This window comes from Eulemur rufifrons, chromosome 4 (genome assembly GCF_041146395.1).
Source record: "Eulemur rufifrons isolate Redbay chromosome 4, OSU_ERuf_1, whole genome shotgun sequence".
Classification (NCBI taxonomy): Eukaryota; Metazoa; Chordata; class Mammalia; order Primates; family Lemuridae; genus Eulemur; species Eulemur rufifrons.
Window position 1 is genome coordinate 73,434,441 of NC_090986.1, and position 142,011 is coordinate 73,576,451.

Sequence of the window (142,011 nt, forward strand, 5' to 3'; positions counted from 1 at the left end):
AGAATGGTTAAATAAGTTGTGATACATTCATATGGTAGAATACTCTACAACTATTAAAAATCATGCTTTTGAAGATTAATGACAAAGGAAAGTTGCACAATAAAAATTAATAGATACATTATGTACGATATCATCCGACTCTGTAAAATAAAATACAAAGGAAATGCTAATAATGGCTATTTCTGGATTATGAGATTATAGATAATTTTTAATCTTTCTTTACATATAGTTTCTGTGTTTTTAAATTTTTTACAATGAACATATATTACTCTTGTAATGAGAAAAAATTCCATACGTAAAATAAACTATTGATCCTCTAGTGTCCAATTTTAATAAGTCCAATTTAAAAAGAATATAACCAAAAGCTTATCTTTCATGAAAAAAATCATACCACCTCTAAAGATGGTATGTTATACAGTACAGCATTTTATGATACACTATGACCCTGTGTCAACAATGTTACTCATGCCTGTTATGACATTGGTTTATCTTGCTTGATATAATATTGACTTATCGATAAAACAACTCCAGTGTAATAGACTTCCCTGTCTGAAAACCAGCAAGACTTATTTAAGGGGCATTAAAGGATAAGACCTAATTAGCCCTTTCTAAAAATCAGTAGCATGTTTCAATATAAAAGTTCAAAGCAACTTCCACAGAAGTAGCAGCAGAAACATAAAATGGACCTCAGAGATCACAAAAACAAATCTTCCAGTGCTATTCAGACCTGATTGCTTTTGAATCTGTTAATAGTTTTTAAAACTACCAATTCAAAGAAATTACAGCACATCTGAAGAAAGAATGAAAGTGCTGTCATTCTTCATTGAAGGAGTTATTATTTCATCCTTATTCTCTCAGGGAAGGTCATTTCATTCATTCCAAGATCTGCTCAAAAATAAAAGGGTGTATAATCAAATTAATCATAACATTGCTCATAATAAGCAATTTTTCCTCTTTTCCGACACCTACAGCCACTTCAGTAGACTGCATTTCACAATTGCTTTATGCTTCCTAAAGAGTCCAGCATCTTAGGATTCATGTTTATTTTTCTGCAAACATTCAACAAAAGTCTCCTATGCAAGGCCCTCAACAGGGTGCCAGTGAGACAAAGCCCTCAAGAACCTAGGGTTTACAGAGAGCCTCAAAAGTCATATAAAGTATAAATTTCCATAATTTGCTCTCTAAGTATATCATTCACCAGCTATGTAAATTAACATTAGCAGTATTGGATAGAAACACTGCTTTTAAAAGGAACATTCCAGCCCAGGGCCCTCTGTCATCTCCCCTATATTCTGCCATCTTCTTTTTCATGGGAAACTTGATTCAACAGAGGTGTGGCCATTAGGCAGTGTTATGGGAGTTGAAAGATGGTTATTTGCGACTTAACTTTTTAGTCTAACACTTGTAATTACTACTTCTAGAAAAACATTAAATTTAGGTGCCCATGAAACTATTCCTAATCTTGTCATTCAAATTTCAGGGCAAATATGGCATTGGTATAGTTACCACTTTTCATTCTTTCATCACAGCATGTATTACAGAAATTATGGTACCTGTCAGATTTTTAATACCCAAAAAGAGAACAAATTCAGGCACTATTCACATTATTCAATATTTTATGATCACCTATGCCCATTTCAAAACCTCTGTTATTCTAGGCACAGAGGCTCATGCCTGTAATTCCAGCATTTGGGAGGCCGAGGCAGAAGGATCCCTTGAGGCCAGGAGTTTGAGATCAGCCTGGGCAACACAGTGAGGCCTCCTCTATACAAAGAATTAAAAAATTGGCGTGGCAGCTTGCATTTATAGTCCCAGCTACTCAGGGGCTGAGGCAGGAGGATCACTTGAGCCCAGGAGTTCAGGACTGCAGAGCCGTGATCACGCCACTGCACTCCAGCCTGGTGACGGAGAGAGACCTTGCCTCTAACAACAACAACAAAAAAAACCCTCTGTCATAAGCCACAAAAAAAAACTATTCTAGAATTCAGATGTCTGAAATTTATAGTTTTACAACACTGAAAGGTGCAAATGGTTAACAGCTGATGGGTGCGCATAATTATTTCAAAACGAACAGGAAAATGTTCAGACCTATTTGTAACTTCTTCTGCCTTTCTTTGAGTAGTAAAAAATAAGAGAAAGAGAAATAATAAAAGCAAAAAATAGAAAAGCTATGAAAGCCAGTAAAGACTTCCGGGTGTGAAAAAAGCTGCACTCAGTACACACAGTGAATTCTTCTGGACAAAATCTTCCCAGAGTCTCGAGGCCCGGGAAACCATTGTTGTCAATAATTTTCCTGTAATGTTTCATGGACGGTTTGGGCTCAAACTGATTTGCAGCGTAACGATAGAGGCCAAACTTCGGAGCTGTGCGATCATTAAACGAATAAGCAAAGTATCCACAAACATTGATGCCATCCAGTATGGAGGCTGGAAAAACAAAAGGGCGGGAGAGTAGTTATTAAAATAGTTGGCACACAACACATCACTGTTACATAACTTTTGTGCATCTGGGAAATTTTCAATACCATTTAATAAAACTTCAGGCTCAATTAGATCTACTCAGAAAAGGCTTCTTTTTTCAGAGACAGATAGGCAAATACCAAGACAAACGCGGAGCTCCATTTAACAGCTGGTTTTACATAATTAAACCTACTATGATGTACTTGGGTTAAATCTTCATGTATGTGAAGCAGAGATGGAAGACGAGAGAGTCACGCTTTTACAGATCCAGAGTAGGTGCCAGAGAGCTCCAGTCTTCCACTTTTAGCTAAACTGCTTGTCACCAGGAAAAATACTCGCTATCTCTCAGACTGTTTCAGTGCGGCACGGAATGGGTAGCACTTGGTTCCGAGGGTGACAGTGTGCGTTTATGTGGAAGAGTTTAATCGGAGTTTAATCAGGTATCGCGCCCTCTGGTGACATAACCTTCAACAGATTGCTGCTTCGGGGACTCCTTACCTTTAAGAGCTTCGTTTACATAATTCTGTATGTAATACATCCTCAGCTTGTCTTGCTCGACATGGAGACTGTCATCAATCCCGTTGGATATGATGTACATGGGGAGGTCTCCGTACTTTAACTTGAGCCAGTTCAGCACGCTGCGTAACCCCCAGGGCACTACCGCCACCTGACCGGGAGAGTTGAGCCAGGTGATGTCGGTCATTTCTTGCACTTCTAGGTAATCATTATATTTCACCGGATCTTCTTTCTCCCAGTCTACGAGGATGGTGGTGTAGTGGCTGAAAGCCAAAAAGTCAAAAGTGCCCCGGATTAGCTTTTTTTCGTCTTCGGTGAAATAAGGCAGAAGGAAATTGTTTCTCTGGTTCAGCCAGTCCCTCATCACACGCGGGTAGTCTCCGGAGCCGAAAATGGGCTCGGCCAGCCAGCCAATGTCAAATTCCAACACCCTCTCCGCCACTTCTCTGTCCTTTTGGGAGAAAGGGCAGGCCGGTTCTATCCAATCGGCCTGCAAGGCTATGGAGATTTCACCTTTCTGAACGTGCCTGAACTTCTCATCGTACAGGCGCCAGGCCAGGGCGTGGGCCTTCAGGAGGTTGTGCCCGGCGCTGTAAGTCATGTTCCGTGTGTACGGCTCGTTCATCGTGATCCAGAGCCGGACGTGGTGGCCGAGCTCCTGAAAGCACAGCCTGGCATAGTCTGCAAACGCCAGGGCGGTGTGCGGGTTCTCCCAGGCACCCTGCCTGGCCAGGGGGCGCGGCAGTCCCTGGTGCGGGGCTGCGGGTTGCCACAGTGCCACCACCGGGGTGATGTTGGCGCGGACGAGTTCGCTGACCATGCAGCGGTAGTAGCGCAGGACCGTGCGGTTCACCTGCGACAGGTTGCCCAGAGGGAGGACGAGGGCCCAGTCCAGCGAGAAGTGAAAGTGCGTAACGTGCACGTCCTGCAGTAAGGCGATCTGGGGCCGGATGGCCGCGAAGTCAACACAGTAGGATTTCCGCTTCTTGGTCACCACCCCGTCCACTTTAATAAGCCTCTTACTGTGGTGTACGTCCCACAGGTAAACATTCGTGTCGGTAAACTGAGACAGAGTGGTGTCCACCTGCAAAGGATCGTGCAAACATTAGCTTCACCTGGACAGTTCTGAAGAAGTAACTCAATGTAATTATTTCAGCAAAACCAGCAACAAGATGAGCAAAAATAGCAACCTTCCTAGCTGAGAATTTAAACTATTTTTCATGAATTGTAAATTCCTTAGGTAGAAAACATTCTACTTTTGTTGTATGCACATTTGTTTTACCCAAGCTTCTCTCTAAATCTTCAACTGTTACTTTAACGTAAAAAAGAAAAATCTGGATTTGTTTGGTCACTTCAGGTGCTCAGCACTAATGATTCCTCGTGCACCTGTAGTCTGGATTATGCAAACACAAGATTCTTGGATGTTTTTCTTTCAATATAAGAAATCACTAATGGTATGAGACTTTCAAATTAAAAAAAAAAACTAGACAAAAACGGAAAAATCTTAAAATCTGAATTAGAGTCAGAAAATAAAACAATGTTTATAATTAAATTGTACTTAACATCACATTCTAAACTGAGGTTTGCTCTAGGTAGAGGAGGTGTCAAATAAACCAACCTCTTGCATTGTTTTGGCTTTAGGGTCAATGACAGAACTTAACAATTTATTTCTGACTGACAGTAGAAAGTCCGAGAAAGAATGTTGAAATAAAAACAAACATTGTCATCCACGCCTAATGGGATTTTTTTTTACATACTTTTTATATTTCCTCAATTATTTTTCTGTAACTATGATGATCACAATAGTTCTCTATCATATGATATAAAAGCCTTCAAAATGAAAATAGGTATATAGGAAAAGTGGGCAAATTATAAAATCAGAATGACAAAATTCTCCCTCCACGTGTAAGCCCTGGGGGTCAGAAGCTGTCGAGGGGTTTTGTTGCATTTTATGGGACTGTTGCAAATGCACTGGTATTTCTCTGGAAGGGTAAATGCTGTGTTTATAAAGGAAAGTAATAAAAAAAGCCAGCGTGTCAGAGGGAAATTGCTTTTTCTGGAGAGTTGTCCCTTGTAGAACACCCACACATGCATTCCCCCTAATGCTATGGGAATGTTGTCAGAAGTATTTTTCCACTGTGATGCACCCACAAATCATGTTTCCTCAGCTTCACAAGAGAAAATATTTGCATGCTTGTTTGAAGTAAAAGTGTTTAGAGCTTGAAGAAATTGTTTGGATTATTTTTATATACATCTGAGCTGACGAAATTCGTAATTTTTTTTTTTACCATAATTGTTCCAAAACAACAGCTTTTATTCAACCTATCTGAAAACAAATGTGAGAGATTAGGTATAATTTCTGGGGGTGTGGGGGAAATCTGTTTCTTAAAAATGCAGGACATTTAGAAGTGAGTGTTTAGGCAGAATTAAAACCTAACCTCCATTAATTTGTCAACTTAGTTTTTCCTAAAAAATGAAATAATAAAGGTGGACATTTCAGAAGGAATGGGCATAAAGCATGTATTTAGTATGTTATGGAAGAAACTTTCTCCTAACAGGGACATTAAAGAAGCTCTATATCTTCACTATGTAACATATTCTGTATTTATATTAACTACCAGCATTAGGGGTTATGGGAAAAACAAACCTGTCAGCTGGGAAATTGGGTCCAAGTAAAGTGACAATCTATGTGACAGTCCTAAGGCCAGACTTCAGACAGGATGTGTGCTTAATGGGATATTATTTTTAAAGGTGTTCAGGTGAAAGCCATGCCTCAAATATTGAGTTTGAAATACCAGCCAGGAGGGAAAAGATGAATTTTGGTGACTTAAAAATAACTTCTCAGGACTTTAATATAACGTCTTAAAAGTGTAGAGTGCTGCTTGTGAAGGAAGACACACACACACCCCTCGGAACTGACATAACCAAGAACTTACTTTTACTACACCAATCAGGAAGTTAGCCTGGGAAGGGCATTGCCAGTATCATACAAAACCCAACGTGAAAACCAGAAGTAGAAAATAGCAATTGCAGCCTTTCCCCCACCAGAGAGCTTCCGGAGAAGTTCACGTCTGCTGCTGCGGGTTAAAGGGACTTAATTTTGTGTTTGTTGGGCTCTGCCCAGGAGGGGACTGAGGTGGCTCTGCCCAATGGAGGGGTGGGGACTCTGAGCTGATGAGATAAAAGACAGGGTGACCTAAGAGAGGTGGTCTTGGGCTGCTGAGTGGCCGGCCTTAGATCAGATTCCAAAGCAATTGCTTCTAGGGCGCAGGAAAAGGAATTCTCTCCCCATCTTCCTCCCTATTCACTGCCATACTTGCTGCTTTTCCCTCCAGGAAATAGTATGCACGCTTAGCACTGCCTCACCACCAGCTCACAAAGCCAGCACACAGCCCTCCCATGGGGAGCGGAGCAGGAGGAAAAGGGCTCCCCTAGGAATCCCACTCTTGGCTGCGTTCCTTCCCGCTGTCTGCACGGAGACGCTGGCTGTGAGCTTCTCCACACGCAAGGGCTGGACCTGCCAGACTCGGGCTGCTGTCATAACTCAGGGCAGAGCATGAGCCCCTCACTGGCAAGGCACAGTGTCCAGTAGGGAGCGGCAGAAGGTCAAGAGATAGAACAGGGACCAAGGCCCATCCCATCCGCCCCAGCCCAGTTACAGGGAGGAGGAAGGAAAGCCTGCAGGAGGTGTTCTTCCTTCCTGCTTGCCTCTCTCCCTCACCTTCCGCCACCTCAGATCCTGCCTGAACCCCATCGTGGCTCCCACTTTGAGGAGAGAAGTCAGGGTAAGGAGATTCCAAACCGCAGAGGTCTGGGGAGAAGGAGCGAGCTGGAGCAGGGGGGAAGCCCGCGCTGAGCGGGATGGAGCCAAGAAGCCTTTCTCCTGCGCTCGGACACCCTTGCTAACACAGCGGTCCTCGGTCTCTCACGTGTAAGGAGGGGATTTAAGTCCGAGGCTGCCTCTAAAATGAACTGCATGGCCTGAAAAAGACATAAGAATAATCTAAACCAGCAAGGAAAGTATTAAGGGTAGAGTTGATTAATTTCTTTATAAATAAAAGATCTTAATTTTATATAAGAAAACAACCCGTTTCAAATAGAAGGCCTTTCCTCAGATCCAAGCGTTCTTCCAAATACTTCTTTTAATGTTGCAATTTGTAGAAACAATGAATTGGCTTCAAGAACCCAATATGCTAAAGCTGCTCGTCTATGGATACCGGTATTTTCACATTCAGACTATTCTCAATGAGGCATCCCCTCCCCACCTCGGGTACTTACCGCCATGCCCCATCGCTCTGTGTGGCCATCATTTGCTCTCAATAGACTCCCTTTCTGCTACGAAAGGGAGTCACCCTACCCTCTCAGTGTGCCCTTGCCTGCTGCCCCCTTACCCGAGCTACCCCAGCCACTAACACAGGGCTCTGTACACACTAGACATCCAACAAGTGCTTGCTAAAGTATGCAATCAAACTCCGGAAAACAAGCCCCTTTAAAACTAGGGAAATGAAAGAGAATATGGGGGGGGGGGGGTCTCACTACACAGTAGATGCTCAATAAATATCAGTTGATCATTTTGAATAATTTCTGTACTGTTTCCTTGACTGTTGTTAAAAAGGACATTCCAACCAGGGAATCTTTGGAGCAAGGGTTTTCTTTCTTGAGGAATTTCTGTAAGTTTTTGTGGGGACCACAGTTATGCCTCAGGAGGGCTCAGCCTAATGTTCCTGCCTCTATCTTAGCAGCTCCACTGATAGCGCAGATAGTTCGGAGTTCTGAGTTATATCTTATTTATGAAAAAACTCAGCTGCTTTTAAAAGGATAAGAAAATCACAGTACTAAAACAGATTCATCTTTTTTACTGACTTATCTCTTATCAGATCTTAATTATTCATATTTTTAATATATTTCCCTTTGGCTCTAACTTAAAGTGTGAGACGGAGATCGGAAGATTTTGGGACAGGAGGGTGCGCATTGTGCACTTTGTGAGCTCTTTAAGGACCAACGACGTGCCCTGACCGCCAGCCTAATTAGAAAGTGCTACTTGCTAGTGACAGGGCTCGGAGAGACTGCTGATTGATTTTGTCAGCTGACTTACTTGAATGTAGTTGTCAACAATTCCCCAAGCAAAGTCACAGGGAAATGTCCCTTCTAGGGGTTGGTTTTCAGGTAAAGGAGGGAAGCCATTTTTCTCTATCAGCTTTTGGTAGAACAAGGCTGAAGACTTCGGCAGCAACTTCTTATCCTGGCTTAGAAAGTCGACATAGAAGAGTCCACGCCTGATGCTGTAACCTCTGTGCCACTCGAAACCATCCATGAGGGACCAGGCCGTGTACCCGATGACATCGACCCCATCCAGCCTGATGGCTGCAAAGGCGAGAGAGGACAAGAGCAACGTGACCCTCCGCTGGGCACTCATCTTGCGGTGCAAGAGCACCTGAGGGTTTCACTACTTAAAGAAACAAATTACGTATAATGCTTCTTGTTTGGTAAACCAGTGATTTTTCTTTTTGACAAAAGGCTGTAATCAAATCTAGATAACTCTCCAAATAAATATCCTCGCAGATAAATAGGCTTATCTTCAATAGGTTATTTTGGATTTCCGAGCACCTTGAGAGGACAGTTCCTACTGCTAACCTGTGCTTCGCAGGGCTGGGCAGATGTCTCCTTTCCAACCTAGGCACCTAGCAATGCACACAGCACAATAAATAAAGGCTTTAAAAGCATGAACAATTTACTATTTTCTCTAGAAAATGTGAATATCCTTTTTTTCTTTAAGGGGTGTTTTATTCGGCTGAAACAATAAGAATTCGAAAACACTTATAGAAAGCTAGATATACTGGGATTTATTTTATGCTCAATTTAATCTAAAAATCTAGATTAGTAGCTCTGAAGGTTAAATAATTGCAAACATTATAACCCCGTTTGTCATTTACAAATGAGTTTTAAAAATTAATTTAAGTTCCCCAAGGCCCCTAAATGAGAAAGGTGTTACATGAATGCCTTCCTGCTATTGCCAAAACAGATTTCCACATTATGATTAAAAAGTATAAATTCACACAGTTTTTGATAGGTAATCTTAAAGATTGTTTTCCAGTGGATTTCACCTGCAAATGAGAATTTCACCTGCAATCATACCTTTTAAGGTTTCCATTATGAACTTTTTGAGATAATACATATACTTGGCATCATCTCTCTTGGTGGTCCCTGAGACAAACCAGCCATTTTCCACAATAAATATTGGAGGATGGTTATATTCAAAGTCAATCCAGGACAGCAGTTGCCTTAGGCTGGGAGATTCTAGTTGGCGGAACTTCATGTGAGGGTCCAATAGCTGAAAACTCAAAGTGGGTCCAAAGGACAGAGCAAAAAAGTCTGCCGTTCCCTTGATGAATTTTTTCTCAGATTCAGTAAAAGCAGGCAGAACAGAGGAAAGGTTATTCTTCATGCTCTCAGGATAGTCACCATCAATAAATATGGGTTTGGCAAACCAGCCAAGTACAAAGTCGAGAGATTTCTGACATTCTTTGATGTTGTGGTCCGTCATTCTTCGAGGGTGGATCCAGTGGGAGCTTAGGGCCATGGACACCTGGCCTCCTTGAGTGGGACGGAAGGAAGTATTGTAGAGATGCCAGATTTTGGCATGAGCCTACGAAGAGAAAAACCATGGTAAATTTATCTCTGATCGGGAGGAGAAATGCAATACACATTTGAATCCCCAGCTCTAGTTATATCTGTTTCTCATCAAGCCTAACATAATGACTAACCCCACAATGTAAAAATCAGCTGGAACTAATAAACTATTTCAAAGGTGGGTCACCCCACAGTGAGCTGCTACCATGACTAGAGTTATTGCCATTGATTTTTAGCAGTCAGTGGAAAAAATGTCAGTTTCTTGGGTTGAGTGTGTGGTTATCCATAATTTGAAAAGTTAATGAAATAAGAATTTATCATAATACCTTACTATTTAATTGACTTTGGATTATGTACTTTTTAATTTATGGATTCTGTGAAAAGAACCAATCCCCCATCTGTGATCACACCAGGAATTTCTAAGTAGGATTATGTTTTTTATCCTAAGAGACTGGGAGTTTTCAAATTGACTCAAGTTGTTGGAGTCAATTTAATATTTCATAGTCATCTCTCATGGCTAAAATCCTAACCCATGTCCTCACAATCTTCATTCTTCCATAAGAAGAACCAGCGCAATAAATTAAAAAACCAACTGCACTATCTGGCCTTGGCCTACGCTCCAGAACTCAGGGACAGTGCTGGCTTTCCCACCGAGCTGGGCTGCAAGGTATAAGCCAAGAGCAAACAGCAGCTAGTACAGCTGTGAGGAGCTCACATGCTGCAGTCAGCACTCAGCCAGAGTTTCCCACAGCAATGAAAAGGACTTGGCATCCACGAAACCAACTTTATACTCCCATAAATTCTTACTGACTTCTGATATCTTATTTTCATTTGTTATATTTTTATTTACAAAGAATAGTGAAGATGATAGGGGTTTTTTTTTTCCTCCCCTACTTGAATTGAGTTTCTCTTTAACTTTGAATTCCTTGACTTACTCTCCCTATTTTTCTACAAATACAAGTGCTGTTTGTTAGCCTTTTATTCTCCTAATATGTCTTTTTTGGAAGCTCCATTCTAATTCTCTATTTGAGTCTGTCTATTCTCCAAGATGATCACGCCAATTTTCATCCCACTCCTGGGGCCTGAAGAAACCCCTTTGTTGAGCGAGCCAAAGAGCCTCTTGGTATATCCTCAGCATTCCTCCCGCGGTGCATTTCAGAACAGGCATCCAAGAACAGCCTCATCAACATTCTTACGAGTTCAGCCAAACATTTCAACAGAATAAGATAGTTTATGGCTAACGTTTCTTTTTAGTTTCTTAGTGTATATCTACTGTGTTTCATTTTACTGAATGTGCTTTTTCATGACCCAAAACAGCTATCTGTATGCTTAGAGGAAAATGGAAAAAAAAAATGTTGATCAAAGGAATAGTGGCATTTGCCCATGTGATCCAAGAAACCAGGGACTTACTCGTGCCTGCCGCTGCCAGCTTTGTGCTATCTCCCACGCTCCTCTACCTTCCTCACCACCGCCCCCTCTCCCCTTCCCCGTTGACAGGCAATCTCATAATGTTGTTTAACAGTTAAACAGAAAAGCAAGGCAGCAGTCCAGGCTGGTACTCAAGGTATTCCTTGGGATCTAGGACTGAGGACTGTCCTAATTTGGCCCAATTTGAAGCCTATGGACAGTCATGTCCTAAATCTAACTGGCATCCCTCTGTAAAACAAGTGCTGGATAAGGACAGCAATGGGTCAGGACAGAGTGGGAGCCATGCAGGTAGCTCAAGTCATGCAATAGAATTTTTATAATCGTGGACCACGTTTCCAACCCTGAGGACTCTGGCGTGGCTCTGGGGAGTTTCAGCAAGGAAAAGGCAAATGACCTGGGCTGTAGGGAAGGGCACACGTGGCCTCTGATGTCAGATAATGTTCCTGCTCCATCACCTTTTAGTTGAGTGCCTTTGGCCACATTACTTAACCAGGGCAGGCAAGCCTGACTTTCCTGTGCCTCTCATTGGGCTGTTCTGAAGATTAAATGAGATAATTTATGTAAAATTCAGAACACAGAGTTTGCATTGGTAGGGTCTCCATAAATGTTCCTTTCTTCTCTCCCTAAAGGATAAGCAGACTAACAGGGAAGAACACTGCAGGGAAAGGAAACACCGCCTGCTAAGAAATTCAGCACACAGCAGTGATGAGATGTAATGATAAAACCTAGGATGTGGTTGGAGTAGAAGAGACTTCGGTTTGGATTCCCGATGTGAGCCTCAGTTACTTCTTCGTACAAATGGGAATAACAGCTATTCTACCATAGGGATATTGTGAGAATTAAATGACATAATGCAAGTGAAAGAGTCTATTAAGTTAGTAGTTAATTATTTTAGAGAAGGACCAATTTGCAGTATTGGAAAGCATCTTAGATATCATTTGGCTGAACTATTCACCCCACTCCAAACCCCCCTTGGATCTGTTATTCACTCCCTGCGGTGACCTAATGTGGTGGTCATTCCATGTATGGCATCTTCTCCAAGCAATCCCAACAATCCCACCCGACCTGCCACACTGAGCTGTAGGTCCTTCCTCTGGGCACCGAGAACCTTAGACATAATTCTCCCACACCATTTGCTACACATAATGAGGCACATCCCTCCCCAGACTGAGCTCCCTGAAGGGTTCTTTCATCCGCTCCCTGGCACAAAGAGCCCCGACTGTCTGTTAAAACTGAATTCAACTCTGCTTCATCACCTCCTCATGATGCAATTCATTCCATTTGCAGATGGTAGTTTGAGAAATCAAATGCTATGAGGCAGAGTGTGGGAAAGGTCACCATTTAGGATGTCACAACAACCAACGATGATTAATGACTAGGAAGATGATTATGTAATGTCTTGCCTTGATTTTTAATTATTCCAGGTATGTATATTTTGTAAGCTTGTTGTCTTAAAATTGAGATTTAATAAAGCTGTTGACAAGGACTCGGGGAAATAATTAACTGTATGGGCAAGAATGTTCATCTAAATACTATTTCTAATAGCCAAACATTGAAAACAACTGAAATGTCCAATATTCAAATACACTTACAACCATGTATGAATGTTGTAATACATGATGGTATAATTAAAGAAATGCTACTATTCAGACATGAAAAATAATGCAAAAGAATATCTATTAACATGCAAAAATATTTTTAAAATGCTATCTGAACAAAAAAAAGTCCAGGTTATAAAACAGCAAGCAAAGTTTAATAAAATTTTGAACCGGAAGCATTTGTAACTTGTTAAAAGAAGTTTTATTTATTTTTTTTATTTTATTTATTTTTTTTTTTTTGAGACAGAGTCTCACTCTGTTGCCCAGGCTAGAGTGAGTGCCGTGGCGTCAGCCTAGCTCACAGCAACCTCAAACTCCTGAGCTCAAGCGATCCTCCTGTCTCAGCCTCCCAAGTAGCTGGGACTACAGGCATGCACCACCATGCCCGGCTAATTTTTTCTATATATATTTTTAGCTGTCCATATAAGTTCTTTCTATTTTTAGTAGAGATGGGGTCTCGCTCTTGCTCAGGCTGGTCTCGAACTCCTGAGCTCAAACGATCCGCCCACCTCGGCCTCCCAGAGTGCTAGGATTACAGGCGTGAGCCACCGCGCCCGGCCTAAAAGAAGTTTTATAGCAGGATTGTGGGTGGTATAATTCTCTTCATTTTACCTGTCTATATATTTTTTCACTTCTTACCATAAACATGTATTGCTCTAGAGATTAAAAAATTAAAATTCACAAAAGGAAAATGGTTCAAAGCAGCTGGATGGCATGCCCTGTTTGCTGGTTATTAGAAATCCCTGCTCTAGCTGACTCCTGCCTTCTCAAACTTGATCTATAGTCTCTGCCTCAAATTCAAGTTGCTGGCACATTGCATCCTGCTTAAACTTTTGAGTTTCTCTGGGCTTCCACATTTTTATAGAGGTAGCTCTCTAAGGTATTTAATATATTTTACCTATTTCCAATCCCCCACCCTCACACCCACTTCAAAACTCAGTTTAGACAGTACCACCTCCAAGAAGTTTCCCAGACATCCTCCCTCTCCCCAGCCTTAGTTAAGTATGCCTTCTGTGTTTACACAGGTGACCTCTATCAAAGACCATAACCATATTTTATTGCATTTATTTAAGTGTCTAGATTGTAGGTACTTTGAAGGCATTGACTGGGCCCTTTGTCTTTCTATCCTCAGGTTCTAGCAGGGTGTCTGGGCAAGAGTAAGTATTCAACAAACCGATATGGAGGAATGAAGGCTGGCAGTTAAGTACTGCCTCATAGTATTTGATTTCTCGAATCTACCACTGAACAGTAGTGATGAGAGTAGGGGGTGGGAGGCAAACTCTGATCAGAGAGTCTGAGACAGAAGCAAACATTTTCCTGGGTCAAAGCAGGAAAACTCATAAGATACCCTGGTCCTGTTTTACTTCTAAGACCACGAAAAACACAGATCTTTCAGGTATATACCATGAAAATAAATTGGAAGGAATTTGACATATTAGCCCTCTGAGAATAGTACTGTATCATCTCACAATGTGCTAATGATCCAATTTGGGGCTTAAGCCACCCTGCTATGTGATGCCTTCCTTGCTTCCTTCCTTGCCTTGACTTCGATTTTGAAATATGAGGTCTGAAAACTCTAGGGAAAAAAAACAATCTGGAATTCCTTCGTACTAATCAGCTAGTAACCCCCAAATTTTGGAAATCAAGGAAAATACTCAGAATTTCACAGAACATATGGTGAATCTCATGTCCACTTCAGGTCCCACCTTGAGTCATGTTCCAGGCACGGGTGAGGAAAATGAAGCCCATGCAATACACAGCAGTATTGCTGAACTAAAAATGCAGAAGTCAAAGAAAGGTGAGGACTGCTAAAGTAAGTCAACATCCTGAGGAGCAGCTGCACAGAGGAAGGGCTGATAGGTCTGCCTGGAGATTTCCTGAAGGTTCTTGGTTGTACATGCACAGGACAAGATTCTGTTAGCAAGTAGAAGCTGCCATAGATTTGAGAGCTGAATACCAAAAATTGTTTAGGCTGGGAAACATTGCAATCCAGTGTAGCCAGGGTAGAGAAATAAGGCTGAGCACTTCAGGCATTCAACTGAAACTCAGAAAGGTTATTACTTAAAGAGTAAGGACAAAACTGGAATAGACCAGCTCTAACAAAGACTAAATCCAAGCCTGCCAAGATCGAGCAAATCTTCTGGTAATTTAACTTCCTGGCAGAACTAAATACAATAACCTTTAAAAGAAGACACCATTGGCCAAACTCCCTATAATGTATCATTCATAGTGCACAGAGTATAATAAAAAACTACTAGATGTGTGAAAAGTCAGGAAAATGAAACTTTTACTTATGAAAAAAAAAGTATTCAAAATCAACAGAAGCCAAGTTGTCCCAGATTTTGGAATTAGCAGAGGACTTTAAAATAGCTACCATAAATATATTCAAGGATTTCAAAGAAAAGATAGATATAATGAACAAATGGGAAATAACAACAGAGAAACAGAAACTGAAAAAAAAATTCTAGAACTGAAAAGTAAAACAAATGAAATTTAGAAAATTTTGAATGAGATTAACAATATGAATTCTAAGTAGGCCATATGATAAGGAAAATAATGTAATCCCTAAAAACCCACAAAAATATTAAAAGGTTTACCTAAAAATCCAATAGAATAAGAAAAAGGAATTACTAAAAATTTTTATCCAAAAGGATTTAGAAAGAAAGAAAAAACAAATGGTACAAATAGCAAGATGGTAAACATAAACCCAATCATATCAGTAAATACTCAAACAAGTATAGACTAAATGCTCTAAAGACAAGACAGATACTGCCAAGCTACATTTTGAAAAATTAAGTTCCAACTACATTCTGTATGCAAGAAGTATACTATAAAGTCTCAGGAAATTTGAAAGAAAAAGGATGGAAAGAGATATATCATGCAAATGGTAAGCATAAAAAATTTGGCATGGCTAAATTAACAACAAAATAGACTTCAAGAAAACAAGTGTTACCAAAGATAAAGATAGATATTTTGTAATAATAAGATGGGTTGATTCATCAGGAAGATATAATTCTAAATGTAATAATATCAGGACTTTACATACAGCAAAAATTCACAGAATTTAAAAAAAGAAATAGACAAATTGACAATTACTGTTGGAGGTTTTAACTCCCCTCTCAGTAATTGAAGAAGTAGCAAAAAATAAACCAGTAAGTGTATAGATTTTCTACACAATATTATTAATCAACCTGACAATATTAGGTCAACACTAAACTAAACAATATTTGCAAGTGTACATGAGATATTCATGAATATAAACCATATGCTAGACCATAACATGAATTTCAAGAAATATCAATACAATGAAATCTTACAGAGAATGTAATTTGACCAGAATGGAATTAAGTTAGAAATCAGTAAAATATATAGAAAATTCACCAAATAGATGGAAATTAAGCACATGTTTAAATAATCTATACATCAAAGAAGATATCAAAAGGAGTATTAGAAAATATTTCAAACCTAATTATAATAAAAACACATCAAATCAAAATTTGTAAGATGCAGCTGAAAGAGAACCTAAAGGGAAATTCATAGCTTTAATTATTACTACTAGAAAAGGAGAGAGATCTAAGAATCAATGACCTAAATTTCCACCTTTAGAAGTTAGAAAATAAAAGAGCAAATTAAAACTAAAACAGGTAAAAGCAGGGAAATAATAAAGATAAAAAATAAAACCAATGAAATAGAAAATAAAAAATACAGAAAATTAACAAAAGCAGAAGTTGTTTCTTTGAGAATATTAATAAACTTGATATACTCCTCTTCATATTTTTTATGAAGAAGAATCTAGAAAATACAAGTTAAAATATAAGAACTAAAACACAGATTATTGCTGCAAATATTCAGATATTAACAGGACAAAAAGAAAATATTGTGAAAACTTAATGTCAAAAATTTAACAACATAGATAAAATGCACACATTTCTTGAAAAATACAACTTATCAAATCTGACACAAGATAATATAGAAACTTTTAATTGATCTACATAAAGAAACTGAATTCATAATCCTTTTCCAACAAAGAAAACTCTAAACCTAGATCATTTCACTGGTGAATTCTATCAAACATTTAAGGAAGAAAGAATACAAGTTCCACAAAAACTCTTCTAGAAAATACTGGAGAGAACATTCCCAACTCAAGTTTTGATTTTAGTATAACCCTGATACAAAAACCTGACAAAAATAATACAAGAAAAGAAAATTAGAAACCAATATTTCTGGAATACAGATGTACAAATCTTAAAGTATTAGAAAACCAAACTCAGCAATATAAAAAGATAATACATCATAAGTGAGATGGAGTGACTATGCTAATATCAGAAAAAATACAATTTAAGTTAAAAATTGTTACAAGTGACAAAGAAGAACACTACAGTTTGGTAAAAGGGTCAATGCATTAAGACATAGCAATTAGAAACATATATGCATCCAATAAGAGAACCCCAAAATATATGAAGCAAAAATTGACGAAATTGAAGGGCTAAATACACAATTCAATAACAATTGTTGGAAACATCAATATTCTACTTTCAATAATGGATAGAAAATCTAGACAGATGATCAGCAAGGAAATGAAGGCCTTGAACATCACTATAAATTTATTATAGCTAAGAGACATATATAGAACCGTGCACCCAACAAGAACAGAATATACATTTTTCTCAAGTGCTCTTGAGACATTCTCCAAGAGGATAGATCATATGTTAGGCTACAAAATAAGTCTTAATAAATTTTAACAGGTTGAGATCATACAAAGTTTTTTTCTGACCACAGTGTAATGAAACTAGAAATCAATAACAAAGGGAAAACTAGAAAACTCACAAATATGTGGAAATTAAAAATACACCTTTAAACAACCAGTAGGTCAAAGAACAAATCACAAGGGAGATAAGAAAAAACTGAGATGTATAAAAAACAAAAACTAAAACAAATAAACAAGCAAAATACACAATATACCAAAACTTATATGTTGCAGCAAAAGCAACACTCAGAGGAAATTTTATAGCTGTAAACACCTACATTAAAAAACAAGAAATAGCTCAACTCCATTAGCTTTGATCAACTTAACTCAACTTTGCTTTCCACCTTAAAAAAATTAAAAAGAACAAATTAAACCCACAGCTAGCAGAATAAAGAAATTAATAAAGATTAGTTATAAACAAAATAGAGAATAGAAAAATTATGGAGTCAACAAAATCAAAAATTGTTTCTTTGAAAAAATCAGCAAAACCTTTAGTTAGACTGACTAAGAAAAAAAGAGGGAAGACTCAAATTAATAAAATCAGAAATTAAAGTGGGAACATTACTACTGACCTTTTCTGTAAATCTATTTCAGTAATAAAAAGGATTGTAAGGGAACACTATGAACAGTTGGATGCCAACAAATTAGATAACACAGATGAACTGGACAAATTCCTGGAAGCACACAAATTCCCAAAAGTGGCTAAAAAAGAAATAGAAAATCTGAACAGATGTGTAACAAGAGATTGAATGAGTAATCAAAAACCTTCCGACTAAGAAAAGGCCAGAACCAGTGGCTTTAATGGCAAATTGTACCAAACATTTAAAGAGGAATTAACACCAATCCTCCTCCGGCTCTTCAAAAATTAGGAGAGAAAGTAATACTCCCTAACTTACTCTATGAGACCAGTATTATCCTGATACCAAAGCTAGATAAATCTATTGCAAGAAAAAAAATAGCTACCGACCAATATCCCTGATGAACATAGCCGCAAAAAACAAACAAAAACAAAACAAAATACTAACAAAAAAATCCAGCAGCATATTAAAAGGATTATATAGAATGATCAAGAAGTATTTAATCCAGGAATGCAAGGGTGAGTCAACATATAAAAATCAACGTAATACATCACATAAATAGATTAAAGGGGAAAAAACCCATAAGATCATCTCAGTCAACACAGAAAAAGCATTCAACAAAATCCAAAAGTTTTGCATGATAAAAACACTCATAAAACTAGGAATAGAAGGGAACTCCCGTAACATGATAAAAAGCATTTATAAAAAAGCCCACAGCTAACATCACACTAAGTGGTGAATGCTTCCCCCTAAGATCAGGACCAAGAGGGAGCTGGCTTTCACTGTTGCTCTTCTGCATTGTATTGGAAGATAAGAAAAAAAAAGTATATGTAAGTTGGAAAAGAAGTAAAACTATCTCTATTCGTAGATGACGTGATTCTACATATGGAAAATCCTAAAGAATCCACAAAAATCTATTACAGATAATAAATGACTCCAGCAAAATTCCAGGGTACAAGATCAACACACGAAAATCAGTTGCATTTCTATACAATAGCAATGAACAGCCGAAAAAGCAAATCAAGAACACAATTTCACTTATAATAATTTAAAAAGAAGAAAATACATAAGAATAAATTTAACCATTCTCATAACTTCTATTTACATTGTGCTGGAGGTCCTAACCACTGTAGTAAGGGCAAGTTAAAAAAGTAAAAGGCATATCGATTAGAAAGTAAAACAAACAAAAAACCTCTGTTGTTCATATAAAACATGATTGTCTATGTAGAAATCCTAAGAGATCAAAAAAAATCTTAGAACTAATAAGCGAATTTAGCAAGTTGGCAGAATACAATGTTACTACAATAATCAATTGAATGTATATATGAGCAGCAAACAATTGGAATATAAATTTAAATATGACAACACTTACAATGGCACCAAAACCATAAGGTACTTAGGAATAATTTAACAAAAATTGTGCATGACTGCTATAATTATGTCTACAAAACATTGCTAACAGAAATTAAAGAAGAACTAAACAGAGAGAGAGATACCACTTTTATGGATTGGAAGACTCAATATTGTTATCAGTTCTCCCCAAATGATCTATTGATTCAACACCATCCTATCCAAAATCCCAACAAACATTTTGTAGAAACTGACAAGTTGATTCTAAAATATATATGATAAATCAAAGGGCATGGAACAGTTAAAATAACTGGAAAAAGGAAGCACAAAGTTGATGCATTCACAGTACCTGATTTCAACTCTTACCATAAAACTGTAATTATTAACGTAGTATGATATTGGCATAAGGATAGATAAATAGATCAAAGGAACAGAACAGAAAAATCCCAAAGTAAACCCATGGCCAATTGATTTTCAACTAATGCACCAAGGCAATTCTATGGCAAAAGGAAAGGCTTTTCAGCAGATGATCCTGTGACAACTGGAAAAATGTACAAAAAAAATAGACCCCCAACCTTATGCCTCGCATAAAAATTTGAGACAGCTGTATGCATAATATATACATATATATAAAATATTTCCCCCTAGTGTATATATGTATTATACAGTATAAATATATACATACACACACATTATATATATTGAACATTTCCCCTCAGTATGTGTTTGCCTTTTTATTTTATTAACTTTTGACGAGCAGGTTTTAATTTTGATGAAGTCCAATTTATCAATTTTTTCTTTTATGATTAGTATATATATGACAAAATAATTACATCTAAAATAAATGCATAATCCTACCAATCAATAGTAAAAAAGAAATACCCTCCTTCCTATCATGAACAAAAGATTTGAACAGACTTTTCACAAGAAAACCTTCACCAATGCCCACGAAGCACAGAGAGAGGTGTTCAACATCAACATTATTAGGGACATGCAAATTAAAACCACAATAAGCAATCACACCTACTAAGATGCCTACAATTAATAAGACTGACAACAGATCCTGGCACAGATATAAAGCAACTAAGTACTTTCACACATTGCTGGTGGGAATATAAATAGTCCCACCACTTTGGAAAACTATTTGGCAGTTTCCTATAGATTAAACATAGATCTCCTCTATAAGATAGCAATTCCATACTTGGGTATTTATCAAAGAGAAATGATAAAATAATCCCACAGAAAGACTTGTACAATTTCAAGATAAAACTTACAAAAAAGATTTGTTCAAAGATGCTTATAGTGATCTTATTCACAATAGCAAAAAGCTGAAAACAACACAAAGGTCATCAACAGGAGAAATGTATAAACAGTTCGGTCTGTTTATACAACGGAATACTCCTCAGCAATACAAAGAATGAACTGTTCTACACCATGATATGGATTAATCTCAAAAATATTATGCAGAGCAAAAGAACCAAGACACAAACAGTAGAGTCACATCGTTGGATGATTCCATCTACATAAAGCCCCCAAATCATTCTTTGATGTTAGGAATCACAACAGTGGTTGCCAACTGGAGGTTGAGAATTGATGAGAAGGAGGAGTCAAAAGGAAACTTTCCAGGGTAATGGGAACATTCTATATTTTTATTGGGATATTTGTTGCACAGATGTATGTAGTTGTCAAAACTCATCAAATTACACATAAAATATGTGCATCAATTTTAAAGGTCTATAGATTAATAAATAAATAGTGAGTCTTAGTCACAGGCAAAGCTATATAATTATCTATAATTTATGTGGCAAGAAAATACTGATTGTCTCTGAAACAACAATAGTATCTGTTACTTTAAAAAAATTCACAGTTATTTAGCTTTGAATTACAGGGATTGATATTCATTCATCCAGTCACTCGTTCATTCATTCAACAAATATTGCATTAGGTACTTTTCTAAGAGATTCAAATTGCGATCCTGTTATCATGGAGCTTACATTCTAGGGAGGAAGAGAGATAATGAATGAAAATAAAGCAGAGAAAAGGTAGAAGGCAACAGGCATTAGGACGGGAGAGTCCAGTTTAGATAGGAAAGGCTTCTTGGAGGAGCCCTTGTTTGAGGAGAAACCCGACCTGCAACAGAGAAAGTGAAGGATACTAAATAAGACCAGGCAGGGGGTGCACGAAAAGCCTTCTGGGCAGAGTTGGGCAGGTGGTTAGGGGCATAGACTCAGTCAGACTGTTCTAATTCTGCACTCTTATTAGCTGTGGGACCTTGCATAAATTATCTAACCTCTGTGCTTCTGTTTCTTCATCTGTAAAACGGGGATAACAATAGCACCTTATAACCATAATCTGATGAGGATTAAATAAATCAATATGTGGAAAGCATGTAGAATTGTGACTGGCATATAGTAAGTGCCATGTTAGTGTTTGTTATTCAAGTCTGGTATTAATAGTAATGTAATTTGATTTATGATTTTCAAAAGATCAGCGGCTACTATGTGGCGAACAGGCTCTAAGAGGGCAAGGGTGGATCAAGGAGAGCAGCTAGGCAGCTCTTGCAATGGTTCAGGCAAAAGATGGTAGTGGTGTGGACCAGAGGAGACAGTGAGAAGTGGGCAGATTGAGGATGAATTGGATGCTGCATGTGGCCTGTGAAGAAGGAATCAAAGACAACAAAGAAAGCAAAAAAGGAGTTGGGGAAGGGAAGGGTTGGGGATCGAGTTCTGTTTAGGTTATAGGTCTGCTACCTCAATGCCTGGTAGGCAGCTAAGTGTGTGAATCTAGGTGGAGTAGAGATGGATGGTGTTAACAATCACTCCAATCTATTAATATTTCAGGGGTAATACTGAATGGGTCACTTTTTCTTATCTATCATTCCTTAGATTTTTAAAAAATTGAAATGGAATAGTTCTTAAAGGATTAATGTAATCCTACAAATAACCTTAATTAAATGGACTGAGACCAAGGGTGGAAGAGCTGAAATGCTGCCCATGAGCAGAAAATAATTCAAACAGCTCATTTGTATCTACTCTCTACCCAGCAAGAGCCCTCCAGATGTTACTTTTGTTCTGAATTAAATAAGCATGCTTTGGAAAGGTCAAAAGATTGAAAAAAATTCAGAGAGAACCAGAGATTTGCTTTTTGGTTTATTTATTTTTTTCTTTTTGGCATCCCTTTACCTCAACTACAAGAACAATATCATGATTACATGTTTGAGGATTTTCTTAAAAGTCACTGCTACCCTGTGCTGAGACACAAGCACTCCAACTAGCCTGATGCTTGCATTTGTGGACAAAAATTATTCCTCCTATTTTTATTAGCACAGTTTCATGGATTATAAACAGCAGTTCCTTAAGATAGAATTTCAGATAGCCTCCCACAAAACAACCATTTAACAGAACACATAAATAATTTCCCAAAAATACCCATCTACAACTTTCTTCCACAAAAACAGTCCGTAGTCTCTGTGTGCAGTTCCTTAAAAGGTGCTCAGGATCTAACCTGTGCTCAGAGCCTCAGATCTGCTTCCCTGACACCCACTTAGATGAATATACGGGACTAGGCACTGGCTGGGCTCCCTTACCTTTGCTTTGGACTTCTTAGCAAATCAAGGAAGGGGAATTAATAGCTCCAAGCACCAAGCCTTACAGCCTCCCACAAAGTGACAGAAAGAGCCAATACATCACCATCAAATTGGTTTCACTGATCATCACCTAAGAGCACATTTAGTAATAACATTAATCGGGTGTCGGGCAAATGTGGGGGGCAGGAGGGGATGGGTGTATACCTACATAATGAGTGCGATGCACACCGTCTAGGGGATGGATACTCTTGAAGCTCTGATTTGGGGGGTGGGGGCAAGGGCAATACACGTAACCTAAACTTTTGTACCCCCATAATATGCTGAAATAAAAAATAAAAATAAAGAAAGAGCCAGAACAGTTTCGTATAAATGTATAGCACATCACTTCCCAGCCCAGCTTTCTTGCTACAGCCAGGTCAATTTCTCGTCACCTCCCCACCCAGGGCTGCACCTACCTAGAGTGACAACCTACCAACGCTGAAGTAAGATTCTACTTTTCCTTAATTATCTGTATCCCCTTGTGCCTTCTGTTTTGGACTTGCCCCTTCTAAGAAGTCATCCCTACTTAACCCCACTTACTCTTAGTACTATTTTCCCCAGTTATTCACTGAAAAATTCTCACTCCTTCCAAATTCAGCTCAATTCCCATCTCCCCTATGAAGTCTTGTTTGGATCCCCAGATGCATTTAGGAATTCCTTTCCCTACCCACATGCAGTTGGAGAGGACACCACACTTCTTCATGGCTCTTCATCAGTTGGTGGCTCTTCACTGAGATTGTGTTAAACCCTCCACCAACAACAGGGTTGAATGGAAACAACCTGAACACCCAACAACATGGGATTATTCATGCATCTATTGTTTCAGTCAAATATTTATTGAGTAGCCACCATGTGCCTGCCAGTCATAATTCTTAGATTAGTTGAAACAACCTAAAGGGCCAACAATAGGGATTAGTTTTAAAAGCCCAGGAATAAGAGATTAAATGGAACAAATTAATTATTAGCAACAAATTATTATCATTGACTTTAATAAATTATAGTTATCTACAGAGAAATCATATACAGTATTACCTAATTCATGAAATCATATGTACATATATAAAATAAATACACATAAGACAGGATTTTAAAGGATTTGTACCAAGGGGGTAATAGTTATTATCTCTATTGAGTGGGTCTCTGGGCACTTTTTATGTTCCTCTGCTTCTCTAATTTTCTGACTTTTATATAATGAACACACATTGCTTTTCTAATAAGAAAACTTAAAATAAACAAATATAAAATCCCTGACTTAAGCATTATACACAGTATCCATGTAACAAAAACATTTGTACTCCCTTAATATTTTGAAATTAAAAAAAAAGAAAAAACTGGAATTTTCAAGTTTGGAGAATTTTCTGCTTCAAATTATTGGCTACAAAAGAAACAGTCCAGAGAATAAACAGACCACCTACAGAATGGGAAAAAATTTTTGCATACTACACATCAGATAAAGGACTAACAAGAATCTATTTAGAACTCAGGAAAATCAGCAAGAAAAAATCAAGCAACCCTATCAAAAAGTGGGCAAAGGACATGAATAGAAATTTTTCAAAAGAAGATATAAAAATGGCTAACAAACATATGAAAAAGTGTTCAACATCTCTAATCATCAGGGAAATGCAAATCAAAACCACAATGAGATATCACTTAACCCCAGTGAGAATGGCCTTTATCAAAAAAACCCAAAACAACACATGTTGGCGTGGGTGTGGAGAGACAGGAACACTAATACACTGCTGGTGGGACTGCAAACTAGTGCAACCTCTGTGGAAAGCATTATGGAGGTATCTTAAACAGATTCAAGTAGACCTGCCATTTGACCCAGCAATCCCATTACTGGGCATATACCCAAAGGAAAAAAGGTCATTCTGTAACAAAGACACATGTACCCGAATGTTTATAGCAGCACAATTCACAATAGCAAAGATGTGGAAACAACCCAAATGCCCATCAATACATGATTGGATTAGTAAGCTGTGGTATATGTATACTATGGAATATTATTCAGCTATAAGGAATGATGAAGATACGACATCTCTATGGTTCTCCTGGAGAGAGTTGGAACCCATTCTATTAAGTGAAGTATCCCAAGAATGGAAAAACAAGCATCACATGTACTCACCAGAAAATTGGTTTCCCTGAACATCACCTAAATACAAATCTGGGAACGACACCAATTGGACATCAGACTGAGGTGGGGGGTGGGGGAGGGGATGGGAGTATGCCTACACAATGAGTGCATTGCGCACCGTTTAGGGAGTGGTAACACTTGAAGGTGCTGACTCGGGAAAGGGGGGGGTGGGGGAAAAAATATGAAACTGTTGTTTTTAACTTGCATTGTTCACTTAATAATTTATCATGAATATTTCCCATATTATTTCATATCATTGTACAAGAAATAATAAAAAAAAAGAAAAAAAGAAATAAATAAAAAAATAAAAAAAATTATTGGCTACATTGTTTTTCTAAGCTGATGATGCCTGCTCCACTTGTTTAGCTGTGTTTTTGTTCTCTTCTCAGGATGGATGGCATAGATTGCTCCAACTAATTCAATCACTCATCACTCAGTGATTATTTCTGGTTTACAAATCTCCTGTTGTTAAACCTTTCAGTTGTTCTGAAATCTTACAAACATGGAAGAACAACTATTTCTTACATTTTAACCTTATAATTTCTGAAAAAAAAATGTTAAAAATGCCTAAAAGATTCCTAGAACACCAAAATTATTAATACTGGAAAGTTTAGTAACTGGGCTTTGTTTTTAACCAAATGGTCAGTTGACTAAATTATTCTCCACCAAAATGTGTTTGACCAAGTTGCATTTCATCAAATCATCTGGAACACTCTTAACAAACTGTAAGATCCAAACAATTGAGCCAAACAATTAGGCTCTCTTTTCTAGCCTGTGCCACCTCTGGGGCAGATAGGTTGGGGGAAAATAGCCTTTAAAATATTCCCAATAGTGGAATTTGGCTGGTGCTTAGGGAGAGCAATGGAGTATCTAAGCATGGAAATTGTGATTAAGAGCATAGATATAAGAATTTACCCAATTTGTTGTGAAAATAATGATACCAGCTGAATTAGAGTAAAGGATTAATAGCTTGTAGCTTTCAGAAAGCAAGTTTACAATAGAGATTATGAGACCAAAATATGAAAAAAATTGAACGTAAAGTTGCTTAAATTTGATAGAAGAGGTCTCAAAAGATGAGCATAAATTTCTGAGACAGTTGTAATCAACATCATTTGCTCAAAATCATCCATTGCAGAATGGATTAAAATGTGAACAGCTGGACGCTGAAAGCTGGAATGATGCTGCCAAAATGTAGATACAATTAAGGTCCTGGACAAAGGTGATGACTATTGGAAAGTTAAAATATAAAACAGGAAAATCTGAGAGATGTTTGGAAGTGCAGAATAGAAAGAGCACGGTATATTAGTTACACATCACTCACACACTCATGAACAAGTATTATTCATGAGATGGACTGGGCTCCACTGGGCATTTCTTCTGCTCTGGTCTCATCTGGCTGATCTGGGATGGTATTGGCTGGGACAAATGGGAGAGCTTGGCTCTGCTCCACGTCTCATCCTCCAGGGACTAGCCCGGGCATTTTCTCATTGCAGTTGTGGAGAAGCAAGAGACTAAGCTGAAACTCACAAGCACTTCTGGCCAGCATTGATTGCTAGCACTCCACTGGCTAAAGCAAGCCACATGGCTAAGCCCAGAGTCAAAGGTGGGGCTGGATGCACAGCCAGAGGACACAGCAGAGTTACCTGCTGTTTTCACCTTATGGCTTGCAGGAGTTACTCCTTCATGTTAACTTTGGCCAGTCTGATAACTATGTGTCATGGTGATTGTGTCTTTGTGATGAATCTCCCAGGTGTCCTTTGAGCTTTTTGTACCTAGATATCTAAATTTCTAGCAAGACCATGGAAGTTTTCCTCTATTATTCCCTCAAATAGTTTTTCCAACCTTTGTGTGATTTCTTCTTCACCCTCAGGGATCCCTATAATTCTTATGTTCAGCCTCTTTATATTTGAAATATGGCCTCCCATATTTCTTGTAGGCTTTGTTCCTTCCTCTTAAATCTCTGTTCTTTATCTTTGACTATCTTGTTTAATTCAAAGGTGTTGTCTTTGAGCTCTGACATTCTTTTTCTTCTGCCTGGTCTAGTCTATTCTTAAGATTTTCCAATGTGTTTTGCATTTTCTTGAATGAATTTTTCATTTCCAGAAGTTCTATTTGATTTAAAAAAAATAATAATTCAATTTGTTTGTGAATTTTTCATTCATTTTCTGATTTTTTTTGTGTGTGTGTGGTTTCTTTGTGTTGGTTTTCCATTTTCTCTTGTATTTTGTTGAGCTTACTTATAAGCCATATTTGGAATTCTTTATCTGTCATTTCAATATTCTGATTTTGGTTGGTATCCAGTGCTGGAGAGCTGGTGTTCCCTTCTGGGGGAGACCTTTCACTCTGATTCTTCTTATTTCTGGAGTTCTTTCACTGATTCCTTCTCATCTAGAGCAGCTGTTACTTCTTATTTTTGGATTTTCTTTTCTTTAGATAATGCCACACCCAGTTTAATCTCTGAGACAGTAGGTGGTGCTTGTGGGTGAGACTCAACCATACCCTGTATAATTGAGTCAGAAAATGTTGTCAAGGGCATGCAAATTAACCTCCCTGTCAGTAGGTGGTGCTTGCTGGAAGGAACAAGCTGCAATGTTGTTTTTGTGTCATGTGACCAGCTCTAGTTCCTCAGGAGAAACACTTGAGTGCCCCAGGTGGTGGGTGGAGTCCTGGAACTTCAGGTAAGTCCTAATTCTCGGCCACAGCAAAGGCAAGTGTGAGAGTTTGGCTGGGCAGGGCTAGGTTGGGCTCCACAAGACCTGGCAAGGTATCTGTTTCAGCAGGAGTCAAAGATCTGCTTCCAGCTTCTGGGTAAAGCCATCAGGGAGGGGCTGAAGTGGCCCCACCCAACCAGAAAGTCTTGCTTGTGGAGAAGGTGCCATCTGAGATTCACAATCTGGTGATCTGGGCTTCACTCCTCTCCACCTTCCACTACTCTGAGGTTCCCCCGGCCAGCATCTGCCAATAGGCAGGGGCTCAAGCCAGCGAGTTCCCCCATGACTGTGATGCAGGCCAGGAAGTTCCCTGCCCAGAATCCTGGCCTGAGCTGAGAGTGCAGCTCTCCTGTGGGGAGAGGGATGCCCTGTGAGCACCCTGCAGCTAGGACTCATACTGCACTCTCCCCCTGCTCTGCCCATGGGGGCTCCCTTGCCTCCCAAGACCTTATTCACAAATCTCACCTCCCTGCCCTCGAGCCATGCAATTGAGATCTGGCCTGTGAGTCCATCCCCAGGTCCCCAAAGATCAATCCCTGACCATGCCAGGGAGAAGCACACTGGTCCTGAGTTGCCTGTGGGGTGCCCAAGCAGGTTTGATTTCCCTCTGCCTCAGGGCATGCCCCACTCAGATGGAGTCCCTGGACAAGCAGCACCACAGAGAGCCAGCAGGCAGGGAGCTCACAGTCCAAGCACCCCTAAGTGTGCTGCAGGACCCCAAGAAGAAAGGTCTGAGACCCACTCTTTCTGGAAGCCTCAGTGTGGTGGCTCAATTGTCTCTCTTGGCAGCTGTGGGTGGGGGAGGGAAAGGGGAGAAAGAGAGTCTTGATGGAGTAGAACTAGCACTCTGGTCATCTCTAACCCTCCTCCTGGGAGGCCACCCACCCAGAATGTCCAGGCTCTGGAGTCATGCAGGTTACCTGGGACCCACTGGACCCCTGTGGCTCCTGCAGTCTGAGCCAGAGTTGGAAAATGTCTGTGTGGGAACAAGCGAGATGAAACCTGAGAGGTTGAAGCCCACTGGGGAGGACAAAGGTGCACGGTGGGTAGAGAAGCAATAGGGTGCCTGCCATCCTGGCTCGGGTCTGTGGGGTGGGTAGCACCCGCGGGGGCTGGGAGCCTGGTGGTCCATCCACAAGAAGCTCCCAGCTCACTGGTGGCAACAGCCTCTGGCTCGTGTGGGGTGAAGGTCTCTCCAGCAGCTCAGGAACCCACCGGCCGTCAGAGATGCAAGGGAGGGAGAAACTAACTGCTCCACTTGCTCTTCTTACTGGACTCCAAGCCTCTCTGGGATTGATCTTTGCTGATACCTTTCTCCTTCCTGTTCTGCTCCTCAACTTCTTCCCGTGGAGTCTCTGGTAGGTTCTGGCACATTTCCCTCAGAATTATACCCAACCTATGTTTGTTTCTTTGTTTCTTCTTCTTCATCTAAAACTTTTTCTTCTTTCTGAGATAATCTGGCAGCTGGTATCTCTGGTCCACCATCTTGACTCCACCAGAAAGTGTTTGCTTATATGACATTTAGTCATTTATTCAACAAATATCAACACCTACTATATGCCAGACATATAAGTGCTGAGAATACCTAAATGAACAAAATTCTGGGCTTCACTGTATGCCATTAGTTACTGCATACTAATATAGATAGAAAAACTGACCCTCCAATGTCCCCAAAGACATACCAAAAAAGAAAATATATAATCCCTACCTTAAGACCTTTCCACCCAGCCCCTAAAAATTAGTATGTTCTATATCATAACATTTTTATTTCAAACCTTTGTTAAGATGTTCAGGGTGAAAGTTACTGCTGCATATGATTGCTAACACCCTTTATAATTATGTCATAAGAACTAAATTTTAGATTAGATCTCCTCTAGAAATTGCAAAAAATTATCACATATGCTACTTTTGAGAAATGGACAATAAAATTGATAATAGTTTTATTTTATTTTGTTTTACTATGGTAAAATATGTATAACATAAAATTTAACCATGTTTAAGGGTACAATTCAATAATTGGTTCACTAAGGATTTACTATGAACTATCATACTAGGCTCTAAAGACACTGAATATGATACAATACCTGTTCTCCAGAGCTTTTAGTGTAATCCATTGTTTTTACAGGAAAGCTGGGAAAGTAAAAGAACACTGGTTTCTCTTTTTCCACTTCAAGTTGAATGACCCAAGCCAGGCCAATGAGATATCTTCCCTGAGATTTATTTATTTATTTATTTATTGCTGGAATAGAGGCAAGTAGCTCTCCTACATCTGGAGAGCAAGTGAATCTGGAATTGCTGATTTGGGAAAAGACCCTGTACAGTGGGACATAAGGACCAAGCCAACACAAGCACAGGCATGCACGTGTGTGATATGTATGTATATGTGTGATGTGTGTATATGTAGGGGGTGTGGTTGTGTGCATGTGTGTGGTGTGTGTATGTGTAGTGAGGAGAAAGAGAGCCCTCCTTCATGGTAATGATTACTTGCAAGCCAAGTATGATTCCTAAAACCTTATGTCCCTGGAGCTAGCCCTCAATTCTGTGTCTTTCTCATAATGTCCCTTTTCTTCCTTAAGTTAGTTTAAGTTGGGGTAGGTCAAACACAATTACAGGGTTTTTAAACACACATATAACCAAATTTGAGATTCTGTAAGATCTCACTTAAAGGCATAGTCTAACAACTAGGCAAGATAAAGGTCAAGGTAGATTTTTTTAAATCATGTTGTAATTTGGGAGTTTTGTTACTTGAGATCATTTTCTGTAGATTTTTTCAAAGTAGGTTACAATAAAAGGCTTATTCATTTGTATTTAAATAAAAACCTCCTTCCAATGAGATAAAAATGATTTCATAACTCACATTGGATAAATGCATCAATAAATCAGAGATTGAGATTCCTGCCTCATTAATTTATCTGTTCAGAATTAATCAACATCAGCTAAATCATTCTATTTAATACTAAATCACACTGCTATGAAAATCCTTCCAAATCACTGGTGCTAGGTTGTTAACAAAATATCCAGCTTGTGACCCGAATCCGTCTAACCCATTAATCACAGCATTATTTTTGGAGACGCAGAGGACTTCCAATTTCTGGTTTTTATATCTTTGTTTTTCTAATAGCAGCAAAATGAGAACCATGAGGGAGCAGGTAGGGAGGCATCAGGCTAGATGAGAAAAAGAGACAAGAAGATAAAGAATGTAGATAAGTGATGTATTCACAGGGTCAGCAAAAGTATCCTGTGGTTCATCAGTCAAACAGGATCTTTTCAGTAAACATCTATTACTATAATCACCAAAGTCATGCTATAACACCCTCATGGAATAGCTGCTCTCCAAATTCAACAAAACTGAGACAAGTGTTTTTCTTCCTTAATAGTCACCTTTACTTTCTAAATGTTCTTCCTCTGCCTCCTGACCTAATTTTGCTGCCTTGAATTATCAACAGGAGATGCCAACAGACTTTCCTTGAATCTTTAACAAGCTCATTTATAGCTCTTTGCTTTGAAATAACTCAATTCCCCTTGCAGAAGAGAACACTTTTCACCAAAAGAAAAAGTGACAAGTAAGTGTGCGAGGATTTCTACATCATCAGACAGGATAAGATTACAGGGAAATGAAATACGATTTATGGAATAGCGGATAACAGAAAGTAACGTGCCTACCCTTTCCTCCTCTTTCTCTTTTGCCTTTTTGTGGTAGCAAGTTCTACACAGTCTTAAGTCAAATGTTTTGATACTACAGGGTCTGTTTGTGAAATCAATCCATGGGTACCCTCAGTAATTTTTAAAATCACAATAGAAGAGATCAGGAAACATCGGAGTGCACCACATATAATAAGGGTAGGTTTTGTTCCGTGAAAATTTGTGTCAGTTGTGTGTGTGTGTCAACATGTAAAATGCTTTTGTTATTGTGGGTCAAGGTCAAAAATATTTGAAAGTCACTGATTTAAGTGAAATATCTTCATTCCAGAAGTATTTATTGAGCACCTACAATGTGCCTGGCGCAATTCTAGCACTTTGGGATACAACGGTGAACAAATCAAAAACCTCTACCCTCATGGAGCTTCCATTTTAGGAGGAAGACTCAACAACAAACATAATAAATGTAAATTCTAAAGAACGATAGAAGACAATGAGCACTATGGAAAATAGAAAGAGATAAGGGAGAGGGGGTGGCGGGGAGGGGTGTGCCAAGGAGAGGAGATGCTTTTTTTTTTTTTTTTTTTTCTTTTTGTGACACTCACAAGAGTCTTTATTTCCCTTTCATCAAATATGTTGTGGGTTTAATCTTTTTATTGATATCTCTGCAGAACAAAATCCATGTGTTCCTATTAGGCAAGAATCATTCCCATCGCTATCAGTTTTCTACCAGTTAACAACTACCCTTACAGAATTTAAAACACCCTAATCCATGGTAAATAGCAAATCGAACAAAGGCGCACTCCCCGATTCACCCCAGAGAATCAGAATCAGAGAATGGGATTAACCGGGCAGGCCTGCCCTGAGGCCTCAGCTCGGAAGGACACCAGTAATCCTGCCTCATTCCCAAGTCTAGGAAAATTTTTTCTTACAGTCTCCCTTTGTGATCATAAATAATCTTCAAAGATTATTTTTTATCACCAAAAAAAGCCTGGTCTCCTTGGGCTTTGGTCAGATTCATTTACAAATGTTTGTCAAGGGGTGTTAATTAACACTCTGTAAGCCTCTTAGCCCTACAGTGTGGAGCAACTATTAAATCCAAAGAAATAGCTTCTGTCTGGGGATTTCGTAAGGAATCTCAGATTGCATTTTCAGTAGCCACTCTTATGCCAGAGGGTTTTTACTGTCTTCTTTTAAAAATTGATCTTATTGGTTCTTCTATTCAGAAGCTAAACACCATGCCTGAGAAATTCATCATCACAGGGTTTCATGTGAAGTACCTGTAAATTTGGTGACTTCCCGTCTCCTAGAGTCCCCACTCCCACCCCCGGAAGTAGTCTCCTCCGCTGCTTGTAAGGCTGGGAGAAACAGGTTTAAATGGAGTGGTCAGAGTATGCCTCCTTTGAGAAAATGTTTTCTGAACGTAGACTCAAAGGAAGTGGGTTCTGTGGCTATGGGGGTAAGGCAAGGTGGGGAGAACCTTCCAGGCAGAGAAGAGTCAGAAAAATAGGCCCCAAGGCACAGGGCAAGACCTTCAGTGTGGCTGATGGTGATGAGGGTGAGTTGGGGGGAGGGGCCAGAGTTGAGGCCAAATTTCTTAAACACCTGTGAGGGTGTTTCCAGAACAGTGAACTGCAGCAGGAACAGCTGCCTGATCCTCTATGACGAAAGGGAAATTTTGAAACTGCAGGGCTTAAACATAAAAGGAAAAGAAAAAAAGCTTTTTAATCAAATTGTAAACGACACGGTTTTTCGCTCCCCCATCTCCTTCCTTTCTCACAGAGCAGCAGTAAACACAGGGGACAGCCACACACAGTTCACACTGTGACTCCTCATGAGAGATCCTTTGGTTTCTTTCATTTTTCCAGAAATGAGAATCAGGAAGGAAAAGAAAAAGAGCTGAATAGAAACACATTTTTTCAGGACTGCTGCTTTAGTTATCATGTAATGATTGTTTCATGAAGCAAATATTTACTCAATAGGCAAGTTATTAGGCAGTCGTCGTGAGGGGTCAAAGCATAGGCACCAAAATAATAATGACACAAGATTGAAAGTGGCAAAAGTACCAGAAGATGGATTTGTTTTTTTTAATGCAATGGTGATTCAGAAAAGAAAAGATTCCTTCTTGCTGAGAGAAATCAGGGAAGTCTTCCTGTAGGAGGTAGTTTCTCAACCATATATTGAGAGATGTGTAGGTCCTGGGAAGATGGAAAAAGGCATTCCAGGCAGATCACTGTGAGCTGGGAAACCAGAGGTGCTGTGGCAAAGTGTATTTTCGAAAGATAGCAGATGGATATCTCCAATTCCCCACGACCCTGTGCAATATGACTTGCCATTCCTCCCACTGTACCCTTCCCCTTGAATCTGGGGGCCTTGTGACTGCTTTGGCCGAAGTGAACCCCCATGATATCAAGGCTAAGTCAAAAACGTCCATAACACTTTCTCCTAGTTCTCTCAGGAAGCTTGCTGTGAGGGAAACTGGCTGACCTGAGACCACGATGTCAGCGAGGCCAACAGAGGTGCCAATCACAGGTAGGCGCCATGTTGGACACCCAGCCCCATGGAAGCTTCAGCTGACTGCAGACCACAGGCAAATAGCGGGTGAGCCCTTCCCTAATCCTCACCCACAAGTTTGTAAACTAAATAAAATGGTTATTTAAAGCCACTAAGTCTGGGGGTATTACATAGCAATAGTAATTGGAACAAAGGTATGTGGGTCAGTGGTTTTTTAAAAATTATTAATGGTGAACCTCTCAGATATTAATGAAGATTAAAGATGTTGCTGGCCAGTGAGGGCTCACATTCTCCATTTCGGATGCTGATGTGGACAAGGAGAGCCTAGACGTTCACCAGCACGCCGCCATACGAAACCTGTGCGTGCGGAGGCAGCACTGGGTAATGGGATGTGCACGGGGAATACGGGTTCAGAAAATCTGCATTCTGATCCCCGTTCTGGCCCTGAGTGGCCATAGGAAAGTCAGCTAAACTCTGACCCTCTCAGCAAATTTACCTGCTTCAAAAATACACAACATATTTCCGAAACCACAAAGCATTATCTAATGGCATGGGGTTTTAAAAATTACTTTAAATAAATTCATTCATATAGTTGAAAATCAAATAGTACCAAAGGCTCATCATGAAAACAGTAAGCATCTTCCCCTTTTCTCAAACCCCCTCCTGGTCCCCACAGACAACCACGTTTAACTTTTAGCTCTTCTAGTAATTATCATCACATTTCTAAATAGTATGTTTATTCTGAAACTTAATAATTCATCAGGATAACGAGGATTTAGCTCTTTTATGTTCCCCAATTTTCCTCCCTTGTTCTCCCAAATGTCTGTTCTTATTTAAATCATTATTAATATTTACATCAAGATTCCCACATAAACATTATTCATTGCAGAGCCAAATAGGACACTATACCATTTCTTTTTTCTGGATGGCTTTTCATTGAATAAATAATCACCTCATTATTAAACTTGTGTAATATTCCGTGTGTGCTTTTGTCAATGCTTTTGTGATTCTCCACCACGCTGTCCGCCATACTGTCCCGTTGAGTCTACTTTTTCACTCAGAGCTCTCCCTTCCCCTTTAGGATCATCCCTCCTCCTAGTCCAGCCTGGACTAGATGCTGTCTATAGCTGCTCTCATCCTAGGATTTTTCCTTATTTCTTATGGATTGAAACCATACTTTTTCTATATCCCATTTCTTCCCATTTCTTTATTTACTGTAATTTTGCTACTGCGTGTCTTTCATTAGTTTCTTAGGAAACATTACATCGAAGGTATGCTTTCAAAATCCCTAAATGTCTGTGCATTTGTTGTGCTAGGAACTCAGTAGGCTCTTTAAAGCTAAAAGCTCATGTTTTTCAGCTCTGGGGTATTTTATTATATTATTTTCTTTCTTAATAATTTCCTGACCTCCATTTCCTTATTCTTTCTTTCTGGAATTCCAATTAGTCTGACATCAGATCTTTGTAAAACGCCTTTAAATCTTTTCCCCTTTCTTTAATACTTTCTATTTCTTTGTCATTTTGGACCATTTTTAGGGCATTGCTTCAACTTTACTTTTCAACCTTTTGACTAAATATCTTATTTCAACAATTATGTTATTGATTCAAGAATTTTTTTCATATTCTCTGTTTCTTTTTCAGTTTGTGTGTGTGTGTGTTGAATTTCCTGCATAATCTCTTTTCCCTGGTTTGCTTTTCTGTTTATTTATTTTACTCTGTCTGTTTCATGTTGAGAGTTTTCCTCAAATGTCTTTTGATGTTTGGATATCCATTCACATTTAAGAGAAAAGTACTGAAAAACTGGTCAAAAATTACGGGCATAGGAGTACCTTATGGAGAACAAGTTCTATACTGTGTTGATTTGTCAGGAAACCAATCATTCCATTGGGGACCCAAATCTGATGTTGGTGGGTGGGATCCTTACTTTGGAGCCATTCAGGGTCTTCAGAGAGGAAAAAAATCATCCCTTTTCCTACCAGGGAGATAGAAGCTATCTGCTGACAGAGTGAAGAGGCTGCTGGGAGGTGACAGGATTCCTGTAGGCACATGTCCACTGCACCCCTGTGCCCAGGCCTGTGCCTCACCCCTGCCCTTTCCTCTGCCCAGTACCCCACAGTTCCAATTCCCTCTCTTCAATTCCTCCAGAAAACAAGCCTCCAGTTGATGGCCTGGGAGTGGCAACAGAGGGTGAGCACACTCTGTTTAAGTAGATTGTCTAATAACTCAACAAGTTCTGTTTATCTGATCAATAAAATAAATTTAAATTACTATCCATCATGTATTTGATATTGCAGGGTCTGATAACCGGCACTATCCAATGCAGACACTGAGGAGCTATTATGCTCAGAATCTACATTCTCCAACATATGTAACCATTAAATTTGGGGAAATTAAGTTGTCTGTGAGCACCACTCCAATGGGAGGTGAAACCTAGGCAGGACCCTCCATGCCACAGCCCCGGTCTAGAACCTCAGGCAGATGATGATGGACAAGACGTACTGGAGGGTTTGCAGTCACGCTTCTGCCAGGGCTTCCAGATGAGCCAAAGGTTGCAGGTCAGAGGTTATAAACTCTAAGTCCATACAGAAGATTTGTTTGGCCTTTGTCATACATAAAAAAAATTATTTTTGAGTTAACCTTTAAAAATCAGGAAATTTCACACAAAATCCTTAATTTCTAGCATCTTTTAAAAACTCAGAGAATCTGGCAGGATCACACCTCATCCCTCTTGACAACGATCTGCTGAAGGGATTTATCTGGGACCCATGCTGGCCAAGGCCGCAGCCATTTCTATCCCTGCCTCCCTTCACTCAACAAAATGAGCTGTTCGCTCCTGTTAAGCATCAGCTTTGCAGCAGCTCTCCCAGCAGGTTATTAATGCTTCAAATGTCAACCCACATGTTACTCCAAGCTTCCTCAGCAGACCTGCATCTATATGAAGCAAAGTACAGGATTATAAACTGTACCCAATATGTTAGTTGTAAAATAGAGGCCAGGTGCAGTGGCTCACACCTGTAATCCCAGCACTCTGGGAGGCTGAGGTGGGAGGATCACTTGAGGCCAGAAATTCAAGACCAGCCTGGGCAACATAACAACACCCATAGGCACAGGCACTCATTAATATTTGACTGATTGATTGTTTTTATATAAAAGACAAATATTTCCAAAATCAGTTTATTACCCCAACATAATAAAGCTGATTTAAAAGTCAACATTGTACCCAGAGATTATAGATTCTGATCCTTCCAATTCTCTGATTTTCTTAATTCCCTACATTTGTTGAGTCTCTTGGGGAACATCAGCTCTGCCCCTGTCTTTGAGGTCTTTCTTGGATTGTCTTCATGTATCATGAGGCATCATTTTAGCTGTTGTCACCAGAGCAGTTTTCATTCTGTTACACTTTGCCCTTCTATTGTATCTAATCCCTCTTAAATTTGGGTTCCTAATTATTTCAGAAGACAAGTACATCAGGAGTCTGTGTGCCATTCCAAATTTATCACCACCAAGAGTGGCACAGTAAAATAATTTGCATTCATGATCATGGAAAAGCCATCAGTTACTTGGAGGAATCATAAAAATAATGTGCTTGAAGAAAGCAAATTTTCTTAATTTTAAAAGGTAAGCAAATGTGGATTTCAGAAACAATAGTCCCATAAGCAAAATTATGTAATGGTTAATAAAAAAACAATGGTTCTAAGGAAGAGAGGATACCTAGGAGGCAACATGGACTCATAGAATAAGTTTGCCAAACTAGCCTCAAATAATTTTTATAATATTATTATACATAGTGCTACGGTTTGAGTGTTTTCCCCCTCCAAAACTCACATCGAAATTTCATTGCCACTGGAGTAGTAATAAGAGGTGGGGCCAAGCACAGCAGCTTACACCTGTAATCCCAGCTGAGGTGTGAGGATCCCTTGAGCCCAGGAGTTCAAGACCAGCCTGGGCAACATAGCAAGACCCTAGTCTCTACAAAAAAAAATTTTTTTTTAAATTTTTTAAAAAGAAGTGAGACCTTTGAGAAAAGCAGGCATGCTGGAACCAACAGGACTGTATTTCCCAGGAGTCCCAAGCAGAGAGACACACCATTCACCAAACCATCATTCACCAAATAGGCTAAATCGGGGTGCACCAGCGTCACTAAGAACTTCAGTGGTGGCGCTCCTCTCTAAGCCAGGGCAGACGGTAGAGGAGGTGGTCACAGAGCCGAAATTGTTGCCATCCATGGGGCTGTTGAGACCCTGAAGTGATAAAGGCCAGGTAGCAAGTGGCACTTAACTGCCAGAGCTGGGGAGCTGTAAGGACGGCTCACAGTCCACAGCGAAATAAAAAGTGATGAGCCTTGCTTGGTCCCCACACTTAGCCAGTTTCCAACCTCTCACCCACTGACTGAAGAGGTGGCTGGCTCCGGGAGGCAGGACGCTGGGATCCCACAGCAGGTACGCTCTGTAACCATTCCCCCAGCACTTCCCACTCAGTATGGAAATTGATGCCCTCCAGTTCTAGGAAACTTTCTGGACTTACTTCATTATTTCCTTTCTCTCATTATTTCAGGTACCTATTGCTGTGCCATAGACCACCGCCAATTTAGGGGATTGAACTATTTAAGAATTTATGTTTTTCTCTTGATTCCGTGGGTTAACTGGACAAACCCAATCCTGGGCACACATGCCAGGGAAGGGGTCCCTGGGGAAAGGGACAGAGGCTGGAGCCAGCCCAGCCCAAGAGCTGTGCAGCACTCGGAACTGTGCCCATTATTCATACAGCAGAGATACACAAAAGTATGACATATCTGGCTTATTCTTCTTCACAGTATGCTATGGGCAACTTCTTAATAATACACATCGACACTCCCGTAGCCAGTTAGTATTCCACTGTGTGAGTGTACCACTATTCCTGTCACTGGTCACCTTAATACATTTAGGTTATGTCCAGTTTTTAAGAATAACCCACTACCTGTAATAAAGTTCCTCTTATCTTTGCACATTGAAGATAAAACTTAAGAAGATTAAAAGTTCAAAAATGAGCTACAAAAGGAGACGACAAGGGACATCTGGCTTAACAGCAATTCACACAGGGGGAGGGAAAAAAAAAAAGCCTGAGAGGTTTTAGCTGACTACAAACTAATTTGAGTCTGCAGTGAGGTGACAGCCAAAATTGTTAATGCAGTCTTGGACGGCAGGAACATCATCCAGGGTCCAGAACAAGAAATGTAATCACTCAAGTCTACGCTGAACATCTGGAGCACTGCTTGGTTCTATACAGCAAATGTTAAGAAAGGTCTTGCAAATTCCCAGGCTTTCTCTTCCGGCTTCTTGTCCTCTCCCACCGGAAGCGTCAGTCCTTCCAAGGGACCCTATGCTGAAGGCGGAACGGCCACACTGTCTCCCCTGCTCTGACTTTGCAGGGGCTGCTTCACAAAAGGACACGGTGCTCTTCCTACTTTGTGTGCCTGGCACGCCCAGCCCAGCAGTAGCACCCGACACCTATTTTTGTAAATAAAATGTTATTGGAACAGAGCTGTGCCCCTTCACTGCCACATTGCCTGGGGCCACTTTCCCGCCGCCACGCCAGAACCGAGCACGAGTTGCAACAGACACTGTGAGATCCGCAAAACCTAAAACTAAGCCCCCGCCACCCTAAACCCCAGCCCCACTCCCAACCCCAGCCCCTCCTGGAGTGAGGGGCAAACCTGCAGAATCAGAGAGAACAGCGCAGACAGACTTGGAAACACGACCCCGCCAGGAAGGCGTAAAGAGGCCTCTGCATCAGGCCCCCCTACCAGCTCAAGCCAGGTAAACGGCAGGAAACTGAGTCTCGCATGCAGCCCAAACCGTGTGCTTTTGGTAAGAAATACCCCGTCTTTGAGTTGTGTTTGACTTCAGACAATTTCAACGAGAACATACCCGAGCCCAGAGTAGAAGATTTCTACCACCGTCCCCTCACCTCTGCAGAGCTGGCAGGAAGGCCTGGCGTGGGGTAAAGCGATACGGGGCACTGGGGAAGAACTTGGGACACTGACTAGGGGACGGGCTGAAGGAGAAGACCACGGCATGAGGAATCCAAAGAGCAGAGGGTCAGGCGGAAGGAGGAGGCACATCCTAAAGGCTCTGCCAGGGCCTAGAGGCCACGGGCCTGCCCTCCCCCACCCTCCCTGTGCCGTGGCTTTGCAGGCTTCCCCTGGACCCTCCCAAAGACAGCCCTGTAAATACAGCTCAGGAGCCAAGGGGGAGGCCTCCAGCCCCTTGTCCTCGGTCACCTACACCCATCACAGATAGTCCCAGCCCCTCACTGCTGGGGAGAAAGAAAGGTCAACTTTTTGTCCCCTCCCCTCCACCTTCCCCTCAAGTGTCAGAAGACAAAGATCCCTATTCAATGGGGGACATTTCTATTCTCAGAATTCAACACCGCACCTGCCTATCGTGCAGGAGGCTCTGGAAATGTCCCTGACTACTGTCCAGTCCCTCCGAGTCTTCTTGGAACACAGATTAGCGGGAAGGAGAAAATACTTAGGACAAACATAGTGGCCTTTTCAAATGTGTGAAAGCCGTCCCACCAAAGAGTGACTCGTTTTGCTCTCTGAGATTTAGGAAGGCAGAGAGACAATCAGGATGAGTCCTACAGGTTTCAGTTCAGCGTAAAAGATAAAATCAGGTGGGGAACTTGAGAGGAACCGAGTGCCTCTTGCTGCAGAGAGTCAAGCAGAAGCTAGACAACCCCAGGACGGCCACTGCCAGGAGTTTGTCCTGGGGAGAAACCTGACCTGGGATTTCCCAGGTCCCTTCTAAGCCTATAATAACATTCTAATTCTCTAATAAAAGTGCACTTATAGGCATGGAAACATTTGCTTAACCATTACATTTAAACTGGATACACATTACTGCTTTCACTTTGAGTATTTTATCAAACTACAATGATACTGGTTCAGGGATGATGTTCTGACATCCACACTTCAAACAATTAAAAAAAATCTGTTCAGAGTGGGGCCACAAAAGTTCACTAAATATTTATCTTTAGTCAATATGTGAAAGTATATCAGTCATAAACCTTAGGATATGTCTTTTAAACAGCAACCTGTGTCCAGAAAGGAACTTGGTAATGTGTTTTATATAAAATATGTTATCTCAAAAATAATTTTATAGTCTTTGATCAAATGCTATTGAAATAATTTCAAAGAAGACACAAACTAAGAAGTTAAGTGAGGCTACAATTGCTAATGCATTTGTCTAATTCCTTCCTTTCTTTTAAACAGCTCAAGAGGGCCATTTTCCAAGCACTTTTGCTAATATTACTATTATATTATAAAATATAAAAATATAATTTTTTTTCAGAACATGTTGACAAGTATAATTTGGTTTCAATTCCCACAATATGCCTGGGAGTTAGGCAACGTGGTGGCGACTGCTGGTTGTCCTGAGTGATCTGATGTCAACATAATAGAATCATTCGCTGAGCACAGGGCTCCTCAGGGGACAATAGTTCCAGACCCCTTTGCTCCGTGACTAAGTTCTGCCCACGGGACAGTGATGGGTACAGCTTCCAGGTCAGGCTCTTAAGAGGCCATCTTCTCCCTCTTCCTGTCTTTCCTTGTCTACCAGATGAAATTGGATATTATCTGTTCTGAAAATCAAAGGCTCAAGGGTCATGTACATACCTGGCTGGGAAATTTTTCACTATTCTTATTCACATTTTAAACTCCTTCTCTCTGTGAGAAAGCAGACTGCTTTCTCTCAAGTCCAGTATTCAATTTACAAGAAAGAAAATGGACATAATGAAATCAGAAGAGATTATTTTACATCTGCATTTGTGCATTTATTAAACGTATCAAATACTTCCTCTGTGTCATGTACTGAGATAAACATTAAAAATTAAAAAAAGTGATATGTAATCTGTGCTCTCAGAGAGCCACAATTGAGTCAATGATCCACTCTGCTGGTGGTTATTGAAAAATGAGAGTATTTGAGTCAAGTCTTTGAAAGGTAAATAAGAGTTTATCCCAAGATAGAGGGGAGAAAATGTATAGGAATCCTTTAGATTAATTTCTGCCCAGCAGATAACAAAATAGAGCATAAAAGAGGTACATTATGCTTATCTGTTTAAATATAAATTACAAGGATAATTTTGGCATTTCTTGAGAAAATGTGGATCTTGGACAATTCAGTAGTGGTATGTGTTTTTACTCACCCACTCTTTATTTTTTGTCCTCCCAATAGGCATATATTCTGTTCTCCTCCTACACCTAAAATTTCCTTTATTCTTTAATAAGATAACATTCATTGAAAGAAAGGCACCTTGGACACAAATTAATTATAACAAAATTCTATGTTATAGCAATATATTTTGAAAAAACAAAATAACTCAGAAGGCTTCTGTGTGCAAAAACCAAGACTGACGAAATACTCAGGTAACACAGTTGTGTGTTCATTCATTATGCACCTAAGAAATGTACATTGACATTATTTGAATGCTTAGTAGCTTAGATTTTCTTCCTTTTTTCAAATCAAAATAATAGACATTGTTAAAACATTGCTATGATTTGGAAATTGCCTCTTTTCCTATTTTAAATTTTTCTTTGGATTTGACTGTAACATTAAAAAAAATACTGTATTCAATCAGATATTCAAAGAGGAGTGAGTCAAGCTCTTTGGGAGGCATTTTAACTATTCCTGATTAAACATACTGTTGAATTCAGTCATATTCTATAAAATACATTAGTTTTCAACCCAGCTGATTATTCTAGCCATGTACTAAATACACTTATTACATGGGCATGAAAATTTAACCAGATAACAAAGCTCCTTCCCATATATAATCCTAAAGCTAACCAGGAGACTTTACTGCCCGCCCCTATTCCGAAAACCTCTTTATAATACTGCATGTGAGTATAGATAGGTTTTACTTGCAGATTTTTAGAACAGAGTCATAAATTTGATGATGAACCTTAAATTTTCACTGAAGATGTCAGCTTCTGCACTATTATGCCTACCAATTTTCTTAACTGATTAGGATTTGCTATTCCCCACTCCATCACAAAGTGGCAAGAAAGATTGACCAGGAGAGAAAACTCTAGAAGCATGAGCTCCTACCAAGGGCAAGATGCCATTTTAGTAGATACAAGTGCAGTGAACGAGGTTTCCTCACCTAAGGAATTGGCTCAGCTAGTGGAGGGGCAAAAAGGAGAAAACTGGCTAAATGAAAGGAAGAACGTGGTAGGAGGCAGAGAGTGAAGGAAAGTATGGTGTGGGCTCCCACAGAAGGAAGAGACAGCATTCAGGCGTGAGCTGGTTCTTGAAGAACAGGTGGGACTTTAACAAGCAGAGACTGTCTTGTGCACACATAATGATGCCCTGGAGAACATCCATCATGGCACACGGCAGAGGGCAAGGGCAGAAGCAAGAACACCAGCTGCGAGGCTCTCCCAGTTATCCAGGCAGCAAGTGGATGGTGGCTTGGACCTCGGTTATAGCTGTAGATAAGGGGAGGAGAGGATTGATTCTGGATACATTCTGAAAGTAATGGAGCTGTAGGGTTTGTTGGGGTATTAGAAACAAGATGTGAAAGGAAGGAAGGAGTGAAGATTTGGGACCCAACCAACTGGAGGGGCAAAGCTGCCATAAGTGGGGTGGGCAGGAGTTTGGTTTTGGGTGTGTTCAATGTGACATGCCTACTAGAGATCCAAGTGGAGAAGGCAGTTGTCTATCCAAGTCTGGAGCTCAGGGAAGGCCTGGCTGGAGACTCAAAATTTGGAGTCAGGGTGCAGACGGTATTCACAGGGATCACCTGAAGTGAATCTAGACGAGAGGCCCCAGGAGGAACCCTGGGCCCTCCGCTATTTCCAGCAAGCTAGGAGGAAGAAGCAAGGGAGACAGAAGGAATCACCAGGGAGCTGAAAGGAGAAGCAGGAGAGAGTGGGGGTCTGGAAGCCAAGCTGAGGAAGTGCTTCAAGAAAAAGAGAGTGATGGCTTCGATAAATCCTGCAGACAGATCACCTAAGACGTGAGCACCGATGCTAATGCTCAAGACCAGACGGTAATGCCCAGACTCACATCTCCTAGCCCTGCCTCCTTACTTGAAAGAAGTTGTCTTTTTCACAGGTTCCTTGCACAAGTATTTGCAAGGATCTCAGTCGGTGGGGGCAGGGGAGGGCGTGCAAAGGGAAGGAAGGGGGACACATGTGTCTTCAACTTGGTTCTGGTCCTCTTAGAAACCCATGGACAGAACAAAAGCTCAGAGGCACTGCTGGGGCTGGACTCTCCACCTACAGGTCTTAGTGCTGGTTTGTGAGGGGAGGGGACATAAAGAACCTTCTTTCAAGAGCTATGACAGCTGAGCAGTTAATCTCCAAGCCAGAGAGAGAAGATATGTCCACCTTCTGGGTTATACTCAGATGAGCAAAGCAGCTCCTTCTTTCAGTTCTCTTTCTCTCTCTCTCACCCCCCGAGACCTCCATTCTGAGCAGGGCCCCCTACCTCCATTATTTGGCCTGCAGTTTGTGTGGCCTGCCTCCTGTCCTCTAGGCCATGGGACAATGATTCTGGACTCTCTAGGGGATTCAAGTTTCTGTCTCTCCAGGGTGTCTCCTTAGCCCATTCCTAAATTAGTGGGGTGGGGGTGGGGTGCTGGCCTGCCTCATTCTTCACCAGTATCAGATCCCTAAAAGCAAATGACTCTGCTAAAGGCTCAGTAGCCCCTGTCTGTGCAATAGCAATATCTAAGGCCCAGCTGAAATATCCTATTAGCAAAATCCACAGAGTATGTTTTATCTTTTTTTAAGTAAGGTCAAAATTTCTCTATCTCACCTCTCCCCCGTATATACACCAGGAGAGAACATTGAAAATAGAATGAAAGTATCTCATCCAACAAAATTAATTTTGGATACTTTCTTTGATAAGGGGAACTTATTTCTAAATAAGACACAAGAAGGACAAAATGCCAAACCCAAAGAAATCTGAAAGCAAAATTAATATTTTACAGCAACTAACATTTTGTTTGCAGCATCAGCAAAACCAAGTATCCACCTGTTACTAATTTTGTATAAATACAAAGTCCACTGCATTTCTGGGAAGGATGGTTAGTGTTTGGCAAGTTTTTTGTGTAAGGATTCAAAAATTTACCTGAAAAGATAATCAGAGGACCAAGACTGGGCACAAAGATCTAAAGCATGTTGATCATTTAAAACACCAGGGTTCCAGAGAGTTCATGAGTCCTTATAAGTCACTATAATAACAATTGACTACCTTGTGTACATAGAGTTTATTATATGCACTCTGAAAAACAGAACTGGTGTGATTTAAGTGTAAAATAGTAATTTTACAGAAATGGTCTATTAGATTCTCCAGCTGATGCATGAATCTCTTATTTGTTTCTGATATGAACTGATAATTTGCTTATGTTTTCTTCAAAAGGTGAAACAGTTCTTCCCACAGTTTTTTTATCACTGACCATAAACTAGTGGTATGTAGGTTCTTAAAAGGATTGACAAACTGAAAAAGTTTAAGAATCATTGGTCTAAAGTACCAATATGAAAAGATATATGTCAATATGAAATCATTAAAATCACAATTTGTCAAATAAATCCAACATTCTTTTATGACCAGTGGTCAGAAACAGGTTTTGTGGAGCTGACATACAATCTAATTTAACCATTATTACAACATTACCAGCAGCTCAGAGCACTGAGTCACCTCAATAACCCAGTACTGTTCGGCCCATATTATCTATGGCTTTAATTAAGTGTTTAGATGTGGTCTTCATATTGAATTTGTTCAGGATATGGGGCTTAATTCTAAATTTAGGAAAAGGTCTTCCAGTAGGCCTACAAGTCACCAAATTAGGGTATCAAAAATTGCACATTTAAGCATTTTTATTAAAATGTTTATACATGTACATAAAATATTCTATCATGATACAAAACCCTGTAAAAAGTATACCAGCAACTGATATAATTATAAATGAACCCTCAAACCAACAGTACCTAAATTTGAGCACTAAGGTGACAAAAGAAGAAAGAAATATTTGAGAGACAACTTTATCATGGCATATCAATATTTCCTTATGTCAAAATTAATGAAATCTTTTGTAAAAGGGTGTTCAAATTAATTTTGCCAGGTTGGTAATCTCCTACGTGAGGAACACTTTCAACTGGAGAGAGCACTGTGGAAATACAGATGTGGTAGAACACAATCCATATCACCCTGCAGTTGCTTCTGCATTTTTATCCCAAGGGATAAGATTGTATAAAGTGGTCTTTGGATCCGGTGATTAAGTAGGGTTGATGGACGGAGGGTCCCTACCCTGCCGCAGAAGGGACCTCCAAACACAGTAAACCTGACTCTCTTGGGGAGACAAGATTTTGACACCTTTGCAACAGTGTGAATCTGTGCCACAAGCAAGACAGATCTTATTGGATTAACACTGAACTTGTGACATCTCCACAAACTCTGGCAGAGAGTAATGCTCTCCGTGCGGTTCCGAACATGCCACACTCCTCATTCTCTCTCCCTGCAGCTACCAGAAGTAAATCCTCCCTGCCCTTAGCTCTAGGAATTCCCTAACACTCAGAGAAAGGAGTTCCCTTTCTTTATAGGAGGAAATAATTCCCATTTCCTTTTGACAAACTGGCTCCGAGGGGCACTCACTCGCGCGCCCACTGCGGGATTTCCCTCCCATTCCTAATTCCACGCCTTGCGTGGGAAGCAGGAGCTGCCCTGTTCCCCGAGTGCAAATCCGAGGTGACCTCACAAATGTGTTCAGGTGAGGCCTCCTCTGAGCTGGAGACTCGGCCGCTCCTGCCCCGCACCTCCAGAGGCGCTCTCTCCCCTGCACGGCCCTCCGCCTGGCCCCTCGCACTCACCAGGAGGAGGTTGTGCGCCACCAGGTACCCGAGCCGCGCGCTGCCCCGGACGCCAGGGGCCAGGCGCCCGGTGGCGTAGCCGTGCCAGGCCACCACGTAGGGGTTGTCGATGGTGATCCAGTACTTGACCTGGCCGCCGAAGTGGCGGAAGCAGAGCTCGGCGTAATCCCTGAAGTGGTCGGCCAGGACACGGTTGGCCCAGCCGCCGTACGCGTCCTGCAGGTGCTGGGGCAGGTCCCAGTGGTACAAGGTGACCACGGGCTGCACGCCCAGCTCCCGCAGCCGCTCCAGCAGGCGCCGGTAGTAGCGCAGCCCCTCGCGGTTGGGGGCGCCCGCGCTGCCATTGGGGAGCACCCGCGCCCACGAGATGGAGAAGCGGTAGTGGGTGACCCCAAGCTCGCGCAGCGCCTCCGTATCTCGGAAGACATTGTTGTAGCCATCGCTGGCCACGTCCCCGGTGGCTGGTGGGAGCGGCGCCCGGGCGCCCGACGGCAGGTCGGCAACTGGGGGGCCTCCCGGAGGAGGGTGGTGGGTGAACGTGTCCCAGATGGACGCCCCCTTGCCGTGCTGCCGCCAGCCGCCCTCGGTCTGGTAGGCGGCGCTGCCCACGGCCCAGAGGAAGCCGTCGGGGAAAGTGTCGTGGAAAAGGCCCGCGGCCTCCGGGGCGGGAGGGTGAGCGAAGCGGGCCCAGGTCTGCGCGCCGTCGCCAGGCTCGGCGTGCAGGCGGTGGCTGCCCAGGGCCAGCAGCAGCAACAGCGGCGACAGCGGCGGCGGCGGCGGCCGCGGGCGGCGCGGCGGGGCGCTGGTGGGCATGCTGCGCGGGAGCCGGGCGCTGGGGCCCCGCGCCGCGCCCCTTTATGCCCGCGCCCCACCGCTCCCGCCCGCCCCCCGCCGGCGCGCCCACCCCCGCTCCCCGGCGGGCTCCGCTGGCAATGATTACCTGCGGGCGGGTGCCGGCCCCCGCCCTGGCATGGGGGGGCGCAAAGGGCGAGGGGCGCCCCGGGAGGGGGCGCGACACGGGCAAGGTGCGGCAGGCGCCGCTCGCGGACGTCGGAGAAACGGCACCTGTTCCTCCCAGCTCCAAGGAGCCGCACTGGAGGTGCTGGCGACGCCCAAGTTCTCTGCGCGCCGCCTTCCCTTCGCCATCCGCGCGCCCTCCCGGGACAAGCCGTGGAGCCGGGGTTCGTCGAGGAGGGAAGCGGCCGACTGACTTTGCCTGACTTGGGCGCGGGATCTTCGCCTGGCCCTCGCAGAGCGTCGCGGGGAAGCACCTGTTCTCTCTATTCCCCCACTCGCAGGCCGGGAGAAGCTCCAGATTGACATTGCTAGAACCGAGTAGCACCTGGCTGGAGTCCTAGAGGGAGGGCCAGGTGGGGAGAGCCAAGTCGGAATTGGTGTGCAGAGAGAAGGGGATTTTTCCTTAGGTAAGATGCTGGCGTGGGACGCAACCCACCGGCACAGGGGAGGGGTGGCCCTTGCTTGGCCTCCCAGTCTAGGAGACCTTCAAGGAATATAAGTAGATTTATGGGTTGCGTTGGGACTTTGCTTTACTCTCCCTTTTACTGTTTGTTATCTTTTAACCGTTGCAAACCACTACTTGTTCTTTAATGAGATCTCTCAATTCCCTAGTGAACTTGGTGAACTTCAAATCATAGTTCTTGACTGTTCTCCCGGGAAAAAATAAAAAATAAAAAAGACACAAAACAGTATTTCTCCTTTGGGTAAATCTTAGTCATCTTTATTACCCTTTTGCATCTTTTTAATGAATAATCACATGTTTTGGCTTTCAGCTCTGACTTAGCAAGTAACTTATCTGTGTGAAATTGTGCCACAACTCTGCTAGACCCAGAGGTCCCTGGGTCCCACATTTGCCACCTGAGCTGTGGAGGGAAAGAGGAGAGGGCATTTAGGCCAAGCAACCATTCCCATCCCCTGCAACACAATAGAGCCATGACTTTTTTCCAGTTGCCAAAGAGCCCTTTTGACAGAAGTTTTGAACCACAGGGTCCATCTGTATGTATGCATATACGATTTGTGAATAACTGATACACATTTGGTAGGGAGTAGAAGGCCTGGGCTTCACCCTTGTGATTTGGGGTGGGACCATCTCTCTAAGCCCAAGTTTCCTCATCTGTAAAATGGGGATGGCCTGTCTGCCCTGCAGCCTCAGAAGCTTGTGAAACTCAAGTGAAAAACTGTGCACAAAGGTGATGCAAAGATGGAAAGCCCATCTTTGGCAATGAAAGATTCGCTAATATCTACCTCCCTATCCAACAAGTTGTGCCTCAGTTTCTGGACACTTGCCCGTGTGTTGAATGCCTAAGATCCTCACAGAGATACATCCATTCTCCTCGCTGCAGTGATCTGCCCTGCAGTATTTCATACACATTTAAGTCAATAAGGTTTTAAATGTTGCAGATGAAGGCACTTTTATTAATTCCCTTGAAATGTAAGCACAAAAAAATTATTCCAGTATTTTATTAAATATTCCCAACTCCAGCTAGCATTTATTATCATGATTAGTAAAATTAAGTCATCAGACTGGAACAAAGACTTATTACTATTCTGTTAAATGCGGCATTTACATTCTTCAATAAATGTGAAATAACAAACAATGACACTTCAGCAATTTAAAAAATGACACCACACAACTTCACAGTCACACTCTCTCCCAGCTAACTGTAAAAGCTATGGCCACATGCAACATCACATTTTCCTCCTAGAGCTGAAGATTAGAGTGTTTGCTGGGTTGTAGCTTGTTAAGTTTCAATTAGAAATGCTTCATGGGTCTCATGGAAAATAGCTTAGGCTAAATATTCGTTTACTGATATATGGTCTGTTTGCTCAGGGCAGATTGTATCTATTCCTATTTTTATTTAACCAACAAGAAAAAAAAGATTTTCTTTAATTTTTAATTTTAGAGCATTGATTAAAAAGCTGGACCAAGTTAACTAAATGCTTCACATTTGAAATTCATCTGTCTCTGAGGGGCGCATACGGCATATGCATCTCCTAAGGTGGACATCAAAGCTTTTCGCAGAGCTGTTCCCAGATGATAATTCATTTAACCCAACAATAAAGATTGCATGATAATTAAACTTTATTTCCAGAACTTTCTGTTTATTAAGGTTCTGTTCATGGTTATTAAGTTCTGGATTCCTCAAGTGTGAATAACTGCTACTGCTGCTTCTCATTTATTTGGTTTTATTTTGGTTTTTTGTTTTTTACAGCCACCTTCAAACATCTACAGTGTAGGCTTCAAATGCTTTGTTTTCCTGCAAGTAAGAGATTAATTACTTGCTGTGCTTTGAATATGAAGGTGGAGTTACAGATGCATCAAAGGAAAGGACATTTTTAAATTTACTTATTGACTTTGGTCATGGTGGTGATTTTCAGCAACCTAAAAGTGGTCATCAATCTGATCATCTTTTCCTCCATCATCCGCATGCCTTCAGGCAGGCCCTTCCCACCTATTCTCCTGCAACTGTGCTCCCAGGGCCATGGGAACCCTCCGCCAAGGAAGCAGAAGGAGGCTGGCTGCTGCACTTGGACCCAAACGCAATACCAACCTCAGGAGCTCTCGGCTCGCCAGTCAGACATTCAGCCTCCACGGGAAGGAATTTATATCATCAACAATGATTTCACTGAACCACAACTCTGGGTGAGGCAATAGTGAGATACTTGGAGACTTCAAAATGTAGATGACAACCGCTGCCCTCAAAGACAATACTGAATTGGAGACACAGGGTGAAGAAAGACGACAATAAATAAGTCGTTTGGTTCATTATGTTAAGTGTCACTAAATGACACATGGAATAATCGTTAGAGAAATTCAGAGGAAGGAGAAATTACCCCTATTTTGAGTTGATTGGAAAATTTTCACAAAGATTAAATATGACGATATCTGGGGTTTAAAGGAAAACTCAAAAAGAGACCTGGAGGCAGGGAATCCAGGGAAGCAAAGCATCAAAGAAAAAAAATGTTCACAGTATATTTGTGGGGAAAAAAAGATAGGTGTGGTTTATTTTTTGCAAGGAAATAGTGAACTGAAAAGGTAGGTTGGGGTCAGATAGGAAAGAGTCTTTAATAGGTTTCATCATGACATCAATTCAGAGCTTCTACCTTCATTTACTCATTAAACAAATATTTGTTTTGTGCTCAGCACTATTCTGGGTACTGGGAATGCAACAGTTAACAAGATAGAAAAAGAATCTCTGCCCTCCTATTTTTATAATTAATCATTTAATTTTTAATTGACAAATATTGTATATATTTATCATGTACAGCATGTCGTTTTAAAATATGTATACATTGTGCAATGGCTAAATTGAGCTACTTAACATAGGCATTACTTCACATACTTATCGTTTTTGTGGTGGGAACACTTAAAATCTACTTTCTTAGCAATTTTCAAGAATACAATACATTATTATTAAATATAGTCACCATGTAGTATGATAGAACTCTTGAATTTATTCCTCCTGTCTAAATGAAACTTTGCATTCTTTGACCAACATCTCCCCACCCAGCCCTTGGTAACGACCATCTACCATCTGTTTCTATGAGTTCAACATTTTTTTGATTTACATATAAGTAAGACTATGAAGTATTTGTCTTTCTATGCCTAGCTTATCTCACTTAACATAATGTCCTCCAGTTTCATCCATGTCATCACAACTGACAGAATTTCCTTCTTTTTATGGCTGAATCACATTTCATTGGTTATATATACCACATTTTTTTTCTGTTCACCACTGATGGACACTGTAGGTTGATTCCATATCTTGGCTATTGTGAGTAATGCTGCAATTATCACGGGGTACAGATTTCTCTTTGGCATACTGATTTCATTTCCTTTGGATATATATACCCAAGTGGGATTGCTGGATCACATGATAATTCTCTTTTTAATTTTTTGAGGAAACTCTGTACTGTTTTCCATAACAGCACTAATTTACATTCCCACCAACTGCATACAAGGGTTCCCTTTTCTCTACATCCTCACCAACATTTCTTATCTTTCATCTTTTTGATAACAGCCGTGGCAACTGGGGTGAGGTGATATCTCACTGTGGGTTTGATTTGTATTTTCCTGATGATTAGTGATGTTGAGCATTTTTTCATATACCTGTGGGCCATTTGTATGTCTTCTTTTGAGAACTGTCTACTCAGATCCTTTGCCTATTTTTTAATCAGGTTATTCATTTTCTTTCTATTGAGTTGTCTTGAGTTCCTTGTATATTTTGGATATTCACCCTTCACCAGATAGATGGTTTGTAAATGTTTCCTCCCACCCATCGGTTGTCTCTTCACTCCGTGCACTGTGTCCTTGGCTGTATTTCCCCTCTTCTTCCACCAGTCTCCCCACTCTTTACTCTGTTCCAGCCACATTGGCCTCCTAGTCATCCTTGGAACAAGCCAAACTTGAGAGCCTTTGGCTTGCCCTGCTCTGTCTCTGGAATGTTCTTCACTGGACCACCTGCCTCTCCTCAGTCAGGTCTTAGAACAAAACCATATCCTGTTTTATTTTTCTCATAGAGTCTATGACTGTCTCAAATTATCTTGTTTGCTTGTTTATTTTCTTTATCCCCCACAAGAATATAAGCTCCTTGACCACAAACATCTGGCTTTTTTTCTTTTTTGCAGTATCTCCAACACCTAGATCACTCTCTGCCCATTGTAGGTGCTCCACACATAATTGTGGAATAAATGAGTGGACAAATGAATCCATTGGTAGGGGATGGATTGCCCTTCCTAAGGGCTGAAACAGAATGCTGAGAATTCTAAAACCACAGTCTGGCTTAAGAAAAGAGGCTGTGATTGATTAGTAATGTCTGCCCTGTAAACAGCAAGGGGAAGTGGTCACAACAGCACCATATTTCACATCTGATGTAGGTACTATGGTAGGCCATGGCCCAAGCCTCCTCTGCTGAAACCTCAGGTAGTTCTGATGGTATAACAATAAATACAACACAGAACTATGTAACTGTAGAATGGCTTAAGTGCCAACATACCCCACTTCTCCTGGTACACTTCTGACAAGCCCAAAAAGATTGAAAAGGAAGTGACACTGGGGTTCTAAGCTTCTCTGATCTAACAAATTCCTCATTCCACAGAAGTTTTCAGAACAACCAAATATCAAGGACATTTTCATGAAAGACTAGGGAGGACAAAGGGAGGCACTCCTACCCACTAGTATCCTCACTCTGCTTATTTGCAAGCAAAACAAAAGTGAAAGTGGTTTACATTCCCAGATTCGAACTGTAAGGGTCCACCCCAACTCAGGAGCCACTGAGGGTTTTTAAGTAGGAGAGTTATGAGGGCAAACAGCAAGATGCCTCAGCTTATTTTAAGACAGGGCAATATTACTTAACCAATCTATTGATTTTGCAGTAACACACAGGATTAATTGAAAGAAGAGATTCTAGAACCTAAATGACCGCTTTGAAAGCAACTACAGTAACCTGGATAATGAGTTAAGAAAGGCTTATTATACCTACCATGGTAAAAAAAAAAAAAAATGCAAAGCAAAGGAGGGGAAAGATGCAGGCAATTATAAAAACAGACCAGTTGAATACGGGAAGGAAGAAAGGAAGGAGGGCTAAAAGATGATTTTGAGCTTAGTTGTAAATAAAAATGACAGGACTGTAAATATACCTAAGTACATTAGAAGATACAATTAATTTGGGCAAAAGATGAATTCAATATTAAATATGTTGAATTTGAAGTCCCAAAGTTATAAGGAAAGATATTAAGCATATAATGAAGATACAGAATTAAAGCTCAGCAGGCAGTTATAGCCTGGAGCTTTGGACCAGAAACTTTGACACTAGGATAGTGGGTAAGACAAGGGTATTAAAAAAGAAACAACTAAAAGCCAAGTGCTGAGCCTTGGTGTACATCTCCATTGAGAGGGGTGGACGGGGTGGAGTAAGAAGATTAAAAAAAGAGAACTCACAGAGGAGTCCCAGGAGTCCCAGGATAAAGTGTTTTTCAAGCTTAGGAGATGAGCATTTCAAAATGGAGAGATGATCAAACTTATTGAGAGAAAACAACTGACCTAGAAGTTAGTTCATTTGATGAGTTTGGAGACAGATTTTTCAGTTGTAATGGGGACTGAAGCCGAGTTACAATGTAAGGCATTAATGAGAGTCTGTGGGAGGCAAAAAATAAAGGCCACAAGTATACGCTCTCCTGAGAAGTTTGCCAGTGGAAGGAGGGAGAAAGGATGTCACTCAGGGGGTTAGCAGAGTTCAGGGAAAATTTTTTCAAGATGGGGATCTCTGCACATGTTTGTACACAGAGGAAAGGTTAAGGAAAGGGAGAATTGGGAGTTTCAGGGGCAAGATGAAGCAAAATCGCATAACTAGCACCAGCTGTGATCTAAAGTAGTGCTGACTGTAGACTTGTAATGTCCCAAGATATTAAAAAGACCATAAAAACAAGAGGATGCAGCTGGAACGCTGCAGTGGCAGAGAAGGGAACATAAGCACATTGAGGTGGTGGACAAAAATCTACTAAAAAGGCAGAAAAGGGAGCTCCATAGAGGCTTTAAGACAATTGCAAATGGATTCTCAGGAAGGTGCAGCTCTGCTGAGCTCTCTGGAGCTAAGGAAGACCACAGAGTCACTGGATTAGACTCTGGTTGCTTCTACATCCTATGGAAACTGACTGTTCCTAGATGACTCATATCTTCCAAGTGCAACAGGGAGCCTGAGGGTTTGGATCCTGCACTCCCCACCCCTTGCCCTGTTCTAAATAGCACTGCTGCTGCCATAGCCTGACACTGGTTTGGACGCCAGCTAAATATGCCCTGACACAAGGCTTGTGTCTGGAAGCTGGAAACATGCACGTCAGGGACTTGGGGCATTGAGTTGCTGGAGTCAAGATGTTTCCACTCCCTTTGTCTCTCAAAAATACCCCCAATGCAAGGAGGCGAATAAGAGACATAGCTATTTCTAATGAAATTGAGAGGAGTTAGTATATGGAAAGAGAATGAAGATGAGGGCTGGTATGTGAGTTAGCTGAATGAGATATGAATGAGAACCAAGGTGATTTACCTGACATCACTCCAGAAGGATCGAGATCTGAGATACTATGACAGGAGAGAGGGAGGTGGAAGCCTAAAAAACAGGAGCAATTATAATACATCCCAGTTTACCACCCTTGCCCACTGTAGTTAGGCGCTACCCCTCCCCTAATCCCCTAGGTCCCTTCCCAGGGGGAAACTAAATACCCAACCCTAGCTCCCTCTGGCCTTCAATATGAAGGAAGAGAAATACCCAATTCAGACTTGCTATAAGACTGAGATCCAATCATAAGACTATAGAATAATTCCCCTTTTCCCACACCTTGCCCCTTCTACCTTATCCCCATATCAGTAGGGCATATGTATAATAACAAGGGATTATAGCGAAAGCCTCAGACTCTATTCAAGAAGAAGTCCCTAGGGAAACCCAAAGAGGATAGAAGAGACAAAGACAAGGACTATAGAGGACATTTTAGCCTCTGACCCCACAGCTACCACAAACAGTAAAGACAGCCTAACTCCTAACCAGATAAACATAAAACCAAATACTAAGGGCCTATCTACCTCAGTTCCTTTAATCTGATACACCATGTCCAGCCCCAGCCTTCCACTAAAAATTACAAGGCATGCTAAAAGGACAAAAACCAACCAACCAAAAAAACAAAAAAACAGTCTGAAGAGACAATGTAAGCATCAGAACCAGACTTAAAATTAAAGGGGGAAAAAAATGAGGTAAGTACTTCTCCAGGAAAACAAAAGATTATATGATGCAGAAAATGTTACCATAGTATACTACTTGAAAATTACGTGTTCACACTTAATATGAATGTAATGGAGAATTGTGATTATAACTCTATTGGGCAGTTGCACAAATAATTCAAGAGAAAGTGGTAGATGTATTTTTTTTGTTTAAATGTGGAGGTGAAATACCAAGAAAAAACAATTAAAAGAGTTGAATGGGGTAAAACCAGAGGACTGATGATTTTTCAATAAATCATTCAACATTATTTGACTTTTTAACTTGTGTGTAGGTTAAGGGAAGTACATGTCAATAACTCATTCCAAAGTGTGGAAGAATCATATATTCCTAAAAGAGAAAAGGAAGAGAGCTGGGTAGAGCTACAAAGAGATTCAGCAGCAGAGATGAAGGTACAAACAAATACATTTTGAGGTGAGAGGCTGACAGGGGCTGAGGGGAATGACAGGAAACTTAAAACTAATGGCTTACATCTTCTTGTAGAATAAAAGATTAAGTCAACTGCTGAAAGTGAGCAAGCTGAGTGAGTATGAAAAAAGTAAAAAAGCCACTATAGTGAATTTCCTGAATAGTCAATAAAAGATGATTGAAACATCATTAAACAGCAGGATAGAAGCTACACAGTATGCATTTTTTAAAGTAACTGTCTGTATAAACCACATTTATCTCAAATGCCTTACTTCAGGTTGTCTATATGCCGGTGTTTAAAATCCACAATTTTGGAAGAAATCCAAAATTTGTTATTTCTCACCTAAGTAACAAAACAGATATACTTCTCACGTAACACAAAATCAGACTTGCTATTTCTTTGAATATGATCACTCTCTTTTGTTGATTAGGACTAAGGGCAACAGTTCAGAATTTGGGTGGCCCAATTAACATCCAGCCCATTCTCACAGATTGCTGCTGCGTTCCCCCGCCGTGGGCTTGAAATTGGTGTCCTGAGTCATCAGGGGTATCGGTCAGAACAGAGTGTGTATTAATTAGTTGGAATGTTTCACTAGCATAGAAAAATAGAACAAAATACATCACCCTCCAAGTATGACTAATAAACGTGGATGTAGGGTCTGAGCCCTTGACCACGTGACAGCTGAGCTGCCTACAAGCCCTCACCCCTGCGGTACTGACGCCTGCACCCTTTTGGTCAGCTCCATAAAGAGGGAACCTGAAGATCTAGTTTTTTCAGCAAGAGCCTCCCACATGGCCTAGTTGTTTGTTTTTTTGTTTTTTTTTTTTTTTTCTGCTCTGTATAGTTTACTTCCCACACTGCGAGTCTTGTTGATTCTGGACTTGTGATTCTAGTTGGGCTCCTCTGCCAGTTGTTTACTGCCCCCATTTCCTAGTCCTTGGCCCTCTATTCGTCTCTCTCCTGACAGCCTTCTTCCGAGAGCTGAAGGAAATCAGAATATTTTACCCCAAAGTGTATTTTTTTGACATATTTTGAAATGGCTGCCGCAGGTCCCGCAGACAGAAGTAACCCTGGAAAGTAGTCAAGAATCTGCCCTGCATGGTGGCGCATGCCTGTGGTCCCAGCTACTCTGGAGGCTGAGGCAGGCGGATCCCTTGAGCCCAGGAGTTTGAGGTTGCTGTGAACTAGGCTGATGCCACGGCACTCTAGCCCGGGCAACAGAGCGAGACTCTGTCACAAAAAAAAAAAAAAAGAATCTGCCCTGACTCCTGGAGGCCTTTCCTTATCCCATTGAGGAAAGACTAACTGAGAGTCTTTAAAGACCTAAAAAGAAACCTTTACCATCTATTCTCTGTGAGGGCTGTGTCCAGTAAGGTTTCCTTCATGTATCAACATTGCTTGTGCTGGCCAAGCCTCTTCCTTTCTCCTTCCTTCTTGCTGCTGAAACCTGTTTTGCCACAATCCAAGCCCCCATTCTTAGTAAACTTCTATACCTCACTGGGACGTTGCCTCTTCATTCTGATTCCTGTGCATACACATTAAATAAATTCGTATGCCCTTTCCTCCTATTAATCAATCTGCCTCATGTCAGTGATTTTTCAGTTAACTTTTAGGGAGCCAAAGGCCTTGGTCCCTACAAACTCAACCTCTGCCTGGCTACAATGATGAGAGTGACTCGCAAATTTAAGTCTCTCCAGCCAGGACCTCATTCCTGCCCTTGCACCTCACACGTCTGTCTGCCCAGCAAATTGGCTGGGAAATGTCAAGGCTCCACCTCATCATTAACATGTATAAATGGGCAAAGCACACAAAGAATTAACATGAGAATAATCAAAGTATGAACATGAAAAATAGTCAGCATCATTAGTGATAAAAGAAATGTAAATTATGCAAAAGTAGTCCAGAAAATAATGGAAAGAAGAATGAGGGAGGAATTTACACTAATATAATCAAAGCAATGTATTACCGAAATAAGAATAGTGAAAAAGCAATAAAACATATTAGAATGTATAAAACAGCTCTGGAGATATATATGGTAATTTAGCATAAACTAAAATATGGGCAAAGAATGATTTTTTTTTAAACTAGGGAAAATGGCCATTCATTCAGGAAACAACCAAGTTAAATTCCAATTCACACCATACTAACAAAATATTCCCAATCAATTAAATAACAAAATTTTTTAAATGCATAAAAACACAAGAAAAATGTAGGAGAATATTTTTATAAACTCATGGTGAAGAAAGCCTTTCCCAGCATGAAGCAAAGCCCAGATAACATAAAGGAAAAGACTGACAAAGTTAAGTGTAATTATAGACACTATTAATAGAATTAGAGACAAGTGACAGACTAGGAAGATAATATTTGCAAAGGATTAATCTCTGTTAACAGAAAAGAACCCAAACTCTGTAAAATAATTTAAAGAGGTTTATTCTGAGCCAATATGTGTGTAACCACGGCCCACCCAGGTAGCCACGCCCAAGAAGTCTTGAGCAAGTGGTCCTGAGGTGGTTGGGTTACAGTTCGGTTTTATGTATGTTAGGGAGACAGGAATTGCAGGTAAAATCATAAATCAATACATGGAAGGTATACATTGGTTTGGCCCAAAAAGGCAGGACCTCTCAAAGTGGGGATGTACAGGTTATAGATGGATTCAAAGATTCTTTGATTTGTAATTGGTTAAAGAAATAAAGCTTTGTCTAAAGGCTTGGAATGTTTTAAGTCAAGATAAGGAAGTCTGTTAATCAGAGACAAATCACAATACACTGACTCAAGTGATCTGTTAAGCAAACTGATGGCCTGCAGGTGTGATTTAACCTTTACTCTCCATGGCTTTAGGTCCTGTTAATAATTTAGTATCTTATTATCACAAAGTGTCGGTTTTATCAGTCTATGATCTTTTTGTTTTAATGTTAATGCTGGTCAGCTGTTGTGTCTAAACTCCAAAAGGGAGGCAATATAAGGAGGCATGTCCCACCTTACTTCTCTTCATGGCTGGGAACTTAAAGTTTTTCAGGGGTCCCCTTGGCCAAGAGAAGTCCACTCAGTTGGTGGGAGCTTAGGATTTTGTTTTAGTTTACATATCTATAAAGAATTCCTGTAATTAAAAAATAAAAGACAATCCACTCAGTGTGAAAATCATCAAAGGACATTGTTACCAAAAGCTAGGGAGAATCAGAAGAATGAGGACAAGTGGTTTGGGGAGAAAGGAAAGAGACATTTTATAACTTTGTCAGCAAAGGAGGAGGATGGAGACTCCTGTCTGAACTGCCATCGTCCTAATAAGCAGGAATACAGAGCTTTAAAAAGATGGGTTCTCAGCTTCAGGCAATTACTGTTCAACTACAGTTGATGATTCTGATCATCCCATCTCCGCTGAAGACAATCTCACGACTCTTACCCAGGATCTCCCTTTACCAGGTCTGGGCTGCGTCATCTCTTGTTGCACAGATAAGGAAAGACTAACCCTGCCCCTCCCAACCCCAGGCCTGAGGCAGGGATGCAGGCTTTAGTTCTCAAAAAGGAGTGCAGGATATGTTGAAGAGACAGAAAGTATTTTTGCCATTTTTTTCTGGCCATTCCCTCTGTTCCAATATGAACAGGCAAGTCACAGAGGAAAAAAATGAAATGTCTAACAAACACAAGCAAAAAAGAACTATCCAGCTACTAAAGAACAAAACAAAATGTTTAAAAGAGAGAGCATTTTTTTATTCAAAAATGGGGAAAAATTAACATCTAGTGTTAGAATATAAGAAAACATGCATTTATATACTATTGGTGAAAATGTAAATCTGACAACTTTGGAGGAGAGTAATTTATCATTATCTAGGAAAAATACACATGCCCATGCCTTATGCTCCAGAAATTCCACTTCAAGGACTCTCCTACAACAACAGTAGCAGCAAATGCCTACAGATACATGTGCACAAACGTCCAGTGTAGCACTATTTGTAACAACAAACGACAGGGAAATCCCCGATGTCTACCAATAGTAGAAAATTAAATAAATTATTTTGCAAGTTTAGATTCTTTAAAAAATCTCCTGGTTTAAGATATGACAAATGCTTACCTCTAAGGCATAGAATTAAAGGGGGAAATTTCTTCCTGTGCTTTTTATTTTAACTTTATAAATACTTACTCCTCATCTCTTACCCCTAAGGAGAAAAAGAAAAAGGAAGAGAGAAAACAAAGACAAATATGGGCCAAATAATCACATTGGGATTAACTCAATTTTGTGGTGCCGGAGGAGGCAGACACCAACAAAGATTGATGCTATATGCATAGTCACAATCACTGTTCTCACTAACTTTTCTTTTCCAACTCTGTTTATCTCCCAGAGAAAGGATTTGGTGTAATACATGTATTATAATATATAGAGAAATTGCAAACATGGAATCTATATCTTATAAAGACAATGTCAAAAAAGAAAAAATAGACTTGAAAAGGAGACACAGGCACAGAGCCAAGGAAAGGAGGGGAAAGAGAGAGGCAGGTCTTGGTAAACATTTCCAGGGCCATCGAGTCCCCCCTGGTAACGGTGGCATCCAGCCCTTGGTGGCAACCAGAGCAGCAGTGGTTTTCTATTCCTGGAGCTCAGCCTCCATTGTGTTTGAAAAGCACCCCAACCATTCTGTGAGCAACCTAGTAACCATTAATAAACAAATCCCTTTTCCGCTTAGGCCACCAGAGTGGGTCACTGTCAGTTTGCCTCTGACAGTGAGCAGTATACTAACCATATGGCTTTATCCAGCCTGGTAATGCCACTTAATAAAAAACAGAATCTTTGACCTAGAAGAAAGCTTAGGAGTCATATGATGTGAACTCCCACCCATGTGAAAGTCTTGTCTAAACTACTTCTGCCTCTGTCCAAACATTTCCTGTGATAGGGAATTTGCTACCTATACCATTGCTGAGCATTTACAACAGATCAAATATGCTTCCTTCTATAGAATCTGCTTCATTGTACCATCTACCAGAGGGTCTTAGTTCTGTCCCCGGGAGCCACACAGAGCTGCTAGCTTAGAGTCGTGTTCCACATGGTTTGAATGAAGCACATGTCAACCTCTCACTCTGAAAAGTGCTCAGTAAATATTGGAGGAATGAATAAATGAATGAATAGCATCTCTGCTTAGGTGCCGTAGAGACCATAATGTGACTGAGCTTGCGACTGCACATTCTTACAAAACCCACTCTTCCAATATCTTCTCCTCCAATTTATCACCACCTAAGCACTGACACCCAGCCCCACTCCATGGCAGGAGGAAGCAAAAGGCCCGCACAGCACCTTTGGGGGAAGCCTGACCCTATAACCAGCTCCAAAAACCCCTATTTTAAAAATAATCTTCTCCCTTAACTAATTACTTGAACCTTTTGAGTTGTTTCCCAGAAATGGTAGATTTTCTGCAAGACAAAGGAGCTGAGATTCTGAAAGCCCCTGAGCAAGGTACCTGATGCCAAGAATTGCCATCTCCCATGACCTACCCCAGTGCACCTACCTCCTCCTTAGTTTCACCCTGACCTGCCCCAAGGCAGGTCCCTCCTTTAAAAGCTCAAGAGCTCCCTTTGGGTGGGGCCGGGGGTGGGGAGGGGTGTGGATTTGAGCGTTTCCTGTTCTCCTGACTAGATGTCTGTCGTATTAAAAATTTCTTTCTTCCTTTCTTCCTTGGCAATCCTCATTGTCTCAATAATTGGATCTTGGTGAGACAAGTAACTGGACCAAGATTGAAACCCTCTTGTGGTTTTGACAACAACCCTGGGAATGGTGTTAGTGGATATTAATGATTAGTGCCCAGCTAACACTTGGGGGTGTTTATCCCCCAAGGAAAGGGGAATAGTTGGCACGGGGGAGTTAGCAGCCTCCTCGGGACATTCCTGGGAGGACAACTGGTGCAGCCTTTCCAAACAGCAGCTGGACAATGTGGGTCAAAAACCATAAAATGGCCAGGCGCGGTGGCTCACGCCTGTAATCCTAGCACTCTGGGAGGCCGAGGTGGGCGGATCGTTTGAGCTCAGGAGTTCGAGACCAGCCTGAGCAAGAGCGAGACCCCATCTCTACTAAAAATAGAAAGAAATTATATGGACAGCTAAAAATATATATAGAAAAAATTAGCCGGGCATGGTGGCGCATGCCTGTAGTCCCAGCTACTCGGGAGGCTGAGACAGGAGGATCCCTTGAGCGCAGGAGTTTGAGGTTGCTGTGAGCTAGGCTGACGCCACGGCACTCACTCTAGCCTGGGCAACAGAGTGAGAATCTGTCTCAAAAAAAAAAAAAAACCAAAAACCATAAAATATTGAATCACAATTTCACTTCTAAAAATTAACCTAAAGAAATAATTATGAATGTGAACAAATATTTAGCTACAAAAATAGTTATTGGAAAAGAATTGAATGTAGCAAAGAAACAAAATAACCTAAATATCCTACAAGAGAGGGTCGACATAATGATGGGTTAGTATGCAGTTATTCAAAACGACATCACAGGACACTATGCCTGACATAGAAGGTTTACAATATGGTAAGTGTTAGAAAAGCAGGGTACGCAATTTTGGGTAAAATACTGTCTAATTTATGCTTTAAACACACACATGTACTCATACATAGTTGGAAAAATGTATACTAAGATTTTACCTCTAATGATATTTTTTTCGTATTTTCTTGTATTTTTCTAATATAAAAACACAATGACTATGTGTTCCTTTTGTAAACAAAAATATATATATTTTCACAGATTAAAAAATTATCTTGCCTCCAAATTTAGCCCTCCTGGTCATCCCCCTCTTTCATTCAGTGGTGCTAATATTCTCCCACCTCTAGGCTTAACACCTGGGCATCAGCTTTCATTCTGCTGCTCCCTTGCCTCCCGTATGCAAGGATCACATCGTGTTGGCGCTTTCTGCAAAACACCTCTTGCGTTTACCCCTTCCTTCCTTGCACACCTCCGTTCTCTTGCAACTATTGCTGAAGCCTCCCTGAAGGCTGGCTTCCTTGCCTTCAGTCTCTCCCTGCTCCAGTCTCTGCTGGTGAACCTTGTTTGTGATCCTGCTTGAAAAGCCTTTTAGGGCCAGTGGGGTGGCTCACGCCTGTAATCCCAGTGGTTGGGGAGGCCAAGATGGGAGGATTGCTTGAGGCCAGGAGTTCAAGACCAGCCTGGGCCTTCTTAAAACAGTGGAGAGACTGCCCTGCCCTGTCCAGGGTCAACCCTCTTCTTGTCACTGGATTCCCCATCCCATCCCCTCTTGATAACCAAGAACCACTCTTGAAATGACCCGTCTGTCTCTTCCATTATCGTTCCTTCCCTCTCTGCTGGAGGAGCATTTCCATCCACATGCAGACATGTCACCTTGGGCGTGCTGTGTGGGGGCACCACACCCCTACAGCACCTCCAGCTGCCACGCTCAGCAACAAACCTCCTTGAAAGAATGATCTATGTTTCTCTTTCCATTCTCTTTCTCTGTTAAGTCTAAAATATTTTTAAATGTAACATTTGATTTGTAGCAAAGAATACCTCTGACCCTTGAACAACGTGGGAGTTAGAGATACCAACCCCTCATGCAGTCGAAAATCCATGTGTAACTTTTGATTTCCTAAAAACTTAACTACTAATACCCTACTGTTGACCAGAATCCTTACGGATGACATAAAGAGTTGATTGAAATATATTTTGTATGTTATAGGTATTGTATACTACATTCTTACAATAAAATAAGCCAGAGGCAAGAAAGCATTATTAAGAAAACCATAAGGAAGAGAAAATATATTTACTCTTCCTTAAGTGGAAGTGGATCATCACTAAGGTCTTCATCCTTGTCTTGAGGTCAAATAGGCCGAGGAGGAGGAGGAAGAAGAGGGGTTGGTCTTGCTGTCTCAGGAGGGGCAGAGGCAGAAGAAAATCTGTGGACCCCAGTTGAAACCCCTGTTGTTCAAGAGTCAACTGTATATGGAATATGTGCCTAAGATGTAACACTTATTAACATTAATCTAGTGAGTCCACATGAACCTGTCACACACCCTAAAGATCACCAATGGCTTCAGCTTACACCGTGAGCTGCTCCCTTATCCAGTCAGGCTGCCTCCCAGAGACAACCCCGTTTCCTCTTGTAACCATCCTGATCACACTTTTAGTCAGCTCCTTGAAGTCACTGATGCGGGGATCATGAATAATGTCTATGTCACTAAATCCAATGGTTAATTCTGAGTCCTCAATTTAATTAATCTCTCAGCAGCACTTCACAGAGCTGACTACTCTCTCCTCTTTTTTTCTTTCTTAAAATCCAGCCCAAGTTCTGATACGATACTTGCTTTTTGAAAAAAAAAAAAAAAAATTGAAGCCAAAAGCTTTGAAATCATCCTTTTCTCTTTCTTGAAGTCCTCATCCAGTCCACCAGCAGGCCCTGTTGGCTGTACTTTCACAATATATGCCAAAATCTGACAGGTGCTGGCCACGGTCCCCATATCACCCTCAGCCCAGCCGCCCTTAGCTGTGTCCGGGACTGCTCCAATCACCTCATTGATCTATCTGCTTCCATTCCAGCTCCCTGATTCCCCAAGCAGCAGCCAGACTAATCCTTTCAAAAAGTCAAATTAATTATTTTCCTGGTAAGTATCCCCCAGTGGCTTCTCATCATACTCAGAGGAATTCTGAATCCCTGATGTGACATGCAAGGTCCTATAAGATCTAGATCTTGCCACCCTCTTGGATTTCATCTCCTGCCATTCCTCCCCCCATGCCATACCGACCTTCTGACCCAGCCTTAAACAGATCAGGCACACCCTTAACTCAGGTGAGTTGCCCTTGCTGACCCTCTGCCCGAATGCTCATCCCTAAATATCTGCACAGATTGTTTCCTCACTATATTCAAGTCTTTACTTAAGTGTCTCTCAAAAAGAGATTCCTGGACCAGGTAATCTCAAATAGCATCCCTCATCTTGTCACCCTCTACCCATTTATGGGGTCTTGGTTTTCTTTATCTTATGTTAAACCTGAACTACAGGTTCTCAAATAATGTCATTTCATTCAATGTCATTTTGCTATGACATTGATGAGAAAAAAAAAAATCTCTTCCCGGCCTGGGGCCATTATCTGTGTGGAATTTGCATGTTCTCCCCATGTCTATGTGGGTTTTCTCTGGATACTCAGTTTCCTCCCACATCCCAATCATGTTAGGTTAAGTGGCCTGTCTGAATTGTCCCAGTCTGAGTGAGGGTGGGGTGTGTGAGTGCGCCCTGCCATGGATGGCGTCCTGGCCAGGGCTGGTTCTGCCTCGCACTCTGAGCTTCCGGGAGAGGCTCCAGCCACCCACGACCCCAAACTGGAATAAATGGGTTAGATAATGAGTGAGTGAATAAATACAAATTATTGTCAAAAATTCGTAACGTCTACAATAATCATCACAACCTATAACAAAACCAATGTTACCATAGGCTAATTGATATAAAAAAGAGTTAAGTCCCTATGGCGTATTTCTGATCACGAAAACATAACCAAACTTCTGAATAAAGACCAAAACATTTCAATATTAAATATTGAAATAAACGTGAGCTATATATACATTTAAGGTTAATAAAAGCAAGTCGGATTATTATTTATAAAATTTGTGGTGAATTGGTGAGTGACGATGGTCTCGGTGGTGGGTTAAATCAAAGAGTAAATATTTACAAAGCAAAAACTGTAAGGAGCACCTTTTGCCACCATACAGTTCAAAAACAATCATAAATCTGGCAGGCTTGCTGGGCATTTTTCTAGCACGTGGTTCATTGTCATGCATTTGTGTGCTTTCATGGACTACACCTTACAGTGGGGAAGCCCATCATTAAACAAGATGCATAGATCAGTGCTATGCGTAGGTAGTGATAAGTACTATGAATAAAAATAAAGCAGGAAAGAGGAATAAATAGGAAGTGTTGGAGTGAGAGGTTGCAGTTTTAGATAACGAATGCTCCCCTGAGAAGGTGACATTTGACTAAAGACATGAAGAAGGCAAGGGAACAAACCATGCATCCACCTAAGAGACGAGGACCCCAGGCAGAGGGACCTGCAAATGCAGAGGGACCAGGAGCAAAGGGCTGGGGAGACAGCAGGGTAAGACCTTGTAGGGCCTCACTGGCCATCACAAGGACTTTGGCTTTTATTCGGAGAATGCTGGGGCATTGTTCTAGGGATCAGAGTAGAGGAGTCACATGATCTGATTTGATTTCAGCAGGTCACTCTGGCTGCACTGTCAGGACTATCTCACTCCAGCACTTCCTATTTATTCCTCTTTCCTGCTTTATTTTTATTCATAGTACTTATCACTACCTACGCATAGCACTGATCTATGCATCTTATTTAAATGATGGGCTTCCCCACCGGAAGGCGTAGTCCATGAAAGCAGGAATTTTTCTGTTTCTTTTCCTGCTACATCTTCAGCCCCTAGTACAGTGCCTGACACATAGTAGGTACTTGTCCCTTGGACGAATGGGCCAATGTACGTTGTGAGGATCTTGTGAATTTGGCTGACTGGTTTGCATCGCTGGCTGTGTGACTCTAGAAAGTCGCTCAATCTCTGTGAGCCTCGTCTGCAAAATGGGGATAGCAATAACCTTCCAGGGACGAAGAGAAAATGTAACAGGATACTCTGGAGTCAGGAGATTTAAAGACGATGAAAGATAAGGTACAGTAATGGGTTGAATTTTGTCCCCCAAAGGATATGTTGAAGTCCTAACCCCCTAGTACCTCAGAATGTGATCTTATTTGGAAATAGGGTCATTGCCGATGTAATTAGTAAGATGAGGTCATACTGGAGTAGTTCGGTCCTTAATCCAAGATGACGGTGCCCTTACAAGAAGAGAAGGGGCAGACACACAGGGAAGAAGACCACGTGGGGATGGGGGCAGGGACTGGAGTGACGCGGCTGCATGCCAGGCACTGCCAGTGACAGCCAGGGGCACCGGAAGCTGGAAGAGACAGCCACGTTCTCTACCCGGGATCTCAGAGGGAGCGTGGACTTGCTGACACCTTCATTTCAGACTTCTGGGCTCCAGAACTGTGAGAGAATCATCTCTGCTCTGTGAAGCCACCCAGTTTGTGGAACTTTGTTTCAGCAGCCCTGGGAACTAAGGCCAGTTGTGGTCTTCGTCTAAAACGGGTTTATCCTTCTGGTTCCCTGTTTCCACTATTTCAATCTCTATTTTCATGGTCACCCAAACTGAAAACATGTTTAAAGTATCATAGGACTTTCCTATGACATTAATTGAATTGGTAATTAAATAATGACATGTTCTATTCAATGCTATTTCCACAAACTGTATGGAGTGCTTAACATAAACATTTCCATGCGAAGAGGCCCATGGCAATGCCCAGGCCAAGCCCTTCCCCTCCAAGGGCTGGGGTGCTGGTGGCCACAGATGGGAGAGGAGACACAAATAGTCGCTGAATCTGTTGTGTGTGCCAACTTAGAGGAACAAACAAGAAGTTTGGGCAGCATGATTCCAAAGGTTCTTCACAGCAATGATTATTTCATGATCCACTCTTGTCTGAACCATTCATTAGCATGCACTTTCCTGTGAAATATTCATGCTACCGTTGAATAGATTTAACTCTTGTATTATTCACTTTTTCTTAAGTTCAAGTCTTGCATCCCAAACTAGGTCTGGAGTTTCTTAAGACAAGATCTGTTTTTGCCTTTTTTGCTTTCCCTACGCCAGTGCTGCCTAAGGAGTAGGGACTCAGCAACTATGTGTTCATTCATTACGCATGTCAATTACTTTCAAATAAAGAGGTATCTGTGTCCTCTCTTCTTCCTATTTTATCTTCTCTATACACTACTGTTTGGTGACACAGAGTTATTAATATTTATGTCTGGAGAGGTTACTGGCAGGATGGTCTCCCTTTCTCTAATGCTCACTTTATAAGCTTATGCCTTTTAAAAAAGCCTTTCAAAAGATTAACGACATGGGGAAAATTATTAAGTGAAAAAGAGCAGGATACAAAATAGTATACACAAAATATATCCCAATTTTAGTAGAGAACATGTGATTGAGAGAAATGAAGATATATGTAATTGGAACATCACCAATGTCACCAGTCTGCAAATACAAATGCTGGCACACGAGTGTTCTACACCAAAGTGCCTGTTCTTGCTCCCATCTGCATCTGAGAACCTGGGACTCCCCTCTAAAAGTCCTTCCCAAAGGGACACTCATGTGGGCTCATATCCGACTCTCAAGTGCAGTCACCACATGGCACCTAGCATGTTGTCCCACTCCTGCATCCCAGACCTTGTCCACTGCTGGTGATGCCACATGAAGGGTTATTGATGCCCAGCAGGGATATGCCCATGTCTGCCCTCAAACAGGGCTCAGCCCCCAGAACGTCATGGTGGTGCCAGGACACACAGCAGTGACGGGAATGGCCCTCTCTCCAGTTCCAGCACGGTGTCACCCCAGGCTCCAAAATCCATAAAAGCAAGTCACTCATCTGCTATTTCAATTCCTCTCTCTCTAAAGGCTGCAACCCCATCCAGAGGGCCAGATAGAAAAGAGATACCATTCCATTCTCCCCACTGCCTTTGTCTTCATCTATACCTTCACTTGGGCCCTCAGAAACACAACAAGAATGCAGTACGCACACGTCCCAACAAAAACACCTCCAGAGAGCTATGCTCCCAAGCATGTCAAACACACATTCATGCCTGGAATGGTCAGTACTCCACCAATTCCCAAACAGTCAAGCTCAGGAGAACTCAGTTTAGGTTCGACTAGGATACCCGGTCACATATAAGGGTGTCTTTACATGTATGTGTGTGTTTCAACAAAAAGGCTGGAAGGAAATGCACTAAAATATTAGTTTCCTCCTAATGGTAAGATTACAAGTTATTTTAACTTTTGCTTTGTTCTTTCTATATTTCCAAATTTTCTAGATTATTAGTTTTATAATTTTTTAAAAGGTAATTTAAAATATCTGCATAAAGTTTGCAAGACAGCCAAGCAGCTGCTCTGGTGAACAGCCCCAAGAGAAGCCAGAGAACAGAATGAGAAAAACCGCAGGGTGAATGCAGTGGTGTTAGCATTGCACGGTTGATGCACATAAAATCCTGCCGGATATTTCAGCAGCGTTCTGGGAGATGTCAGAATCTGCTGGGTCCCATGATTATTCTAGTTCATTAAGAGTGGAGAACATGCAACAAAACTGACTCCTGGCTGGCATGTTGCCTGATAAGCTTCGAGATTCACAAAGGCAAGGAAGTTCATTTTAGGGGGAAAAATGTAAGCCATTCGTGTACCAAGAGCTTCGGAATTAACAAAAACCTCACAGGAAAAGCCATAGGAATCATCACAGGCAGCCTAATGAAGACATCTGCAGAACAGAGAAAGTTGGCCAGAAAATGAATGAGACATCAAAGAGAATATAGAGTATCACTATGGAAAATTTAACAGTGGTGTGCTCATTAATGAACAACTTATTCTCCCTGCATTTGGTGGGTCCATTCTGTACCAACAGGGGCTGACTGAAGCATCAAAGGCATGGGGAGGCAAGTTGATTTTTAGAATAACAATAGAATTCTTAAAAAAAAAGTGGCAAAGCTAACTTTAAAGTTACATTTAAATTAAAGATAACCCATATGTGTTCCGATAAAGCAAGTCTGGGTCACATTTGTTTTATGTCTCCCTAGAAAATAAGCACCAAGAAATGAAGGTTGTGATGTATATATTAAATACTAGTAATTCAGCAAGGATATGTGAATTGGCTTTAAAAAGCATAGAATGACAGTTTGCAAAGATGCATGTATATAAAATTATGCACAGTAGAGAGAGCATTTTCCTATAGTACAGGAAAGAACACAATAGTACCTGATGAGACAATGGAGATATTTCTTTAAATCTGATAAGAAATAAATTCTTTTTTACAGTATACAATTTGTCAAATTCACTATTTGGACTATTGTTATGGAAAACCACATACTGAATAAAATTACAAAGAAATTTAAAACTCATTTTAATAAAAGTAGCTCTCTGCAAACACACAAAGGAGAAAAAAACTATGATGATGATTACTCTGTGTGCACAAAATTTGCAGCAGCTTAGATCCTAAGTCCATTTCCTTACATTGTGTCATATTGCAAGCCAAAAGGAATGCAGCAAGAACAGATGTGTCCAAGAGAGGAAATAATCTGGGGAAACCAAAAGAATGGATTGATCTGTATTTTAAGGTAGCCATCTAAGGCTGGGCGCAGTGGTTCATGCCTGTAATCCTAGCACTCTGGGAGGTCGAGGCAAGAGGATCGCTTTTGAGGTTGGGAGTTCGAGACCAGCCTGAGCAAGTGTGAGATCCGGTCTCTACTAAATATAGGGGAAAAAAGCCAGGTGTGGTGATGTGCACCTGTAGTCCCAGCTACTCGGGAGCCCAGAAGTTTGAGGTTGCTGTGAGCCAGGCTGACACCATGGCGCTCTAGCCCGGGCCACAGAGCCAGATTCTGTCTCAAAAACAATAATAATAATAAATAAATAAAAGTAGCCACCTAAATAAAACAGATAATTTCATATTTTAATTTTATTTTCTGCTCAGCAAAGCCAATATAGATACCACCTGCTGCATGCAGTAATCTCATGTCTGTGGAATATGCCTCTGGCAACATCGCGGTGGAATGGAGAATCGAATGCGAGTGAGAATCTAGTTGGGAACTTTCATTAATCTGCTGCAGAACATCTCATGGCTGATCATAAAAACAGTATTCTCAGGACTACTTTAAATCTAAAGTGCTTTCCACGTAGGAAGCACTTGAGTTAGTCACCTAATGCAAAGCTCATTACCACCAGGGCCATCGTGTCCTTGAGGAGGCACTTTGCTGTCCTCAGCTCAGCTCCACGCCCACCTCAGCCTCAGCCCTCCCGGGAGCTCTTTCCTCCTCAGCCTCCTCCGCTTTGGCTTACAGGATATAGGGTAGTGCCTTGCAAGCTTGATTTTAGGTGTAGATTCCCTTTTCTTAAGAGGAGCCTTATGTATTAAACAATTCCTGAGCCACTAGAATACACCCGAGGAGCTGCGGGGAGCACAACCCCCTCCTCCACCCCCACCTGCCAGGGTGCCCCAGGAGATTCTGGGAGCCCAGCTGGAAGGACCTGCCCGGTGCAAGAAGCCAGATGTGGGAGTCAGGTATTCATTGTTCCTAACTGACTTGAGATTTAGAGGACAGATAGTTTGCAGGATAAGAGAAATACTTTCCCCCTGGCTGCCTTCATTCTCTGATGTTCTGAACAACTCTCTGTTTCTGTCCCTCACCTGCCTACCTTGCTTGTGGCCCTTTAGTGTGTTTCTGACGGTCACCCCACCCCAACCACAGCCATTCCACGCCCTCCCCCAAGGCTGCCTAGCAGAAAACAGATTGTTTTCAGGGACCTTGTCTATATAAACAAGGTGATTTTTAAAGTATTATAAAATTCATGGGTCCATGTGAGGTGTAGCGATTGGTCAGTGAAGACTTAGAATAGTGGGTAGAAAAGAGGTACTGATTTATTGTACTTGGTTCTTGTCCAGTTAGTGCATGTGAAGAGTCTTGGTCCTGGTCTGAGGTGAGTGAGAGTCATCCCACATCAGCACATTGGTACCATTCTGGTGACCCAATCCCACATGATCCAAAAAAATATACCAAGCCAGGCTGCCCTCCTATAGTCCCAAAGGATAACCCCATGGGCACACGTCCCAGAGCCCCTTGGTCATTGGGTCAATCCCAAGTGTGGGAGAAGGGGTTGAGGTTTGGAGCCCCCCAAAGGGGAGAGTCATGGGGCCCATGAAGGTCTGATCAGGGCTCAAGACCCCGCCCAGGGAGCACTGCAGCCCCAGCTGTTCCCAGGCACCAGAAGGGCCTTGGGAATTTTTGAGGAAGGTGCCTCAAAGGGCAATGAGTTGTTGCGAGCTCCCAGGCAGAAGCCTGCGTGTTTGGGTCTAGGGGCTGTGGCACCCTTCAACATGCCCTTCGAGGCTCCCTGACCAGTTTACGATTCCATCTCTCATGATGATCTAGCCTAGAGCTGTCCAGTAGAAATACAATATGCCCCACATGTAACTTTCAATTTACTAGTGGCCACATTTTTAAAAGTAAAAAAAAAAAAAAAAAAAAAAGGTGGAATTACTTTTAATAACATATTTTATTTCACCAATATATCCAAGATACAATCTTCATTATCCCTGGTTTTGTATTTGCAAATTCACCTACTCAAAATTTATTTGTAACCCCAAAATGGCACTTTTTTACTCGTTTGCAGACACACAGAGTTGTGAAAAATTTGAGTCGCTCAACATGCTTGCTCCTAGCTGAGGTCCAACAGGGCAATGCTCTTCCTCTTCTTTCAGCTCAGAGTGTAAACAAGTGTCCTTTTTGCAGTCTGTTTAATGCCATGTTTTTCCCATTTTTGTGCTCTTTGTTGGCAATTTCACTGTTTCAAGTGGCACCAAGCATAGAGCTAAAGTGCTGTCTGGTGTTCCTAAGGCTGTGATGTGCCTTACAGAGAAAACACATGTGTAAAAAAAGCTTCATTCAGATGTGAGTTACAGTGCTGTTGGCCGTGAGTTCGATGTTAATGAATCAACAATATAGATTAAATAAAATGTCTTTAAACAGAACACACATAATACACGGTTATTATATTGATCAGTTGATAAAAATGTGGGAACCAGAGCCTTGTAGGAACCTAACTCTGTATTTCCTCTAGGAGCAGTGGTTCAGTGTTTACTAATTCAGTGTTCAGGGTAACTTTATAGAACATAACTGCCTTGAAAAATGAGAATACATTGTATTAACATTTCAACAGGTAATATATAAAATTATTAAGGAGATATATTACATTTTTGTATTAAGTCTTTAAAATGTGATGTGTATTTTGCACCTTTTTTATTTATTCATGTATTTATTTAGCTTTTAAAGACAGAGTCTTACTCCCACCCAGACTGGTACAAACACAGCTTACTGCAGCCTCTGCTTAAGCAATCAGTCTTCTAAGTGGCTGGGACTACAGGTGTGCACCACCACACCTGGCTAATTTTTAAAAATTTTTTGTAGAGATGGGGGTCTCGCTATGTTGCCCAAGCTGGTCTCAAACTCCTGGCCTCAAGTGATCCTCCCACCTCAGCCTCCCAAAGCCCTGAGATTACAGGTGTAAGCCACTGTGCCCAGCCTACACCTATATTTAAAGTGCTCAGTCGTCACATGTGGTGAGTAGCTACAGTACTAGGCAGCAAAAACCTACTCTATGACTCCACAAAGAAATTGAAGCCACCTGGCAGAGATCCCCAACCACTGCCACCGACACGTCTGTCCCTCCACAGGGCCCCAGCCCCTTTCTCTCCCTCTCTCCAGGGAAGTTCCCCCCATCAGTGTCTTTCCTTTGTGTATCTTTTTTGTCTCTCTACTGGCTGTTCATCCTCAACACAGAAGTGCACTTGTCTTCCCATTTTAAAAAAGCAAATAACAAAATGAGGGACCTTATGTGTCCCTCCAGCGTTTGTATATACTGTGCTTCTGAGTTAGCATCATTCCTCTGCAGTGTCATTTGCGTACTCATCTGCCTTCTGCACTGGACTAGCTGTGCATTGGACAGTGACCATTTCCTATCACGTTTGATTCCATCAGTAAATATTTATGTATCGAGCATCTTCTATGCACATGGCACAGCAAAAGGCCCCGAGGATACTGTGATGAGCAAAACCAGACCTGCTTCTGCCCTAACAAACCTTAGGGACCAATGAGTGGGTCAGGCCTTACTCAAACAGACCCTCAAACAGATGAAAAAGTACAAGCTACCACAAGTGCTAGGAAGAGAGACGTGGGGTTCTGAGAACTTGTAACAAGGAGACCTGATCTAGTTTGGGGGGTCAGACTCCCCTGAAGCAGGAATGTTGAGCTAAATCAGAGTTAATCCACCAGAGTCTTAAGATCAAACCACCAAAATGAAACCTTCAAGACTGCAAGGAGTTTTATTTCATCATTGAATCTCCAGCACCTAAATCAGTGTGTGGCATGTAGTAGGTCCTCAGTTAGTATTTGTGAGTGAATAGATGAATTATGCAAAAAAGAGGAGAAGGGGAGAAAAGAAGGAAGGAAAGACAGAGAGCATGCCAATGCTAGGAGAAGAGCATGTGCAAAGATGCTGTGGCAGGAGGGAGCATAGTGCGTACGAGGGACTTAAAGACCAGCACAGAAGGGCAAAGAGGGTAGGAAAGAGGTGGGATCAGAGGAGGCTAGAAAGCTGGGTGGGGCGGGAGCATGCCTGGAGACATCGCTGGGCCCTTCAGGATTTTTTTTTTCTTTAATTTAAAGAGACATTGCTTTTTAAGAGGAGAGAAGGGACAGGAAATGACATGACCAGATACGGCTTTGCTGCAGAGAGTGAGGCAGAGGGCTGGGCAGACGTGAGCCTCCTGTCAAGACGGGGAAAGTGATGGGGAAAGAAATAGTAAGAGTTAGGGAAATGGCTGGATAAGAGAAGTGACAGAGAGCAAGACAAGGATGATCCCTTAGTGTCTGGCTTGTGACAAATAGATGAATGATGAAGTGTTGTCCAAGAGGAAAAAACTGAAAGAACAACAGTTTTAGGGACTAAATCACAAATTTGTTTTTGGACCTGTTGGGTTCAAGCTACTTTTGAGACAGTCCTGCAGGAATATATGTGCTATCAGTTTGGAATTCAGAGAAGTCTAGGGTAGAGATATAAATTTGGATGCTAGGTGTAAAATGGTCATTAAGCCCCCCAGTATCTGGCACATGATAGATATTTAATAAATATTTGCTGCATTAATGAGTGTTTTGGGCACAGTGGGAGGGAGTCCTAAGAATTAGTTTTATTAGGACATGTTGAGTTTGTGGTAATTAGGGACTAATAAATAGAGATATCTAAGTATACCTCTAAAATTTTATTTTCCATAGAAGACTAACTGTACAAATAACTAATAACATTTAGATTTTCTCTAAATCTCTCACATTATAGCATATTTTTAATTATATTTCTTAGCTTTTAATGGTTTCCAGCATCACTTGAGATAAAAGCTACATTGAAAATAGAATCTCATTTATTATACATCAGTTTATCCTACCGTCCAAGCACTCTCTTTCCTCCAGTAATTAATTTTTATTTTTCTCCCTGTTCTTGTGGCGCATGCAGTTTTCTATCTAAAATTATAAAGTCTCATTATCTTGCTGTTCGTATATCAAATTTAGGCTCAGATACCATCAGAAAGCACAAATTCAAATAAAGTGACTGGAAAAAGTGGAGCCTTAATAAATGTTTATTAAACAGAATCGAGTTGAGAGATCACAGATATTTTTCACTTGTGTTCCGTTTACGTGTTTATTCCCTTTTATCATTGCAGTCAACCTCATCAAACACTCTAGTGTGTATAAAAAATTTCTTGGCATGAGTTCTTTTGAAATGTGTATTTATTGTTTGGTGCAGATTTATTTTGAATTTATATAAATGGAAATACGGTATATATCTCATCCTGTTTTGTACCTTTAATCCGCACTATAATATATTGCTATATGAAAATGGAATCTGTTGCATCTAACTAACTGTAGCCTGGTCCTCCGAAGCTGTTTGTTCCTTACTTCTATCCACCCACTCCTGGTGATGACCCTCAGGTTGTCTCCACAACCTGCCCCCACCGACAACCTGCAGTCAGCACCCTTGGAGGTGTCTCCTTATGGGCCTATCGTGAGAATAGCCCAAGGAGCACCCCAGGGTGGATGGCTGGGCCAAAGGTATGCATCTGCTTAGCTGGACTGAGTGGTGCCACCACCTCCCAGACGGCTGCCAGCATGTACTCTCCCACTAGCAGGGCAAGAGGGTGCCTGACCTCACACCCTCCTCAACGTAGGCATCACCCAGCTCTCAGACAATTGCCGAGTTTGTGGGTACAAAGAGATATTTCACCATGTAAATGCATTTCTCTTAATAATGACTTAGAACATCTCTTCATATGCTTATTAACACCAAGACTATTCTTTTCTGTAAACTGCCTCTCCTTTATTTTGCTCATTTTTCTATTGGAATATTTTGTTGTTGTTTATATGCAACAACAAGCTCCTTGTAGATATTCTAGATATTAATCCCTTGTCAGGTTTAGATGTTACAAATATCTTATCCCTTTTTGTCACATGTGATCCATAGGACCATACTTGTTTTATTTTTATCTTACTATATTTAGTAACTCCAGATTTTGTAAATGAATTAACTTTGCCAACAATAAAAATTATATTTTCTCTGATGCATGTTCCCTATCTTTAATTAAATCAGTTAATATAACTGACACACTTAGGACAGTCTGGCATATATTAAACATTCAGTGCATTCCATTGTTATCACCACTGTGTTTAATTCAAGTATATTTCTTATATGAAATTGTCTCATATGATATAAATAGTATAATTGCCTTAGGATACACCCAAATGATTGAAAGTTGGGGTAACTGTGCTTTCCTTATCAACAAAGGTGATTCAGAGATATTTAGTGTTATTATTAGAAGACAAGGAAAAATAAGAGAGACACAGACATAGTCCGCTATATTGATTCATGCATGCTCTTTAGGGACCTAAGCATCGTATATGCCACAGAAATTCTAGCATCTTTAAACTTTTAGGCAGACAGGATGCCCTCAGCAGAATTGCAGCCTATCTAAAATTATGTTTCATTACTCTCCTCTCCCTCATTGTCACACTTCTGTGTCACTTAATGGTAACCTTGTATTTCCTTATTCTGGGTTATGAGAGTCACTCTCATGTTAAAGAAGTTCAGTGACAGTGATCCTTTCTTCTCTTCCAATTCCCCAGGTAAATGCTGTCACAATTCAATTCCTAGAAACACAGCCTGCTCCCGAGGGACTGAAGTACCCATGAGAAAGGTCACCCTGCAGGACTTCCACAGAGCTGCTCCCAGTCAGGACTGGACTTCATGGTGTGTCCTCGCTCTGCTCTGCACCTTCTGTTAATGCCATCATGGCAGGGCGGGAGCAGGGAGGTGTCCTGAGGACAGAAAGACACACATATGCGTGTGCTTCTGGGAACCGCAGCGGGATCATCTCACCCAGGCCCTCTGATCATCCCGCTGCAGACTGAGATGGCTGTGGGCACAGAACAAAGGGGGATTTTTTAAAAATATTTTTTCAAAGACTTAATTCAATCCATTAAGTATAAATAAGCAAATGAATTGACTGTGATGTCAGGAAGGTATTTTCAAACTAGATTTCTTATTTTTATAATTTTTGAGATATTCAGATTAACCATGAGACTGGTATCTGAGATTTTACATATATTTATATATGTATTTATTTATATAATATCAGCAGACATCAAAATGCAAATTTTCCCTTTACATTTGGAGAATGTCATGTTGACTTTGAGAGATTTTCTTGCATAAGTAGTTGAATAGCTTCCATGCAAACAATAATTATGTCCCATTTTTTTCCAGACTTTTCATTAATACCATTGTGTATAAGAAAAGTTTTAACCACAAAATATTATCGTGAAGATAATTCTGTTTCCATCACAGTGATGCAATGGGGATGTCATTCACATCAGCAATTTTTTTGCTCAAGGTTGTACATGCAACCATTCCCTTAGAAGTAAGCATTACTTAATTCCTTTTAATCCAAAAAAAAAAAAAAAAAAGAAGCTGTTCTGAACAGCTAAATGGGGCATTAGTGCTTTTAAAATGATTTTCAGTGTTTTCTTTTTCCAGATTAGAGCACTGTTACCTTATGAATTAAAACATGAAAGAAAGGGTTCAGTGTTAGCTGTCAACTTTGTTTTAATGCACTGGGTATGTTTTCTCAGTGGCTTTGTAAACTTTGGCCATCTGTTGCTGAGCTGTGAGGACCACATATTTCTTTGCAAGTGAAGGAAGAAGCAATACATTTAACCATCGTATATGTCTGAGACCAACTATCTAAAAATCTAGAAGAATGAATCAAAGTCAAACTGAAGTCAGAAAGCTAACATTTCAGCAACTCTCCTAGAAATGTCCTTGCAAACATCTTTACAATATGTTATTTGTTCTGTGCAATTGGGGTTAACCATGAGAATGAATAGATACATTCAGCATTTTTCTAATGTAAATTTTCCTTCACTGTTTCTTCAGCCTCTCTCTACTCTACATATGGAGTCCTAGGTTGAGAAGTGAGCTAGGCCAACAGTCTCAGCCTCAATTCACTGGCTGTTAATTGGAGCCACTGGAATTCGGTGCTGACCTTAGGGAAAAAGATTGTGAAGAATATGAAATGTATCTTCATCATTTGCAACCTCCCCTTTTATAGGAAAAGATCTCAACAACTAACTCATAATAAAAAGTCCACCTACACTCCTGCAACTTAAGGAATGTCTGCGTTCAGAAATAAGAGCTTTTACCCAAAGGAATGGGTGAATGGAAGAATTTTGAATACGGGGGCATCAGGATTTCTTTCCTTTGCACTTGCTCACACTGGCTGGCTTTGCAGTTATTACTATAATAAGTGCTTGATGCCTCAGGATCGGGCTTAAATTTTGACCTCCTTCCTCCAGCTCCTCCCATGCTCTGCCAACAGGCCCCCTGCCCATTCTACCAGTCTTATCACCCCTGGCTGTTCTAGAAAGTTCATTTCATTACTTATAATTTTTTCTTTTGCATCCAGTGAATGAAGTCACATTGAAGCCTCTACAAAATGGCAACCTTCCAGTTTTAAGAAAGAATAAGCTGGTGCAAAGTGCTGGGTGGTGCTTTCTTCAGGAGGGGACAGCCCAGCAGGGGCAGGACCAGTGAGAGACAGGGGATCCCAAACCTTAAGGAGGTGCTGACTCTCAGTGCCAACTCTGCACCTGCACAACTCTGAAATGTTGTGCCGAGGCCCCTCACTCCCCTCACCCTAGTGGCCTCACAACCTTTTCTTCTCCTTGTCCCTTTTGTCTACTCTGTTCTCTTAAAATTAGTTTTCTAGGTCATCCAGTTGTAGACCTAGTGGCTAATCCTGACATGAATCATTTTAAAACACTGAACGGCTCAACTGCAGAATTCTTTTGCCCAATAAAGTGAGATTCATTGTGTGAACTAGAAGACTTAAAATTTTACCTGCATGCATTCTTCCCAAAATCTTTAGGAAATGTTGATGGATTTTGTCAATTTTTGCATCCTTCAAAACCACTTCAGGGAGGCTTTCATTTCCTTGTGGCTATTCATGTCACCAACTTGAAAGGAAAGGACAGATAAAAAGGTTCCAAGTAGTCGTGCGGTTCATATGACCCAAGAGGTACTGCTCCGTTCTGTGGCCACCTGGTGCTGCTCGGAGGTGCGGTGGCACAAGCAGAAGTGGGTTTAATCCACGTGGGCAGGGCAGTGAGTATTATCCAGGTTCTGTGGCCACGCAGTCTTCAAAGCCAGGGAGGTTCATTGGAGGGGATAAGTGATTATCCTTAGCGGTTACCAAAATCTTTCGGACTTTTCTCATGGGTGTGCTAGCTGTTCTGTTGGTAGCCTCAGATCCATTGTCTCTGCCCTGCTGTGTGTCCAAGAGGCTGGCTGCTCTGGGCTGCATCTCCCAGCTCTCGGCCCTTGATGTCTGGTTGGGTTCAGCCAGTGGGAGGACGGGTGGATCAGAGGGTGGGACAAGAGAGGGATCTGGGCGTTTCTCCCACTGCTCCTCACTCATCGTCATACTCTCACGGTGGCCGTCTTCTTCTTCAATGGCAGCCCCTGCCAGGCAGTCCTCCAGGACTCCAGCTGTCATGGGCTCTGGTAACAGTGTCTTCCCCTTGCCCCTTCAGGCCTACAGGTGGTAGCAGTTTCCCTCTGATGCCAGTTCCTTGAGAGGGGCTCACTGTGACTAGTTGGTTTTCTTAATTCTACCTACTCTTCTATAAATAGCCATTCTTTGGTTAAACTCTTTTGGGTAGAATTCTCCTTCTCACCAGAAGCCTGACTGATGTATAGGATAACATCTATTTTTATAGTTATAGAGAATAAATTATTTTAATTTCCCATTAAAGAAAAAAAAAAAAAAGCAAAATGCTGATGTGGGTTCACCTTACAAAATGTAAGAATTCAGGGAAAGAAAGGAAATGTGAGTCTAGGAAAGGAACTGTATTAGTCAGGGCTCTCCAGAGAAACAGAGCCAATAGGGTGTGTATGTAATGTATGTGCACACACACACACAGAAATGTATTCTGTTAGAAGGAATTGGCTCAACTATGGAAGCTGGCAAACCCGAAATCGGCAATATGGGCCAACAAACTGAACATCCAGGACAGCCGATGGTACAGATGAAGTCCAAAGTCAGTGTGCTGGAGAATTCCCTCTAGCTCAGGCATGCAGGTGTTTTTGTTCTATTTAGGCCTTCAACTGATTGAGTGAGGCCCACCCACACTACGGAGGGCAATTTGCTGTACCCAGAGTTTGCTGGATTAGGTGTTAATCTCATTGAACAATACCCTCCAAGTTGATATGTAAAATCAATCATCCCAGGAACCTAGATAATAATTGAAAAACTATAAGGAAATCCTCAATGATCAGGAGGTAATTGGACTAAGTAAAAACTATTTTTGGTGTTATTACACTATATAGCATCCTAAATTTAGCTAGCAGTTTCCTCTGCTGTTGAACACATGAAAGGCACATTTTTTCTTGATCACTTCATTTACCCAGACCTGTGGAAAAGAACTGTTTTCTTATTCATGTGAGTACAACGAAACACAAATATAAACACACAAAAATACTTTTAATGTTTTATCTTTGTGCCACTTAAATAGCTCAAGCCAAGTGCCTCTTGATAATCACAAGCCCCTGGCCCTGGAGTGAAGTGTCATTGTCCTTGCAAACACACTAGATGGCACGCGGGGTGCAGCGTGTGGGTGTCAGCGCCCGGCACCCGTAAAGCTCCGCTCTGTGAGGTTTGGGGCGAGTGAAATGTGCTCTCTCCAGCTCACTAAACATCAGGACAAAAAATATATTTTATTTTCCAAATTCATTGTTCAGATGAGGCCCAGTGCTTTTAATCTGTGTAATTAGAGTGGCAAGAATGTGTTTTTAATCTTCTGAATCAAATCTTCTTTTGTTTCATAGGCAGGAAATGACAATTCCCCAAAAATCTGTATAGAGAAAGAAACTAATCACGCATGTAGAAAGCTGTATTATGGGACTCTGGGGTGTGTGTTAGGGACGGTAAGGTGATGAGAATCTTCATTTGAAAGAGATAAAAATGGTTCTCAATTTTAAAAGAAGGCTCTAAATATGAATAGAAATTTCTTCCCTAATGCTTTTTCCACAGTGTTAGGTCTCATTCAGACAAATGAAATGGCGGTGTCATTTATTTTAATAGGATTCAGAACGCAGCGCGGTGCCTCTTGCTTTTCATAACCAGCATTGCTCCCATGAGCGGCAGAGCACTTCCTCCATTGAAATGGAACTTATGCTGTCATACTGTTTTTTATCAAGAAGATATGTTTATTATGTTTACGTTTATTAGGCCAGCTCTTTTATACCAGAGCCCACAGGCTGGTAGGCAGGAAAATTTGACAGTGACTCTCTGAGGTTCTACAGCCATAGAAAGTGTGCAGTAGGTACAGGGCAGGCGGTGTCGTAGTGCTCCTGTTTCTCCTCAGCAGAGAAGCCTTTGTGCACACACAAGTGGGTAACGCAAATAGTAATGCACAGACACGGGACCAACCTGAAAGGGACTGAGATACAGACCCCTTCACATCAGTAAGGCCTGAACTTCCCATGCTAAGTAGCCCAGCTCTGCCCTGCACTGAACACAAGAGAAAAGGCACTGCTGACTTCAATAAGATGTCCAGGGACAACTTCTCCTCAGGGCAGAAGGCCCACTTGCCTCACATTTTCATAACAACAACAGAAAAAGTTTGCATCAAAAACGATATGCTCCAAATATAAAATGGTGCACCGCTGTGGACAGCAGCACAGCAGTGCCTCAAAAGATTAAACATAGAATTACCATCTGACCCAGCAACTCCACTTCTGGGTATTTACCCAAAGGAATCGAGAGCAGGCTCTCAAAGAGATATTTGTATCCACATGTTCATAGCAGCATTGCTATTCACACTAGCCAAGAGGTGGAAGCAACCCAGGTGTCCATGGACAGGTGAATGGATAAACAAAATCTGGCATACACTCACAATGCAATATTATTCAGCCTTAAAAAGAAGAAAATTTTGACACATGCTGCAACATGGATGAGACTTGAAGACATTATGCTATGTGAAATAAACCAGATACAAAAGGAGAGATAATGTATGGCTCTATTACATGACATCCTATAGTAGTCAAATTCACAGAGGCAGAAATTAGAATGGTGGTCACCAGGGACTGGGGGAGTGGAGAATAGGGAGTTAGTGTTCAATGAGTATTGAGCTTCAGTTTGGAATGATGAGAAAGTTCTGGAAATGGATGGTGGTGATGGTTGCAGGACATTGTGAGTGCACTTAAAGCCACTGAATTCTGCACTCAAAAATGGTTAAAATGGTAATTTTTATGCTATATGTATTTTACCACAATTTAAAAAAAAAAGATATGCTCCAAGCAGACCCCATTCCCGCCCACACAGAGAAGCTGCTGGCAGCATTACCTCCCCAAATTTAAACATCTAAAAATTTTAAGACTGTGCTCTGTAAGGCCCATTAAGGGAGTCCATTTCATATACCCATACTGGAGTTATTTTTCAAGTATAGTTCTCATTCTAATCTATAGTATGATTTTAATCATCCTCAACTAATTCTATTGTTGTCTTCATGAAATCTCAAGTAAAGACCCCCCAAAGTATGGTGAGGGGAAGAGACCAGGGCCAGGTTGATCCTGACGACTTACAGTCAAGATTCCAGACCCAGGTTTGACAATGCAAGTTGCACTCTTTCAGGAAAAGCGCCCTGGGCACATTTACTTCCGTCCATGAGTACTACACACTTCAGCAGTAACTAGCAAAAAAGAAAGTGCCAGAGATTGACACTGAATTTTTAAATGTTAACATAATATAATAGCAAAACTACCTTATATAGTCTTATTTTGTAAGTCAAATTTTTAAGTACTGTTGTTCCATTAAGGATTTTGGCAAGATTTAGGAGTAATATTCTTGTGTTTGGGTTCATTGGCATCAGAGACAATAGCCATGTGCATACACACATGCTTAAATTGATGCAAAGAAAAGATTTGGTTGTTCTATTTCTCTGTGGCCTGTTTATACAACTGTGCAAGCACCAGAACCCAAGAAATAATTGTCCCTCTGCTCCAAATACTACCTTAATGAGCCATAGCAAATTCAAGAACCAAACCTTTCAGTTGTGTCCATTTCAGCTGCCTGCTTACAGACACACTTTGATCAGTTCCCTAAAACAAACAAGTCAGTATCCTCAACACGGGAAGCCACTATTTGTTGGTTATGGTTTGAAACCCTCTGTTAATAAGATAATAGTATGAAAAATGCTTTCTAATAGGTAAGGAAGAAAATCCATTAAGTTGGACAAAATTCTTGTCAGCTCTTATCAACAGTTTATTGATATAATTCAATAAATCATTGACAGATACAGTTCTGGGATTTTTTACTTTCCATTTGTATCTTTTTCTTTTTTTTTACTTGTTCATATGCTGGTTTCTTTAAGGCTTGATTAGATTTCTTTCTGGTCCCTAGAATGTGACCATGTCTCAGGTAAGCTACTGAATCAACCTGTTATTCATGCATAATTTGATTTGATTGTCACCTAATTAATCAGACTCAGGTAGTAATTCAAGTCAGTCAGTAAACTAACCCCGCTGAGTTCACCTGTTTGGATTCCATATATCCAGGGATTACTCAAATAGCCAGAGTATGGTAATTTAATTTGCTGATGCTGAAACTAGAAAATTATTCTCAGTAAGCAGAAGTCAGGGCTTCTTTTGTTTCGTTTTGTTTCTCTCATGCCTCCCTTATAAATTATTCCTTCCATTTCCTCCGTCAAAAGACCAACCCACTTACACGGTAGATGTCTAAACCACTGCCGTAGCAGCCAGCCTTGCGCCCCTATGTCAATTCTGAATTTCTCAAACAATCATTACCTAAAAATAAAACATGTTATTGTAATTTATATCAATGGTTTAAAATCCCATTAGTGGAACGGTCCCTTAATGCCATGTTCTGGTTTGCTACCTATGTTCTCCTAGACTTTTTATTTTGTCATTTGGTCAAGAATTCCATTTAGAGAATTTGAGCTACAAAGTGCAGTATTTCAAAGTGATTTTGACACACCTGCTTATTTTACATCATTAGGTGTGTCTTGAGCACATCGGGGGGCGCTGGGCACGGACGAGGCTCTGAGGACTTAGGGTGAGCAAAAGCAGACGTGGTCCTCAGACCTGTGCCAGAGACACTGCCCTCGAACCCCGGGCAAAGGATGTGCTTGGGGATGGCCTCTTGGAAAGGCAATGCACAAGGAAGACCCCCTCAGTTCCTTTCACCTCAGCCATTCCAGTCCCTCGTTCCAGGTACTGGGATTCCCATCAGAAGAATCAGCATTTTTGTTCCATAATTTAGAATATCAAAACCTCCCTCAAACAAGATTGATATGCAGACACATATAGTGATACACGTGTATGTACCTACATACTTCAAGTTGTGATGGAGACTCAGGTCAAGCCAACCTGCAGGCTGGGCCTGGCTCACTGCCCTACCCACACAGGGCACTGACGTGGGACTCCCGGGGGCTTCTTGGTGAGCAGCCGAATCTTACATCACCTTGAATAAATCTGGTGGAGTGAAATATTACTCAAGTTTTATGATCACAGTGTGTACAGAATGAATATGAGAGAAAGAAAGAGGAAGAGAGAGAGGAGGGAGAATGGGAGAGAGGGAAGTAAGGAAGAAAAGAAGCGAGTCACAAGTGGTTGAGGCCAAAGAGGGAAACCTAAGCAAAAGTAAGTAGACCAGAAGGTCAAAAAGTGTGACCACAGGAGAGATACAGAACTACTGCTGCCAGCAGATGGTAAAAAAAAGGCTTGGTCCTCCTCCTCATCCATCTCATCCTACTGAAGTTCACTGTCACTGTCACTGAAGTTCACTGCCACTATCACTATCAATCTTTTCCCAGCAACAGTTTCCCACTGGTCATTAAGTCATTCATCAGACACCTGTTGAATACCTTCTAGGCACCAGATAAGAGGTGCTGCCAAGAACTTTGATCCTTAATCCTCACGGGGTAGGCAGTGACCATGCAACCCTGTGCTTTCCACAGAGGAAATACTCAACAAGTATTTGTTGAACACATAGTTTCAAGAAAACATAGAACATCCTGTGATGGAGCACACCTAGGATTCCATGGAAGCTGCTAAGAGAAGTGTCAAAGCACTCCTTGAGGGCACAAATTCTTTTACACCCCTTTTCCCACTGCCTAGCACAGATGGCAGCAGCCAGTGTTTGTTGAATGAATAAATGGGTGCATGAATAAATTAAAACAAAGAAAATCTACCCATATATAGATAAATCAGATTCTGTTTCAAGGCTTGATTTAGGAGTTTACCATTACAAAAATTCTTTCCTTAAGGCAGATTTCAACCCTGATGATATTGCCATTGCTGTGTCTGAATAAAACATTAAAAGTTCTTTTTTTAAAAAAATTTTTTTCGAATTTAATCTGTTTTAAACAGAACCAGCTTTCCGTAGATTTTTCTCATCTCCTCCCCTGCTGCTATAGATCCTGTGTCCACAAACAATAGATGAAAAGGGGAAAATTCAGTTTAAAATACTTTCTTTGCATAGAAGAAAAAAGTGGAAAGGAAGTCTTAGTGGGTTTTCTTGCCCAACTCATTCTGGGGAGAGTTGATGGAATTGGTTATTTTTGCATTTGTAGAAACACAGCCTTATGTTTCTCTATAGTTTTTATCCCCCTCCCATCAGAAGTATCATAAAGTTCTTTACCAATTATACAGCAAAGACATTATATCATTATATAATGCCACAGATTGTGACAATTCAGAGTTAAATAGCAGCCTAACATACTGAAAAGTGTAACAGGAAGGAACAACATTAACAAATGAGCTCATTTAGCTTATTATAGATACCAGAGCTTCAAAGTTCCCATTCTACACAACAGCACCGCAGTCCTCAGCTAAGATGATGGAGTACACGCCCAGCAAACAAGAACCTCAACAGCCAGCCTCAGGGCCATGGGGAAACTGAAGTTCCATTTTCTCTGTAACTGACTCAAACTAGTATGGACTTGGCCTTCTCCTCAAAAGTCCTCTGAGGTCATAGGAGCCTGTTAATTTTCTCCTAATATGCCATTAATGAATCAGAGACAGGCAAGTAGTCAAATTTCCAAAACTCATTACGAAACTGTTGTCTGCCAACGGTAATGTGCAGGCCTTCCTCACTCCCCGGTCACTTGCTTCTGGAATTTGAAGGCAGAAAATGTGCTCATCAGAGTGGAATTTTTGATTTTCATACATAGTTGATTTGTAGTGGAGAAATCCATTCTATTACTGACCTATAGTCTTCAAAATACATCTGATGTGTTTCACAGACTCTCGTCGCCCTTTAATGTTTGATGGTGCTTGATTTGTTGCCTGAGTTCTGTCAACTTCAGTTTAGAGACTTTGGGTTCTTCCCTGACACTGGCTGCATATGGCTGAATGAAGGGGTTGAAAAGGTAATATCTGGAAGGAAGGGAGCCAATGCTGAGCACAAGAAGCCAGATTTCCTGCAATAAATCATACTTTGTGCCAGATGCTTTTCCATCACAAAATCGTGGAGCAGGTATCACTGGCCTATTTTATGAAGGAAGGCCTGAGACTTCAAGATATTAAGTCAACATTTCACAAACTGTGGCCCACAGAGTTCATTGTCAACCAGAAGACCACCAGGATGACTAAACAGTAGAAAAGAGAGCTTTATTGGAGATATCAGCTTGCAAACCAGGAAGACATAGCCTCCGGCATGGACCCAAAGGTGCTCTTTTTCCAAAGAGGGAAAGGGCAGGTGGGATTTTATGCCTCACAGGGTCTGTGTTATACAATAGAGTCATGTATTTCCAGCAGGTTTTGGGGAAAAGCTATACATATTTATGAGGGGAGCCAAGTGCCTGTGTAATGGGTAAACATATATGTAACATATATCCTGTGTTCACTTTGGGGTGGGTTTTAGCATTAAAATGAGATTGAATTTGGCTCTTTATGTCAAAAGATGAATTATAAGACACAAGAACAGTTTGTGAGCAGCCTCTATAAGTTGGGTGAAACTGGCTTAAGGTCTGCAGTTGCTTATCAGAAAAGAACATTTCTAAGGCCTGTCTTCTGTCCAATCAGAATTGTAGTAGTCTGGGTTGTATGTCAGAGTTAAGAGGGGTTTGATAATTTGCCTGATAGCTTCTATTGCTAGGGAGTTTAGCAAGCGTGTGGTTTTTCTTACAGCCATAGGAATTTAGAGAGTTGCCATGCTATCTGAGCCCTGAACTCTCAATCCATAGGTAATTTTTGTTTCCTTAACCTTGGAGTCCATCTTAGCTGATAAAGTGGTACCTGTTTTGGTCTCTCAAATCAGATCATGGGTCAGAATCACCTGGAAACTAGTAAAATGTAGATCTTGGGCCTCACTGTCAAACTACTTAATCAGAATATCTGGTGTGGGGCCCTGAATATGAATTTTAACAGGGACAGGTAATTCTTACATACCAAGGTTTTACTGGATGAATAACTACCTAAAGTAATCCTGCAAGAAAGGAGCAAAGACAGAATTTCCACTTAGGTCTGTGGACCCCAAAGCCTATATCTTTGTGATTACAGCGTGGCAGACCTAAGTAAGCTTAATACACATTAACTTAATACACATTAACTCAATGATCCTCACAACACCATGATAGGGTCAGTATTATTATTTTATTATTATGTCTATTTTACATTTTTGGAAACCAAGGCTTAGAGAAATGATTTTAATCCTTAGCTGTCTGTAGCAAAGGTGGTGCTAAGAATTAACTTCAGGGGGCTATTCAATTTAGTCAAAACAAGGTGATTTCTATGCAAATGAAGCTTTAAAACAAATTCCTTTGTTCTCCCTCCAAAATAGAAAACCACTCCTTAACCTATCCGATATGGAAATTCTGGAGCCTTCACCAGTCTTACTGGAAAGCCTACACTCTTAACTGTTATTCTGTGCTGCTTCCAACATTGAACAACCATTTCTTTTGAGCATAATTAGTTCATTTCATTTCAATTCAATTCCACCAAATGCTTATGGAGCACCCAGTGTGGAGCAGGCATGTGCTTAGCCCTGTAGGAGATGGGAAGGCAACTTAGAATTTTGCACTCCTAAACCTCACCGTTTAATGAGATAGGAAAATACAGATAAGATGTATTATAATCAAGATTACCAAACACAAGAAAAGAACAATAAGGGAAAGGCTAATTTTTAACTAGGAAAAGAGAAGTTCATACTCCTAGCCACCGACTAGGGGCCACCTTCTCACCATCATTCTCCCTCCCCTCAGGCTACCCAGAAATATGGCCAAAGACCCACTGTAATGAAGGGCTGTAAGTGCTGCCTAAGAACAGGAAAGAGAATCATGTAATAGGGCGGAATGGCCTGAAAAAGGGTAAAAATGTTTTCTTCCTCTAAAACCTCCCCTACTCCTTTTGGGAATTAAAACCTGCATCCCTGCCCCAGGCCAGTGGTTGGGAAGGGCAGAGGAGTGTCCTTTGTTCTTCATACCACAGGAGATGGCTCAAGGGAATTGTCTCAGCAGAGGTCAGGAGATTGTCTTAGCCAGAGATGGGATGAATCAGAACCATCAACTGTGGTTGAACAGCAATACCCTGAAGCTGAAAACCTCCCTTTTAGAAGCTCTGTATTCTTGCTCAGAGGCAGGACATTGGTACTTGGAGATGGGAGTCTGACAACCTCCTTATTTTCCAGCAAATTAATAAACTTCTTTTTCCATATCCTCAAACCACTTGTCCTCATTCTTTTGATGCAGCCTTGGGGATAAGCGCTGAGCTTTTAGTAACAGAATTTGGTGTCTCTGGGTGAGCCCATTGGCACCCTGGCAGAACAGCACTCTATGACTGCGGCTGCAGCTAGAAGAGGTGGGGAGCAGCCCCGGGTCATGCCATGGGTCTCCGTGGGAGAAGCACCATCTTTTCAGGTGAAATAAAGAGGAACTGCCCCAGCAGTTGCTAGAGCCTGTTTAACTCCAAGGGAGCTTCTGTCTCTCTGTCTGCGGGATCAGACACAGCTCCTAGCTATCTAAACTTTGGGGAGAAGAAAACAAATCTAGAAACATCTGGACAGCCTTGGCCATTTTTCTGAGTAAGTTCCCCAGTGTGCACCCCAAGACCCTTGATTCCACCCATTTGGGGAGGATTTTGAATCTCCCAGCCCTGTGGCAGGCATCCATTTGGAGGCACCATTTGGGGTGGAAGTGATGAGGTTGAATGGAACTAGGGAACCTGGTTTGGATTTTTAGCTCATTTGTGTTTCCCAGGGAATGGGGGAACTAGACCACCCATTTGGGTGAAAGGGCATTGTTTACAGGCACTGTTTGGGGTGATGGAGGTGCCATTTGGGGTGGTGTTTGTACCCTTTGGATTCCCATTTGATTGACAGACCTTGGCATTTTAGATTGTTTGTGTTGGAAATTCCTAGATTGTTTGTGTTTGATTGTTTGTGAGTTTTGTCCTAACATGGGAGGCTCTGTTTCTGTTCCATCTGAAAGTCCCTCAGGAAGAATTTCATCTGATGGCTAACTTATAGCCATAAACCTATGTCTGAAGAAAGAATGATGCATTATTGTAATACTGCATGGCCAACGTAAGTGCTGGGGTGCAAGGAGAAGTGGCCATTGAATGGAACCTTAAATTATTATATTGTCTTACAACGAATTATTTTGTCAAAGTTCAGGTAAATGGGACAAGATCCCATATGTACAGTCTTTTATGCAATTGCATAATATAAGAGGCTGAAAGGCCTGGGACAAAGTTAATGGTACAAAGGAAACTTGCTCCCATAGTTGGGGAGCGGAACCAGACCCCGGATGACAGAATTGAGGAGGAATAAAGCAGGTTATACCTCATGAACCCTTTCCATCTGAACTTCACTGAACTTCATGCCCCAAAACTTGGGCAAAACTCTGCAGTTCGTTCATGAAAATCTTACTTGTTGATGTTATTATTGTTACAATTAATATTGACAATTTAATTCTAAAAACGTGGATTAAATGAATAGAAGTCAATACATTTCATTTTTCTATTTATGTTTACCTTTAAATTACACTTAAGCCTGGCAAGTCAAGGAAAACACTTTACCCATATGAACTATTTTTCAAGTTTTCACACGACTTTTTACATTACTAATTTTCAAATTTTTATATTACCTTTTTATTGAAAAAACACAGAAAACAATACAAAGTAACAAATGTTTCATTAAATTAGAAAGGATAGTTTTGTTTTTGAAGTTTTTATTATATTTTGTAGTAAAACACCATGGCCCCAAGAGAAAAAAAATTTTTCTAGTGTGGCAGTCAATGTGTTAAATTTGTTGTAATTTTGTCCTTTGACAGCAACATATATAAAAATACTTACATACCTAACTTTTAAAAGTGTAATGCCTCACTTTGAGCAGGAGTAGATATTTTCCAAAGTTTACTATGTGAGAAATAGCCTCTAAATATTCCTATATAATTCATTTGGCTATTATACAATAAAAAAGCAAGTGCTGATTTAAAAAAAAAATGCTTCTCTCATTAGTTCTAGCTCACTGTGTTCTGGTAAAACACTATTTTTTATAAATCAGCATTTCTTAATACTTTTGCTTTGTCTGCCTTCCACTGTTCCTTTCTTTCTCTTATGTCTTCCCACCAGGGTCTACGGCAGGGATTACCACCCAGACAAATGGCAGAGCACCCACAATCCCTTCCAAAACGATTTCTTTCTGTAACTGCTTTCCAGAATGTATTTATGTCTACATGCTCCATTACCTCAAAGTTGTTACCTTAAATACTTCTTTGATGTTATTTATGCTGGTTGAAGACTGGGCACCACTAATTTATATTCTCAGAGTGTTAAAAAGTCGTGAAGAGAATTGTGGGCTTCTGGTTTGTGGCCTGGCATGTAAGGAGCTTGGAAGTTGTTGCTCCACCCCAACAATCAGTAAAAAGCTGAACAAACTGCAAATCAACAACTCTTCTTAGATCCGTCAGAGAATTGAAGTCACAAGGCCAACCACTGCCCCCATAACTGGGGAGACAAACAGGCAGATACGACAAGTCACAACTTGCTGCAGCAGAAATCCACAGGTGGAAATCTCCATGGGAACCAGTACCAGATATAAAAACCTGAACTATAATCGATGAATTGCTGGAGCCTCAGAGTGGACAAATCTGAGATATAAAAATGCCAGGGGTCCAGTCTTAGGGGTGGTACACCCATGCTTTTCTGAGTTTTATTTAAAGAGCTCTTCCAGGTTCACACAGTAAATATTGGAGAAAAATCCGCTTGTCCTTCCAGCAGGGAGAGGGAAAACTGACCATTTTGAAATGCACCAGTGCATTCTGTTCTTAACAAGGTCTGCCCTTAAGAGAAACTGCAGGCATATCCCATTTTATTGCACTTCACTTTATTGAGATTCACAGATATTATGCTTTTTACAAATTGAAGGTTTGTGGCAATCCTGCATAGAGCAAGTCCATCAGTGCCATTTTTCCCATGGCACATGCTCACTTTGTGTCTCTGTGTCACATTTTGGTAATTCTAGCAGTATTTCAAGCTTTTTCCTTATTACTGTATCTGCCACAGTGATCTGTGGTCAGTGATCTTTGATGTTACGATTGTAATTATTTTGGGACACCATGAACCACACCCATTATAAGATAGTAAACTTAGTCCATAAATGTGTATGTTCTGAGCACTCCACAGACCAGCCATTCCCTCACCTCTCTCCTTTTCCTGTGCCTCCCTATTCCCTGAGAAACAGCAATATTGAAATTTGGCCAGTTAATAACCTTACAATGGCCTCTAATTGTCCAAGCGAAAGGAAGAGTCACATTATTCTCACTTTAAGTCAAAAGCTAGAAGTTGTCAACCCAATGGCCGGGTGCAGTGCCTCACACCTGTAATCCTAGCACTCTGGGAGTCCAAGGCAGGAGGATTGCTCGAGGTCAGGAGTTCAAGACTAGCCTGAGCAAGAGTGAGACCCCGTCTCTACTAAAAATAGAAACAAATTAGCTATACAACTAAAACTATGTAGAAAAAATTAGTCAGGCATAGTGGCACATACCTGTACTCCCAGCTACTCAGGAGGCTGAGGCAGGAGGATTGCTTGAGCCCAGGAGTTTGAGGTTGCTGTGAGCTAGGCTGACACCACGGCACTCTAGCCCCGGCAACAGAGCAAGATTCTGTCTCAAAAAAAAAAAAAAAAAAAGAGAAAGAAACAAAGAAATTTTCAGCCCAAAATAAGTGACTGAAGCAAAAATCTCAATCAATAGAGGTTTACTGAGCCACAGTTGAGGATGCAGCTGGGAAGGAGACAAACCACAGATAAAGCCATGGCTCTTTCTCCAAAGGGGAATTTGGAATTTTCAGCATTTAAAGGCACACAGAAATAAAAAAAGGAGAGAGTACAGTAATAAGACATAATGGTTACATTCTTGTGAGACCCCAGAAAATCTACATTTTACATAAAATAAGGCAAATATTAGAAGAGAAAAAGAGAGTGAAGTAATCATCGATTATGTAGATGTCTCTGAGTATGTAGAAGAATGTCTGATCCTGTCTTGTCTCTATTCTGTAACAGGAAAGATAAACTTATAATTCATTATTAGCATGAAATCAGAACAGGCTTTGATTTTTAGGAGCTAGACATACCCTTTAGACCTAAAGCTACAACTTGCAGATACTTGCTTATGAGAGGCCAGTAAGGAATTTCTTTAATGAATGATCATTGGAGCCAGTTCTTCACATGGGCCTGAGGCCTTTACCTTCTCTTTTGCATAAGGAATTGTGGGGGGTGGTCTTGAAATTTCTATTTTCTTTTTACGATGATTAAGATTAGTGAGGAAGGCATGTTGAAAGCTGAGATAGGCCAAAAGCTAGGCCTCTTGTGCCACACTGTTAGCAAAGTTTTGAATGCAAAAGAAAAGTTCTGGGGGGAAATTAAAAGTGCTATTCCAATGAATGCATGGATGATAAGAAAGTGAAACAACCTTATTGTTTATACTGGAGAAAGTTTGAGTGGTCTGGACAGAACAAACCAGCCACAACGTTCCCTCAAGCCAAAGCCTAATCCAGAGCAAGGGCCTGATTCTTTTCAATTCCATCAAGCTGAGAGGTGAGAAAGCTACAGAAGAAAAGTTGGAAGCTAGCAGAGGTTGGTTCATGGAGCTTAAGAAAAGAAGCCATCTCTGTAACATAAAAGTGCAAGGTGATGCAGCAAGTGCTGATGTAGAAGCTGCAGCAAGTTATCCAAAAGATCCAGCTAAGATAAGGAATGAAGGTGGCTACACTAAACAGATTTTTAATACAACAAAACAGTCTTATATTGGAAGAAGACACTGTCAAAGACTTTTATAGCTAGAGATAAGTTAATGCCTAGCTTCAAAGGACAGGCTGACTCTTTTTTTTAAGGGCTAATGCAGCTGGTGACTTGAAGTAGAAGCCAATGGTCATTTGTCATTCTAAAAATCCTAGGGCCCTTAAGAATTATGCTAAACCAACCTGTGCTCTATAAATGAAGCAACAAAACCTGGATATGTAGGGGCCAAGGGGAAGCTTTCCCTTCACCCTCTGAAGGTTCACAGAAAAATCAACTCACAAAAGGCAGATCCCTTCTTCCATGCTTGAATCTGCACATATGTGTCTTCTTAAGATATATTTTTGCACAATTTCCCTCTGCATCTGGAAGCCTATGCATTTGGGTCCTTGCGTTGCACACAAAGGTCTCTTCCCACCACTGAATCCCTCAGAATCCATCACTGAGACCTCTCATTTGGCATCTACCACATCCTGCCTTGTATTTCTAGTTATCTTCTTGCCTCTGTCTACACTCCCTTAGATAGATGTTAATGGCGGAATAAGTGTTTGTGGGCTGTCTGAAAATGCCGCAGATAGAGTAAGGCACCAACTCACAACACCCCCAGCAGCCCTGACAGCTCTCTTTGCTTCTCAGTGACTATAAATAGCAATGTTCCTAGATGACCATCATGAGCATTAATGAGGATGGATCAAAGTGAAGTCACAGAAAACCAATCAGTCCAGAGGCGGCCATTGGCCATATTGAGTATTATCTCTGTCGTCAATTCCTGCTCATTCATTTCTGCATGTCTGGCCACGGCCCTATTTGGATTTCTTTACTCATTTCTCTCCCCACACACTGGTGCCTCTTCCACCCCAGCGTTGCTAACAAGTGCATGCCTCACAGCCTCCATTTTATTTTTGTATTCAGCCGCTGCGTCCTCCCTTGCCCTGTTGCTGTGCCATTCCCTACCATCGGCCTCACTCTCATGTAATTCTACCCCATTGGCTTCTGTCTTCCCCTCCCCCAAACATTTGTGCTATAGATTGTGAACTTCTATTATCTTATAAAATATACATATGTACACTCACATATAAAATGTTGTCCACTCATCATTCTAAAGAAATGCCCTTTTTTTTTCCTTTGACTGATAACTGGAGAATATAGGGTAAATATTTCAAGTCTAAATTCCAACTCAAAGATCTTGTCCTCCAAGCAGTTACCCTTCTAATCGAGGTCTTGGTCTCACAGATAGCTTTCACTTTATGAACCTATGTGTCTGTATATATTTCCTACCACCTCAATTGGTAAACGCTTGTTCTTTGAGGACAGTTCAAGGTGAGAAATCTCATCTTCATCTCACTCCCTGGACTGGGAAGCCACGCAGAAGCCAGACAACATATTCCATCAGAGCACGGCCCAGAAGACCTCCCCCTCCTGCGCCCTCCTGTGTTCAGCTGTAATAGAACCATCCTTGGAATTCAGAGGAGTTGGTCCCTAGTAGAATTTTTACAACACCTTCTTGGGCTTCAGTCAATTTGCTAGTTAGAACCCAATTTCACACACTTCAGTTTTAGGCATTTGGAAACCCAGAAGCTACTGGACCTTCTCTCACAAAAGGAAAGAAAATAGGTGCACATGTCCTGCGTGGCTTGCCCAGAGTAGCAGCAGCAGCAGCACCAACGAGCCGCGGAGCACAGGAGCACACAGCACCACGTCTGGAATGAGAGCAGCCGTCTCATTTCAACTTTCTTGGCCCAGCAAAATGCCCTGACTCCCTGGACCAGTCTCTGTGCCCTGGGCACCCGCAGTGCAATTATTTGTTAACAGCATTTCTGTCTCCCCCCGCCCCTCCCAACCTTGCCCCTGTAGCTGTCTGACATCCACCCAGTTCTACAGGGCTCTATTAGTGACACTCTTTCCTGAGTCTCTCAATTCATCCTTAAATGGGTATCTCATATTCAGATACACAGACAGCATACCTAATCACTTCCAAAAGGCAACTGCTCCTAAATGCGCAGAACTATAGCTCACTGTCCTGTGGACTTGCCGTGTCATTTTTAAATATCATATTCAACCCTGGCTCTTACCTATGCACGTGTGGGCCTCCTCTTTAGAGCTGCACCAGCTCTCCCAGCTTCCCCCCAACCCCCGCCCCGGCAGGTCAGCGTTCTGGCTAGTGGCCCCTGTGCCTGCCCAGGGCAGGGGTTGGAGGGCGGGGAACAAGCTGCTCCTGCTGCTCCCCCATGGTCCAGCTTGTTCTAGGTTCCTAGCAAGGCCCTGGCCTGACCCCCTTACTGCCCCTGTGGCTGTGGGGGCCTCAAAAATGCCACCTCTCTAGTCATAATCACCTGCCTGTTTAATGTCTCCCCCCCCCCACACGCAAACACACACAGACTTCAGAATATTATCCCATGGGAGATGTATAAAATCAGGGGGTTAGAAGTCTGGGTCACTCCTGAGCCTTTGTTCATTCACTCATTCACTCATTCATTTAGCCACTGAATGGAGTTCTGCAGGATGCCAGTCCCTGAGGGTTCAAAAGACAATGAAACCAAGATCCCGAGTGTGGTAGACACTCATTGTTTGATTTTGTGGTTTCTTTCTTTGGTTTTTGGCCAGTAAGTTTCGCCCTTTTGCTGACAAGAACGCCTAGATTTTCTTTTAGCCACTTGTCCCCCATTCATAGTCTACAGAGTTTCAAGGCGGAGTGACAATTCCCCCATCCCCAGCCCGTGGGCGGGGGAGGGACACACGACACCAGAACCACAGTGACAGGTCTAGGGCAGCGCTTCTCAAACGTTTTAGCCTCAGGAACCCTTCACACTCACACAAATTATTGTGGACCTCCAGAGTTTTTGGTTATGTGAGTTATATTTATAAATATTTACTGAATTTAAATTTAAACTGAGGAAAGTTTTAAATATTTATTTATTGTGCTGACCCAATAGTCCCATGAAAGGGGCAAGGATGGTGGTCCCATGTGGGCCCCACAGCGCGGCCTCCCTCTCTCCACTGCTCACCTGGCTGCTGCCTGTGTGGATGAAGCCCCGCCAGCAACACCAGTCAGCGCTGGGCCCCCACAGGGCACCTTCCCTCAAGGAAACCAGCCAGCCGCTGGTGGCAAAATGATTATCAAGGACCTCCTCCATGTTGGAAGTGGCAGCAATTCCTTTGGGCAGAGTTGGCAATATTCCGATGTAGGTTTGCCTTTCTTGCCTGCAGAGCCCCAGCCAGCACTGCTGTCCAAAGGCTGCAGAGTGTTTGATCCACATCCTCTCGTCCCACATAACACCGCACCCCGTGTAGCACCAAGAGCTCCACTTTACAGCAAAGGGGTTGAAGTAGCAGCCCCATGACCGTGGGGCCCCCTGGCATCTACACACCAGCCCGCCCAGGAGCTGCTGGCCAGACAGAGGGACAGAATTGTCTGCTGAAGGCATAGCGGAGGAGCCTGTTAGGACGCAATGCCCTACACGGACGTGGTCGGTGCATCCTGCAGGACACAGCTCACATGCTAAACCAGTGAGCAGTATTTTTTTCTTTTTTTTTTTTTTTTTTTTTTTTTGTTTGTTTGTTTTTTTTTTTGTTGAGACAGAGTGTCACTTTGTTGCCCAGGCTAGAGTGAGTGCCGTGGCGTCAGCTTAGCTCACAGCAACCTCAAACTCCTGGGCTCAAGCGATCCTACTGCCTCAGCCTCCCGAGTAGCTGGGACTACAGGCATGCGCCACTATGCCCGGCTAATTTTTTCTATATAGATTTTTAGGTGTCCATATAATGTCTTTCTATTATTAGTAGAGACGGGGTCTCGCTCAGGCTGGTCTCGAACTCCTGACCTTGAGCAATCCACCCGCCTCGGCCTCCCAGAGTGCTAGGATTACAGGCGTGAGCCACCGCGCCCGGCCTAGTGAGCAGTATTTAGTGCCTTGTCCCCAGGAGGAAACAAACTTGGGACCAGGAACCAAGAGGTGGAAGCAGGAATGGCCCAACTTATCACCTTGTGAAAAGGTTTTGCCTCTGGTCCCTGCACCTCTGAGCTCCCTAGGTTAATGTTTTCTGGCTCTCATGGAGGTCACGTCTGCTAATGGGCACAGCAAGAGTCCCACCAAACTTTCAGCTATATCTGCCACCCAGACACTTTGGGCTCCTTATGCCAAGGGACCAGCAAGCAAGAAGATTGCTGTTCTGACAGAGGCAATAGACCTTGATCCTCAAGAGGAGGTCAAGTTGCTGTTACAAACAAGGGCAAGAAGGAATATATTTGGCTAGAGGTGAGCCACGTGGGCAAATCCAATCCTGGCCAACTGGACAGTAGATGGACAGGTGCACATTCATGGCTTTAGAGGTGAATGCAAACAAGCGCTTGCATCCCTCAGGGATGAGGGTCCGGTCTCCCCACCGAGAAAGCCTAATAGGGTGGCAGAGGTGCCAACTGAGGTAGCGGGCAGTCTAGAGCGAGAAACAGGGAGACAATGAGGCAATTGCAGCCTGGAGCCCAATAGCAGCAGCGGGGACTGGGGTTCGCCCCACTAACCTTCCTCTTTTAAGTTCTCTCCAGGAAAAGGGGTGCACCAGAGTCCCGGAGGACCTATTGCCAGGAGCCATATGAAGGAAAAGGCTTCAAGAGGGGCAAGTTGTGGACTGCCATGGAGGCTGTGCTGCCCACCCGGATCCCTGCCTGAGGACGGAAGGATTTATTCACCCGGCTGTTAGGAGGCTTATCTAATAATAGTTGTCCCCATCTTCAAGAATGACTGGCTGAAAAGAGCTGGCTTGCCCAAGATCATGCCCCCTTTCCAGTGAAGCCCACGAGCAATGACCGGTCAACACGCAGCAGACCCGAAGGGCCATCCCAGCATCAGTGCTCCCATGGGTTGGCTGAGACCTTGCTGTGCCTTCCTCACTGCCCCGCGCCTCCCTCTTCCCATCCTGCTTCCTTCCCTTCCACTGCGGACGTCCATCCTAACAATGGTCCTTAAGCTACTTCCTACACACTAATCTCCATCTCAGGATCTGCTTCCCTGAGGGAACCCAACCTACAACCTGTATCCCAGCCCTGGGGTGGTGGGGGGCAGTGGGGAGCTGAGCCAGCCTAGCCCTGGGGACTAAAGGTGGCATTCGAGCCCCTGTGAGTGTGCACGCTGACTCCAGAAGCCTTTAACTAGCACCACCTGGACACTTTCCTCAAAAACTATTTATTTTGTAAGTTTAAAAGGGTTCATTAACCAATGAGATGTGAGAAAAGAGGAAGCTGTCAAAGAGGATTCAGGAGCGTCTAGTTTGGGCATGGTAGTGGAGGGACAATGCGACAATGCCTTTAACCCAGCTGGTCTCATTAAAAGAAGAAAAAGGCATTTGGGGGGAAAGATAAACTTGATTTTGTACAGTCCGAGTCTGAGATGCAGGGGGATATCCAGGTGGAGATGTCTACAAGGCAGCTGGAAATGTAAAAGAACACTCCATGGGGAAGCTCTGCCTCCAGTCCCTGCAGTTCTGAGTCCTGTAGGTGACAGGTTCTGGCTCGCAAAGGAGGATGGTTCTGCCGGTGCACGAGGCATGTCTCGCTGAGCTTGCAGCTGCATCTGCCACCCAGGCACCATGGGCTCCTTGTGCCAAGGGACCAGCAGGCAAGAGGAGGATCACCGTCACGGCAGGGGCTGAGGACTAGGATTTGCAGGACTTTAGAACATGGGGGATGGTTGAAGCCATGGCCGTGGATGAGAAAACCCAAGGGAGATGGCAGCTCATTTGTCTTCAAAAATCCACTGGATAAGGAGATGGCAACCGTTTCCTCTTGCCAGCAGTTTCTAAAGTTTCACAACTCTTAGCATCTGGAAGAGTTTCCTTCTTTTAGAGCCTAAATCCCTCAGGAAGTAGCATAATCATTTCTTCTCTGGTTCTAATTTATGTAAAACACTTCGCATTCTTGATGATATTAAACTCTCTCAACCTTTTAAGGCAAAATAATCTATCTCTTCATCCTTTCCTCAGCAAGATGAAAATTTTATTTTAACAAACATACCTAGATAAGTTAAAAATTAATTGCAGGAGACTACTTCAGAATTCCAGGAATCAGTGAAGCTTGACAGGCCACATGTACAACCTCAGTGACCTTTTTTTTCCCCCCCAGCTGATGTTCTAGTCAAAAACTAGCACAGATGGTGAGCTTTTCCCAAGCCTGTGCTTTGCAGAACACTTGCATGATTTTGTTTACTTCAAACTTGGAAAAGAGTGAAGATTAAAAAACAAAGTCAAGCATCTTTGGTAGAAAGCTAGTCTGGCCCTCTTTGTAAGGACCACTCACTGTGTATCTGAATGGATTCCAGGTGATGCCAGGGCAGTGACTATGTGTCACCACGGAGTGGACCAAATGTTGAACTAGAGACTTGGGTTCAAGCCCTGCACCTGTGTGTGGCCTGGGTTAGTCGGCCTTCTTGGTGTCAGGTACTCGTTTGTAAAATGACAGGATTAGGCTGCATGACAGCAGTGGCCTCTTAAAGTCGAGCCATTCTCTACTGTGGCGTGTTTCCTATGCTTTCCTAGTTCCATGGAGGCTTCCCAAGCCAATAACAGATCCTTCAGGGCAGACACTTGGACTGATTTCCCGTTTTCCCCACCTCACATAGCGCAGAATATGTTTGTCCATGAGGGTAGTCCTCAAACTTTGCTGGATTTAAACATCACCTGCAGTGATTTGTGATGGGTTATAGCTGCTAATTCCTGAGCCACTTGCCCAGATATTTGGATCTGGCCTGGAGCAAAGCCCAAGGACTTGCATTTGTAACACATTTCCCAGGGGATTCTGATACAGGTGGCCCGCCAACAATATTGGAGAAACACATGCATGCATGGTGGGTACAAAATACATTCTGATATCCTTCATTTCTCCCCTTCTAGACCACAGCTTATTTTCTGAATGTGGTTCTTCAATCCTTCCACTTTTCAAGGCTTTAGAAAGCAGTTCCCTGTGTTGATTGGGTGATGATGATGATGGTGGTGTGAATTGGTAGACGATTTTGATTTGCTCTGATTTGCTGTTCTAGTTTTTCTTACATTATCAGTACTAAAAAATAAAATGAACTTTCAGTAACTAAATAATATCATTTCCTTTCATCTTTCATGCTCTAAAACATGCTGACAAATCAGAGAAGCATATTTTAAAGAACAAATAATATATGTTCTTTTATTTTCATTTCAAGTGATATTTCAGCAAAAAAATGCAATAAAATAAAATTGTCTTATCTGGTGTTTTCATAATTAAATTACAAAAATGAATCTCTGTAGCATTTAGGTGACTGTTTTGTTATTGATTTGTGTTTGTTTCTTTGTTTGAAAACTCAAATTTGGAAATACCGCTCCAGTGCAAAATTTTCTAATGTCTCATTTGCCCATTTTTAAAAGCACAGCTTGTAAAGCAGTGTTTAGATTTTCATAGCATTAGAGTGTTCTGCATGTAGATGCAATAAAATCATACAAGGAGACAGAACAGAGGGCTGAAACCTGCCTGGATACGCAGCCACGTACCGCAGTGCGGGGCGTGATCTGAGCTGGCCGTGGCGGGAGCGTCAGCCAGGACTCTGCTTCTGTCCTGTCCCTTCCATTCACTCTGCACCCCGCAGCCAGAGAGGGCTTTTCAAACATAAATCTGCTTACACCCCTGTTATGAGCTGTCTTGTGTCCCCCGTAAAATTCACATGTTGACGTCAAGGACCTAAAAATGTGACTATATTTGAAAATAGGGCCTGTAAAGAGGTGACTAAGTTAAAATGAGGGCTATAGGGTGTGCCCTAATCCCATCTGACAGATGTCCTCATAAACAAAGAGACACCCAGGGGTGTGTGCACAGAGGGACGACACAGAGAGGGCCACACAGAGAGAAGACAGCCGTCTGTGAGCCAAGGACAGAGGCCTCAGGAGAACCCAAACCTGCCAACACCTTGATCTTGGATTTCTGGACTCTAGAACTGAAAAGATAAATTTCTGATGTTTACGCCACCCAGTCTGGGGTGCTTTGTTATGGCAGCGCTAGCAAACTAATACAGCCTCTCTCTCTCTCCTTCTCTCTCTCCCCCACCCCTCTCTTCCACGCCCAGCACCACTGCCACACTTCCTTAAATACTTCCAGGGCCTCCCATCGCCCTTAGGACAGAGGCCCCTACCCAGGGCACAGCCTGTGAGGCCCTGCAAGCCCCACCGCCGAGCCCTCTGGAACACTCTTTCCTCCACTCCCCTCACCTAGGCAGCTTTGTCTGCTGGTGGCACCGGCAGGAACACCACTCCCCCAGGAACACCCTCACCCACGCCCTCCCTGCAGCACGCCCTGCTCCTGTAAACTCTCTGTAGCCACAGACATTTCCTTCATGGCATGCACAGAGTTTGATTTTTTTTTTAATTACATGTGCATTTATTTGATGATTGCATTCATGTCCGTCTCCCCCACTTCATCGTGAGCTCTGAGAGGGCGGGCCCCTGTCTGCCTTGCTCCCTGTTATATTCTCAGGGCTTCGCATAGGGCCTGGCAAAGGGCAGGTGCTCGATCCATAACTGCTGGATTGATGAGCGGCGGCAATTTGCACCCACTGCTAGGTGTGGGGAAATGGACGGGTCCGAGGGTACGAAGAAAAGGGGAACTGATGCAACGCTAAGTAAGGAGGGCGCTTAGTCAGGGGTATGAAGCTGACCCTAGAAACATCTCCTCTGTTTGGGAAATGATCTGCAATTTCCACAACTAGCAAGTGCTGACTCTGTTTCCTCTCCTGGTACAGGCACTGAACACCCCGCCCTCAGCTGAGCAGTAGGGCCCTTGTAACCCCGTGCAAAGCACAGTCTCTGACCTTGACTTTAAAAAAAAATGAAACTGTGACCTCTTTACTGCCAAAAGTCAAGGTTGCCCAGTTTTCCCCAACCTTTGACATCCTTTGGCCACTTACTTACCTTCCGGCCATTTGTTCTCCCAGACTATGCCTTCCTGCTATCCCCTTGGGAAGCAACATTTCTCTTTGGCTTGCCATTATTCTCAGACCTGGAGGAACACCCCAATCATATGGAGGCATTTTTAATAACAACATTCCGGGGCCCAGTCCCCAAAGATTCTGAAGTCACCCTGGAAAGGAAATGTAGTCTGTTGCCATCTGCTCTTAAATGATGAGCCACATTATCTTGGACTAGCTTAGTGTTACAGTGAATTTATTTGAGTGGTTAAACTAGCTTCATTGTTCTCCAAACATTGGCCTGGGGATGATAGCAAGTTTGATAAACACAGTGTGAGGTTCTAACTGTATGATAATAACAAACATTAGTATCGTGGCTTGTAGTTGACAGCATGCCTTCTCAACCCTCCTCTCATTTGATTCTCCCCATCTGCAGAGGCAAGAGAGGGCACAACCACCATCCTTCTTTATGGGCAAGGAAACCTTGATAAATTTCTAGCTCAGGCTACACATTAGAAATGGCAGTGGGGCCACAGCTCAAACCTCTAAGTGCAGGGAGCAGAAATGTGTCATCACTCAACACCCACAGCCTCTGTCTCTACCATTAAAACTACTACCTAATGCCTTCTGAATCCCAAATTAAAGCTGTTGATGCTAAATCAATGTAGGCTAATTGAAATGCATTTACTAATTCTTTCTTGGGTGTCTACTGTGCGCTGGGCACTCTTCTAGAAGCTATGGGGGAGGGAGGAAGAGTAAACCAACAGATCAGACCCCGACCGCCACAGAGAGTGCTTCCTGACAGGCAGAGGCCCTTTCAGAGCAGGATGGCTGGATGCTCAAATCCATGGCAGTCATGAAATGGATACCATGAACACCTCTTTTTGACAAGCATTTCTTGAAATAGGGTATCCCGAGGCTAATACACAATAAATGCACATTTTTATTAAATCAAATAATCAGAAACATTTTAAAAGCATGATTTTACTACTCCTTTATAGTTCTAGAGGAAATATAAGACAAAGACTCAAATGAATTTATATATTTTAATTTCTAGACCACTTGCTACTTATGTACCGGATGCAAGCCACTTCACCTCTCCCACCTTGGTCTCTTACCTACAAAGTTAGGATTACAACAGCGCCTACCCCATCATGATATTGGAAAGAACAAATAAGTTAACATCTCCAAAGCACCCAGGAAAGTGCTTGGCACACAGTAACTGATCTCTGAAACTCTTATTATTTCCATGCACATCATTTGTAGATGGCATTTCCTTCACCTCTTAACGCTGAATTTTATCTTCTACTCATCACATACTCTGAGGTTGCCTTTCTGCCTTCCCTACGTTCACAATCACTTCCAATTTAATAACTGCCATGAATTTAATTAAAGTTCTGTTAGTGTCTACCTCTTCTAGACCATTAATGAGGCTGTAGATAAAATGTAATAAAGATCCCTCAAGCAGCCCAGCAGACATTGCTTTTAATCATTGTTTACTTCTCTTCAGCTCGTGCTCATCCTTCATGGCCATTCCTACCAATTTCCTCATTTTAAAAATAAAAGTAACAATAGCTACTTCAAAGGGCTGTGCCAAGGATTGCAAGAGATTCTATACCATGATGTTAAGCATCACTTCAAACCTCACTGCTGCTGGGAAAAAAGAATGGGTTACATCAACAAGAAGTGTTCCACAGAACAAAGAGAGTGATCTCCAATACTGAGATTCAGTGAATCCACCAATTTTTCCTACCTTTGATGGTTTGAGTTTAAACAAAACTCTAATCAAAAATAACACCTTAAAGGTCGGAAGGATCTATGGAGACCTCTAGCCAATTTCTGACTCCAATCAGGAAGCCCCTACAGCCCTGCTACTCAAAATATGGTTTCTGGCTGGACACAGTATTGCACACCTGTAATCCCAGCCACTCGGGAGGCTGAAGCAGGAGGATCACTTGAGGCCAGAAGTTCAAAGCAATGATTGCGCCTGTGAATGACCACTGCACTCTAGCCTGGGCAACATAGCAAGACTCTGTCTCTAAAATTATATATATACATATATATATATGGGCACATATATATACATATATAAATATATATATGTATGTGTGTGTGTATGTGTATATATAGTTCCTGGACCAGCAGCATCAGTATTACCTGGGAGCTTGTCAGGAAAATAGAATCTTGAGCCTCATCCCACACAAGAATCTGATTTTTGTTTTTTGTGGTTTTTTTTTTTTTGAGACAGAGTGTCACTCTGTTGCCCAGGCTAAAGTGCCGTGGTGTCAGCCTAGCTCACAGCAACCTCAAGCTCCTCGGCTCAAGTGAGCCTCCTGTCTCAGCCTCCCAAGTAGCTAGGACTACAAGCAGGTACCACCACGCCCAGCTAATTTTTTTCTATTTTTAATAGAGACAGGATCTCGCTCTTGCTGAGGCCGGTCTCAAATGCCTGACCTCAAGCAATCCTCCCCACTTAGACTCCCAGAGTGCTAGGATTACAGGCATGAGCCACCACACCTGGCCAAGAATCTGCTTTTTGGTACGATAATTTATATGTACATTAACATTAAGAATCATTGCCCTACCTAATACCCTTTACTGGTGATCTGAGAATCAGTAGCTTAACAAAGTTCTGTGTGTGTGTGTGTGTGTGTGTGTGTCCCTGGGATGGTGTCCAGGCATTAGAGCATTCAAATATCATAAAACTCTTTTCCAAAAGCAGTTAATGAACTTTAAAGGGCTACTCTAAACATGAAGATGTAGCTCATATACTCCTAAGTTCTCACCTTATTGGCTTTAACCTTGAACCAATCCTCTTGATTATTTTACCCCCTTTCTTCTCTCTGGGCCACTTGATTTGCCCTGTTTGTTTTCTAGTTCCTACTTGGGGAACTGGGCACTGCAATGCCAGGAAGGATTAATATTTATCCCACTGTCAACCCAGTTTCTGGATGGGCGGGTGTTTGCTCAGCAGCAGGGACCTGTATGCAGAGGTGGGTGCCTGTACACCCAGGCACGCCAGGGCTTGTGAAACCGTGAGTCTGAAGTTCAACCAAACCAGGGAGCAGAGTACAAGCTAGGTTTGCCTTTGCTTCCAGGTTTCAAACTGCCATCTGAAAATTAAAGGCTGGCTGCAGAACCAAAAAATGCCAGTGCTTTTTAGTGGTTTTACTGGAAGAAGATTCAGGCGAGTATGGAATCATCTCCTCAATTCTTCAAATTCTTTTCTAGGCTCATCCCCTGCAAGACGCCAGCTGCCGACTTCCTCTTTCCTGAATCCCTCTAAATTCCACATTGTCACGGATTAAATAAAATAATAATTCAAAGTCATTACAGGTCTCCCATCTAGATTAGAGTCTTCCCAATAAGCAGAGACCACATCTCACGCAGCTTTCGGAGGGCAGCAGGTGACACTAAGAGCCACTAAAGAACCAGTGTCTTAGACACCTGGGCTTCCTGGACCTGTTTCCTCAACTGTGAAATGGAAATAATAATAGGGTTACTGTGAGAATTTAAAAAGCAAAAAAAGGATGGGCACATAGAAAGTGCTCAGTAAGCTCAATAGACACCATTGACTGCTCTACCACAGGGATCAGATGAGCCTGCGTCGGCCATGCTCAGCTGTCCTTCCAGCCGGGAAGCACGAAGGCGCAGAATGGCTGCTCTCATGATGACATACGGGTCCTGGCTTCCTAGGCATTCGTCAGTTAATTTCTCTTTGTACCTCTAACGATTTGTATGTCTGTAAGAAGCCTTGAAAATGACCGCAGAGATCTGGTTTAATGAAAAGTGGGAAACGCCAAAGCGATACATTTTCATTTTCCTGATTCTTGAAATGGACGAAATTTTTCTCCAAGGTTCAGGTCTCCTCCTATGTGAGAAGAGCATCGGAACATCAGAGGGAGGGAGTGAGGGGGGCAGACAGTGAAGTGAATGAAATCAAGATAATTAGATGCTGCTGAAATACCTACATGTCTTCTAAAAACGAGAAGAAAACACCGATTGGATGGGGCTGTCAGATTGCATCTTGTTGCCTAGCACTGGTCTGAAGTGACTACGAGTTGCTAGGCAACCCATCCTCCTGGGCTTGGTGATCCAACAAACAGCAGACAGATGCTTTTCCTACGCTACCCCGCTGCCCCTCACAATGTTCTCATCTGTACGACTCACACCTGATTAATGTTTCCTCTGGACTTTTTTTTCCATTTAGACTGGGTGCGGCGACGTGCAGGATTGCCAATACTCGAGAGAGCCTGGCTGCCCACCTAAAGAATGCCTCGCGGCACAAACCAAATGATCCTCTAAAGATTAAACTGTATTGAGATTGAAACCTGAACTCTGGAGTATAGGGCAAGAATCTGAACCATTTCTTGTAGAAATTATCAAATTACCATCTGCATCAAAGGTGGATTGGTCTGGTACTGATTGGAATGCCTGGGGCCAAATTACAGAATCACTCAAGTTTATTCTCATCACCCTAATTATTTAGGGGGGAGGGAAGGTGCTTTTCTCTAGCAAGGAGCTTCCTCTAACTGCTCACAAGGTTTACTACAGTTTCTAGCAAATCTGCTCAGGTCTTAGGAAAGAGCCAAGTTAAATACATTAAATACAAATGACCAATAATAGCTTATTCTTACCCTAGCCTGCTCTTCCCAGGAGTGCTGACTTTATGAGGACGCAAGGTAGAGTTTCAGGAAGGAGGGAGAGAAAGCAATCCTTCCTCTTTTCTTCCCTTGCTTCCTTTCTGTTTGACATAAATCATAACACAATAGTGGTGATCTATTTACCTGGGCTCACACTAGCTCCTATTCTCCTTGAACTTCTGATGACAAAAGATACTAACACATTTAAGCAAATATTGCTGATCATACACTATTAAAAAGGGTTACTTGCTCTAGTTTTGCCAGGTCTCGGGTTTATTCGTGCTTTCTGGGTTAGTGGGATGGTGATTTTCATTTTGAGCAGGGCATTGTTATTTCTCCCCTTCCATTTATTCGGTGTTTATAACCTTTCAAAGTGTTTTCACATCTATTATCCTACTGTTGTATAAACCCCTATGCTATGATGCATAGAAGTTAATTACTATGCCATAGAAGGAAACTGCAGACCATAGTGGGAACGAAATTCACTGCACAAACCCAGGTGCAGAAGAAACAGTACTCTATTTAGAGCAACTTAGTGCTGAACTGAGGCCCCATCCCAATGGATTGGAAGAAAGTTTAATATCAGTCATTATTGCCCTAGAATCCAGGAGGTTTAGGAGGTGACTGTGAAATGGAGAAAGGGTCTTTCTCCTCCAGTCTGTGGTCGCTACTGCTGGCATTCTCTGGTCCCCTGAAGCCCTTACCTTTCATCCCACAGGTGAAACACACACTCTTTGCTGAGTTATGGAACCCATGGGCCTCGAGCCCCCACCGGCCATTTCCTCTGAGGCCCACACCTCTCCTCCACCCTCTGATCTTGGACCCCTCCTGTCCTGGAGGAATCATTTCTCCTTTTCTGACTGCCTCCACTGTTCCTCAACCCCACCAATCTTGAGTTACATCCTCAACGGCTTAGATTTCCAAAACGTGCAGAAGCAATTGTCTTCAATTTGTTCTTGTTTTAGTCCTGTGAAAATCCCTGAGATAAAGAGAAATAACAAAGGGTACAACTGTCTGTTTGAAACTGGGGGGGCTGGAGGGGAACAGAATATAAAACATACATTAAAAGTCTAAGAAATAAATATATTCAGCTTTATAAAGAAAGGAAATCCTGTCACATGCTACAACATGGATGAACCTTGAGGACACTGTGCTAAGTGAAATAAACCAGCCACAAAAAGATAAATACTGCACGATTCCACTAACACGAGGTGTCTAGAAAAGTCAAATTCATAGAGACGGAAAGTAGAATGGTGGTTTCCTCCAAACCTCATGTTGAAATTGGATCCCTAATGTTGGAAGTGGGGCCTAATGGAGACGTGTTGGGTCATGGGGATGGATACCGCACTCCCTGGGGGGTGACTGAGTTCTCACGCTATTAGTTCCCAGTAGAGCTGGTTTTTAATTCAAAAGAGCCTGGCAACCCCCTCTCTAATGCCTCCTCTCTCACCATGTGATCTCTGAACATGCTGACTGTCCTTTGCCGTCTACTGTGAGTGGAAACAGCCTGAGGCCCTCACCAGATGCAGATGCTGGCTCCATGCATCTAGTACAGCCTGCAGGACCGTGAGCCAAATAACCCTCTTTTCTTTATAAACCACCCAGCTCAGGTATTCCTTCATAGCAGCACAAACTAAGACAAGCCCATTGGCTCCACGTGCACCTAGTCTGTCCTTCACGTGGTAGCCACCTATTCTTTACAGACAAGATCATGTCACTCTCTTGCTTAAAGTGATGATTACAGTTATCACAAAATTCAAACTGTCTTGCTGCTACCTGGACATGAACCTGAAGGGCCTGCATGGCCAGCCCGATGCCTCTGCTTTCATGTAACCTGCCTCCACACTCCCACCCACTCCCCCGCCACCCAGCCCGTGTTCAGCCCTGAGCTACCAGGCTCCCCTTCCCCTAGGGCCTTAGCATTTGACACCTCCCTACCTGGAACCCTCTTCCTCGTCCTCTCTCACCACTCAGCTCTCCACCTGCTCGAGAGTGGTCCTGGATCCCAGCTGAAGCACCCTCCCCGTCACTCTATCGCACATGACCCTGCTGTACCCACAGCACATGTCAGCATCTGAAATGATCTTTTATCACCTGATAGACTGGACTATCCCATACCTGATGAGATGCAAACTGAACAAGAGTGGGATTCTTTTGTTGGACTTGTTCCCTCCATTTCCCTGGATCAGTGCCTGGTCTGGCTGACGTCCACCTGAGGCCAGTGGTCCCCAAACCTGACTGCTCATCAGAATCACCAAAGATGATGAGCTGTTAAAAATACACCTCCCAGGTGACTTTTATCTCAATAAAACTGTTTTTTGAAAAATACAGCCTCCTGGGGCCCACCCCCAGGATCGGGGGCAAGGGGGCCTAGACTAAGTCTCTGATTCTAACATGCTTCTATGCGTTCTGCCAGACACCGCAGTGCATAACAACCATCACATTGGGCACAACCAGGTGAAGAGGGGCTTTGAGGTCTTGTAAGAGCCTTTGCAAGAGAAGGGAGTCTAGTCTGTGAGCTGGGAAGTCGAGTCATGCCCAGGGCAGGGGCCAGGAGAGGACTCCAAGTTAATAAGGGAACTAAATGTAAACAATGCAGAAACCATTGTTCAACCAAAAGCCATAGATCAAAACAATCACAATGGCAACAAATTTATTTCAGCTGGGCTAAACTGAGAGAATTTCCTCTTTCAAAGGGAAAGACAGGTGTTTTTTCAAGACTGACTCTTTCACCTGACTCAAGGACTGGGATCCAGAGCCAGGTCTTTGCTCAATAAGAACTGCCGGCTTAGATGTCATGGACGCTGGGTTGCTCTCTCTGAGAGCCAGGCGTTTCAGCCTTCCCCAGGGCACACCCTGCAGACTCATCTTCCCGGGGCACAGACAACCGACGTGAAGCTCTTGCCCTGATGCTATGTCTGCGCCGGTACCACAAGAGCCCACCTGCTCCTCCCCTCGGCCTGATGCACCCGTGAACTCCACCTTGCAGCTCATAGGACCTTGTGCTGTTGCTCACACGGACGGTCGCAGCCTCCTTCTACAGCAACATATCAGAGCCGAAAACAGCTGTTATGGAACCACGGTCTCTCCCCAGACTGTGACCCCTGGGAAGTCCGAGCAACCTCCTGTGTCTCTGTGGAGAAGGGGGAGGTCGGGGCAGAGGCAGAAATGGGCATGTTTTCAGGCACCTCATGGTCCCTGAGCATCCTGAGCCTTAGAAATGCCTCAACCCCTTTTCTCCACTCAGGAGTCTCGAGACCATCATTTCTACTAATCCAGGCTAGCAACTCACCTACTTTTGGGTTTTATTTTATTGTGGTAAAGTGTACATAACATAGATTTACCGTATTAACCATTTTTAAGAGTTCAGTTCAGTGGCATTAAGTATATTCGCATTGTTGCATAACCCATCACCACTATTTCCAGAACTTCTTCATCATCCCCCAAGGAAACTCTGCACCTGTTAAATAATCACTCCCCATTGCCTACTGCCAGCCCCGGGTTACCTCTGGTCTACTTCCTGTCTCTATGAATTTGCCTGTTGTAAGTAACTCATATAAGTGACTTATATAGTATTTGTCCTTTTGTATCTAGCTTATTTCACTTAGCATAATGTTTCAAGGTTCATCATGTCATAGCATGTATTAGAATTTTATTCCTTTTTAAGACTGAATAATATTTCATTGCATGTATATACCACATTTGTTTATCCATTCATCTGTTGACGGACACTTGGGTTGCTTCCCCCAGGAGACAAAATAACAAACACAAAAAGCTATATTTGCTCATTGCCACTTGCCAACATAATTTCACAAAGCCTCTGACTCTGTGATGACATGAAGTTCTCCAGAAAGATACCTTGAAGGCAAAACAGAATAGAGCACATGGCCCCTGAAGTCACTATATTCCTTGAAAGATAAATGATCCTATTCCTTGCCTTTTCCCACATGTAACATAACGTCTGACAGAGTTAATAATTATACTTCCGTAATCTATAACCAGATATACTCCTACCCTCAAACATTGATGTGATTCTACTTTAATCACTTTTAACTTCGGAGCATGTTTGATGTGGTTTTACACATACTAAACCCCCACCACCCTATGTAAACAGTAGGCTAAAATACTGTGCTGGAGCAGTCTGACATAACTGCTCCAGGGCTATAGGCCTCGGTCTATCATTCAGAGTAAGACTTCTAAACAAAGTTAACTTTAATTCTTTAAAAGTGTGATTTATTTCTTTAGTCGACACCCTTTTTGGCTAGTGTGAATAATGCCGCTAAGAACATAGATGGACAAATATTTCTTTGAGATGCTGCTTTCAATTCTGTTCAGTATATACCCAAAAATGGAATTGCTGGATCATATTATAATTCTATTTTTAATTTTTCAAAGAACCTGTATAGTGTTGTCCATAGCAGCTGCACCAATTTACATTCCCACCAACAGTACACAAGGGTTCCAATTTCTGTTCATCCTCACCAATACTAGTTATTTCTGGTTTGTTTGTTTTTTATACTAGTCATCCTAATGGTTATGACGTGATATCTTGTTGAGGTTTTGATTTGCATTCTCCTAATGATTAGTGATATTGAATGTATTTTCATGTGATTGTTGGCCATTTGTGTGTCTTCTTTGGAGAAATGTCTATTCAAATCCTTTGCCCATTTTTGAATTGGATTGTTTGTATTTTTGTTGTTGAGTTGTAGGAGTTCCTTATATAGCCTGGATATTGATCCCTTATCAGTATATGATTTGCAAATATTTTCTCCAATTCTGTGAGTTGTCTTTATGCTCTCTTGATAGTGTCCTTTGATATGCACAGTTTTTAATTTTGATGAAATCCAATTTATTTTTTTCTTTGTTTGCCTGTGCCCTTGGTGTCATTTCCAAGAAATCATCACCAAATCCAATGACATGAAGATTTTCTCCTGTATTTTTTTTTTTTTTTTTTTTTGAGACAGAGTCTCACTCTGTTGCCCGGGCTAGAGTGAGTGCCGTGGCGTCAGTCTAGCTCACAGCAACCTCAAACTCCTGGGCTTAAGCGATCCTACTGCCTCAGCCTCCCGAGTAGCTAGGACTACAGGCAAGCGCCACCATGCCCGGCTAATTTTTTGTATATATATTTTTTAGTTGTCCATATAATTTCTTTCTATTTTTAGTAGAGACGGGGTCTCACTCTTGTTCAGGCTGGTCTTGAACTCCTGACCTCGAGCGATCCACCCGCCTCGGCCTCCCAGAGTGCTAGGATTACAGGCGTGAGCCACCGTGCCCGGCCTACTCCTGTATTTTCTTCTCAGAGTTTTACAGTGTCAGCACTCATATTTAGGTCTTTGATCCATTTTGAGTTAATTCTTTTTGTATGGTATTAAATAAGGATCCAACTTCATTCTTTTGCATGTGGTTATCCATTTTCCCAACACCATTTGCTGAAAAGACTGTCCTTTCCACCACTGAATAGTCTTGGCATCTTTGTCAAAAATTAATTAACTGTGTATGTCATTGACCATTTTTAACCATAAAAATACAGCACATCAGTCCTACAACGTGCATAGCAGCTGCTGCATGCCCAGCAGTTGCCTAAATAAAGATGAATAAAACACAGTTGCAAACAGCTCAGAGTCACACAGAGAAAGACTGTCCGAGAACCCAAATTACTACAGTATGAGGCAGGATGTGATATATGTTCGAAGAAAGGCACAAACAAAACCCTGGGGGATTCCGAGGGAAGTGGGATTAAATCCAGCAAGGAAGATTGGGGGAGTTTTCAAAACGTGGTGGTGTGGGGCTCTCCCTTGGCACAAGGATGGGATTTCCACATGCAGAGACTGGGTGCGGGGAGCAATTTCAGGTAAAGGAAGCAGCCTAGGAAAATGCCCAGAGGTGGAACATTGCAGAGGCCTGGCTTTGGCTGAAACGTGGTTGGTAGGCAGAGGGAAGAATGAGAGGTAATGATGTCTCTCTCTAGCATCTCTGATGTTCCATTTGCAGATCCAGTGGAGATGGGGATTGTATGTCGGAAACAGGATACACAGGGAGGCAAAGAGATAGGGAACTGTTGTTTCTACATCCTCTCCTTAGAGTGGCCTTCCAGGGATGTTGTGTCTCCCAAACAGTCTACAGAATGATGTCTCAGACTCAGGACCGAAGTCCTGTCATTAAATGTGCCTCATCCCCACCACTCCCAGAAGCAGGTGAAGCAAGAATTGGTCCAAAACTCCAGGACAGTAACTGACGAAAGCCTCTTAAAGCCCAAATGCTGACTCTGGCCCAGGTCCCTGCTGGGGCAGAGCACAGACAGCTTGACCCAGAGGTCAAGTGGCTCCTGGTTGTGATCTGCGTGGTCTGGCCTGGAGCCAGCAAGCAAGCAAGGGGCCAATCCACTCACAAGGACTCAGAGAACCTCTTGGAAGCCTCTGTTCCAAATACAGGAAATAGTTGATCCAAGAGTGAATGAAGAGACTGCAAAGTACTGTTTCCTCAGTCAGTCAGGAAAATTGGGAAAAGGAACAGTTCCTTGGCTGGGCCACTCGGGTGGGGGCTTGGAGACCAGATTGGGAAGGCATGGGGCGGGGAGGGGGAGCTGGCTCTGAGCCCCTGTGAGACTGTGGTGCACTTGTCAGTTCCTCGGAGGGACACACTGGCCCTTTGGACCAGGTCGGTGTTTTTCTAACATTTATGACCATAATCCAGAGTAAGAAATACATTTTACATCATGACCCAGTAGATATATACACATACATAAGTGAAAAATGCATTTCGTAAAACAATATCTTATCCATAGTACATAGGATGCACTTTGATGCTTTCTCTTCTGGTCTAGTCTATTTTTTAAAAATGCTGGTTGCAACCGACCAAATTAATTTCACAACACACCAATAGGTCACAACCCACAGTTTGAAAAGCACAAACCTAAACCCACCTGAAGCAGGTGTCGGGCTTTCTGGGAGATGAAATGCAAAGAACATTTCACATTTTGTAGGACTTGAGCTAATCAGTGTCACCCAAATCTCACATGGAATGTGTTGCAGAAGTGAGATTAAATATGCAATAGTCCTCAGATCCAGACATATAAACCTCAGGACTTGTCCTTTGAACTCAGGGCCTGTCAATCAAGCTATTGATGACAATGTCCTTGACTTCAGGAGGCCATCATTCATTCATTCATTCAGTAAACATGTACGGAGCATCTACAATGTTGGTGCTGGGAATACCAAGATTAGCAACACGGATCACCTGAGTTAATGGTCTCAGAAGGGACTATATCAGTTTGGATGCTTTGGGCTGCAAGTAAGAAAAGACTCACATAGAAATGGTTTAAACAATAAGGAAATTAATCATCTCACACAGTAAAAGGCACTGAGGATCGGCAGTTCCAGGGTTGCTTCATGCAACAATCCAACAGCATCAGCTCTTGGCTCGGGCGTTCTCCATCCTTCCGTTCGGCCACCCCAGCATGCTGGCTGCTTCCTCGGTGGTCACAGGATGCTGCAGCGGCTCCAGGCAGCACACATCACAGAGCTGACTTCAGAGACATGAAAGGACTTGCTCTTCTCTCATTTTTCTTTTTAAAAGGAAGGAAACAGCCTAGAAATCCCCTAGCTTACTCAGAGTGTGGTGTTCACACTGGCGGCATCTGGAGCTTCCTCCCCTGGGGAGACATATGGAGCCTCAGGCCCAACCCAGACCTACAGAATCAGAATCTGCCTTTTGCCACATTCCCAGGTGATCCAAATGCACGATCAAGCTTGAGAAGCTCCGCCACAACCAACTTCCCTTCCTCAGCCAGAACTGCATCATCACACTGTCAACCTAAAATCAGTTACTGGCAGGCAGACCAAAATTGCCAGGATTAGCTCAGGCTAATCAAGATTCACCACCCGGGAGCTGAGCCGAAGGCCCAGACTTCCTTGAAGCTGAATACCTGAACAACATCAATATTCTACCAGTAAGAAGGAAGGGTTGGGGAAAGGTTTTTAATAGGTAACTAGCAATGTGTACCCCAGGAAAGCAGATACATTAAGCAGATAAATTACAAGGTAGTGTGATAAGTGCTATAAATGAGACAGGAAATGTGCTGTCAGAGCCCAAAGAATTGACTAACTGCCTTTGAACGCTGAAGAAAACTTTACAGAAGAGGTGACATTTGCTGAGGGTTTTGAAGGATGAATAGAAGCTGTCCAGCAGTTAATGGGATGAAGGATATTCCAAGCAAAAGGAATAGCACATGCCGAGGAAAAATGTATTTGGAGCATATTTCCATTTTGCAGCTCTATAGAATATTCCCGGGGTCACGGTACCATCATTACCAGCTCCGTGTGGCTGGAGCATAGGACGTGCTGGAGAAGAGAGGATGTTCCAGGAGATGCAGCTGGAGAGGCTGGGAGTTATGCTGGGATATTCTTCAGAACAAGCCTTTCTCTGTCCCACGGGACCTACCTTCCACTCCTACCCTTTACTTAGGGAGTGTTCCCCAGTGATGTTAACTCTCTCACTCAGATGAAGCCACATAAACCCTCTGTCCTGGGCATTGTCCTCATGAGGGACACATAAGGGGGAGGACAGAAAAACACTCCTACATCCTCTCACTAAATCTAATGTTTACTCTCTGATGCTGCTGACCCAGGACAGAAAGTGAAAAACAACTGTCCATCAAAGGCAGCTTCCTCCCTTCATCCCTGGCAGGGAGCAGGAAATTGGAGGACACAGAAGATTGGGAGCCTTGGGGAATTGATTGTTCCCCTCTCAAATGTGCTATTGAATTGGGTCGATAGGCAAGGGGAATGGGGCCTTGTGCGTCCTTTAATACTATCCAAATGTTTCAGCTAAGCCTTCAGTTATTCTTCCAGGAATCGACTATTCCCAAAAATGGCCCCCCTTTCTCAAGGCTGTGTCTATATTTGGAAAGATACCAGTTTCAAAATGTTTGACATGATTTAGAAGCCAGTTTGTGCTGAAACTGCTTAATCTAACAAACCAGAGGCTCCGCTGCTGGGGGACTTGGGTGTCCTGAGACATCGCTAATCCCCACCCACGTCCCTAAATCAATGACTAGCTCTTCCTGATTCACAGAGATTCATGGAAAGAATATCTAGTTTCTTTCCCCAAAATTATTTTCTTAAACACTCCTCACAGGTTATTATTTATCTATAATGATTCCACATCAAAATATATATTCGGTATTTTTTAAATTTAACATTTCAAATGTTCATGCATCCTACAAATATCCTCCTGCTTTCCAGACGCGGCCTCACCAGAGCACATCTGGGACTCATGCATAACCATCTGCCAACTGAAGCATCCCCCCCAGAAGAATCATCTAGACATGATCTATTTGCAATATGCAGATACGTAACAATGTGTAAAAAGCTGTAAACATAGTTATAATTCACAACAGCAGAATTTCTATTCTCTAGTGAGCTATATTTCCGGTCCTTAAGTTTTTCTTCCAACAAATGTAACAACGAAGTTCCAAATCAGTTTAAGGAGCATGTTGTAGGTGAGCATGGAGAATCAATATGGAATAAGATGCCCACAATTATGCCAGTCACACTGTACACATTATGTCATTCAGACTTCAAAACAACATATGAAGTAGAGATTGTTTTTCTCATAAGGAAAAGTTTCGGGAGGGTATTCTGCTCAAGACTGTACAACCCAGTGAGTGGCAAACCGAGGTTTGAACCAAAGTCTTTGACTTCACATTGCCTGTTAATAATGAGTAGGGCACATTCTGCACGCACCATCTCACCATTATGAATTCTGTTTGAAAAGGTTATCAATGCAACTTTAGTCCACTGAACAAAAATTGCAATTTGAATGACACTGTGCTAGATGATGGCAATGCAAAAGAAATTAAAACACGACCCTCTCAGGCCCAGAGGAGCCCAGAATCTGGTAGGAGAACTGTGGAAGGAAGGCAGAAAGCCACAAGGCAGAATATGATAAATGCTATTCGAGGCACAAGATGTTCATCATGCCAAGAATGTTCTCCCATATTCACACCTTGGTAAGCCCCCTGCTCTTTTAAGACCCAGGGCAGCCTACTCTAAAGAAGCCAGTGAGAAAGCCCTCCCAGACATTCTCTCCTCTGCTTCTATAGCATCTGCACAGCCCCCAGCCATTCCGTAATAACCATATTCATTGCATGCCTGTCTTCCGCACTAGACTTTGTTTCGTTTTGTTCTCAAAAATGATAGTAATCCACCTATAACATCAGTCACTTTTTTGAAGACCAGAGTTGGTCAGCTCATCTAGATCATGTGACCCAAATATTAAGTTCATTGGAAAAAGATATTCTTCCTGGAGGAAAAAGGATTCCCTGGTCAAGTGCACACTCAAAGCTTAATTGTCCTACTAGAATCTCAAGATCTCAAGGTCCATTTACAGAAGCATGGGAGGTGAGCTCCTCAATAAGATTGTCTCTTTTTTATCTTTAAATACTCTGTATACCTAGCACACTGCTTGGCACATAGCAGGTACTCAATACATGTTTATTAAGTGAAGAATGAATAAATGAATGAATGAATAAAAAAACAGCATAATCTTCCATTTTGAATATGTACTTAAGTGATGGATCATATGGGAGACTGGAGACTTTTCTCCTTTGTAAAGAACATTGTGTTGGCTTGTTTTCCAAAGTATTATTTAAGCTCAGGTTAAAATTAAAAATGAGAACAAATTAACTCACTTTGGAACTTAGAATATGGATCTGAAGTTATGCTCCAGAGACAAATTTCCTCTTTGTTTTAAAGTTTTGTTTCTGGACTCCATAATGCTTCCTCTGTTTCTAGCATTCTACAGAGGGGAGCTCAGGACTGAGGAGGACTGCCGGCAAGGAGTCCAGGATCCACTGAGCCCTTTGGGTCCGACTCAGGACTCAGTTCTTAGCATCCTCCCAGAGTGTTGCCTGACTAGCCTCATCTAGCATCACACTGCAGTTCTTGCTACCTTGCGTTGCTTTTGCTGATCTTCTGTAGTGTGTAAAGGGCCATGGAGCTTGTCTTCTTAGCTATCTAGGAAGCTCCTTAAAAGCAAAACCTGTCTTCTACTTGTTTTTAATTTACTACAGCAAATGTATCCCAACACCAGCCAGAGCAAACGGTAAATACCCAGCAAACATTTATTGAATAGCTAATAGTATCTCACATTTTTATTGCAAATTCTTACTTAAGAAAGAACATTAATGTACTTGATATCATTTAAGCGTTAATGAGGTGCACAGAGGTGATACTCCATTTTATAGATAAAGAAGCAGAAACACAAAAAAGAGAAATGGTTTGTCCAGAAAAAAAAAGAAAAAGAAAAAGAACAGGACCACCAGCTAAATTTGAATTTCAGATAAACAACAGCTAGTATGACTTTGACACTGTGCTCCATTGCCAAAATGCATGGGACACACTTATACTAAAAATTATTTATCACTTATCGGAATTTGACATTTAACTGGGTGTCCTGTGTTTTCCCTGGCAACCCTAGCCCAGGGTCATATGGTTTGTTAATGGCAAGGGAAGGAACAATTACTTCCTCATGATTAAAATGTTGAAATGCCCACATTAGTCTATATTTAAACAAAAAACAAACCGATGGGAATCAGGAGAAACCTGAACTGAAATGATAACAATATGAGCAATAAATTTCTAAGCTCTCTAGGAATAAACCAATTTAGCCTCCAATAACTACAATAAGATATATTATGACTCACTTTAAATGTAGTAAGGGTCCCGGTTGAGACTAAAATGGAATTTAGGCAACTCTGGCCCCAAAAGAAATCTATTTGTTGAAAGATTTAAGAACCTGGAGCAGAGAGATAACAAGTATTTATCATGTGCCTACTCTATGGTGATACAGAGCTGAACAAGACAGCTATGGCCTCTGCCTGCACAGAACAGAGAGCCTGACTACAGAAAATCCCCCTGAAGGGACCACGACAGCAGAAACATCCCATTTGGCCAAGTAACCAGACCTCAGAATCAGGGGAGCAGCCATTGTGAGTACAGCAGCGTTTGCCCTACTGACTATCCCACGTCCATCTATGCGGATAGCATCCCGGGAAGAGAGAGGGCTGCAAGGAACACAAAAGAGCTGTTTCCCTACAGCCTCTATAAAGCACAAGGAGCCCAAGCAGCCCTGCCTCCCATCACAGCTCACAGAGCATAACACGCACCAGAGGGGGACACTCTCTCCCTCCTGCCCACACCTCTTCCATAGGCTCTGACATGGAGGAGATGGGAGACATGGCAAAGCTATGAGGGGAAGGATCATTCAGGAATACATGTATGAAACCCCCCAAAATACTTAAACATACTTTGGGAAGACTTTGCAAGAGTAAGAGGTCCTCTGTCACAGGTGAGGGCGAGAGATGATCTATTGGTGTGGATGTGACCTCCATTAGTGCCATTGGCTGATGCGTCTTGGGAGCCTTGGGCTACACGAGGCAGCTAATTACACTCAGCTGTCAGCCATTATATTCTGGAATGTCACCATGTCCAATTTCAACCTTGACGATACCGTGTAGCGCCATACTTGGGCTTTTTTATTAATCTTGTCTTCCTGAATCTATTTCCAATGGTTTAAAGCAGTTAAAACATTTTTCATCATCCTAATACAAATAATATTTTACTCAACTCTTTAAATACCTTGGCAGGCACATCAAAGGACAAGATGAAATATTAAAATTTTCTAAGATAAGACAACCTTCCAGTTCATAAGAGCTATATTGCAACAAACTCTTTATAGAGAAATATGAAGGGATCTTGGGAATTAACTGTAACCAATCTTATCTTGGGGCCGTCTAATGAGCTGCTCAGCACTTCACATTTCCTTTGCCACTGACACATCTGCCAGGTGATTAAAGGTGCTTTTTGAGTACCAGAACAAGTGCGATAGTTAAGACTTTCCGCAGGCACAGATAAACATCATAAACCCATGATAGAGCACACTTTGCTTGCTAGTGTTTTATAGGCAAAAAAAAAAAAAAAAATTATTGCAAGGCAAGAATTTGTTAATTCACTCTAAATTTACAGACTATGCAAAAACATAAAGCATCATTTTTCTCATCTGTAAGATGGGACTAATAACTAGATTTCTTAATCGTGGCAACATTCCAGTTCCAGTCATTCTTTTTGTATATTTATTTCATGTCATTCTATTTCTCTCTGTAAATGTCTCCAAGCATTTTCACTGTTAGTTTTTCTCTAGCTCAACTTACCCTCAGGTGTAAAATAGTCAAAGCCCCAGTAAAATACACTTTTTTCATAATAGCACAATTTTTGTTCGTTAATAAAAAAGTGCTTCAACCGAGTTTCCAAATTTTACCCACACCCCACCCCAATTTCCCTTGCCTTTCAGAAGCCACCTGTCTTTCATGAGCCACAGCTCATGAGCTGAACCTCAGATCTGTCATACCTTCTGCACCAGTGTTCTTCTCTCTCACTTTCCAACAGCCACAACCTCTCTCAACCTCCTCTGCCTTTTTATAAGTCTACAATGTATGATGTCATGTCATATGCCCCTCTATTCCAATTATCTCCTCATACTTTCTCTTGGCAAATACCTCAGCATTTAGCATTGAGTTCGCACATAAAAGAGGTCAACCATTCTGTTATTCAACTAACATACATCAGTTAATAGCATTTCACCAAATAAAAACCAAGAAAGAATAGTAAACTACAAATGTGTGTGGATCCATCATCGGATGCAGGTTTCCCATATTACTTTAAGTAAATTATGATAAATTGTGTTGCAATCCCTGGAGCAAGCTCTCAAAACTAATGCAAAGAAATACAACTACAAAGCCAACAGATGATTTAAAATGGTACTAAAAATATTTCATGAACAAAAAAGAAGACAGAAAAGGAGGAATAGAGGAACAAAAAAGAGATGATGCAAATTGAAAATAAATAATAAAATAGTACACTTAAATCCAATCACATCATTAATTACATTGAATGCAATGAATTAAACACACTGATCAAGAGGCAGAGATTTTTATGCTGGGTAAAAAGCAACACCCAGCTCTGTGCTGTCTATCATAGAAGCAGTTCAAATACAAAGACAAAGAGGTTCAAAGTAAAAATATGAAAAAGACATATGCAAACAGTAAGCACAAGAAAGATGGAGGAGTCTACTAATATCAAGAAAAATAGACTCTAACACAAGGAAACTTTCCAGAGACAGGAAAAATTTAAGATATAACAATTATAAATGTATATACACCTACTAACAGAGCTCCACAATACACAAAAAAGCTGACTAAACTGAAATAGACAACATATAGAGTTCAAAATTATCACAGTCATCTCTCAATAATTAATAGAACAAGAAGATAGAAAGTCAGTAACACTATAGAAAACTTGAATAAACTACAAACCAACTTGATCAAATTGACACTTATTAACATTATACTGAACAACAGCAGAATTGTCAAGTGCACATGGAACATTCACCAAGATAGCCCATATGCCAGACTAAAAAATAAATCACAATAAGTTTTTAAAAATTGAACTCATACAGCACATATTTTCTGACCCACAATAGAATAACAGAAATATATCTGAAAAATTCCCAAATATTTGGAAATTAAGCATTACATTTCTACATAACCCATAGGTCAGAGAAATAAATCACAAAACACATCAGATGATACTCCTAGCTGAATGAAACTGAAAACATAATATATTAAAACTTGTGTGATTTAGCTAAAGCAATGTCTAGAGGGAAACTGATAGTTTCAAATGCTTATATTGGAAATTAAGAAAGGTCTAAGGTCAATTATCTATGATTCTCCTTTAAGAAGCTAGAAAAAGAACAATTAAATTCAAAATAAGTAAAAGAAAAGAAATATTATCAAAAATAAGTAAAATAAATATTAGATCAACAATAGAGAAAATCAATGAAGCCAAAAGCACTTCTTTGAAAAGATCAATACAATTGATACACATTTAGTTACATTCATCAAGAACAGAAGAGAGAAGACACAAATTGCCAGCATCAGCAATGAAAGAGAGGACATTACCACAGATTCCACAGCCATTAAATGAAAAATAAGAAAATATTATGAACAACTTTATACCAATAAACTCAACTATGTAGACGAAATGGACAAGGTCTTTGAAAGACACAAATAATCAAAACTGACTTGGGACAAAATAGAAAACCTGAATAGTCCTATATTAATTTTTTAAAAGTTGAAATTCTTATTTCAAAACTTTTCCATTAAAAAATGCATGCCCAGAGAGCTTCACAGGTGAATTTTTTTTTTTTTTTTTTTTTTTGAGACAGAGTCTCACTCTGTCACTCAGGCTAGAGTTCCACAGCGTCAGCCTAGCTCACAGCAACCTCAAACTCCTGGGCTCAAGCAATCCTTCTGCCTCAGCCTCCTGAGTAGCTGGGACTACAGGCATGCACCACCATGCCTGGCTAATTTTTTTCTATGTATTTTTAGTTGTGCAGATAATTTTCCTTCTATTTTCTTTTAGTAGAGATGGGGTCTCATTCTTGCTCAGGCTGATCTCAAACTCCTGAGCTCAAACGATCCACCTGCCTGCCTCGGCCTCCCAGAGTGCTAGGATTACAGGCATGATCCACCACACCTGGCTTTTACAGGTGAATTCTAACAAACATTTTAAAAAGAAACAATATCAATCTTACACAAAAATCTTTCAGAATATACAGGAGAAAAGAATACTTTGTATTAGTTTTCTGAGGCTTCTGTAACAGATGAGGACAAACTGGTTGGCTTAAAACAACAGAAAATTATTCCCTCACAGTTCTGGGGTCCAGAAGTCCAAAATCAACACCACTGGGCCAAAATCAAGATGTCAGCAGAGCCACACCCCCTCCAAAGGGTCATGGGTAGAATCCTTTTGTTGCCTCTTCCAGCTTCTGATGGCTGCTGGCATTCCTTGGCTTCTGGCCCCATTAATCCAATCTACGTCTCCATAATCACATTGCCTTCTCTTCTGTGTGCCTTTCTCCGTCCTGTCTGTGTGAAATTGTCCTCTGCCTCCCATTTATAAGGACACTTGGATTGTGTTTAGGGACAATCTTGATAATTCAGGATAATCTCATATCCAGAACCTTAACTGAATCATACCTGCACAATTATTTTTCCATAAAGATAACATTCAGAGCTCTGGGGGTTTAGGGCATGAACAAATCTTTGGGGCCCATTATTAAGCTCACCATCTCTCCCAACTTACTTTATGTTTATATACTGATATTACTGATACCAAAAACATTCAAGGATATCAAAAGAAAATAATATCACACTCATAAATATAGATACAAAAATCCTTAAAATATATTAGCAAATCAAATTCTGCACCATATGCAAAGAATAATACATTAAAATCAAGTAAATTTTATGTCAGGAATCTTTGATTTAACATCTAAACATCAGTATAACTCATCATATTAATAAAGTGGAAAAAGCTATAATTATCTCAATAGATGCAAAAATGTATTTGACAAAATTAAACACTCATTCATGATAAAAATTCTGATTAAACTAGAAACAGAGGGAAAGTTCTTCAACTTGATAAACAGAATTTATAAAAATCCTACAAATGACATCATACTTAATGGTGAAACACTGCATGTTTTCCACGATCAGTAACAAGGCAAGGATCTCTTCCCCCCCCCCACACTAATATTGGACATTTTACAGAAGATTCTAGTCAATACATTGAGCAAGAAAAGGAAATAAAGGTATACAGTTTGGAAAAGAAGAAGTTAAATTGTTTATGTTCTTAGATAACCTATCATGTATATATAAAATCCCAAAGAATCTCCAAAATACTATTAGAACTAATAAGTGAATTTATTAAGATCACAGGAATCAGATCAACCTATAAAAATCAGTTGCATTTCTATATACCAGCAACAATTAGAAAATGAAAAATTTTTAAAGACATTCATTTATAAATGAATCATAAAAATGCTTAGGAATAAATGTAATCAAACATATGCTATATCTTTATATTGAAAACTATAAAATATTGCTTAGAGAAATTAAAGAAGACCTAACTAAAGGGATAAATATACATATGATGAGTTATATTGATTTCTGAATATTAAATCAACCATTCCTGACATAAAACTTACTTGATTTTAATGTATTATTCTTTGCATAAGGTGCAGAATTTGATTTGCTAATATATTTTAAGAATTTTTGTATATTTATGAGTATGATATTATTTTCTTTTGATATCTTTGAATGTTTTTGATATCCGTAATATTAGGTTTATAAAATAAGTGGGGAGGGATGGTGAGCTAAATAAATGGATAAATATACATATCTTAACAAGACTCAGTCTTGTTACAACACCTCAAATTGACCTATAGATTCAATTCACCTCAGTCAAAATCCCGGTAGACTTTTTTGTAGAAAATCACAAGCTGATTTTAATATTTATTTGAGAGTGTGAAAGACCTAGAAAAACAAAATATTTTGAAAGGTACTGATTTCAAACTTTCTATAAAGCTGCATTAATCAAGACAGTGTGGTATTGGTATAATGACAGGCATATCACTCGATGGAACAGAATAGAGGCCAGAAATAGACCTACACTTATATAGTCAGCTGATATTTTTACAAATAGGGAAAGGATAGTCTTTTTAATATATGATGCTGGAGAAACTGGATATCCATATGTGAAAAAAAAATGAACCTAGACTCTTACTTCACACCATGCATAAAAATTAATTTGAGCTCACAGGCAGGATGTTGGTACTTTGAGATGGGAGTCTCCCAATCTCCTCATTTGCCAGCAAATTAATAAACTTCTCTTTCCTTCTCCTCAAAAAAAAAATTAATTTTAACTGGATCATAAACCTAAATGTAAAGGCGAAAGTAGAAGATAATCTTTTTTACCTTGAGGTAGGCTAAGATTACTTAGAAAGAACATGCACATAAAAATACAAACCATAGGAGAAAAATTTGATAAACTAGACCTTGTCAAAATAAAAAGCTTGGGCTTTTTGGATGGTACCATTAAGAAAATGAAAATGCAAGCCACAAAATGGGAGAAAATTTTTGTAAAACATACTGACAAAGGACTTGAATTCAGAATATCTCAAGAACTCTATAGCATGACAATCAGTGAACAAACAATTCAATTAAAAAGTCAACAAAAGATCAAACAGAAACTTTGCAAAAGAAGATATAATAATGGCCAGTGAGTACATGAAAAGATGCTCAGTATCACTAGCTATCAGAGAAATGAAAATTAAAACCATGAGATAACTCCATCCATACATTAGAATAGCTAAAATAAAAAGAAATAACAATAACAAGTAATAGTGAGGATCTAAAGCAACGGTAAATTTCATGGATTGTTGGTAGAAAAGCAAAAGAGCCACTTTGGAAGACAATTGGTAGTTTCCCATGAAATTAAATGTATCATATGACCTAGAAATTTCATTTCAAGGTATTTACCCAAGAGAAATAAAAGCACATGTACACACATTGTACATGAATGTTGGCAGCATCATTATTAATTATAGGCCCAAACTGGAAACAACTCACATGTCCATCAACTGGTAAATGGAATTCTATTCAGTAATAAAAAGGAATAAACTACTAATATACATATGATATGGATAAATTTCAAAAACATGTGAGGGGAAATTATCCACACACAAAAGACTATACGCTATATGAGTCTATTTTTATGTAATTTTAGAAAAGACAAAAACTTATAATGGCAGAGAGCAAATCAGTGATTGCTTGAGACCAGAGATGGAGGTCAAGATTGACAGCAACGTCAGGGTGATAGAAATGTTCTACATCTTGATTGTGGTAGTGGTTGCATGGATATTCATTTGCCAGAAGTCCTTAGACTGTACAGTTAAAATGAACAAATTTTATTGTATGTAAATCATACCTCAATAAAGCTGTTAAAAATATATATAAAAGTGAACCCAATTTATTAATAAGAGTGGCTATCATTTATTGAATGTATGTAGTCTATGATAGCTGCTTCATATGCATTATCTATAACCTCACAACTTTTCAAGGCAGGTATTAAACCTACTTTCCAGATGAAAAACTAAACTAAAATAAAATAAAATGAAATAAGCTGAGCTTCAGAGCTGTTCAGTGACTTGCACATGGTCACACAGGCAGAAGTGGCTAAGCCGGTGTTCCCATGCAGGTTGGTGTGTCTTACTCTCATGACCTTGTTTCACCAGCCAGACCACTGTCTGTCCTGATTTGGGGAAGCCAGAGTGGCAACAGGGCAGGCCTTGGGTGTTCACGGGCCTGTAGCCTGAGGGCCTGCCTTGAGTGCAGTCAGAACATGAAGGGTGTTTATCTGCCAGGCAGCTTATTAAGACCCACAGCCATAGAGACTGAAACCCCAGAGAATACTCGCTTTCCCTTGAGCAGCACACAGGGAATGTATGTGCTTAATCCTCCATTAACGTACTGTCCAAACTCTGCAGCCTGAGCATCAACTGTCGTAGAAGCAGCTGACAAGAAGAGAACTACCATGCCAGCGTTATGAATGTCACTGAATTCTTACAGGGAGATAGAAGGACTACAGCTTCGACACAAGAGTGAAGACTGGCACTCCAGCATTAAACGGAAAGAACACCCTCCCCGAGAGCCGGGGGTGCCGCAGCTGTGACTCTCCCCCTGTTATGATGGTTTTTCCTGTGGCAGGAGAGATTCACATTCTAGAATTCGAAGTCGGGAATGGAAAACTCCTGTCATCATAGCAACCACTGTTTGCTCATGGTTCACATTTCACATCCATTATCTTATTTACTCAACACAACCGAGCCGTGAAGTACACACAACCATGAGTTCAGTCTTACAGATGGACGGAGGCTTAGAAAGATTAAGATTTCCATCAGGGGTCCAGGCTCCTCCTCACAGCCAAGTGCTTTTGGGGAAATAGGCCCCAGTCTCAGCCGTAAGCAGTGTATCAAGATGGGTTTAAGCCAATCCCTGTAGCTCCTTTTCTCTCACAGTGTGAGGCTTGGGCAGGGGCAGTTCTGAACAATGAGACGTGAGAAAGGGCTTCTGGAAAAGAGCTTCCTTGAGGATGCAATCTGAACTGGAGAGGACACACTTCTTCTAGCAAACACTTTACTATCTATGGGCCATGTGTCGACCCACGGCAGCCACTCTGGGACCAGGAGGGGAGCCCAGCGGGCACACCGAGAATGGCGGAGCAGTGGGGAGGACAGGGAGAAAATGCTATGACCCTGAAGTTTGCTGTTGAGCGTTGAATCTGGATTTCCTGTTACTTGCAGCTGAAGGCACCCTGTCCGGTTTCGCCCTTTATCCCTGCACTTTGAGAAGCTCCCTAATAAAATTAGGCTGTGAGCAATCTGTCTTGGCTTTGCTCATTTGTTAGGACAACCTGGGTTGCTCTGGGGTTTTGGACTAATGGTTGGACTGAGTTGTGCCGAGCTGCCTGGGGAAGGGACTCACATCTTGTGGACTTGAGCTGGGCTTTAATTGCTCCACTTCAAGCCACAGGGGCTCCCTCCCGCACACCCGGCCCCACAGTCCCCGCACCCTACAACCTAGTGTCTTGATGTTTTCTGGATTTATCAACTAATCCCTACATAGGTGTTAATTGATCAGCAATAAGTTTAATATTGTGAAGCCTTCCAGAGATTTTGTATTTTGAAAGTAATACCCCAAATTAGGGAAAAAATGGCTGAACCTCAAAGAATCAAGCCATTCTTTAGGGGCACCCTCTGGCTCCCTAAAGTACCAGCCCCTGTATGTGCAACCAATAAAAACTTCCACACAGATCAAACAGCTCAAACTCCCCATGCCTTGTTCATCTTCCATCTCTAAAGATCTCTGGGTAACTCCATTTCGTTTCCCCAACTTCAACTATTTCGGTTTCTTCTTAACCAGCTGTTCTCTTGGTCTGACAGCCCTGCGCCATGAAAGTAGGGTCTTATATCTGTCTAAATCTTGAATTTCTATTGTCATCTATCCTCACCACCTTATTCCACTTCCACCAGCACCAATTTTTTGTTTTTAATTTATTAAAGGGTCTCTCTCTGTTGCCCAGGCTGGAGTGCAATGGCATGATTATAGCTCATCACAGCCTCCAACTCCTGGGCTCAAGCGATCCTCCTGCCTCAGGCTCCTGAGTGGCTAGGACTTGAGGTGCACACCATGATGCCCTAATCGTATAAAATTATTTTTTGTAGAGACGGGGTTCTCACTGTGTTGCACAGGCTGGTCTCAACCCTCAAACTCTTGGCCTCAGGCAATCCTCCCACCTCTGCCTCCCAGAGTGCTGGGATTATAAGTGTCTGGCCACTGACACCTATTAACTCCCACCTTCCACAGTCCTGATAAAAAATAACAGACCTTTGGGGGCGGCTCAGCAGCTTCTCGAGTCACTTCAGCAGAGCAGCAGCCAAGATCTCCTAAGACCGTCTTCTCTAGAAGCAGCTTGGCTTGAATTACACCACATCATGGACAGCTGTAGCTGCAGGCTATCTCTGAGCAACCTGGCTCCTCTAGGCTCAAGAGAAAAGAAATTTCAGCTGGTACAATTCACCTCACCTTGACTTTGTTCTTGTGCTGCAGTCCCAAAGGCACTAGTATCCTTAGCTTAGCAAAATGCAGCTGATGGGATTTTTCAATGCCAACTTGGCCTACAGTTGAAGCGACTGAGCCAGTTGCAGACACAATCCCAGATGTAGCCCTAACCCTGGTCACTCTCTGCCATCACTCTGTTCAGTTTCCTTTATACTGTGTGTCACTGTAGCAGAGGCTTCTCCCACCCTTCCTTAGCAACAGAAATCTAGCCTCATTTGAGATGTCAATATTACCAGCTAAGAAACTACACTGCTCAGTCCCTCCTTATCAAATGGGTATGTCCATGTCATCCAGTTCTGCCCTGTCTTAGCCTGGGTTCCCAAGAAAACAGAGCCTGAGACAAAAGTGCATGTGCCACTCATGTATTAGGGAATGCAATCCCAGAGAAGTAGGGGTGAGGGACAGGGAAATGCCACATAGGAGGAGAGAGAGCCCATCTGAGGGTGTGTTACCAAGCTGGACAGTGCAACTGGCTGCTCACCTTCACAAGGCTCTATCCCAAAAGGCAAGTGAACTACTTTAGCCCAGGCCGTCCACCCTGGAGGCAGGGGCAGGAGGGAAGAAGAGCTTATCTTACTCTTGAAGACAGCGCTCATCTCCCCTTAGCCAAGGCTTCGCCTGTGAAGCCATAACTCGCCTGCCCTTCTGGATCACGCATGCACGGGGGTCACGTGGACTCTGTGGCTCCTCAGGCCTCAGTGGCAGTGGAGAAGCCTTGGAACGAAAGGGATGCAGGATGCAGGCAAGAGGTGAGGTGCTGTCAGGCCGTGTCAGAGTCCATGCAGAGTTGATAGATGGCCAAGGGCCATGGAGGTGGGCGACGCTGAGAGGAGGCCTGTGAGAATCATCTGGAACATGGCCAGTGGTTGGGTGTGACTTCTGGGAAGATGTCTTAAAAGAAGCCCAGACCCTCGTCCTCCAGCTTCCTCCCTGGAATGGAGACGTGATAGCTGGCGAAGCTCCTTCCATCTTGCACCATGAAGCGAGTTTGAGGACTTACCACTTACCGAGATGGAAGAGCAGGAAGTCACAAGGAGCCCCTGTCCTTGGCACTGCACAGAACCAACATCCATCCTTCTCTTGTAACACAGAAAATAACCTTCTAATTTGCTTTAGCCACTATGCTCAGGTCTCTACGACTGGCAGCTGCAGGCAATTATCTATTAATAAATGATGCAATCACTATCTGAAAACATCGTGTTATTTCTTTACCTGTGGGAAAATAAAATAATATAAGCCCTTCTTTAAGAAAGGAAAATATGAAATCAGGAACTATTTAAAAAGAGAATCAGCTTTAATGAAAGGGAAACTATGGAGCAAATCACTTGGACTTAAAGTGCTTGTGTTTGTTCCAAATGCTGTGCTATAAAATGCTTTGCTCTGGGCTGATAAAGAAGCTGAATTAATGGCTTAGTGAATTAAATAATTTTTATAAACTATTTGCTAACTAATCAGATAGAGGCAAAGTTCTCAAGTAGTGTGAATTTGACTCTTTTCTCCTTCAGAAGTCACAGATTCCTTCCCTGCTACCCAATGCAAAGACAGAAGGGTCCTCTTATAAAATTATTTTACTACAAAACCTCTTCTTACCCAATTGAAATGTGTATTTCCTGTGTTTACAAAGGTTCAGGTTTGTGAAACAATGTTTAAGTTAATAGTGGTAAATTATGAAACATGGTTATTGTAAGTTTTGTGATAATATATGAATTTAACTTGATGTTAATTGTTGTGTCTATAACTAACTTAAAATGAGCTCACCAATTTTCTTTCCCATTTCCCATCTTAAATTGAGTTGCTTGCTTTACATATTCACCACACAAATTCTAGTTGAACTTTTGATGTTTTGCGGAGGCTATTACTTATGTACTAAATGCCGGCTGTAGTTACTTTAACAAGCTCAAATAAAAAAAATTCACCCAATAGATTTGAAATCCATGTGAATATAATATTTAACTCTTCCACTCTATTTCAGCATCCCCCTACAAGAAGAGTCCTAATGTTGGTATAAAAAACCCTCCTCAACCCCCAAGAATCTCTACACCTAGGTCCCCAACCCCCAACTCAGACCAATACTGGTTCATAGCCTGTTAGGGACCACCCCCAACTCCCCACCCCCACCCCATGGAAAAATTGTCTTCCATGAAACTTAGGAACCCGGGGGGCTGCAGAGCAGGAAGTGAATGGTAGGTGAACGAGTGAAGCTTCATCTGTATTTACAGCCACTCCCCATGGCTCACATTACAGCATAAATTCTGCCTCCCCATGCCCCTCCACTGCCGCTGCCCCGACTCCCCAGTCCATAGAAAAATTGTCTTCCATGAAACCGGTCCCGGGTGCCAAAAAGGTTGGGGACTGCTGCCCTACACCCCTAGTATATATCTCTAATCAACTATTACAATTTTTCCCCATTGAGCCTTGCCACCACTTCACATTTCTTCTCAATACAGTGCCAAGGGTGGTCTCTGCCAACCAGTTGGTATTTCCATGAAGGATGACACCTATTTGCTATCATTGATATACATATGCACACATGTGTGTGTTTTCAAATCTATACTACAGACTTCAAGGGAGAGAAGTGAGACTACCTCCATCTCACCTCGCTAAAAATTGTTACCTGACCTATCAAAAGATGGCCCAGTGACCCATCACTGCTTAGGGACAAGCTTTGTAGAAATATCAATCACCGAGTGCTTCTATTGAGCTCTGCAGCCCAGCTCACTACTGATTCCTATCCAGAATCTAAAACAGAGTCCCAAACTGCCACAAGGGTATGCAATTCCTAACATATTTGTTCACAAGGTTACTCAAAGTATAATGTGCTTATGCATCAGTAGCCGTGTCCAAGCATCATACTGCCATGTAAAATACTAACCTGAGAACCTCTGACTTGAAGTTTATCAGTAAGGAAACTATTATAATTTTGGATGGACTATCCAAGAACCTAACAGAGCCATAATTTGATCAGAGCAAAGAGTCACCCTTTATTTTTATTTTTTTTATTTTATTTTTTTTTTTTTGAGACAGAGTCTCACTCTGTTGCCCAGGCTAGAGTGAGTGCCGTGGCGTCAGCCTAGCTCACAGCAACCTCAAACTCCTGAGCTCAAGCGATCCTCCTGTCTCAGCCTCCCGAGTAGCTGGGACTACAGGCATGCACCACCATGCCCAGCTAATTTTTTCTATATATATTTTTAGCTGTCCATATAATTTCTTTCTATTTTTAGTAGAGGTGGGGTCTCGCTCTTGCTCAGGCTGGTCTCGAACTCCTGAGCTCAAACGATCCGCCCACCTCGGCCTCCCAGAGTGCTAGGATTATAGGCGTGCGCCACCGCGCCCGGCCTCACCCTTTAAAATAGAGGGACACATTACATTTTAGGGCCAACCTTCTGAGGTCATGCCAGTAGAATGTAAAAGGTAAACAAATTGACAATATTGCCAGGCCACCGAGAGAGTCCCTAAACATTCTGAAGATACAAAATCTTTCTGTGGTGCTTCACAGAGCTTCAGTTTATTGTTATTGTGGTTGTTATTTCTTTAAGTGTATAATATTTTTCAGGGAAAGGGGTGACTTAGTATGTTCTGGGGTCTAGTGACAAAGATGAAATCTACAAATGTATAGGCATTTAACCCAGGGGTGACAGGGGCTCGGGGAGTCTCCTGGAGTCCACTAGGTTCTGCCGGTGCCCCCAATCTAGCCCAGTGTCAGTACATACACATCAGTTCTCATAGTGCCAGGGCCCAGGGACTGAGCTCAGGCCTTCCCAACTCAATATATTGGAAGTGTTTTTGCAAAATACTTCTCACATTTTTTAAATGAGGTATAAATTGAAAAAAAAAAAATCTCAAGTGGCCTATTCCAGTTTTAACTTCATGTGTATGGCTCTAACCTGGAAAGAATTCTTTCCTCCTATTTGATAGTCTTTGAAACCAGATACTGAGAGGATGATTCCAAAGTTGCCAGGAAAAACATGGTCAGTGGAGGGTTTTTATGTGCATTACTTTGAGAATATGAGAATGTGCACACACACACATTACGTATGTGCATACATATACATAGTACACACAAACACACACATACACATATTGTAAGCAGGTATACATGATGTTTGCATATTTTGTCTATGCATGTGGCTGTATATGAATAGTGGAGCTTTGAAAAAATGTCTGAGCACAGCTTTTTAGTCTTCTTTTTGGCATTGGAAGGAGGCGTTTGCCCCGGCCTGAGGGTGAGGCTGGCCCTCCCCAGGACAGAGAGAGAACCTCTCTGCTGAGCAAGAACTGCACACCACGGGGGCCCACAACCGCCACTGCTGACCACTCAGCCTTCCCTGGGGCAGCATCGTTCCTTGTTCTCCCAGCAATGGCTGTTCGGTGAGCTGTTCCCCCACCCTCCCTGCTACCCCCACGGACTCCACCCCACAGGGCCCTCAGGACACTCCTTAGTCCAAAGAGCACCCTGAACACCCAGCAGGGAGGTGGGGAGGAGCCCACCATCCGGGACCTCCAGGTTGGCAGTGTTTTCCCCTCATAGCAGGAGGGACAAAAGGCCTAATTAAAACCCACACTGTTACATAGCATTTGGGACGTCATTATGAAGCACATGACAAAAGCCAACACATGAAGGTCCTCACTTTTAGGCTTGAAGCCAATCAAGTCTAGAAAAGAAAGGAACCTTCTTCTCTAAGAGGCTGCCCGTCATTGTTTAGTCTGTGTGTTAACACTAGACCTGACTGCTGGGAACTGCTGTGCTCTCTTGCCAAGCTACCTGGTGTTTGGCATTGACTTGCTCCTCTGGCCTTGGAATGAATCAGCTAATTACTTCCAATCATAAGCTACACGTTGTGGGGAAGCCCAGGGGTCCAACAGTACTTGAAGCCCACCCATGCTTGGCCAGAGGAGAAGTGAAGGGGCCTCCCAAAGCCTGGAGGCATTTCTGAGAAACCCCTTCCCCCAGCAGGGGGATAGAGGGGGGACACCCACATCAACCCATGATTCCCTCCGTACCCCTCAGCATCCCTTGGAGGGAAACATCACTGCAACATTCATAAATTCTCTTCCCTTCATAGTAACTGCCTACAGGTACTAATAATTTATGTGTCATTCTCTTTGCAAACACATCCTTAAACAAATACACCAATCATGGGAATTAGAGCAAGATAGACAGCCCAGCCCTCCCAACCCCATAACCCCCAATCAATTCCCACTGTCTGGAATTCTGGCTTCCTGTCTTATTTGTTATTTTTAATGAGAAATTATTCATGAGGAAGAGTGGATATCAAGACTCTTCCCCTGAGGTGGTTTTAGTACTTTCTTAATTTGACGGATAAAGTAGTTAGCAATCCAGGAGCGAGCTTAGCAGTTTTGATTCACTCACCCACTCTATTGATTCATAACAGCATTAGCATTTGCACAGTTCATGGTATTTTGAAATCACTTATCAGCCCTCAGTTGTTGTCATCCCTCACTCTGGCATTTGATGCTTTATAAGACAACAAACGCCATTGTAGACAGGAAGTGAATAATTTAAAGGGCTAGAGTGAGTCAGAAACACAGTCAGAAACAGGATTTAAAACTCTGAGGCTTGTTGTTGACCCATGGAACTGTATTCGTTTGCAGTGTAGAAACGGTTTCTGGAACTAGAAGACGTCCTGAAGTGGGTTCTAAAATAGATCTTCCCAGGGACCCCCCCAGGAACACCAAGGGGACAAGAGAGGTACTCGCCAAGTTGTGCCCATTACTCTCTCAACACAATTGGGGCTCATGGAGCTCTAATTGATTGGCTTGAAAAAAAGTAAATGCTTGAATTAAATATTTTATCAGGAAAATAAGAAATAACTCAAATGCCTTTTAGTTCAAGTGACTTTGGTCATCTTTGATAAATAAAACTAGTTCTGAAATTGTAATTAAAGAAAAAGCCGTTCAGGCTCCCACAACCTAGCCATGAACTGCCTTGCTCCTCCCCCTGCCTCAGTGGTGGTGGAGATCAAGAAACCCCCTGGGAGCTACAGGGTCCCTCCTAAAGCCTACGGCACTCAAGTGCTCCACCTGGGGCAGCAGAATCTACCACAGACACAAAGGAAAGCTCAGCAGCTGGCTCTACTACACAATCATCAACCAATGACAAGAAGAACAACAATATAGCTCATCATAGCATCTTCCAACTCAAGCAAACAGGGTGTGGCTGATTCACACTCACAAGAACCACCCACCATCACTAAGATTAAGCTGGGGGACCTAACTCACCGTACACTGTTAGGAACAGGCAGAGACAGCAGGTCAGAGGTAACCTGAGAGGTACACCAAACCTGCTAGAACATCCCATAGGCAACTCAGGACCAGTACCATTCATGGAGTAATTTACTAGTTTTCATTTTCCAAGAAAATCATTTTAGAGGTTGACCTTGACTCTCACTTACTCAATGAAAGTGAATTTTACTCTGCCCTGAAATCTCTAGGACGCAAATGTGTCCCACTGCTCATAGTTATGACCACTGGCTGGACTGAAGATTCATCTAGAAGAGAGAAGAGCTGTGTCTGCATGCCATGTTCTCATCAGAGTTCGCTTGCAGATTCTAGGTGTCTTGAGGCCAAAAAAAATTTTAAGAAAAATAAGTGATGGTGGCCCTGGCTAAGTTTGGCATACCCTTGAAGAGCTCCCCACAGATCACTGGACTAACACAGCCCCTGGCACACACCAGAAGGCTCTCCCTGGAGGGAAGACAGAGCAGCTGTCTGAAGACCCACAGGCTCTCATGACGAGTGCCGTCAAAACACCCAACTGCATGGGGCCTCCCATGTATGCAGAGCAGGGCAAACATGCTGAAGCAGCCACTCATGCTCAGAACGTGCCTTCTGGTCCTCTGGTTGTCTGTATGGCGGCTCATGTCTGGCTCGGAACCTTCAACACCCACCCTCAATTTTTTCACCTATTTATCTAAATATATATAGAGAATCATCCTACTTCTTTATTTCCCTTTTTAAATTATTTGAAAAATATTGGCAAACTACAGTAAAGAAAACATTTCCATCATCCAACCACTTAAGAAACAACTATACAAAAAACTGAAAACCTCTCCAGACAACAAACCCCATAGAGATAATTTCTTGTTTTTCAATACTTTATGATTTATTCCAATTTTTTTCCTAGTAGATGTGTATTTTTTCCTAACAAAACAAAAAAAAAGGAATCATACTAAAAATTGGACTGAAACTTTTTTATTTAATATATCTGAATATCTTCCTAGAAAATGCTGTAGATCCCCCCTCTCTTTTTGAATGATTGCATAATATTCCATCATGTGGATGGAATAATTTATTCAACCATTAATTTCATGATGGCTATTTACCTCGACTTGTTTCAATATGTTGTTATTACCTATAATGCTACAATGAACACCCTTCCAAATGAGGCTCCATCACGCCAGTAATAACAAAGTGAAGCAGGAAGATCATCAACATCCAAACTCAAAGTCCATCCTCATCCCTCTGACCTATGGATGAACATCCCACCTCTCTTGGCTTCGGGGACAGCACACTCCTGGGTTTTCTTCCTACCCCCAACCAGTACTTCTCAGTTGCTTTTCAATCAATCATTCATTCATTCACACATACTTGTTGCATGTCTCCCACGAGGCCGGGCACTCTAATGAGCACTAGAAATATAGTCAGGAATAAACACACAGGGTCCCCACTCTTGTAGAGTTTCCATTACAGAGAGAGCATGGTAAGTGAACGTGTGACCTAATGTTGCTAACAGTAATGGCTATGAAGAAAACTAAGGCAGGCTATGGAGAAGGAGAGTGCTGGGTAGGGTGGTGGGAAACCCCTCAGAGGAGGTGGAATTAGAGCAGGAATTGGAACAAAGCAATGGATGGAGCCCTGGGAATACCTTAAGGAAGAGCATTCCAGGAAGTGAAATAGCAAGTGCAGGGCCCTGGGTGAGGTAGGGAGGTGGAGCTCTCCAGCAGGCTCAGAACAAGAAGGTTAGTGGGGCAGGAGCTTAGTTGGGAGGGCAGGGCAGCCAGAGAGGAATCAGAGTCTGGGGGATTCTGCAAATTGCAGGAGCGAGCCATGTGCATGGCTTCTTCCAGGACAGTAGAGGCAGGGCAGTGGTCAGGAGCCGTGGGAATCAAGTTGGGATCCACAGAACTTGAGGACTGGGATGTGGGTGTGAGAGAAAGGGAGGAGTCATTTGAGTCCTTTACCAACCCCCCAACTTCAGATTGTGGAAGGGGCCCTGGGCTTCTCCCCTGCTCCACCTACACATTTTCTACAGGTGGTTCCACCTTATCTCAGACTCAACACACTACCTACATGCCGATGATGCCCAGCTGACATCCAAACGCCTTCTTGCTAGCTCCACTCGATCCCCAGTTAGTCTGCCTCAACTATAACATGCTCAAATAGAATTCAAAGAGAATTGGCCCTCCCCCGCACTGAGAAGCCTCCTCCTGTAGCCCTCCCTATCTTAGTTAGAGAGGCCCTGTGTACATGGTCAAGGGCACAGGACTCTGGATCCAGGCTGCCTGGGTTCAAATCCCAACACAGTCACTTAGTGGTCATCTGACATTAAGCAAGTTGCTTAACTGTAGAATGGAAGAATAATAGTGGAACCTACGTGCTATAATCTGAATGTCTGTGTCCCCCAAAATCCCTGTGTTGAACTCTTAACTTCCAAGGTGATATTAATAGTATTAGGAGATGAGACCTTAGGAGGTGATTAGGTCACGAGGGGAGAGCCCTTATAAACAGGATGAATGCCCTTATAAAAGAAACCCCAGAGAACTCATTTCTCCCTTCTACTATGAGAGGACACAGCGAGAGGACACCATCTATGAGCCAGCAAGCAGGTCTTCACCAGACACTCAAGCTGCCAGTACCTTACGTGGGACTTCCCAGCCCCAGACCTGTGAGAAATAAATTTCTGCTGTGTATAAGCCACCCAGTCTGTGGCATTTTGGTATAGTAGCCTGAACGTCCTAAGACACTACATCATGGGATAGTTGTGAGGACTCAATGATTTAATGCTTACAAAGTACTTAGAACAGTGGGTGGCACATGCTGACACCCAGTGTGTTTTCTGTTATTTTTATGCCACTACTCCCGGTTGTTTACGCTCTGAAATCATCCTTGGCGTACCACGCACTCAAAAATGAGAAAGCGGTTGTCCAGCAAAAGTAGAATCATGTCTCGGTTATTTCGTTATTATTTACTTAGGTGAACGGAATGGAAATGCAATGGAAAGAGCGGTTATTTGGAATCAGATAAAAATTGATTCCAAACTTCCTTCTACTGCTCACAAGCTGGGTGTCCTTGGGAAGTAATTTAACACTGGTAAGCCTCAGAATCCTCATATTTAAAATAGGAATGATACTGCGCACCCCTCGGGGTACTTGTAAACTTTAAATAGCATAATGTATATAAAGTGTCAGCTCAGTGCCAGATAACAGCCACTATTATTAAGATAAGGGATTTGGCTTTCTGAGCCTCAGTGCAGTCTTCAAAGAAAAGAAGCAATGACAATGATTCCTCTCTAACAGATCCATTGGTCATTCAAGAAAACAAAAATGCAAAAGCCTTTTGTGAATGCAACCCAGGACCAGGACTAGGCGGGGCAGGGTGGGGGCGGGATGAGGTGGGAGACAGCAGATCCTCTGATTATGGCACCGTTTCTCAGAGGTCACCTTAGTCATCAGCCCAGACAGCATCAGCCTGGACCCCAGGGCCGAGCATGTTGTTAACCCATTTGCAATGTCTGCCTCCAGTTCTCAAGCGCAGAACAAAACCATTAATGTTTAATATTTAAACAAAAACTTTCCATTATTAATCACTTTAAGCCCCATGATAATTATTAAAACATAATGGATAGGAGCTTATTTTTAAAGCTTGATTTTTAATGACTGAGATAGAAATCCAGAACTAAAAAAAGATCGAGCTCCCCCTGTTCTGTTTTTTTCTTTTCTTTCTTTTTTTCTTTTCAGTCTTCCTCGGAATGCAAGAGCTCCCCCTTCTCTAGAGATTGTTCTTTCTGGGGGTCAGAGTCCTGGAGAGATTTCCTGCTCCTCTCAAAGCTAGGCCCCTGGGGAAGGGGCCTAGACGCCTCCCACACAGCATACCAGGCTCATTTCCCACTGCCAGGGTAAGAGGCGTTGCTGCTACCACCCCCAGCCCCAACTCCTGGGCCCTCAACCACGGTGCATGTAACCCAGCCCAGCCTGTAGAAGTCGATCCCAGGTATAGGGTGCCAGGCACTTAGACAGAAGCTCATGTTTTCATTGCTGGTCACTTCTGGACAGTTTTGTGAAGTTGGTTGATTCTCCCTTATTTACTAGGACAACGAGGCCTGCATTGCACACTGGAACCAAGGAGACGAGGACCCAGGCAGGAGGAGGTAAAGGCAGGGGGCCTGGCCCAGGGCCTTGGCTCCTAGGACCCCTGCAGGGTACAGTGCAGTGTAAAGTCCCAAGTGGAGCTGCAGATGATCGACTGAATGGTCAGACAACCAAGGCCGAGTGGATGAGCCTACTCTAGCGGAACAAGCTAGAGAGGTACAACTGGGAGGGAGAATCCCTTTAATAATAACCATTAAGGGCCAGGCGTGGTGGTCCCAGCAATCTGGGAGGCTGAGGCAGGAGGATGGCTTGAGCCCAGGAGCTCGAGGCTGCAGTGAGCTATGATCACACCGCTGTACTTCACCCTGGGCAACAGAGTAAGACCTGTCTCTAAAAAAAATAAATAAATAACATAAAATTCCTAAGAATAAAGTTTAATAAGTCATGTGTATGACTTATATGAAGAAAACAATAAAATTCTATGGAGGGATATAGGATGCTTGAATACATAGAAAACTACATTTTCTTTTTTAACGTGTACTCCATATGGTAAAAATAACAATTCTCCTGAAATAGAACTAAATTCAATGGAAATCTCAGTCAAAATTCTCTTAGGACCTTTTTCTTTGTTATGGAAAAAATTTTTTCCAGTTTCTTCTGATAGAATAAGCATGTATAAATAGGCAGGCAGAATAATGAGTACATATTTGTCCCACTAGATATTATAAACATACTATACAAGAATAAACATTAAAACATTATACAATAATTAACAGAAAGCTCCCTAGCATAGAATCCAGAATCCAGAAACAGACTGATGTATGTGTGAGAATCTGATATATAATCAAGGTGAGCTAGTCAACAAAATGAGTTGGGAAAACTGATTACTCATTTGGAAAAATACAAATAACAAGTCTCTATACCAAAATAATTTTCAGAGGGAGCAAAAATTTAAATGTAAAAATATACATTTTAATTAAAGTACTAAAAGAAAACACAGGTAATTGAGTTATAATCTTAGCATGCCAATTTTTAGATGGTCATCTGACACCGTGTAGCAACATTTTGAAGTTTGATTCAACAATTCCATTCATGGGAATTTTTCCCAAGGCTATAATCTGTCAAGTTCACAGAGAAATATACACAAGCATGTTCATTAAGCGTTGTTTATAATAGTGAAAATTTGGAAACAACTTAAATATTGGTCAAATAAATTATAGCATACCCATACAATGAAACCCTAAACAGTCAATTAAAATAATGATATGTAACCACACGGATTCTCTATTGCCTGAGCACTGTCGGAGGAAATGTTACTCTTATTCACAGCCCCGACAGCAGTTTGTGCCCGTGTCTGTTGATCCATTCTCACCAACATGAGGGGGTGTCGTTCACACGCTTGCTATATAGAGCTATCTTATTTGCCCATCAACTGGTCCGTTCTGCCGCGTAGGCACATGCCATTGGTCTCAACTATGTAGAGTTGGCCCTGTGACGCCCTCCACGTGGCCAGCTGAGAAACTTGATAGGTGGTCTAGAGCAGAGGACCTGCAGCATCTACCTAACCCACAGACCAGAGACACTTCCAGAGGTCCCTTTGTTCTCTTGGAGTTGCAGGTGAAGTTTTGGCGTTTGTGCGAATGATTGATCAACGACGGGATACTGTATCTACTGCAAAAATTTGTGACACTTTCATCCCCACCTCCACAGTGGGCTGTGTAAATTAATTGAGTTCGGGCTGTGAAAAACTTAAGCCGCTACGTAAAATGCAAAATTGTTAAGCTTCAGGGGCTATAACATTCTGCTTGTGGCCTTGGGACCAAAACACCAGATGTCACACCCAGTAATGACTTCACTTTCCTCCAACTTCAATAATTCAAGATTGAGCAAGTTTGGTTTTGACCTTGCACTGCTATATCAAGGTTCAGCAGACGCTAACTACCCCCAACACTCCCTCCAGAGAACTGGAAAATTGGAATAGTCTTGAACGCCTTCACAAAGAGGGCAGAGACAAAATCCCTGCCCAAGTGGAGCGGCCGCACCTCAGTTCCAAGGGGAGATACACTTTTGCATTTGGTTGGTAGGTGAAGAGGGCAGTTGTTTGTGTTATTCCAGGACTGCAGAGGAAAGAGAGTTAGGTAAGCTCATTTAGAACTAACTAGAATACTTCTCAAAAAGATGTCTCAGCTTGGGAGATAGTTAAGACATGTGATTTTAGAGTAGTAATCACTAAATGAGTGATTTTTGTTTTCTTGTTTATTTTCTCATTTACCGCTCAAGGAAGAAAGAAGGCATTTATATAATATAATATAATAAAAGTGGTATAAGTCTTCAAACTTTGAAGACTGGTTTTCAAACTGTTAAAAATTGTTGCAGGTCTACCAGGGAAGTTTCTAGAGGAGCCTGATGTTATAGCAGTTTATAAGGAAGTGGTCGTTGGTTACAATGGAAGGAGAAAGTGTTAGTGCCTATGTTTCATACAGGCCAGACTAGTTCCAGTTTAAAAAGCCAATTAAAAGAAGGAAAAGATAAGGAAGTCCTGCAAAAATAAAAATTCAGGGGTAAACTATCAGTGAATAAAGACACAGTTAGGATCGCTGTAGCATCTTACCTCTGTTTTATTATTATTTTTTTCCCTTCTCCATGACAAAGAAAACAGAGGCATAGCATGCTGGAAAGTAAACTAAAGTCATTTTATTAATTGAGTCCAATAACCTCAGAAAGGAAGAATACTGAAGTATTCCCGTGGCTATAACAGAAAGATGATTGTAGCTGCTAAGAGAGAAACTACTTGGAAAGACTATTGATTTTAGATTCAGAGAAAATGAATAAGGAAAAGTTAAAGATTGAAAAGAACGGTACAAAATGTGCTATGAGAATTTTTTCTAAAATTCAACTTTTGAAAAATGAGTTGCTGATGCTTTTTCAGGTTTAATTCCTTTAACAAAGAATTACATGTTTTCTGATTTAATACAGGAAATTCATGATTATGACTCTAAGAGACTTGACTAAAAGGCCCCGTGTGGCTCTCAGTTAAAGCATGCATTCATCACCTGGTGACAGGCTATCTGAATTGCAGAGCTACAGAAAGG

The 142,011-nt window shown here is 41.8% G+C and overlaps 1 protein-coding gene across 1 annotated transcript; it reads right to left on the bottom strand.

Moving 5' to 3' along the window:
- Window positions 1-2,088: 2,088 nt before the first annotated feature.
- KL (klotho) lies at window positions 2,089-47,594 on the bottom strand. Its single transcript, XM_069467360.1, has 5 exons — window positions 46,782-47,594; window positions 9,111-9,621; window positions 8,071-8,339; window positions 2,958-4,059; window positions 2,089-2,426 (listed from the first exon to the last, which is right to left on the bottom strand). Exons 1-5 carry the CDS (start codon window positions 47,592-47,594, stop codon window positions 2,089-2,091), a joined length of 3,033 nt encoding a protein of 1,010 aa, XP_069323461.1.
- Between the last annotated feature and the right edge of the window lie 94,417 nt (window positions 47,595-142,011).

Excerpts from the sequence above, each read along its gene's own strand:
- KL (XM_069467360.1), bottom strand. The coding sequence starts at position 47,594 with ATGCCCACCAGCGCCCCGCCGCGCCGCCCGCGGCCGCCGCCGCCGCCG. Across the intron at positions 9,622-46,781 it reads TGGCGCACAACCTCCTCCTG|GCTCATGCCAAAATCTGGCA; the intron begins GTGAGTGCGAGG and ends TTCTCTTCGTAG. Across the intron at positions 4,060-8,070 it reads TTGTTGACAACTACATTCAA|GTGGACACCACTCTGTCTCA; the intron begins GTAAGTCAGCTG and ends GATCCTTTGCAG.